Source organism: Erinaceus europaeus, chromosome X, assembly GCF_950295315.1.
Source record: "Erinaceus europaeus chromosome X, mEriEur2.1, whole genome shotgun sequence".
Lineage (NCBI taxonomy): Eukaryota > Metazoa > Chordata > Mammalia > Eulipotyphla > Erinaceidae > Erinaceus > Erinaceus europaeus.
Window position 1 is genome coordinate 106,100,983 of NC_080185.1, and position 144,179 is coordinate 106,245,161.

The 144,179-nt window shown below is 41.7% G+C and overlaps 1 protein-coding gene across 8 annotated transcripts; it reads right to left on the reverse strand.

Moving 5' to 3' along the window:
- Positions 1–17,506: 17,506 nt before the first annotated feature.
- On the reverse strand, positions 17,507–102,440 carry GK (glycerol kinase). Of its 8 annotated transcripts, XM_060182754.1 has the most exons (23): positions 102,134–102,440; positions 90,290–90,363; positions 87,459–87,565; positions 75,457–75,534; positions 66,989–67,072; positions 63,502–63,578; positions 60,875–61,012; positions 53,556–53,665; positions 52,804–52,870; positions 51,747–51,764; positions 49,664–49,699; positions 49,083–49,150; positions 44,480–44,522; positions 43,978–44,058; positions 31,854–31,932; positions 30,404–30,500; positions 29,583–29,667; positions 29,198–29,318; positions 28,947–29,090; positions 25,987–26,067; positions 21,748–21,834; positions 19,217–19,807; positions 17,507–18,884 (listed from the first exon to the last, which is right to left on the reverse strand). In XM_060182754.1, exons 1-22 carry the CDS (start codon positions 102,209–102,211, stop codon positions 19,797–19,799), a joined length of 1,764 nt encoding a protein of 587 aa, XP_060038737.1. In that variant the 5' UTR covers positions 102,212–102,440; the 3' UTR covers positions 17,507–18,884; positions 19,217–19,796. The 8 variants fall into 8 exon arrangements, with proteins under 8 accessions (XP_060038737.1, XP_060038739.1, XP_060038738.1 ...); XM_060182756.1 differs by lacking the exon at positions 21,748–21,834 and having other exon boundaries at positions 102,134–102,439; XM_060182755.1 differs by lacking the exon at positions 51,747–51,764 and having other exon boundaries at positions 102,134–102,438.
- Positions 102,441–144,179: the final 41,739 nt, after the last annotated feature.

Here is a 144,179-nt window from a genome sequence, read left to right on the forward strand (position 1 = left end):
CATAGTAGGAAGCACAAGGACACGCAGAAGGATCCAGGTTCAAGCCCCCGCTCCCCACCTGCAGGGAAGGTGCTTCACAAGCAGTGAAGCAGATCTGGTATCTATCTTTCTCTTTTCCCCTCCTCTCTCAATTTCTTTCTTTCCTAGTCAATAGAAAATGGAAAAAGATGGCCTCCAGGAGCAGTGGATTCATAGTGCTGGCACTGAGCCCAGCAATAACCTTGGAGGCAAGGAAAAAATAATAATAAAGAAAGAAAGAAAAAAGAAAATAAAGGGAAAAAAGAAGAAAAAGGTTTTAAGGCATAGTAGATTATTTCTTTACATTTTTCCCAACAAGGGTTATTGCTGGGGCTCAGTGCCTGCATGCTGTAACTACCACTCTCCCCAGACTTTTAAAAATTTTTGGACAGAGAAATTAAGAGGAAAGGAGGGGAGAGAGATGGAGAGAGAAAGACAGGACACCTGCAGCACTGTTTTGCCACTTGTGAATCTTCCCCCTATAGGTGGGGACCAGTAACTTGACCCTGGGTCCTTGCTCATGGTAATGTGTGCTCTGCCAGGTGTGCCAACAGCCAGCGCCTTCTTGATGGTTTCCTTCCAATTCCTCTTCCCATAAATGGCTGTGGTTTATCTTAATGATTTGTTTTTACCTATTTTTAATCAAACTTATAGAGGGGTAGGGGTAGATAGCATAGTGGTTATACAAAGCGACTCTAATGCCTGAGGCTCCAAAGTCCCAGGTTCAATCCCCCCTGCACCACCATAAACCAGAGTTGAACAGTGCTCTGGTAAAAAGAAAACACACACACACACACACACACACACACACACACACAATCAAATTTATATTTTCCCCCTTAAAATATCGCTGTGGGGGGTCGGGCGGTGGCGCAGTGGGTTAAGCGCATGTGGCGCTAAGCGCAGGGACCGGCGTAAGGATCCTGGTTCGAGCCCCCGGCTCCCCACCTGCAGGGGAGTCGCTTCACAGGCGGTGAAGCAGGTCTGCAGGTGTCTATCTTTCTCTCCCCTTCTCTGTCTTCCCCTCCTCTCTCCATTTCTCTCTGTCCTATCCAACAACGAATTGCGTCAACAAGGGCAATAATGATAACCACAACGAGGCTACAACAAGGGCAACAAAAGGGGGGAAAAATGGCCTCCAGGAGCGGTGGATTCATGGTGCAGGCACCGAGCCCAGCAATAACCCTGGAGGAGAAAAAAAAAAAATCACTGTAGTTTACATCACTGAAAATCAACATATGTCCTTTGTCTTGATTTACACTCCCCAAAATCCCATTCTTGCCTTCCCAGGTCCTTCAGAGCAGCAGTTTAGTTTGTCTGTTATTGCTCCATTTGTCAGCTGCCAGAGCAGGTGGGTAAGAAATTTGTTTAGTCAACCACGTTCTCAAGTGAATCACTCCCGACAGCCTTTTTCTTCTAATCTATCAAGACATTCTTTCCTTTTCTGGTATTATTATCCATAAAGGGAGGATCACCTTCTATCATGCACTTTTAAAATTTTTTAAATATTTATTTATTTTTCCCTTTTGTTGCCCTTGTTGCTTAACATTGTTGTGGTTATTGATGTCGTTGTTGTTGGATAGGACAGAGAGAAATAGAGAGAGGAGGGGAAGACAGAGAGGGGGAGAGAAAGACAGACACCTGCAGACTGCTTCACACCCTGCAGGTGGGGAGCCTGGAGCTCGAACCGGGATCCTTACACCGGTCCTTGTGTTTTGTACTACATGCGCTTAACCCGCTGCACCACCACCCGACTCCCTATCATGCACTTTAAATGAAAGTTTTAGGCATTTATCAAACATTCAGCACTTTCAAAGACTTCCTTGGCTATTTTTCCAGTTACCTAAGAAGCAGTGGCCATGAATAGCGGCTTTGAAAGACCCCCAGAGAATCAGTGAGAAAAGGAAAGGAGGAAAAGGAAAAAAACACATAAATTACTATTAGGATAGATAAATCTTCTGTGGTTGATGGGATAGGGTAAGATGTGGGGTCACCTACCTATGTTATATTATGTATGCTTTATGAATATTAATGGTGGAGGTTGCTGAAGTAAGAAAATAGAGACTTGTAAGTAAATATACCTGTAGAGATTCATCATGGCAACTTTGCTGAGTTAAAAGTGGGCCACATTTCCAGAAAGTGAGCCTGCACTACAGACTAGAATATGGAACCAAATGGACCCAGAAGGGTCTCAGGACAGGTGAATGGACTGTAGAAGACCAGGCACTGTCCCACTACTGTTTCTTGGTACCATTCCTGGATTTGGACAGCCATCAGATTTTTGTGTGGTAAGAGTTCATTGCGGTCAGAAGAGTCTAGGATGGTTAGGAGCATTGGTTTAGGCTGGCTGGTGTCATGGGTATTGGCTCTTCGACTGACACACTTGGGCTTGTGTCTCAGTTCTGTTATTTATTTGCTCACTAGGTTTGGGCAAATCACTCAACTTCTCTGGGCCCCCTCTAATGATTCAGGGAGCTTGTCTACTTACTCCTAGGGAAGATGCCAGTCCTTAGGATCTGCCTTGAGCACCACTCCACCATCTGCTTGTTCCCCGCTTCTGCTCACCTACAAGAGATCTGAATCCCCTCCCCCTGTCCCTGAATAGAACTTGAATGCCCTGTTGCTACTCAAGGCTTGGTCCCCTGGCCCTTGGAGACATGTCTTTCTTTTCCCCACCTCCCAAGAACAAAGAGTTAAAAGGAAAGATTCATGTCAGGAACAAAACCCATTCCAACAGCTCAGTACATTATCTTGTCTGAGTGGAAATAGTATTGACTAATTTAAAGGCAGAGACATTGTATAAAAACAAAATGCAACTCTTAGGTTGGCAAAATATGAACAAGTTCCTGCACCTCATTGATGGATACAATGATGGATACAAGTTCACTGTGAAATAGTCTTTCTCTACTTTTTGTGCATGGTGGAAAGTGCCATCACGAAAACTTTGGAAATAAAAACATAATAAAGGTGTTTTTTACTGAAAAGAAACTGTGGAGATATAAGCATGTAACACACTTAAGGTGAACAGTAACAGCCCAACCGATATTATTACTGTCATCGCCTTTCATCAAAACCAACCAACATTTTAGCAACCAGAGAGAGGGTTTGAATTAAACCTTGTAGGCATTTCACCTTAAACTTAGATCTAAACTGATTCCAGTTCCTCTTTTTATAAAGACATAGGATATTTTTTCAGGCTCTGATGACTCCTCTGTCCTCCAAGAGCTTACAAGTTGGAAGCTCTATTGATATTCCCCGGGAGTCAGGCAATAGTGCAGCAGGTTAAGCACAGGTGGCGCAAAGCCCAAGGACTGGCGTAAGGATCCCGGTTCGAGTCCCCAGCTCCCCACCTGCAGGGGAGTTGTTTCACAAGCAGTGAAGCAGGTCTTCAGGTGTCTATCTTTCTCTCCCCCTCTCTGTCTTCCCCTCCTCTGTCCATTTTTCTCTGTCTTATCCAACAACGACATAAATAACAACAATAATAAAACAACAAGGGCAACAAAAGGGAATAAATAAATAAATAAATAAATAAATAAATAAATAGATAGATATTTTCGGGAGTCGGGTGGTAGAGCAGCAGGTTAAGAGCACATGGCACAAAGCGCAAGGATCCCGGTTTGAGCCAACAGCTCCCCACCTGCAGGGGAGGTTGCTTCACAAGCGGTGAAGCAGGTCTGCAGGTGTCTTTCTCTCTCTGTCTTCCCCTCCTCTCTCCATTTCTCTCTGTCCTATCTGGCAACAACAGCATCAATAACAACAATAATAATAACCACAAGAATGATAAAAACAAGGGCAACAAAAAAGAAAATAAATATTTTTTTAATTTCCCGGATAGCTACTTTATAAGAGTAAGATCATGCTAACTTCTTCTTCTAGCGTTTGCCCTTCTTCCATAGCCAGTCAACAGCGTCAGGTTGAAAGCTGTAAGGAGCTGCTTGTTGCTGGCTTTGAAAGTGACTGGGATTCATGTGGATTCAGTCGGCTACGAAGGATCATCAGTTTCCCCAATGAATGGGTACTCACGGGATGCACCACGAGAAGGTCGATCCAATGCATGCTAACTAATGTATTGCAACAGGGTCTACCCTGCCCACCTCCCCACAGAGACACAATTCCTATTCACAAAGGGTGTATGGTCTCTGTCTCTATAGAGTTCAGCCTCTCCCTGTTTTCTTTCCCTCTCAATTTTCTTTTTTATTCTATTTATTTATTTATTGAATAGAGACAGTCAGAAATTGAGAGGGAAGGGGGTGATAGAGAGGGACAGAGACAGAGAGTCACTTTCAACACTGCTTCATCACTTGCAAAGCTTTCTGCAGGTGGGGACCAGGGGCTCGAACCTGAGTCCCAGTGCATTATAAAATGTGCATTTTACCAGGTGTGCCACCACCCAGCCGCCCCCCCCCCCCCAATTTTAGATCTGGCCTCTGTCAACACTGACATGAGCACAGGTCACAAGGGACAAGTACATCACAGAAGGAAGTTAGAAAAAGCCCAGTAGGGAGTCAGGCTACTGCAAGGACAGGCGTAAGGATCCCAGTTCAAGCCCCCAGATCCCTGCCTGCAGGGGAGTCACTTCACAGGTGGTGAAGCAGGTCTGCAGGTGTCTATCTTTCTCTCCCCCTCTCTGTCTTCCCCTCCTCTCTCCATTTCTCTCTGTCCTATCCAACAACAACGGCATCAATAATAACTACAACAATAAAACAACAAGGACAACAAAAGGGAATAAATAATAAATATTAAAAAAAGAAAAAGCCCAGTAGACTCGCTTCCTTTCGCAACACTCTAATTATTTTCTCAATCTAGTGACAATATTATTATTTATAACAAGTATTTATAGTTATTGACATTTTTCAAGCAGTTGTCTTCTGAAATCTGTGTTCCAAGCAACTTGGATTATTGAATCCACAGAACTCTAAGAAGTGGGGGTGGTTACTATGTTTTCCTGGCAAAGAAGTTAAACAGACAAAGGCTACACAATTAATTATTCTGTAGCAAACACAAGCAGATTGGCCAACATCTTAACTACTATGCTTTCCACTAGGCTATCAGCCAAAATTGAAAATTTGGCCACAAGTTCACCACTGCCTTTTCTGTTCCTCAATACTTTGTTATTAACATACCTGTGCTGATCTAAATAACCAAGTGTGATAGATGAACACAGCCACAAACCATTTGCAGCTCTTCCTACAAAGAGGCTGGAGTTCTCTTTCCCCTCCCCTCCAGCCTAGGCTCGCCTTCTGATTTTCTCTGATCACCAACCAGCCCTGGAAGCAACTTCTCATACCAAGGCCTCCAGAGACCTTAGGACTTCCTCTCTTGTCCTCCTGGAACCCGCCCACGATAGGCAGTCTGAGGAATAGAAGTCTGAGATAGAAGTCTGAGGAACCCTGCGGGCCAAGCGTATGGAAAACAAGTTCCATGCTGTGACAGCTTCAGCAAACTGCTGCAGGTGTGACTATGCCACCAGGGGCTGTTCAGCCCCAGCAAACTTGTCATCTAAAAGTGAGAATGTGAACCACACGAGAGAGACCACCAGAAAAACCACTCCTTGATCCCAGGCTGAGCTGATAATCCACAGAACTGTGACCAATAAAATGGCCATTTGAAGTCATGAAGGTTTTGAGTATTCCCTTATGCAGTTAAAGATGACTGACACTATCACAAACCTAAATGCCCTAAACTGAAATATGCATGCCGAAACACTAACATGTTTTTCTGTATATATATATATATATATATATATATATATATATATATATATGTGATTTAATAATGATTGACAAGATTGTGGGATAAGAGGGGTACAATTCCATACAATTCAATTCCCATCACCAGAGTTCCATATCCCCATTAGAAGTTTTTCTATTCTTTATCCCTTTGGGAGTATGGACCAAAGATCTTTATGGGGAGCAGAAGGTGGAAGGTCTGGCTTCTGTAATTGCTTCCCCGATTGACAGGTTGATCCATATCCTCAGCCTGTTTCTATCTTTCCCTAGTGGGGCGGGGCTCTGGGGAGGTGTAGTTCCAGGACACATTGGTGAAGTTGTCTGCCCAGGGAAGTCACATCATTAACATTTTCAACATATATATAGCATATTTTGTATGTATATGTGCGTATACATTACGTAACATGTATCACTGGGGCCTCAGACAGGTGTGATTTTCAACTCTCAGACTGAGTTTTTCACTTTAATTTCATATATGTAAATTGATAGGGAGTGAGCGAGCGAGAGATTGAGACCACAGCACTGGAGCTTCTCCTGGGGTCAAGATATTCTCATGTGGTACTGGGACTCAAGCCTGGGCTCTGCGCATGACAAGGCACATGCCCCAGCAAGTGAGCTATCTTCCAGCCTTTGTTACTGTATTTAAAATATTTATTTATTGGGAGTCCAGCAGTAGCACAGCGAGGTAAGTGCACGTGGCGCAAAGCTCAAGGACCAGCGTAAGGATCCCGGTTCGAGACCCCAGCTCCCCACCTGCAGGGGAGTCGTTTCACAGGTGGTGAAGCAGGTCTGCAGGTGTCTGTCTTTCTCTCCCCCCTCCTCTGCCTTCCCCTCCTCTATTTCTCTCTATCCTATCCAACAAAGATGACATCAATAACAACAATAATAACTACAACAATAAAATAACAAGGACAACAAAAGGGAGTATTTTTAAAAAGTTTAAAAATTAAAAAAATATTTATTGGGCTGTGGAGACAGCATAGTAATACAAAAAGACTCTCATGCCTGAGGTTCCCAGGTTCCATCTCCGGAACCACCAAAGCCAGAGCTGAGTAGTACTCTGATCTCTCTCTCTCTGTATCTTTCCTTTTATAGTTCTCTTATGAAAATAAAGAAAATATTTTTAAACATTTATTTAAAATGTTGTGTGTCTGAGTGGCCAGAACACCACTCAGCTCAGGCATATGCAGTGACAGTGACTGAACCTGGGGCCTCAGCTATGCCAACCTGTGCTCTACCACTGAAATATCTTCCCCCAGCTTACTCATTATGGAGAAGATACTATTTTCTTCTTCTCCCCACCCCCTTTTTTCCTTGAGTCAGGAAAATCTTTAAGCACATATGGTCAGAATGGCCAAGTTTATTTGGATATACCGAAGTCAACAGATCACTAAAACATAATTAAAAAAAAAAAAAACTGGTTCTTGCATTCTCTGATCCCTCCCCCAAAGAACTAAAATTAGCTCTGCTAAAAGCAATTTTAGAAACAAAACTCATTATTCCTTAACCTAGAAGTCAGTGTGCACAGAAAGCAATAATATAACTCTTAAGTCCATTTGATTTATTTCAATTTAACATCCTACTCAGATGTTTTGAATAAAAACCTTTTTAATAACTTTCAGCAAGAGTGATCCAAACCAAGCTTTGGGAACCAATTTATGCTTCCCTGCGTGTGCACTGTCTAGCTCTCTGCATCTACAGTTAAATTTCCCAGTCTGCATAAATTATAAAATAAGGTTACTTAGATCGCAATTTGGAAGCACTTTATGATGCTTTTAGAATAGTATGTGCAAAGAAATGAGCTGAGTGGATAAAGATGTGATGCACACACAAAGGAATTCTACTTGGTGTAAGAATGGACGCCATCTTGTCTCCTGCTACAAGGATGGGGGCAGCCCACTAAGTGAAAAGAAGTCAGGCACCGATGATCTCACTCATGTGTGGGATATAAAGAAACAAAGCAAAGTCCTAAGATTCTGATGCAAAAAGGAGGTCACCAAAAGTGGGGGAGGGCTGAAGGGGGAGTGAATGGAGTGAAGAGCATTGGCACCTGGGTGGTCATGGTATGGTAACATACAGTCAGAGGGGGTAAAACTGTATCCCTAACACACAGTCCTGTAAATCAATGTCACATCAATCTAAATGTTCTTTGGGGGCCAGATGGTAGCACACCTAGTTGATTGCATATGTTACAGTTTGTAAGGACTGGGGTCCAAGCCCTTGCAGGGGTGAAGCAGTCAAGCAGTTGTGTCTGTTTCTTCCTTCTCTGTTTATATTGCTTTCAAAAAATAAATTAAAAACAATAATAAAAAGAAATATCTGACGCACTTTACCCACCCCCACCAAATACCTAAGGATCAGTCTGTTAACATTTTGGCTTAATAATCATTTTATGGTTAGTGGAATATATCCCTATTTGGAATATAGGAAATCTATTGTAATTTTTTGAAATCCATGCTTTCTCATACAATTGTTATTTTTTCTTACTACAAAGTCTATGAATTACCATTTTCCAAGTTACATTTTACTATATTTGAATGCTAAAATGCTTATGGTGTTTAGAATGTAATTGAAATGCTGATTAAATAACGATAACTCTATCAATGTATTTGTAAAACTCAATATATAAAAAGTTAATGACAATAGCTTAAAACGTCTTATATTGGGGCCAGACGGTGGTGCACCTGCTTAAGCACACACATTACAGTGCACAAGGACCCAGGTTCAAGCCTTTGGTCCCCTCCTGCAGGGAGAAATCTTGATGTGTGATGAAGCAGTGCTGTAGATGTCTGTTTCTCTTCCCCTCAACTTCCCCTTCCCCTTCAATTTCTGTCTCTATCCAATAATAAAAAATATTTTAAAATGTTTATATTATGACTGATGGTCTCAACATGTGGTATTGTTATGTAGATTTCCTTAGAATTTTCTAGAACCAGATAAGAGAAATAAGAATGAAAGTTGGCAGTGAGAACATGGTAGGAGTATACATTTGCCATGGAATTGGTTGACTCTACCTCTTGTTTCATCCTTAGAGCTAAATGTGAAGAGGTCTTGTGAAAAAGTGTTACTATTTTTTTTTTATCAAAACAGGCTATCACTAAGATCTCTATGATTGAGTTACTTTAGAATATGATGTGTAATTAGTGGAGAGGTTCCACTTTTTTTTAGTGTTTATTTTTATTTTTGAGAGAGATCTAGAGAAATACCAGAGCACTGCTTAGCTCTGGCCTATGGTGGTGCGGGGGATTGAACCCAGGACTTTGGAGGCTCAGGCATAAAGTCTCTTTGCATAACCATCATGCTATCTACCCCCGCCCGAGGTTCCACTTTTTAAAAAGTTGTTAAATGCTGGATTATAGATTAATATTATTATCCACAAATGTATTATGATGAACTGAAAAAACTATGGAAAATCAAAGTGCAGAAAAGTGTAAACGAATTGACAGCTGAAGTCTTCAGTTATTATGCTCCCAGCATAAAGACATCTTGTACATCTCCTACAGTCGCCACAAAGTTTTCTTTCTAATTCTTTTAACCACACCACTGCTCAGCTCTGGTTTATGGCAGTGCCAGGGATTGAATCTGGATCCTCATGCCTCAGGCATGGAAGTTTGCTGCATAAACCCTTCACCTAAATGTTTTCTTTTAACTATGATCACCTCCAAACCAGTGTCCCAAGCAACTTCAGTAGTACTCACTGGCAAGGATCACCAGGTCTTTCAGTACACAAAAGGTGTGGAAAGTGGCGCCACCTACAGGTTGAATTTGCTTCTAACAAGAAATCAGATTTTCAAATAAGGTCACTAAGCGTAAAGACCTGCACGAGGATCAAGGTTCAAGCCCCTGGCTCCCCACCTGCAGGGGGGATGCTTCACAAGGGGCAAAGTAGGTCTGCAGGTGTCTTTCTCTCTCCCTACCTCCCCTCCCCTCTCAATTTCTCTCTGTCCTGTTGAAGGAAAAAACAAACAAACAAACAAAACAAAAGTTCTATTATAAAAGAACTGCCTTGGTGGTTCTACAGTGCTAAAGAGCATGACTGTGCAAATGTCTACTGAGAGCTCCAGTGGCGCAATCGGTTAGCGCGCGGTACTTATACAGCCAATGTCTACTGCTATTCATATTCAATTTACAGCTAATTAAAGGAGATTCCAGGCCAACCTGTTGTTTCCTCCCATAAGCTCTGTAGGAAACAGATATGGTAATTAAAGGCTGAAGAAAAGGGGATGGTGGGGAGTCGGGCTGTAGCGCAGCAGGTTAAGCGCAGGTGGCGCAAAGCACAAGGGCTGGCATAAGGATCCCGGTTCGAACCCCGGCTCCCCACCTGCAGGGGAGTCGCTTCACAGGCGGTGAAGCAGGTCTGCAGGTGTCTATCTTTCTCTCCTCTTCTCTGTCTTCCCCTCCTCTCTCCATTTCTCTCTGTCCTATCCAACAACGACAACAACAATAATAACTACAACAATAAAACAACAAGGGCAACAAAAGGGAATAAATAAATAAAATAAATATTTTTTAAAAAAGGGGCTCTCCTCTCCTCTCCTCTCCTCTCCTCTCCTCTCCTCTCCCGGATCAACTAGGAATACCAAAGGAGACCACCCGGACCAAAACAAGACAGGACTAGAATGACCACAGAAACCCAGTAAATCACCCGTGAGTACAAACACGCGTGGCTGGTGACAGAGAGGAGAGAGGGGCCTAAGGAGAGATTAAGTGACTGCTAACAGTTCGACAGTTTGTCAGTGGAGACACCACCTTCAGTCTGCTCCACCAACAAGGGGACAGCTGAAGGGAGGAAAGGACTCCCCAGAGACTCACCAAGTGCAACTCTGAGTCTCCATTGCTACTACCCTCAGAATCTGGAGCAGCAACAGGGAGGGACACCAGGGTACAGAGATCTAACCGGGAAACTCAGAAGACCTATACCTCGGTGGCATAGTTGAGGGGCTGTGAATGTCTCTTTGCATAACCACTGGATTATCTCTGCCACACCCTGCTTTATCTCTTGGTCAGGAGTCAGTGATTAAGCTAAGAAGCCTATTGATAGTTTAAAAGCCCTCAGACTCCCATAGCCTACAGGGGAAAAAAAAAAGGCTTTTACACCACTGAACTCCAACTCAGGGATTGAAAAAACTGTTAACTTATTTAAAATGGTTAAAACAACAAGAAAAAATATTGGAGACTCGAACCAGGACAAGAGTTCAGCTAAAAGTCCTCCAGAGGGTGAAGCACAAAACAACGAGTTCAACATCCAAACATTAGCTAAGGAAATAATAACAGGAGTGAGTAAAGAATTTGAAAAAATTGTAATCAGAAATGCAGGAACAACAAATGAGAATATGGAAGAAAATTCTAATTATCTCATGGTTATTAGAGAGCTGAAAGCTGAAATCGCTGAGCTAAGAAGGCAACTAGCTGAACAAGCTAAAACAGTATCACAGCAGGGCAACAAAATAGATGAACTCCAGAAAGCAGTAGAGGGCAGAGAGAATAGAATCAATGAGGCTGAAGACAGAATTAGCAAGATTGAGGATGAATTAGAGACAACTAAAAAAGAAGTAAGAGATCTCAAAAAGAGATTAAGAGATGCTGAAAACAACAACAGAGTCCTATGGGATGACTTCAAAAGAAACAATATACACATTATTGGCTTACCAGAGGAAGAAAGAGAAGGGGAGGAAAAAAGCATTCTCCAGGCCATAATAGCTGAAAATTTCTCTAGTCTAGACAACACCAAAGACATAAAGATTCAAGAAGCCCAGAGGGTCCCAAACAGAATTAACCCAGACCTAAAGACACCAAGACATGTCATACTTAGATTGGAAAGGAATAAGGATAAAGAAAGGATCCTCAAGGCTGCAAGAGAAAAACAAAGAATCACCTACAAAGGAAAACCCATAAGATTAGCAGCAGACTTCTCCATACAAACACTACAGGCCAGAAGAAAATGGCAAGATATCTATCGAGTGCTCAATGAGAAAGGCTTTCAGCCAAGAATACTATATCCTGCTAGACTGTCATTCAGACTAGATGGAAGCATCAAAACCTTCTCAGACAAGCAACAGTTGAAGGAAGCAACCATCACCAAGCCTGCCCTGAAAGAAGTTCTGAAAGGTCTCCTATAAACAGTCAGACCACCACAAATAAGACATATATCAAAACACTCTAAAACTCTACAAGAATGGCGTTAAAATATCTTCAATCTTTGATATCAATAAATGTCAATGGCCTGAATTCACCTATTAAAAGACACAGAGTAGGAAGATGGATCAGAAAACACAACCCAACAATATGTTGTCTACAGGAAACTCACCTAACTCAACAAGACAAACACAGACTTAAAGTGAAAGGATGGAAAACTATCATTCAAGCCAATGGCCCACAAAAAAGGGCAGGAACAGCTATTCTCATATCTGACATGATAGACTTTAAAATAGATAAGATTAAAAAAGATAGGAATGGACACTACTTAATGCTCAGAGGATCAGTCAATCAAGAGGACTTAACAATTATTAATATCTATGCACCCAATGAGAAGCCATCTAAATACATCAAACTTCTACTGAAAGAGCTACAACAATATATTAACAGTAACACAATCATAGTAGGGGACTTCAGCACCCCACTATCTCAACTTGACAGATCATCCAGGCAGAAAATCAGTAAAGACATAAGGGAGATAAATGAAGAGATAGATAAACTAGAACTATTGGACATTTTCAGAGTCATTCATCCCAAGAAACTGGAATACACATTTTACTCAAATCCACATGGATCATTCTCAAGGATAGACCATACGTTAGGCCACAAAGACAGCATCAGCCTATTCAAGAGCACTGAAATCATCCCAAGCATCTTCTCAGACCACAGTGGAATTAAACTAACATTTAACAATCAACAAAAGATTAGTAACAGTGCCAAAATGAGGAAGCTCAACAGTACACTTCTTAACAACTTCTGGGTCAAAGAGGAAATCAAGGAAGAAATCAAAATGTTTCGAGATTTCAATGAAAATGAAGACACAAGCTATAAAAATATTTGGGACACAGCTAAAGCAGTCCTAAGAGGGAAGTTCATAGCTATACAAGCACACATTAGGAAACAAGAAAAGGCACAAATAAACAGCCTGATTGCACATCTCAAAGACCTAGAAGAAGAACAACAAAGGAATCCTAAAGCAACCAGAAGGACAGAAATTACTAAAGTTAGGGCAGAAATAAATAACATTGAGAATAGGAAAACCATACAAAAGATCAATGAAAGTAAATGTTGGTTCTTCGAAAGAGTAAACAAAATCGACAAACCTTTAGCCAGACTCACAAAACAAAAAAGGGAGAAGACCCAAATAAATCGGATAGTAAATGAAAGAGGAGAAATCACAACAGACACTGCAGAAATTCAACATATCATGCGAGGCTTCTATGAACAACTATATGCCACCAAGCTAGAGAACCTGGAAGAAATGAATGATTTCCTAGATACCTACCAACTTCCAAAACTAAGTAAAGAGGAAGTGGATAACATGAACAGGCCCATCACAGCTAATGAAATTGAAACAGTTATCAAAAATCTTCCCAAAAATAAAAGTCCTGGACCAGATGGTTTTACAAATGAATTCTACAAAACTTTCAAAGAAGAACTAATACCTCTACTTTTAAAAGTCTTCCAGAAGATTGAAGACACTGGAATACTCCCTGCCAGCTTCTATGAAGCCAACGTCACCCTGATACCAAAAGCAGACAGGGACACAACGAAAAAAGAAAACTACAGACCAATATCTCTGATGAACATAGATGCGAAAATATTGAACAAAATTCTAGCCAACCGGATACAGCAGTATATCAAAAAAATTGTTCATCATGACCAAGTGGGGTTTATCCCAGGCATGCAAGGTTGGTTTAATATACATAAGTCAATCAATGTGATCCACCACATCAACAAAAACAAGACCAAAAACCACATGGTCATATCAATAGATGCAGAGAAAGCCTTTGACAAAATACAACATCCCTTTATGATCAAAACACTACAAAAAATAGGAATAGATGGAAAATTCCTGAAGATAGTGGAGTCTATATATAGCAAACCTACAGCCAACATCATACTCAATGGTGAAAAACTGGAAGCATTTCCCCTCAGATCAGGTACTAGACAGGGCTGCCCACTATCACCATTACTATTCAACACAGTGTTGGAAGTTCTTGCCATAGCAATTAGGCAGGAGCAAGGAATTAAAGGCATACAGATTGGAAGAGAAGAAGTCAAACTCTCCTTATTTGCAGATGACATGATAGTATACATGGAAAAACCTAAGGAATCCAGCAAGAAGCTTTTGGAAATCATCAGGCAATACAGTAATGTGTCAGGCTATAAAATTAACATTCAAAAGTCAGTGGCATTCCTCTATGCAAACACTAAGTTAGAAGAAATTGAAATCCAGAAATCAGTTCCTTTTTCTATAGCAACAAAAACCATAAAATATCTAGGAATAAACCTAACCAAAGAAGTGAAAGACTTGTATACTGAAAATTATGAGTCACTACTCAAAGAAATTGAAAAAGACACAAAGAAGTGGAAAGATATTCCATGTTCATGGGTTGGAAGAATTAACATCATCAAAATGAATATATTACCCAGAGCCATCTACAAATTTAATGCTATCCCCATCAAGATCCCAAGCACATTTTTTAGGAGAATAGAAAAAATGCTACAAATGTTTATCTGGAACCAGAAAAGACCTAGAATTGCCAAAACGATCTTGAGAAAAAAGAACAGAACCGGAGGCATCACACTGCCAGATCTCAAACTGTATTATAGGGCCATTGTCATCAAAACTGCTTGGTACTGGAACATGAACAGACACACTGACCAGTGGAACAGAATTGAGAGTCCAGAAATGAGCCCCCACACCTATGGACATCTAATCTTTGACAAAGGGGCCCAGACTATTATATGGGGGAAGCAGAGTCTCTTCAACAAATGGTGTTGGAAACAATGGGTTGAAACATGCAGAAGAATGAAACTGAATCACTGTATTTCACGAAATACAAAAGTAAATTCCAAGTGGATCAAGGACTTGGATGTTAGACCAGAAACTATCAGATACTTAGAGGAAAATATTGGAAGAACTTTTTTCCGCATAAATTTTAAAGACATTTTCAATGAAACGAATCCAATTACAAGGAAGACTAAGGCAAGTATAAACCTATGGGACTACATCAAATTAAAAAGCTTCTTCACAGCAAAAGAAACCACTACCCAAATCAAGAGACCCCTCACAGAATGGGAGAAGATCTTTACATGCCATACATCAGATAAGAGTTTAATAACCAACATATATAAAGAGCTTGCCAGACTCAACAACAAGACAACAAATAACCCCATCCAAAAATGGGGGGAGACTTGGACAGAATATTCACCACAGAAGAGATCCAAAAGGCCGAGAAACACATGAAAAAATGCTCCAAGTCTCTGATTGTCAGAGAAATGCAAATCAAGACAACAATGAGATATCACTTCACTCCTGTGAGAATGTCACACATCAGAAAAGGTAACAGCAGCAAATGCTGGAGAGGGTGTGGGGTCAAAGGAACCCTCCTGCACTGCTGGTGGGAATGTCAATTGGTCCAACCTCTGTGGAGAACAGTTTGGAGAACTCTCAGAAGGCTAGAAATGGACCTACCCTATGACCCTGCAATTCCCCTCCTGGGGATATATCCTAAGGAACCCAAAACAGCCATCCAAAAAGATCTGTGTACACATATGTTCTTGGCAGCACAATTTGTAATAGCCAAAACCTGGAAGCAACCCAGGTGTCCAACAACAGATGAGTGGCTGAGCAAGTTGTGGTATATATACACAATGGAATACTACTCAGCTGTAAAAAATGGTGACTTCACCGTTTTCAGCCGATCTTGGATGGACCTTGAAAAAATCATGTTGAGTGAAATAAGTCAGAAACAGAAGGATGAATACGGGATGATCTCACTCTCAGGCCGAAGTTGAAAAACAAGATTAGAAAAGAAAACACAAGTCGAACCTGAAATGGAATTGGAGTATTACACCAAAGTAAAAGACTCTGGGGTGGGTGGGTGGGTGGGGAGAATACAGGTCCATGAAAAATGATGAATGAAATAGTGGGGGTTGTATTGTTAAATGGGAATCTGGGGAATGTTATGCATGTAAAAAAAAAAAAGAAGTAGAAACGCAAAGCAGAAATTGACTGAGTTTGGAGTATGGCACCAAAGTAAGAAAGCAGAAGTACACTAGAGTTTGCAGTGAGTACCTCCCTAATACTTCCTCTCCACTTTTCCAAGCTTTGGGTCCATGATTGCTCAACAATTTGTTTGGCTTTGTATGTTAACTCTCTTTTCAGTCACCAGGTTCCAGGTGTCATCAGGATGCCGGCCAGACTTCCCTGGATTGAAGACCCCACCAATGTGTCCTGGAGCTCAGCTTCCCCAGAGACCCACCCTACTAGGGAAAGAGAGAGGTAGACTGGGAGTATGGACCGACCAGTCAACGCCCATGTTCAGCGGGGAAGCAATTACAGAAGCCAGACCTTCTACCTTCTGCAACCCACAATGACCCTGGGTCCATGCTCCCAGAGGGATAGAGAATGGGAAAGCTATCGGGGGAGGGGGTGGGATATGGAGATTGGGCGGTGGGAATTGTGTGGGGTTGTACCCCTCCTACCCTATGGTTTTGTTAATTAATCCTTTCTTAAATAAAAAAAAAAAGGGGATGGTGGACAGATGAAATTAAACCTTAAAAATCATAAGGAATAGATAGTGAAAAGATTTCACTTAAGGAAGAGTGAAGTTACTGATAACTGTGGTCATGTATTTGGGTCTAAAACTTACAGAAGGCAGCTGCCTCATTAACCATGTCTTGGCGGAAGTCAGTTAGCTGCAACCTAATATCAGTATATTGGCCACAACAGGAAAAGCCCTGGGAAGGTGAATGAGGGGTCATATCTGTGTCATCATCATCTTTAGCATATTAGTAACTAATATATTTTATTGTTCCCAATATTAAACTGCTTTAAAGAAGGTTAGTGGGAGGGACCGGGTGGTGGTGCTCCTGGATGAGTGCAGAGGTTACAGTGCACAAGGACCTGAGTTCAAGCCCCCGGCCCCCACCTGCAGAGGGAAAGCTTCACGAGTAGTGAAGCAGGGCTGCAGGTGTCTCTCTGTCTCTCTCCCTGTCTGTTCTGCCCCTCTCAATTTCTGGCTGCTTCTATCTGATAAAGATAATAAAACAAAACAAACAAACAAACAAACAAAAAAAGGTTAGTGGGAGTGGAACAAAAGAGAGATTTTCCAAGGAGTAAATAAAACCCATTTTCTTCAGAGGCCTCTTTTCATGGATTGCAAGCTCACACATTGTGAGGGACTATTCATTTATGTTCATTTCATGTAAATGAACACTGAAGCCAGTTTTTCCTTGGCAAGCATGGGCTGAATTTGGCTGGACTGAGTTACCCAGACAGAAAGTGAAGTACAGGATGTAACGGTTGGCTCCCCCAGACCCCACTGATAATAGCTGTTATTGCCTGAGTACATTCTGGCTGGCAAGATAGGACACTGTCCTTGGTTTGCTTATAGAATGGTTACAGTGCTCACAATCCCAAAACTACTTTGGCTTTTGGTTAGTTTTCCATAGTGTGTCTGATCAAGTGCCAGTAGCTTAGTTCTACATTTCTTGAAACATTATTCTTGGTTTAACTTGGCTCTAAGTTCTAGTCTGTAAATAAGAAATGCAAGTAAAAATAAGGGGTTGATTTATTTTGAGTAGATTTATCATTAAATATCAACATGTACAATGCCATACATTTATAAATATTGCGATTTGTAGAAAATTAATGTAATTTTAAAATTATCTGAACAGTGGTTTTCACAATTATTTACAAATAACTCAACCTACCTTGGTAGAAACAATATCTAAATGTACCCCTGCCACAAAGTAATAATTTCAAAGTACCTTTCTATAGTCATTATGTCACTAACATAGCAGTGGCATCAGTAAAATCCAGTAATTTGGAAATAGCACAATCAGAACTGCAGATGCAAATGACCATTAATTTCAAACAAAACAAAACCTTTTGTGTTAATAGTTTCTCATTTCAGCACTGATTGAAAAATGATTAAGAGGCAATATTTTTGTACTTGTACTGCACAGAAATTAACTTGAAGCTATTTTAAAATGTCATTAAGAAGCAAGCAAGATTGGGTGAGGTTTTTAACATGTGGTATTAAATATTTTGAGAAATTTCACTAGAATTTCTCGTGGAAATGGTTTCTGTTGTTATATGATATTAAAGGAGAGATAATAATCCTCTGTCATCCCAGATCTTTATCAACAATTAATGGCATATTTGAATAGAGAGAGCGTTCTTGGCTTTACTCTCGAAGTATTTTTCAACTTAAAGTTTTTAACCTTTTTTGAGAGCATCCAAAATATGTCTACAAGTATATTAGAAGAAAATAAATTTACATGGACTATTGTTTCTGTGTGAAAACAGTATTTTCTATAGTAAGTCGTTCATTTTTCATGTATATGTGCATATATATGAATAAAAAATAGGGTATAAGGATTCTAATTGAAATCACAACAAAATACATTTTCTTTTATTGACATAGAACATTTTCCTAGATTTTAAATATTGTCTTGTTAAGAAAAAGTTTCTCCTGGTAAATAATATGCATAGCCATTGTGCAATAATGTATACAGCTCTTTTCTCCCAAATATTTGTGCAGTGGTCAGCTTCAGACTACTTCCATTATAAACTGCAGAATATAACGTTTTCTTAATTTAGAAATGGGCTATCCTCAGTATAAAATGTATATGTATTTTATGCATACAAAGTAAGAAATATAAAAAGGAGTGAAGAAAAAGTGGCCGTTCTTTTTAACATCCAAACAGAAATTTGGTATAACTAGTGAAACCATGTGTTGTACTCAATTATATTGATAAATGGGATCCCTTAGTGTATAAAATAGGCATGTATTTATACACAAAATAAAAAATATACAAAGGAGAGATGAAGGGGAAAAATACCTTTCCCTATAAGATCCAGATAACAATTCAGCAAAATTAGTGAGACAATGCAAAATGTCTGAAGAATTCCAGTTTTGGCAAACACTTTTTTTTTTCTTTTTCTTCCTCCAGGGTTATTGCTGGGCTCGGTGCCTGCACCATGAATCCACCGCTCCTGGAGGCCATTTTTCCCCCTTTTTGTTGCCCTAGTTGTTGCAGCCTCGTTGCGGTTATTATTGCCATTGTTGACGTTGCTTTGTTGTTGGATAGGACAGAGAGAAATGGAGAGAGGAGGGGAAGACAGAGAGAGAGGGGAGAGAAAGATAGACACCTGCAGACCTGCTTCACCGCCCGTGAAGCGACTCCCCTGCAGGTGGGGAGCCGGGGACTCGAACCGGGATCCTTATGCCGGTCCCTGCGCTTTGCGCCAGGCAAACACTTTTTTAAAAAAAAGTATCTAAGCTGTGAAAAGACTAAATTTTCATTTTTAGAATTTTGTAGAGGTTTTTGTTTATACTTTACTAAAGATGCTGGATCTCCCTACTATGCAGAATAGAGGACTTTTGGGGAATCTTTTTAAAGAGACAAACATACAGTTGCTCTTTTTTTTTTTTTTTTTTTACTGTGTTAGTAATAAAAATCCCTTTATCCAGCATGGGTAGTGTAATCAAATCCTGGCTTATCCATGTTTCACTCTGATGAAAGACATGATCTGGATTCTTTCTAGATCTTAGAGGGAATAGGACTGGCAGTGATTAAAGGAGGGGTCAACCCCAAAGGTGGCTGGTCCAATCTTAACTTAATGTTAAAAAACACACCAAATGTTTCTATAGAATTATTTCTGCTGCATTTTCTTTATTTCAAGCCACAAGGTCTACTTGGAGGGTCATGCAGCAAGTGGCTTAAAAATATAATCAAAGTCTATTAATAGTGTCATCATATTAAAAGACAGAATCGCTGAATTCTCTCATTACATAAAAAGCTTGCATCTTTTGGAATCCGTTGAATTGATACTACTTATGGAACACCTAAAATGGGGAACAAAATCATACATGTTAGTAACATGTCAATAACACATACATGCAATGCAGGAGTTAATCAATGAAGACTATTCAATCATTTATTGTACTAGAAATTTCATATAATCTCTAACTAATGCTTTATAGTTAAAAATAGAACAAGAAAACAGTCAAAAATTAGCAAAACAAAACTAAAAAACTAGTATGATTGCTAATTGTTTACCAAAGCAATTAATTTCCACTGTTCTGTAATCTTAGCATGTTACCAAGAAAGCAATGAAAGATGATATAACCATGTTAATTTTAGAAACCAAGGTCTTAGAAATGCTTGACCTCAAATTCACACTGATAGGGTCTTTCCATGCTGCCCTGGTACCAACGGGGAAACAGCGGGGGAGAAAAAAACAGAGAAAACACTTAGCTGCCAAATATTTTTCTTTTCTTTTCCAAGCCATAATTAAACAGTCAAAGACTCAAGATGAAAAAATAAAATACATTAAAAGCCCCCAGTGCCCACCTGCAGGCAGAAGCTTCCTGAGTAGTGGAGCAGTGATGAATGTATTTCTCTTCTTCCTCTCCATCCCCCCCCCACACACACACACACTTCTGTCTTGATGGGAAAAAAAAGAAAAAAAAAAGGCCACCAGGAGTGGCAGAGTCATCATACAGGTACTGAGATCCAGCGATAACTCTGGTGGCATTAATAACAAAAGTCTAAAACAGCATATATATTGTTATAAATGTTGTGGGCTGTTTGGACTCTTCTACCAAATATTTCTGAAAAGCAGAAAGAAAACAGACAACTGCTAATGCTAATTCCAGAAACGAAGGTGCAAAACACCAATATCAACAGAAGTCTTTATTATTGTAGAAGCAGAAGGCTGGAACAAATTTACCCTAAATGTAAAAAATAGATAAAAAGAGGAATATAATTTTAAATTGTTGGGCAAGTCACCCAGATTTTTATCATTTATCAAAACACAATTTAACTTCCTGCTGATACAAATACTTTTCATGCTAACATGACACTGAACTATGATGGCAAACTGAATTAGGGCTTCCAGATTTCTCCAAGTAGTTGTTCTCCCATCCCCATAAATTTAAAATTTTATATATTAAGTCTGGGTCATCATCTTGAATTATGAGACATCACGTAACTTTTCTGTTAATTACGAAGAACTTTAAAAAAATCACTTTCTTGGCAACATGTAGAACATGAAACAAGTTCTTTCCATTTAAGCCATTAATTTGGAGACAATCTACATCACCATCAGGAACAACTTCCAAAATGATTTACTATATTCAAGTGAACAGATTATATACAACACATTTCAAAATATGCTAAACAAGTTTACTTTTTCTTAACTGAAAGGTTAATGTGCTAAAAAAATAACTTGGCTTTAATTTCAGACTCAGTTTGTTTAAGTAATGATTAGAAAAAAAACATGAATAAAAGTTGTAGTCTTTAAAATAGAGGTAGTTACAAATTTTTCCCAGTTAGAGCTTTACAGAAATTCTGCTAACATGTTCTGGCTGAAACTCTTACCAGCACTAAAAATACACATTAAGGTTTGCTTAGCAAATTTTCATTAAGTCTTAAAAAAACAATTTGTGCATCTTTGACAGCCATTTTAATTACTGTATAAAATTACCCCCTAAGTTGAATCTGTCACTCTGAATACTGTTTCCTTTAAGCATTAATATTAGTACTTTTACTTTTGCTAGACATGAAAGCCCAACAAAGAAGTAAGAGAGTAAGAAGAGTAACAGTCCTTAACTCTGATGACTTGCCACCATAGTTAATTGGCATAACTACTAAGACAGTTATAATTGATTTATCAGCTTCCAAAGCACAGGAAGAATGGAAAAACTCTGATTACTTTCTAATGAGTTATACATAGATACATTAAAACTAACTAATAAAATTGTCTAATTGAAAAGTAACTGACCTGAGATGTACCTTGCTCCGATTAACATTACCATGCTACTCACTATAAAAAAGCCCAGGGGCAGACTACAGAAGATACTAGGGTCACCTGTGGCCATCCAAGCAGAAGGGAATTCCAGTCAAGCAAACCAAAAGAGAGACACATAATTACAATATTTGGGTTAAGAATCACATGACAGCAAAACAAAATAAGTTATAAAAATAGTATATTCATAAAAGCTAGTATGAGTTATTACTTCAAATCAAAATATATAATCGATTATTGAGGGCTTATGACAGTTAAACAGTACAGATAGCATGCCACACATAGCCAGGGACATAATACATACAGATCAACATAAGCCTTCCTTGCGAAGCTAAAGAAAGCCTAAGGAGTCCTTTTTGGGAGGCTGTTGATTTAACTTCCATGACTTTCGCTCCAAAGATGCTAAATGAGCAATCCAATTGCCCTCTTCCCCTGGCCCAGAGTTCAAGTGAGAGATCCTCTTGTTCTCAGGTAAGTGTTAAATCTACTGAAAATGAATTGTGTGTGCCATTTTTGGTTAAGACTTGGTTTTTTTTTTTTTTTCCTAGTAGAACTTGGCATGGTTGGGGAAATAGTTCAACTGGTAAAACATCAGACTTTCTGGGCTGGGGAGACAGCATAATGGTTATGCAAAAGCCTTTCAAGCCTGAGGCTCTGAGGTCCCTGGTTCAATCCCCAGCCCCACCATAAGCCAGAACTGAGCAGTGTTTTGGTCTCTTTCTCTCAGTATCTTTCCCTCTGTATCTACACTTTCTCATTAAAATAAAACTAAATAAAATATTTTTTAAAAAAAGACTTTCATGCCTGAAGTTTCTGGTTCAATCTCCAGTGCTTCATGTACTGGAGCTATGCTTTAGTTCTTTTTTCGTCTCTCTCTCTCTCTCTCTCTCTCTCTCTCTCTCTCTCCACTTCACATGAAATTCTGTGTGAGGAAATGCACCTGACACTATTATTGTCATTTAAAAACCAACTTGAGACTGGGGAGGTGGCTTAGCAGCTAGAGCATAGGACTTGCATGAGTGTACCCTGGGTTTGATCCTGGACGCTACACATACCAGAGCAGGGCAGTGCTCTCATCTCTCAGTAAATACAACAAATATTAATATATATTTACAGTAATCTACATTTATAAAAATTTTCTTGAGAGCATAGTTGTTATTTGCTAACCAGAATCATCTTAGAATCCCTTCCTTCAAGAAAGAATTTTACGGGAGTCAGGCTGTAGCACAGCGGGTTAAGCGCAGGTGGCGCTAAGCACAAGGACCTGCATAAGGATCCTGGTTCAAGCCCTGGCTCCCCACCTGCAGGTGTGTCGCTTCACAAGTGGTGAAACAGGTCTGCAGGTGTCTATCTTTCTCTCCCTCTCTCTGTCTTCCCCCTCCCCTCTCCATTTCTCTCTGTCCTATCCAACAACAATGACAACAATAATAACTACAACAATAAAACAACAAGGGCAACAAAAGGGAATAAATAAATAAAAATAAATATTAAAAAAAAAAAAGAAAGAATTTTACTTAATTAAAAAAATTAAATCTTGGTGGGGGTAGATAGCATAGTTGTTATACAAAGAGACTCTCATGCCTGAGGCTCTAAGGTCCCAGGTTCAATCCCCCCCATACCACCATAAGCCAGAGCTGATCAGTGTCTGGTTAGAAAAAAAAAATCATCACACTACAAAAAAATAAACTTGGAATTTTATTTCCATATTTCATCCTACTTCTTTTGGAGCCTATCATCTGTGTTAGGTTATAATTACCACTTTTGGGGTATGGGTACAATGAGTTATAATTTTAGAAAATATTGAGGATTATTTGTATTCATAAATCTTTATCTTAGGTGGCAAAAATACTTAAAACATTTTGGTTGTATGACAATATGTATATTGAAAATTGTTTGCAATATATTCAAATATAGTTACAAACACAAAAATCTATGTAACTTCATCAAAATTAGAAATCATTTTGAAGGGGCTGGGGAGATAGCATAATGGTTATGCAAAAGCCTTTCAAGCCTGAGGCTCTGAGGTCCCAGGTTCAATCCCCTGCACCACCATAAGCCAGAACTGAGCAGTGCTCTGGTCTCTTCCTCTCTCATGGTATCTTTCTCTCTGTATCTACTCTTTCTCACTAAAATAAATTTTTAAAAAATTTTAAAAAAAGAAATCATTTTGGAAACTAAGCTAATACAATATTCTCCCCACAAATTAAAGCAATAATTCTAATATCCTTTCAAGATGACTAAAATAGAATTCTACCTGTACTGCTGCTATTATATAACATAGATATTTATGTCACCTATACTAGGTAGAGGAATGCAATCAGCATTGAAAGTCACAGTTTGCAGTATATATCTATATCTATCTATCTATATATATATATCTTAGAGATTTTTAAAAAATATTATACAGTATTTTACATAAATATATACCTATATGTACACACATATATATATAATTCCAAAAACATTTTTTTGGACTTTGACTTAAATACATTGCAGTTTGATTGCAATGAAAATAAAAAATAACTTTGAAAGCTCAGATTGTCTTTCTTCTCAACCCGGACAGAAGCCAAGGACATCCTAGGAGGCTAGGGTTCCAGCTCAGTGAGTGGAGTGCATTCCCTGGGTACAGGCACTGCTTACGATGAAGCAGTGATCTGGTTTCTGCTCTGTCTCTTTCATCTAAGATGAGACTTGACAAGGCATGTAATTTTCTTTTAGCAACATCTTGCATTTCAAATGCAAGGACAGTATGGCACACAAAGTGATCAGTTGGTTTTCCTGGGAAGTTTTTTAATTAAAAGTATATCTTCTGGTTCAGGGAGTTGGGTACCTGGTAGAGCACACCTGTTACCATGTACTAAAACCTGGGTTCAAGCCCAGTTTCCACTTGTTGGGGAGGAGAAGAAGCTTCATGAGAAGTGAAGCAGTGTTGCATGGTATCTCCTTGACTGTCTCCCTCTCTATCCCCTTTCCTCTCCATTTCAGTCTCTCAAATTAAAAACAAGGGGGAAAACTGATCTTCAACTACTAGCATAGTAGGGTGTGTGTGTAGGTGGTGAAAGGGTCAACTACTCAGAAATCATGTCCATAACTCAATGTCTCCTTAACCATTAACTAACCACAATTAAAAATAATTAGATGTGTTTTTGTTATATTTAAACAGAAACCAGCACCGTGTAAGAAAAAAATATTTATGATTGAGAAACTTCATTATAAAAGCTGTCAAAATTTTAATCTTAGAAAGGACACTTTGCTACCATCTTGGAAAGTAAATCTCAGCACAAAAGGCTTGAAGATAAAGGATAGAAAGTTTATCTAGAGAAGAAAAAAAAAAAGCTTCAAGTAAGACCATCTAGGGCTAAAAAAATAAATCACAGTGATTTGTGCTAGTAAATGGTTCCAGAAGCTCTTCCTACAAGTCAGAAATGGTAAAGTGGTTTTATACTCATTTTGAGCTTGGAAGGCAAGTTGCACTACAGGTGTAACTTTATCTCCATTAAGGTATTTGATTTGATATATTACTGGTTATGATTCCATACCAAGTTGTGCACTTAGCAAAGAATTAAAAAGTTATGCCATATTAAAGGTGCATCTCAGAGTATTTAACTACCAAGGTCATATTAAAAAGCAGCTTAAGGCTGTTTGCAAGTGGTTTAGGTAAGCCTTTCTACCTAAATGATTGGAAAAAGTTGTCCTCTACTTTCTGCCAATCTATTGTGATACTTTAATGTTCTATGTTTGGCCTATATCTTCTTTTCTGGTTCCAATGAATTCCCATACCGTGCACTAGCTAAGAACTTAAAAGAGTCAGCCAGGGAAGCATCCAAGTCTATTCTGAAGTCATCATAACTTTCAGTTTCTCCAGGTCCTGAAGACAGCCTCCCAAAAAGGTAAAGAAAGACATTAAGAGAGACAAAAGCTTACTGATTCTTTTTCATTAAAAGAAACTAGAAGTAATTTCATTTTTAGAAAATTAATCACAGTACCAAGAATAATATAAGTAGAAAAGATATGGCAGGATAGAGATAAGCATGTGCATCAACCTGGTAATTTACTCGTTATGTTTAGAACTTTAATGTGTTTTCAAACTATTAGAAACGCTGCACAGAAGATAATGCTTTTCTTCAGAGCAGCCTTGCTAAATGTGTTCAGATACCTAATTGAGCTATTTAACATACTAAGACAAAGCAACAGTAAGAGTAAAAACACTTTTACCACTCTCCGCAGATTGAGTTGTAACCCAACCCATTGACTTCATCACAGCTTTTTTCCACGTAGAGTAACGAATACCACTTTCTAGAAAAAGAAAGAAACATACACATGGAAGTCAGTTTACTGAGAAGCAGTCTGAACACACTGTTACACATATCAGAGATGGGAGCGTGACTGCAGGGAAGCTAGCTTAGCAGTTGGAGGGGAAGTTCAGCTTAAGGAAGATCCAGAGACAGGCTATCTGCTAAGACAGGCCATTCTCAAACAAGAGGTGATGGACTGGAACAGGGGATTCCAACTCATTTGTCTTTTCTCTCTTTACTGGCGGGGGTGGGGGGGGGAGAAGGGCATGCCTGTGACAAGGGAAGTAAATTAATATGGAAAAAGTTTATTTTTGCACCAGACAAGGGATTTAACATATCTGGAAGTGTGGGAGGGGCTATCCTGTCAATACTCTACCCACCCCCACCCCCACTCCATGTCTTCCCACAACCCCAGGAGCCTGAAACATGCCGCTGGCCTCAGAAAGCGTCCCAGTCACCCCACACTTTGGGCCCCTCTTTCTCTGTCTCCTTTTTTTTTTTTTTAATTAATTATTTTTTTCCCATTTTTGGTGTCCTTGTTCTTGTTATTGTTGTCACTGCTGTATAGAACAGAGAGAAATGGAGAGAGGAGGGGAAGACAGAGAGGGGGAGAGAAAGATAGACACCTGCAGACCTGCTTCACCGCCTGTGAAGTGACTCCCCTGCAAGTGGGGAGCCGGGGGGCTCGAACCTCGATCCTTGCGCCGGTCCTTGTGCTTCACGCCATGTGCACTTAACGTGCTGTGCTACCACCCGGCCCCCTTTTTCTCCGTCTTAAGATATATCTCAAGATGTCTGAGTCCACAGAGGATTCTCAAGACTCTTTCTACCTCTTCCAATAAACTTGAGCTCCCTACGGGACAAAGCCCTTCAGCTCTATGTATACCACATGCTGGTATACTTTCTGGCCTGCAGTCAGTTCTAACCAAATGTTCGCTGGCATAATCAACTGTCTACATCCAGGTATCAATTTGTGTGAGTGTACATGTGTGTAAGTATTTACACTTTGGGGAAAAGAAAAGAGAAGAGACATAACTGATCAACTCTGGGCCTTTAAAATGTCAGAGATGGCTTTTCTCAGAAAATAGTAATTCTCACCCCCTTGTATAAAACTTATTTGCTTTTAGAGTAAGGTAAGAGTAGGATTAGCATCTTCAGACCATATGCCCATTTTGAACACATATGCATATTAAAATTTTATATTTCAGGCTGGGAAGAGAGTATAATAGTTTTGCAAAAGACTTTCATGCCTGAGGCTCTGAGGTCCCAGGTTCAATCGCCAGCACCATCATAGGGCAGTGCAGAGCTGTGCTCTAGTCTTCCTCTTTGTATCTTTCTCATTAAAATTAAATAAATAGGGAGGCAGGCAGTAGCACAGAAGGTTAAGTGCACATGACGCAAAGCGCAAGGACTGGCATAAGGATTCTGGTTTGAGCCCCCTGGCTCGCCACCTGCAGGGGCGGGTCACTTCGCAGGTGATGAAGCAGGTCTGCAGGTGTCTTTCTCTCCCCCTCACTGTCTTCCTGTCCTCTCTTGATTTCTTTCTGTCCTATCCAACAACAATGGCAACAATAACAATAATATGGGCAACAAGAGCAACAGAAATGGGAAAAATGGCCTCCAGGAGCAGTGGATTTGTAGTGCAGGCACTGAGCCCCAGCAATAACCCTGAAGTCAAAAATTAATTAATTAATTAATCTTGAAAGTTGTTTTCTTGAAGAAACATTTTTTTGAACTTCACATTTTATCTAATACTGCAAGAGTTAAAAATTTCTTACAGATAGAACAATAAGTTTGGAAAAACATTTTTAAAATAAATATTTATTTATTTCCTTTTGTTGCCTTTGTTATTTTATTGTTATAGTTATTATTGTCTTATTGCTGTCATTGTTGTTATATAGGACAGAGAGAAATGGAGAGAGGAGGGGAAGACAGAGAGGAGGAGAGAAAGACAGACACCTGCAGACCTGCTTCACCACCTGTGAAGCGACTCCCCTGCAGGTGGGGAGCCAGGGGGGGCTCACACTGGGATCATTATGTGATTAACCTGCTACACTAGTGCCCGACTTCCTGGAAAAACATTTTTATGTGAAAATACATGCCAATCAGTCTAGGAATGAAATCAGTAGTATTATAATTCATCTTCTTACATATTGAAGAGAATAAACACAATTAAGAAATACTAGCATAGTCTTTCAGAAAATTTAACAAAAATGGATTTGAAAGCTTTTTCCCCAATAGTCCAGAACTCAAGGGTTTTTTGAAAAGCTATAAAAGCAAGTTCAGAATCTAGAAAACTTTACTTCTTTTACTCACATTTATGCCCACTTAAGATACATCACTACATTTTTATTTAATAAAGGTATCAGTCAAAGCTTATGACAGCTCAGTTTGCTAGGAAGTGAGTCAGACCTTCAAAGCTCACTTATTTAAATTTATGTGGCTCTGGTCAGGCTGGCCCATCTGTACTTAACCAGAGCGTCCCTCATCCCAGCTAATTATGCCCTAGTAGTGATGCCAGTGACTCCAAAGATGGCCCAAGGCGGACATTAGGAGCAGGTAGCTGATCCTTCCCTTTTCTCACTTTTACAAAATATCCTAACAAACAAAAACTAATAGTGTAGCAGTGCTATCCTCCTACACAAAAGGGCTGTAAACAGTAGGACTTGAAGGGCAAAGAAATAAGACTTTTAGATGCTTTATATAGAACAATTCCCTCATTCACACTAACTGAGCAGAGTTCAATATGCTGAGTAGCTGAATTTGAAACGGTTCTGTTCACTACTTAGTTCCTTCACCGATGAGTAAACAGAAAGACAGACACTTGCATTAAGGTCACTCTCACAGGACAGCATTAAAAGCTTCATTCTCTCAGTATACCCTCAGCGTTGATCTGCGGTTCAAAACGCTCCATTGTCACAGCTGACAAATCATCAGGTTCAAGACTCCAGACACCAACTCCTTCTGCAGCCCCTGCAGCCATGGCAGCTCCCAGAGCAGTGGTTTCTGGCATCGAGGGCTTCACTGAGGGAAGAGAGCTACATCAACATCCCTGCAGCCACATGCCTAAGGACAAGGTCTCCCCAGAGAAGCACAGCTTTCAGAGTCGGAAGGAGCGATGTTTTACTAACCTACTGGGATATACAGAATGTCGGCTTGCAGCTGCATGAGGATTTTGTTGCTAGTCATTCCTCCATCTACCTGCAAGTGACTGAGGGGAATTCCACAGTCACGGTTCATGGCATCTAAGATCTTAAAAAAACAAATAAATAAAAAAGGAGAGAGAGAATAAAGATAATTAGACTTTTTCACATGGCAATCTTCCTAGAAACTGATAATAGCTTCCACAGAACATTTGGACTTTTTTTTTAAGGTGCATTTATTTATTATGAGAGAGATCAAAAAAAAAGGACAGAATATTTAATGCACTTCAGGCATTAGTACATAATCTTTTAAGAGTGATACAACTGGATTATGGGGGAAAAAAAACAAGCCAAAATGGCCCATATTTATTACCTCCCGAGTTTGGAAACAAACAGCTTCTAACGCAGCGAACGCAATATGGCATTTGTTGGTAAACTGAGTGAGTCCACAGATGATCCTAAAATGGACAAACGGTTATTTTGTTTTAAGATTAGAATGGAATACTTGAGTCAATCTACAAAGTCTTGTATATGGGGAGGCTGGATTTGGAAGATAAGAAATGTGTAGGGAAAAAATATGAAAATAAAACACATTTTTTAAAAGCTAGACATAAAAATTAAGTAATTAATTAATTAGGAAGACCTTCTAGTGCGTAATCCTGCGTTCACAAATGAAAACCTCCCAGTTCATCTGAACAGATGACAATAATATAGAACCAAATCAGGGGGGTGGGCGGTGGCGCCACTGGTTGAGTGCACATGTTACAATGCACAAGGACCCAGATTCAAAGCCTGGTCCCCAACTGCGGGGGGCTTTGTGAGTGGTGAAGCAGATGTCTCTGTCTCTCACCTTCTTTTGCTCTCTTCATTTCTCTGACCCATCCAATAAATAAATCTAAAAAGTATTTTTAAAAACTCCAAATCAGTATTCACAGAGAGCATTCCTCTGCTGTATCACTTACAGAGGACTTGAAGGTAACATCACTGACATTAAATGCATATGAGAAGGCCTTTCTATCAGATCATTTATAACGTTTTAAAATAAAGGTTTGAAGTTATACCCTCCAAATAGAAGAGGTTTTCTGTAAATACTTTACACCCTTTAAAATAGATAGGAAATATTAACTAATCAGTTAAAAGTGAATTGAATAAATAAATTAAGTCATAAAAGCATACCTTCTTTTCAATTCTTACCCTCTTGCACTGGGCTCCCAGTAAGGTGCATATAACCCTGAAAATGCTGGGACAAAGTAGCAGCCATAAGAAGTACCCACTTCTTTAGCAAGTTTTTCTAATATGAAAAAAAAAACGACAACAACAACCACAAATCACTGTACTATATTCTATTCATTGGCCAATAACCACATGTTCTTCAAAACCTGGGACAGGGCTTTTAGATTATTACTCATTAGCACAGCAAAATATTCCTAATTATAGCAGCATGCTAGAGTCAAACAAATTTCCCCACCCTGAACACCCCCATTAAAATGTGACCCACCCCCTAAAATGCAGGAAGTGGATTCATTTTGTACATCTCCATTATTTATTTATAAGGCTGCCAAGCAGAAGACGAAGCGACCTCAAGTGTGCCCTTGATCAGAAATGTGTTTCCAGCAATTACAAAAGCCAGAATGCCCACCTTCTATATCCCATAAACAACTTTGGTCCATATTCCAGGGGGGAGAAATGTTAGGGGAAGATGACCAGAGGGGTCTGAACTCCAATTCCATCAGGACGCGGAGAGAGGGAAAAAAAAAAAAGGCATTCAAAGGTAGCAACAGGTGTAGGTTTGACTTAGAAAGGAATAGAATGCAGGACCATAGGGAAAACAGGCAAATATATATGCCTATAGAAACAATAGTCATTAATATCTACGACCTTGAGAGAACTACTGCAGTTTCCAATGGGGACACAGAACTCTGGTGGTGGGAACAGTATGGAATTATACCCCTGTTATCTCATAATTTTGTAAATCAATATTAAATCACTAATTAAAAATAGAAGAAAAAAAGAGATGGATGTACTTCTAGGAGTGGGTGATGGCAAACCTGGTTGAGAGCTCAGTTACAATATGAAAGGACCCAGATTCAACCCCCTACTCCCTACATACAAAGGCAAAGCTGTTCTGCAGGTATTTTTCTCCTGCTCTATCTCCCCCTTTCTTTTCTAATAAATAAATCTTTTAAAAAATGTGTTTCTGATTGTCTTACCTTCTTCAGGTAAAATCAAACAAATAGGAGAATGAGTAGGTGAGTACAAAATAATTACCCACAGACTGAAAATAGCCACATGAGTCCCTGATCTCTACATGTCGTAGTCTTAATGCATACTCTACCAGGTAAACTGCTTTCTCAGCAGGAAAAAAAATGACCAGACTACTTTTTACCTGTAGAGTCTGGCAATCTTCGGTGCTCAATTTTATACCTGGGAAATTTTTATGCCCTGCCTTGCCAGTTTATTAATTATACCAGAGCACTGTTTTATAAATATTCACAAAGTAGTCACTTATGATGAAATAAAACTCAAATAGGGGGCTATATATTTTAATTCATGTATGGGGCAATACACAAATATTAACAGATTGCCAAGGTAAAATATGGGCCCTTTCTATTCAGATTCTAAGCCTTTGTTAGAACATACTTACCAATTTCCTCTGAGGACTTTATAATGCCAAGATTGTCTCTTAACCAGCGAATTACAGCACCTGCTATGGCTACAGAGCCCTAGAGGAATGTGAACATACATGTTATTACTACCAAAAGCTTTATTAAGGACCCAGAAGAGAACACAAAGCACTTAGGAATTGCATGCATGAGTTCGTACACTTGATATCCAGCATCACCAGTATCCAGAGCTGAGCTTTATTGATTATATTCTCTGTGTATGATACTGCCATCTGGCTAAACTTCAAATAGTACAACTTTGAGGCTCCTACAAACATCATAAATTACACATTGTGTAGGAGTAGTTTTATCTAGGTCACTACAGAAGTTTTTCATGAGATGGAACAGAAGAGAACATTCTAGTACACCTTTGAACCCGTTCCTGTAGGTGGATATCAATGAACTGAGCTGTTTGACTCTCGGGCATTTTTTTTTTTTTTGCCTCCAGGGTTATCGCTGGGGCTAGGTGATGCACCACAAATCCACTGTTCCTGGAGGTCATTTTTTCATCTTTATTTATTTGAATAGAGACAGCCAGAAATCGAGAGAAAAGGGAAAGATAGAGAGACAGAGAGACACCTGCAGCTCTGCTTCACCACTTGTGATGCTTTCCCCCTGCAGGTGGGGGCCAGGGGCTCGAACCTGGGTCCTTGCACACTGTAACATGTGTGCTCAAGCAGGTATGCCACCACCCGGCCCCGCCATTTTTTCCATTGTTGTTGCTGCTGCTGTTATTGTTGTTGTGTTGTTGCTGCCATTGTTGTTGGATAGGACAGAGAAAAATAGAGAGAAGAGGTGAAGACAGAGAAGAGGAGAGAAAGATAGACACCTGCAGACCTGCTTCACAGCTTGCGAGGTGGGGAGCCGGGGGCTTGAACCGAGATCCTCGAGCTTCACACTATGTGCACTAAACCTGGTGTGCTACCACCTGGCCCCCTTATGCAATTTTTCTATCTATTGCTAAGACACAGGGGTAAACTATTACCCAATATACACTCCTTTCTTATCAGGAGATACTACATGAAAAGTTATTTTCCCTGTCTAACAGTATATTACATAAAGCACCACTGAAGTCAGCAAAGAAAGCTAATAAAAATAAATTTTCTAATAAAATCATCAAGAGATGGGTGGCTATAGCAATAAGGAAGAAAACATGATTTACAGTCTGGTAAGTACGGTCTGAGTCTGAGTAGTAGGTTTTTTTTTTTTTTTTTTTTTAAGTTTACTTTATTTTTATGAGACAGAAAGACAAGGGAGCCAAGGAGCAACAGAGCTCTACTCAGAACTGGCAACTAGGGTTCCAGGTTTAGAACTTGACACCTTACACATGCAAGCCCCCTGCTCTCCTGCTGAGCAATATCCTTGGCCTATCATGTTTTAGTTCTGAATTGGTATGCAACCTTAAGCAAGCTAGTCAGGCCACCTAAGCCTCGTTTCTTTACCTATCATGATAGTGGCAACTTAAATACCACCTGCCAAAGCACTGGAAGAAATAATCTCTTAAAATGAGACCATACCAAAAAAAAAATTTAAAAAAAGTGGTTTGGGAGGTGGCACAGTGGATAAAGCATTGAATTCTCAACCATGAGGTCCTGAGTTCAATCCTCGGTAGCACATGTACCAGAGTGATGTCTGGTTCTTTCTCTTCTCCTATCTCTCTCATGAATAAATCAATTCTAAAAAAAGAAAAAGAGACCATACGGGAATGTTCTTACTGAATGCAAATAAACCAGCTAGTCTGTCCATGTTAACAAGCACAGCCCAATTCTATCAACTGATGAACATATAAATACAATGTATATCCAGGGGGCTATGAGACAGCTCATCCAGAAGAGATCTGGGTTCAAGCCTTGGCACCAAGTGGAAGCACCATGGACGGCACAGCGGGGGCAGCTCCACGAAAGGTGGAGTAGTGCTGTGGTGTTTTTCCTTCTCTGTCTCTATATCCCTCTCCCTTTGAAATAAAAAAATCAGCCCAAGATTAGTGGGTCTGCCATGACCAAAAACCAAATGTATAACATATATTCACATGACTGACTATTAATTGTTCACAAGAAGGAATACTATGCCAGCTACAGCACAGATGGACTTTCAAAAAGATACTAAGAAAAGAAGTGAACCATTAGTCCTAAAATATCACCCATTGTATTACTCCATTCATATGAAATGGCTGGAAGAGGCAAATAATAGAGACAAAGCATGGTTAGTAGTTATTTAGGGTTAGGAATGTTCTTTAGGGAGATGAAAATGTTCTAAAGTTACATTCAGGGGCCAGGCGATGGTGCACCTGGTTAAGTGGACACATTAAAGTGTGCAAGGACCCAGGTTCAAGCCTCTGGTCCCACCTGTGGGGGCAAATGTCACAAGTGGTTAAGCAAGGCTTTAGGTGTTTCTTTGTTTCTCTATTTTTCTCTCCGTTCTCAATTTTCCTGTCTCTATCCAATAATAAATAAAATATTTTTTCAACAAGGGCAACAAAGGGGAAGAAATAAAATATTAAAAAATAATAAATCAATAAAACATTTTTTAAAAAAGGTTTATCTTATTAAACGAAAGTTATAGACCCCCATATACAGCCTTGGTCTGTAGGCTACCCCATCTGGCTTCGGGTAAGGGCTCTCTCTGATGCTCACACAATGAAACTGCCTAAGCAGGCATTATCAGGAATAATAGACAGGCGGCTGTATTGTGGTGCTGGCTGATGGTGGCGGTGTGACTCTGAATATACTAAAAGCCACTGCGCTGCACTTTGAAAAGGCGAGTCCTGTGCTGTGTGAGTTAATAAAACTCTCAATAAAACTAGTATAAAAAGATTCTGAAACTACAAAAAAGGTGAAATTCAAAGTTTCCCCCCTTTGGTTCTGCTATTTTATTCTTATACATAATTAATATGGATTACTCCCAGAGTTATTCATAACAACAACAACAAAATCAGAAAATATATAGGAAGCAGAATATTTCACTTAATCATTCACCTCCCTCCCCAATTAAATCAACCTAACTACACCTGTCATCCATTCTTGCTGTCAGTTTCCAGGATTTAAATAAGCTTAGATGTTGAATTCTGTTGATTTATAGCGTCATTCCCAGCTTTTATAAGAGTGTCAGTGGGAGGGTGGGGACATAGAACTTTGGTGGTGGGTGTGGTGTGGAACTAGACACTATAATCTTACACTCTTGGAACCTACTATTAATTACAAGTAAAGAATTAAGTGTTAGAGCCTGGGGGAAGATAGCAGGGTGGTTAAGCAGAGTTTCATGCCTGAGGCTCCAAGGTCCCAGGCACAGTCCTCTGCACCACTATAAACCAGAGCTGAGCAGTGTCTGGTTAAAAAGGGTGTTAGATTGATAAAACAGCTCACCTGGGTGGTGCGCCTGCTCTGTCATGTGCGACCCAGGTTTGAGCCCAGTCCTCACTATACTGGAGGAAGCTTCAGTGATGTCGTGTGTTTTCCACTCTCTGTCTCTGTCTGAAAAAGTCAACCTGGAGCAGTGAAGCCCCAGTGATGATAAATAAAACTATAATAGTAGACCCAGAATGTTCTGGAAAAGCCACAGACCACAACTGTTCTGTATACAGTGGCTTTTCAGTTATAAAAATATCATCTGAGGAGCAATCTGACACTACTTTGCAAACATAAACAGACTTTTTAAGAAGAGGGCAAAGACATATCTCAGAAGGTACTCTAGACATTGCCTACTTCCTCTGAAATGAATACTTATTATACTCCACAAACTTTGCTATGCTGTACATTTCGGTACTTAGTGGAGACCAGCGAGTAGAATGAAGTAGATTTCCTTCCCTCCTTTTTTTTTTTTTTTATGTGGTGTTGGGGGATGAATTCAGGGCCTTGCACATGCACGATGCTGCTGAGGGTCTCTCGTGCCCATTGCTTACTTTTTTCTACTTTAGATAGGGAGAAACAGAGGACAGGGAGAGAGACATCAAAGCACCAACACCCCATCTGTGGTGTTTACCAGTTACTCCCATGTGGTACCAGAGCTTAAAACCAAGACTTCATGCATGCAAAAGGTGTGTACACTGGCTGGGGAGCTCTCTTCATTTTTTAAATGAGTCTGTTTCCAGTGGCCACTCCCTTGCCACCTATTTTATTATATAGGACAGAAAATATTGGGAGGGGAGGAGAGACATCTCAGACCTGCTCCACTGCTTGTGGGGCTTCCCTCCTGCAAATGGAGTTCAGGGTCCTTACACATGGCAATGTGTGTGCTTAGCCAGGTGTTCTACCACCTGGCCCTAAATAATGTATTTTTTAAATGAACAAAAATAAGAAAAACTTTCATATTCACAAAAGAGACCGTCTTGGGGGTAGCGCAGTGAGTTAAGTGCAGGTGGCACAAAGCCCAAGGACCAACGTAAGGATCCCAGTTTGAGCACCCGCCTCCCCACCTGCAGGGGAGTCGCTTCACAAGTGGTGAAGCAGGTCTGCAGGTGTCTATCTTTCTTTCCCCCTCTCTGTCTTCCCCTCCTCTCTCCATTTCTCTCTGTCCTATCCAGCAACGACGACATCAATGAAACAAGGGCAACAAAAGGGAATAAATAAATATTAAAAAGAAGAGGCCGTCTTCTGAATTCAAAGGCAGGAGATAAAATGAAAAATGATATAATGCTTTGAAGAGAAGCAGGAAAGAGTAAGACAATAGAAACTTCCAATGAAAGACAGGAGGTCCTGATAGTCTGTTCACTACAATCAGCCCCTGCTCCAGGTTATGTCTCTGGGAACAACATATGCAAGCCTACTGTTCATATTCTAAGAAAGACCTAAGAGAAAGGAGAGGGTAGTAAGAAGAGTAAACTAAATAATAATGAGATGAGTGGAATAAAGTACATGAAAATCAGTACATAGCCCGGAAAATGAAAGACTAGGAAATAAGGTATGGGAAGATCAGACAAAAATAAATCATCAACTAGATCTGATGTAATGTCACAGTAGTCAAATGACACTTTTCTTCCAAAGAACCTTGACAGGAAGACTACTGCCATGAACGCTATCCATAGGTAAGGGGGAGAAATTATGAAAAATGAAAATCATCCCTACATAACTTAAAATCCTGTCAGGCGTAGTAAACACAGTTGTGTGCATGCTCTAGTATGTGTATCTCTACATGTATAATTTTACACTATACTCGATTTGAATATATTAGATGCAAAGTACCAACTAACTCTAATATCATCAATACTTTAATAAGAAACCGGGGAATTAAATATTTATTGCTCAGGAAGTGTGTGTTCCAGGAGGGCATGATAGAAGTCCATAGACAATGTTTCTAGGCTGTGGCAGAGAGATTCTTACAGAGGCCTCCACAATACCAGCCTCTTGGTGTTCATGCCCTTTGTGATCTGTCTCCTCAAGTATACAGACACCTGTCACTTGTTTTAACCAATAGGATGTCTCAAAGGTGGCCGATGTGTATGTTGCTGTGCATCTGATCATGTTTCACAGGATGTTCAGACCTGCTTCCTGGACTCTGTCTTTCTGGTTTTAAGGAAGCAGAGGTCGTGTTGGGGGTACTCACCTGCGTACGAAGGAAGCCTAGGTGTCCTCTAGGACCTGAAAGTATCTCTGATTGACAGCTAACAAGAAAACTGATGCCCTCAGTTCTGCAACCATAAGGAGGTGAATTTGGTCAATAACCTGAGTGAGCCTGGAAGCAGATGGAGTTCTAAGCAAAAGCACAGCCTCAGGCCACACCTTGACCACAACCCTGTGGAGGACACAGTCGAGCCCTACCTAGATTCCTCATCCATGGAAAATGAGATAATAGATGGGTTAGTTCTAAACCACTTTCATTTGTGGTAGCACTATTACATAGCAATCATTAACTAATATGTAGACTTATACCTAACATAGGATATTGTACTTGAGCAGGATAAAAAAAACTCTTAAAGACCTCTTAACACTAATAATATGTCAGACTGATGAGAAGATGGGAGAAGGGACACTTGAAGAAAACAATAGGACATAATGGGAAAACCCTTTTGAAGATCAGCTTTAAACAGGCACAAGAGGGCATAACACAAGGTTTGGTATGTCAACAAGATTTGTGAGGTTTCTACTGTTGGAATGGAATGGCAAGCGAGACAGAAAAGGACCCAAACTTCAGGGAAATTCTATCCTGATAACAGAATGCAGAGAAGGAACCTCAAACCCCAACTAAGCTCAACTTCATAATAGTAAAGACCCCCCAAGGTATTCTTATTTTGTGAAATAATATTTAGCAAAAAGAGATGAACTGGGGAATCAGAAAAGCACCATTTCAAAAAGACAGTGCACTATTAGCAGAAGGCAGAGGAAGACACAACTACTCAACTGCTCTATTTTCCTCCAAACTCTTCTACCACTAAGAAAAAATAAACTCAACTAGAAAGAGTGGGATAAATTTAATCAGTGTAATATGAGCTTAAAATGTCTGGAAAAAAAAAACCCTGAAGGGTTATGTGCTCATTCCTTTTTACTGATAATAAAAGTCCTGAAGGTGTGAAAATGGTCAGGTCTAAATGGATCACATGCCAAGGATTTGAAAGGGGAAAGAAAAAAAGAAAAAAAGAAGAGGAGGAGGGGAAAAAAAAGAATTCTTAGTGGTGAAGAAAGGTAGCTGTCCATATTAACAGAGTTGATGTGTTTGCACTTTTAAGCCCCACCCCACCCCACCCCCGCCCCAGTTCTAAACAAAGGATTGAATCAAAGCAAGACAACACATGCTGACTCAAATACAGAACAGTGTCGATGTGGACAAACAGAAATGCACTAGTGAACAGAACTTAAAGTCACAGGTATGAGGTGTTCTCTGTCTTTTCTCTGTATGTGTCAGGCAACAAGAATAGTGGCCAGGTATGAGCTGGTTCAGGAGAAAGGGGTTCAAAATGTTTGGTTAGGCAGAAAACAATTGCAGTGCTTGAAATCAGGTGCTAGATGGCGCTCCACCACTGGTGTAGGGGTGTTGGATAATCCATGGCTTACTGGGGGCCTGCCTGAAGTGAGAATTTCAAAATTCATAAAGAAATCTACTGTTAAAACAACAGCCAAAACAAATAGATGAATAACTGCTGGAATGGCATTCATTCTCAACTAACAAAATCTTTAAAGTAAGCAGTTGTTTAAAATGGCCAAAGAGGTAGACTTTCCATTTCTTTAAAAGCTATGAAATTATGCATCAAAGCAAAAGAAAAATTCCTGATCAGAGAGATATGAAAAAATGGCTCAGTAAAAAAAATTCTACAAATGAAATTACTGAGTAAAAAGTAAAAATGTAATAGATGGAATAAGCTCCTCAGCAGAGACTGAGTGGAGTGCTGTTCCCAGACAAGACTGATGGGAGTTTCACTCGCTCCATCTAGTCACAGAGCTTGTGCTACCCGCTACCCACTCCAAGTGAAGATATACATAATCTCAGGGCAGGGGGATAGTATAATGGCTGTTCAAAGGACTATCAAGTCTGAGGTTCCCAGGTCCCAGGTTCAATCCACCATAAGCCAAAGCTGAGTGGTAGTTTGGTTAAAAAATGAGGGGGGCAGGCAAGATATCTCACTTGGACAGTAAGCCTACACTTAAGGGAATGTAGTATCTCTTTCTGTATGAAAACGTTAGTCAGGAGTGGTGAAGTTTCCAGGGCTGAACACCCCTCCCCCAATGAAGAAGAAAAAAATCCTTCATAAAGGTATACATACAAGACATTCACAAAAATGTTCATCATAGCCAAAATCTAAAAACAACTTAATGCCATTGACAACTGGATAGACGCTAAAGCGTGGTGTTCTCACATGGCTTAAAGAATTAAAAAATGACTATAGCTAACAACATCGATGAAATCTCAGAAAGACGATGTTGAGTGAAAGAAGCCAGATCAAAGGATATATATTGCGTGACTCAGCCTCCCTTGCCTACTCTGTCTCAGTAAGCCTGAACAACATAAAACTAAACTCTGGCATTCAGTATTGTGCGAGAAAAACAAGGAAGTGATTAGAATAAAAGCCAGGACAGTGGTGTGCTTTGTGGGGGTTGGAGGGGACTCCCTTGTGTAGGTAATGTGCTATCCTGAACTGGGTAGATAGAGGTTACATGGGTTTCCTCTTTATAATAAGTTTTAAAGTTGTGTATTGATGTTCTATACATCTTTCTGTGAGTCTTATATTTCACAGTAAAGTGAGATCAATGGGTTTGCTTTATAGACATTTTGGAAATGTAAAGGAGACACTGTGAGCCTTGCCAGGAATTCAACATAGAGAAATAAAGATAAATTAAAAGATGCAAAGGTGGGATGTAGGGGAGGAAATAGTATAACGGTTCTGCAAAAGACTTCCATATGGGCCTGAGGCTCTGAGGTCCCAGGTTCAATCCATCATAAACCAGAGCTGAGTGGTGCTCTGGCTTAAAAAAAAAAAAAAAAAAAGTAAACATGGACAATGGGTTGAAAAGCTTCAATATCCAAGCATCCAGTACCACTTCTAGGCAGAATGGAGGTATTGGTAGAAGTTACATCTGAAGTGATAGCCTCTGATAAATTTTCCAGAACTGAAGACATACCCATGTCCCGGTACCTAACAGGATTAAGTAAAGATAAATCAGGCCCAGACACATCACAGTAAAACTATGTCACTGGAATGAAAAGGGGTTAAACATAGGCTAAAAACCAACAGACAGTGAATCAGATTATCTAGAGAGGAATCATGCTTAGACCAGAGCAGCAGAGGGCTCAGCGGCATAAAACATGGCCAAAAGGAACATGGGCAGCTGGAGGTCTAGGACATTTGATCACCACCCCTAGCCCCCGAGAAAGAGGACATAATAAACAAGGCTAGGCTTACTGCCCCAGATTCTTGCTATAAGAATTATTAAAGTATTTGGGGGCTGGGTAGTAGCGCAGCAGGTTAAGCGCATGTGGCACAAAGCGCAAGGACTGGCATAAGGATCCCGGTTCAAGCCCCCAGCTCCCCACCTGCAGGGGGGTTGCTTCGCAAGCAGTGAAGCAGGTCTGCAGGTGTCTGTTTTTCTCTTACCTCTCTGTCTTCCCCTCCTCTCTCCATTTCTCTCTGTCCTATCCAACAACAACAGCTATAACAACCACAACAAGGGCAACAACTGGGAAAAATGGCCTCCAGGAGCAGTGGATTTGTAATGCAGGCACCGAGCCCCAGCAATAACCTTGGAGGGAAAAAAAAAGAATTATGAAAGGATACCTGGCAACAAGAAACAAATGGGGTCAGGGAGTGGGAACACAAAGGACGAAGGACCAAAGAAATTAAACCAGCTACGAAAATCCATGAGGGACGTCAGCAAACCTGATTTACTGTCAGCTAGAAAGAGAGCAGTACTAAGCGGTGCATATTTAACACAAAGGGAACATGACTTTAAAAGTAACCACAGGGTTGCCACTGGAGGTGGTGAGGGCAAAGCATTTGAGATTCTCGGCATGGCTTTAACTATACACACTGATAGAATGTAGGGGAGAAACAACTACCACCCCCACAAGATGTCTGTGGCAAAAGGTTAATTACATGGAGGGGGTAGGGCTGGAGGCAGAGGTGGGTTTCTTCACAACCATCTCATATATAATAACTTTTAAAAAGAGTTCTTTCTTTGTTGATGAGAAAGAGGCAGAGGGTCAGAGGAGGAAAAGAGAAAGTCAGAGTATCATTCTGACACATGTGATGCTGGGGGTCAAACTTGGGACCTCATGCTTGAGAGTTCAAAACTTTATCCACTGTGCCATACCTCCTGGGCCACAATATCTAAAGTTTTGTTTGTTTTTTTTAAAGAGACCAACAAAAGAGAAAGAGAAAACATAAAGAAAAAGGTAGTATTGCTTTCAAATTGGCATATGAAGAGTGAAAGAAGGCTAAAAGATTAATTACAGTGGATAACTATAGTTTTAGTTTTTTATAAGCCAAGTGTAGATTTCGGGCTGGCGAAATAGTGTACTGTTTTGCTATGTGCACGATCCAGGTTTGAGGCCAGCTATCACCACAACAGAGGAAGTTTTGCTTGGGAGAGACAGAGATAGAGACAGACACCTACAGGACTGTTTCACCACTGGTGGGAACTGCCTTGTGCATGGGAATGCGTGCACTCAGCCAAATGGGCCACCACCCGGCCCTCCGAAAGAAAGCTCTGCTGATAGTGTTATCTCTTTCTCTCTCTGAAAAAGTCAGTCTGTAGTGGTGAAGCCCTAATAATGACTAAAAAATCAATTTTAATGTGTCAAACTGCTAAGCCTGACAACAATCTCTCAAATTAAAGAAGTGATTGTTTTTTTTTAAAAAATTATTATATATTTTGTGAGCACATTCCCCTTCCCCTCTTCTGATAAAGTAGAATTAGTATGAATTTGCTAACAAGAACTTTTGCCAGTCTAGTTTTATCCTCTTCCCTCTTCTTCTGGATAAATTTAATTTCTTAAAAATCAAAAGAAAATACTAGAGAAAAAATGGGGATCCTATTTACTATGAAATCCTGAGGATACATGCTGCTGCTGAGACAATGATGTTTGTAGGTGAAGAAAGTGACACATGTAAGATATGAAATAAGAAAAATAATGGATTGGTCCTGAATATCCAAACTGAAAGATAGAGAGGGAGAGAGAAAGACAGACACCTGCAGACCTGCTTCACTGTTTGTGAAGCATTCCCCCCAGCAGGTGGGGAGCCAGGGGCTCAAACCGGGATGCTTGTGTAGGTCCTTGCACTTTGTACGATGTGTGCTAAACCTGGTGTGCCAATGCCCAACCCCCTCACATTTAATCTCGATGCCCCTCAGGTTTAAGACTCTAAGAGGTTACATGAACTGGAACAAAAACATAAGGCACATTCTTGCGAAGTCTCCAGGTGAGACAAAACTGGAAGAGTAACAAACAGTAAAGAGCACATCAAAAAGGCTAGGACCTAGTTCACCCTGTCGGATACAGGCCCTACCATATTCAAGGCCCCAGGAGTGAGCTTCTGGCACCACGTGGGAACTTCCCAAACACCCAGGGAAGCTCCATGTACCATAAAACAACACTTTGGTGTCTCTCCATTCATCTTTCTCTCTTTCCCTCTCAACCTTGGGGAAGAAAAGAAAAACTATTAGACTAGATCTGAATAGGCTGACATCACTATTATGAAACGTAATAGGAAAGAGCAAAGGTTTTCTTTGTTTTGGGACAGTGCCACCTGGGAGGGTGCCTGGCCTGGCATGTGTATGACCCCCCACACCCCCCACACAGGGGGCAGTTTCAGTGCTCTGGTATCTTTGCCTCCTTACCCTTTTCCCTTTCTATCTGAAAATCAGCCCAGAGTGGTGAAGCCCTGGTGATGACCAAAACAATAATAAGAAGAAGAATTTACAAAATATAGTGTTGTCTCTTTGACTTTGCAAATAACTATTTCTAACACAGATCCACCAGATTCTGTGGCCTTAGACTGACTGACCTGTGCCTATCAGAATGTCTAAACATGTTTAGAACAAATGCTATTTTGTTAAAAAATAAAAAACAAAAAGCCCAATCCACCTCACTTCTTTTCACTTTATGAAATATGTTTTCTTTATTTTAATGAGAGAAGCAGAGATTATAGTGATAGATAACTAGAGCACTCCTTAGTTCTGGCTTATGATGGTGTTGGGGATTAAACCTGGGACCTCAGAGTTTTGCGCATAAGAGTCTTTTGCATAGTTACTAGTTCTCATTTTTCCTCCAAATCAACATGTGGCGTGAAAGTAATGTTCTGAGGAGATAGGTGAAGATGAAACACTGGGGTATTATGGCTAGAAGAACAGTTTTCAAGCTGAGAGAAAGGTTATCAAGTTAATCTCTTCATTAAACTTTGTGGATAGGAAACCTTACAGAGCGGAATGATTAAGTAACCTGCCCCAGGTCACAGGATTAAGTGGTAAAAGAAGTGGGGAATGGATAGAAAATTCACAAGGTCTAATGGTAGTCTAGACCTCTGGCTCATGTACAGCTTCCACTCAGTCAAATGCCAAGAAGACAAGTATGGTTTCTGAGTCCTCTATATTAAGATTTACAAGGGAAGGTGTTAGAAACACAGGAGTTCTACAGAGCTTTGGCTGTTTCTAATAGCGTTTGAATCAACTGAAAGGAACTTACTTCCAATGCATAGTAAACTGGTTTGTCTCTGCCCAATTTATAAGCCACTGTGGTCAGCAGGCCATGTTCAGAAAACACACACTAGAGAAAGAAGAGAAAGATGCCAGCAGTCAGGAAAACAGAAAGCTTTGCAAAGTTAAGATAAGGTGGGTACTAAAATGTTGAATACACACACACATTTTTAAAAAAGAAATGAATCTTATCAGAATTACCACTATTGAGAACACACTTCAACAGTCCAAAACGTTTTCCCCTCATCCCAATGAGACTGACATTTAAGAATCTCGAGCCATAGTGCAACTACCTATCCCACCAACAGTATCAAAAACACAAACGTGCAATTCAAAGAACCTCAAATGGTGTAAATGTAATAGCGTTCATTTGTTTTTATTGAACTGTAAATTAAATCCTCGCAGAGGTTAAATAAGAGCTCCTGACCACAAAGTAACTAATATAAGGTTAAAGAAGATTTTGATCCGTCTTTTCATTTGAAGAAACCAACCTTACGGCCTGTATTACATAGTAAGAAACAGCCTGTTCCATACCTATAGTTGGGGAAGAAAACACGATGTCAGTTTTATTAAGAGCACATGAAGAAACATTAATAGCACACATTAATTTAAACATGTAATTTGCTACAGTGGAAGTCAAGATATAAAAGCTTTAGAAAAGTTCTGAAAGTTAACAGATAGCGCATACCCTTTTCTGGAATAATGTTTTAAAGATAAGGTTAGAAGCAAAGTTACTTAGTGGGGTCAGGAGCTGGCAAACCCGGTTAAGCGCACATGCTACCACATGCAAGGACTCAGGTTCAAATCCCCAGTCCCATCTGTGGGGATGGAGAGCTTCATGAGCTGTGAAGCAGTGCTGCAGATGTCTCTCACTGTCTCTCTCTATCACCCCCTCCCTTCTTTCCTGTTACTTAGTACAACCTTGGTGGGAAATGGGGGGACACTTTTCTGCACTGTGCTTATTGTTCTTTTCAAATTTTTCTTTTATAAGACTCTTCATCAGCAAAAAGGTAATGGTTTGCTGAATATTCTGACCACAATATTTTTATGCAATACAGCATTTTAAAGCTGAGAGATATATGCTAGTACATACTTTACATGCACTGGGAAACCAAGCAACCCTGTGACTCAATTTAAAACACTGGCCTGGAACTCAACCCAAGTATCTTTGAGGTAGGTCTGTGCAGTACTTAGTGCTGACACAGTCACAGTCCAGGGCTGTGTTTATACAGTGCCATGGAATCACAACAAGCTCTACCTTCAGTGACAGTTGCTCATCTATGTGGAATGAAACATCTTGAGGCAGAGCCATCAGGCAATGAGACTGATCGATTCTGCTCTATCATCCACCTCATCTTCCGGTCTGCAGAGGAGGGGAGGCTCAGAGTGCAGGAAAATGTGCCTGGGTCTGGGGCACAGCAGAGGCACAGGGGGAAGGCTCTCCACGGACTGGCTGCCTCATTCTCTGTCACATGGGTGTGCTAACAGTGGCGGGAGACTGTGCCAGAATGCAGCATAGAAGAACTGAATTTCTTTTGTGGCAGCCTTATCAGCAGAAGCTTCAGACTCCGCAACTAGTCTGGCACTTGGACAAGAGTGAGTAGTTCTGACTTGTGCCAGGCAGATAAGCTGCCCCAACTGATACCATTAGGGGTCACAAGGAAATAATTTTCAAACAAGTTGGTGATGGTGATGCCCACCCTTGGCTCTCTGTAAGCAGTCCAGCCCCAGTCTGGGTTCCCCTCCCTTAAACACCCCCAAGGACTGGCTACTGTGCTCAGAGACATTCTGGGGAGCCAGGTAGTGGTGTATTCAGTTAAACACACATAGCATGAAGTGTATGGACCCATGCAAGGATACCAGTTCAAGCCCCCAGCTCCCCATCTGTAGGGGGGGTCGCTTCACAAGTGGTGAAGCAGATCTGCAGGTGTCTTTCTTTCTCTTCCCCTCTCTATCTCCCCCTTCTCTTAGTTTCTCTCTATTCTATTCAATAAAATTGGGAGGAAAATGGCCATAGGAGCAGTGGATTCGTAGTGCTGGCGCTAAGCCCCAGTGATATCACTGAAGGTGAGGGAGAGAGAGATAGAGAGAGAGACAGAGACAGAGAGAGACAGAGATACAGAGAGACAGAGATACAGAGAGACAGAGACAGAGAGACAGAGAGAGACAGACAGAGACAGAGAGACTGAGAGAGAGACATTCTGGTATGTGAGAGAAGGGGAACACGGAGTCCAGGGCAGTGGAACTGCAGCAGAAGCTGCTACCAGTTGGCACTGAGTCAACAGACACCATCAACTGTGTCTGCTTTACAGAACAAAGGGAAATATTTCAGGCACTACCCTTTCAAGTGAAAATAGCCGAAGGCACCCTGTTTTTTCTTACTCAAATATATTCTTAGTCTACTTGGTGAACAATTGATATATTCAGGGAACATGGGATTAATGAAGCCTAAGTTTTTCTTTTTCTTTTTAAAGTAGTCACATACCACTAGGTACAGATTAACACATTAAAACACATAAATCACATCACTGATTTCCAGAATGCTGACAAAGCTGAATGTTCTGAGTATATCTCATTTAATTGATATTGCTACAAATTAATCTGATCCATGTTTTTTAAATTTATTATTATTATTATTATTATTATTATTTTGCCTCCAGGGTTATTGCTGGGGCTCAGTGCCTGCACCATGAATCTACTACTCCTGGAGGCCATTTTCCCCCTTTTGTTGCCCTTGTTGTTGTAGCCTTGTTGTGGTTATTATTGTTATTGTTGATGTTGTTCGTTGTTGGGTAGGACAGAGAGAAATGCAGAGAGGAGAAGAAGACAGAGAGGGGGAAAGAAAGACAGATACCTGCAGACCTGCTTCACTGCCTGTGAAGCGACTTCCATACAGGTGGGGAGCCAGGGGCTCGGAACCGGGATCCTTACTCCACTCCTTGTGCTTTGCGCCACGTGCGCTTAACCCACTGTGCTACCGACCGACCCCTGATCCATGCTTTTTAAGGAAGAAATCTGTACTAGTTTAGCACCTACAAACACGCTGTATATTAACACATATACAAGTTTTTTTTTTCCTATTGTTCAAAAGATAGAGTCAGAAAAACAGAGGCAGAGAGTGTGACAAAGACCACAGCATGGAAGCTTCCTGCTTCCTGCTTCCTGAAGCCCTGCTTCAAGGCTCCAACTTGCATCAAGCAGTACATTCTCCAAGTAAGAGATTTGACCAGCTCCACATAAACAAGTTGGCCAGGGAGCAGTGAAATCATTCATGAGTGAGGCCATTTCTTTTTCTCTTATTTTGCTAAGAGGAGGAGAAATACCACAGCACTGAAGCTTCCTGTGGTCCACTGTACTCCCATGTGCTGCTGGGGTTTGAACCTAGGTCACACACATTGCAGGGCATGTACCCTACCCAGTGAGCTAATTTCTCTAGACCAATAAAAGTGAATTCTTGCAGTAGTATACTGAATAATTAGGCAATGAACATTAAGAATATAGAAAGAAACTCCCTTGCTACATTTAAGGCACAGTTGTCAAAGCAGAACGCAGGCATTTCTTTCTGATTTGCCTCCCCTCCCTCTGAAGCCAAACAGCAGCACATCAGAGCCCCTTATGGCCTATCAGTTGTGGTTAACAATATGGTTCACTGTGCGTTTGTGCTCTTGACAAGTACAGAGAGCATCTGGTTTACTAACACTACAGTTCTTGGCAAAGGAAGAAAGAAGAGGGCGGGGGAATTGATGTCTGATGTGTTTTCGATCATTTCTCCGTACTCTTGATTCAGTTGCCTGGAAGCCAGAAGTCAAAAGACTCCAGACTCATGCTGACTCATCTCATTTGATCACTATCTCAAGACAGGACTGGCTTCCAAATGCTCACATCCCACCCCACCCCACCCCCAAATCCCAGAACTCCCACACCTTCCTATGAGGCTGCTGGCCCTTCTAGATTTCAAGAGAAAAGAACAGTTCGATGTGGATTGTCTCTTGTAGGGTCTGTGGCATTTTTCCCTCCACAGAAGAGGCAGCAATGTGTTGAAGCTGAGAGCCCCTGACTAAGCAAACTTTTAAGAATCTAGATGTGAAAAAAAAAAAAACTCCTTTTTTCTCACTAGTAAACAAGTTTACTCCTTGAGCACGGGTTTTTATACTGAAGTAGGAGTATCCTTACTACTCACAAACTGACTCTCTCTCTCTGTGTGTGTGTGTGTGTGTGTGTGTGTGTGTGTGTGTGTGTGTGTGAACAGCAAGACAGAGGAAAAGGCTCCTAATCTCTAATGTGACTATTCCTTCTGCTTCTAGTCACAAAAGAAACAACAGCTAACAGGTGGAAAGCACAGTGCCGGGAAGTGACACTGAAAACCCTACCCCCAAGAGGACATTATTGCTATAGTGAGAAAGTCTGGGGCAAGAATGATATGTAGAAGATGACAGTTTAAGTTATGACTCTCCTTCCCCTCTGCTCAGCCCCCTCCCACTCCTTATCAACCTCCTCCCAAAGACATGGATGGATACCTTAAACTGATGTTGACTCTGGATGATAAAAAAAAGTACTGGATTTATTTTCATCACCAGGATTACTGCTAAGGCATGGTATCTGCACAACGAATGTGCTGCTCCCACTGGCCTCCTTCCTCCCTTCCTTTCTCTCATTCATTATGACAGAAATAAAGAGAGATGGGGTGGGAGAGGGGAGAGAGGTAAAAGAGACACCAGTAGCACTGCAGCACTGTTTCACTACTCGTGAAGCTGCCCCCCACCTCACCCTTTGCAGATGGGAACCAGAAGCTTGAACCCAGGTCCTTGCACACAGTCACTTGCGTGTTTTACTGGCTGTACCACAGCCCAGCCCCCAGAATACTGGCTTTCATGAAATAAGGTTTCATGAAAGACTGATCTGTGTGTTTACCTAGGACCTACTGCATTTTACTGAAATAAGTTGTGTTTGGGGGAGGAAGATAAAATATTTACATATCCATATTAGAACTACAAAGCTACTGATGTTTAGCCTACATGAACTCCAGAAGCTTTTCCCTTATTCAAAGCACCAAAGGGGAAAAACCAAATACTAGTTATCCTGTAGGTTACTCACGTGTTTTTGGCCTGTCCATCCTGGAAGCACATTTGTCCTACCAGTGCAGCAGACTGGTCCCCCAAACACTGAAAATACAGATGACAACACAGCACACTGACTACACAATAGTGTTAAGCTTCCCTTTTAGAAGAGCCATAGGAATTTGCTTTTCTAGCTTTTATTTATCAAAGGATGAAATGTCTTGTACTTCAAGTACTGCCTCCATCTGGTCATTTTCCTATCTGTTAACACTCCTACAAGGGGATAAGTGTAAGGAGGAAAAAAAATAGGACTGATTTATTCCAAAGATTCTCCATGTCACACACAAACAAGAAGTAGCCTGTTTTGCAGCTCTTATTTATTTTCCACAGTTTAGGAAGGGGACAACCCTTTAAAATATAGGAGGGAGGGCAGAGGTAGATAGCATAATGGTTATAACTCTCATGCTTGAGGCTCCCAAGTCCCAGGTCCAATCCCCTGTACCACCATAAGTCAGAGCTAAGCAGTGCTCTGGTGAAAAAAAAAAAAGATATAGGAAAGAAATCATAGCATAGGAGGGGTAGGGCCATTTCAGAGAGAGATTTAGTAAGGTAACTTACCCCAGATATCGGCACACCTTCCAAAGCCCCAGCTTTCTAGCAGAATTAAAAAAAATATATATGAATAATCAGAGACGCTTGAGCCTCCTAACATAACTGCACCAGGAATGAACATGAATAGCAACATGCCAGAGCATGTGGGCAGACAAGACAAAGCAAGTGTTTCAACTACATGAGTGGTTCAGAGACAGATACTAGAAGTATCCCTAGAGAGACAAGAAGAGACATGACATTGGAGGAGGGACAGAAGCATTGGGCTGGGAGTCAGGAGGCATGTGCTCTACTCCTGTGTAGTTAGTGTTAAGTCACCAGCAGGCCACTGGGACTTCTCTCTATGCCTCTCGCTATGAAATTGGGCCTGGGCTTCATGATTGCTGAAGTCCATTAACACTCTGCTATTATTGTTGTTACTAAGAACAGATCGATGCACCCTCCTTTCAAATGGACAATCAAATTGCTATCAATCCAGCACAGAACGTATTTGTTTTGGAAGGCTGTATTTTACCAGCTATTCTTTCTAGCCAAAGTGCTCTTACAATCAGTAAGGAAGACAAGAGTATCCACGTAATGGACATTAGATGTCGACAGGCAATATCGCTTGGTCAAGTTTAGATAAGCAAGAGGTATTTTGTATCATGAATAATGATTTTTTTTTACTATGCTCAAGCGTGAACAGCACTCCAGAAAGACAACTAAGGTTTTAGTTTTTGACTATGTACTTTATTTCAAACTTAACTTTCAAAAAAATATACATTAACACAAAGCGATTTGTACTCGGGTTAAAAAATTAGGGACAAGAAATGTAATCACTGATACAGGTGTATGAACTAGAAGCTTTAGACTGACTCTTGTCATAGTGAGGATAAAAACAGGTCACCTCACATGCCTATGATGAAAAGGAAATAAATGTATATATACAGAGTGGGAAAGGTATGGGATAATACCCCTGTTATTTGATAATTTTGTAAATCAGTATTAAATCACTAACAAAAGTTTTGAAAAAAGAGTGTATATATATATATATATATACACACACAGACAGAAACCCTTTATAAAATAGAAAATCCCCTTTAGATAGCAGATATTGTTTTCTTTCATGCTTCCTGGTTAATCTGAGACCTGTTGCTTTTGTTTACTGTATATATTCTAAGGGAATCTAAACCTGGGTGTGAAAAATTGACATCACTGGAGCCATTTGAAAATGAGGTCTGAGAAAGTCAGACCCCTGGGCTGAATAAGAAAAAATCAGCTTGAAAGGAATGATAGAAGGGAATTTTAAGCTACTTCTCACCTTGTGACTCCCTTTTCTCTCTCAGGAAGAACTTCTCCCCTCCCTTGCCCTCTTCAGGGCAGATTTTAGATTTTGAACATGGACTTGTGCTCCCCAAACTGCAATTCTCAGCCGTTACCAAATAAGTACATGTTTAACTTGCCACTAACCTTGCTATTCTCTTACTTAATGCTAACAGAGATATGATGGTCAGGTTTCCTAAAGGGCTCAAAGGGAATCAATCAGAAACCTAGATACAATCTATCTAAGTACATGTAAAAACTAAGGAGAGCCTTTAAAATGACTAGCAAACTATCAGCAGCATCTATTAAGTGCATAAAACGCTCCCCATTTTCTTCACAGGGAGGGGTCTGTGGAGGAGTCCTGGGAGCAGCCTCTGGTGAAACATGCAGAAAAAGTGACAGAGCATTTCCAACTAACTGTCTTAGGACAGTCAAAGTATTAAGTAAGGACAGCAGTTAGGACATCTACAAACTAGAGACAATTTCCCTACAATGGTAAAAGGCCAAAGTACATCACAAGTGTACTCTGTGATGGGAACACCACAATTCCTCAGTCCAGGAAACTATTGTAGACAAAATCTTCTATGGTAGAACATTACTTTCAATCTTACCAGAGAATTGGAACAGAAATAGAGTTTTTAAAAAACCTAAAGCTTGCCTAGAGCTTGCAGTAATTTGGAGGGTCATGGAGATTCTAGTAAGTGGACAGGTGCTTATTTAAGACTAAGTGGAAATGCACTGTATCTTTTCCAAAAGGATGGGTAGCATAATTGGTGGGCAACCTACTCACCAGGCTATGAGAGATTTTCTATAATCAGCAAGAGGAAGAGGGGGGGGGACAGAAGCATAATATTTTCAATGCAAGAGAAGTAGGCCAGTTAAACGTTTTTCCAACCCTTCCCTGAAACTGTTTCTAAAGAAAAGCTTTTCTTCAGATCCAAGTCAGTTGACAGCTATAAAACTATCAACACACTAAGTGTAGATAAGTGGTGACTATGTTTCCATAAAAAGACTTCATGTTGCCTTAAAAGGCTTTATTATAAAAGAAGTGTTTAAGAATTTGTGCTCAAGATTTATCCAGAACACTTAGGGATCAACTCTATTAAGTCTATAAATATATTTTCTGATATTTTTCATGAAATGTTTAAGCAACATTGTTTGCAATGTATCACAGGCTTACTAAATCTTATCATGAATTCCAGATCATTTGTGCTCAGAATAATCCTCCTAAAGATTCTCATTCCTACTATGCGATCAGAGATGCTTATTGATGCTAAACATATTTTATGCTGAAGCTACTTTTCCTCTGGATTTCAATGAAACAAAAATAAAAGTAGCCATTATGGAAAACAAAATTAGCAACCACAAATCAAAACCAGATACATTTCTTTCAGTATCTCTGCTACAGGTCTGCTCAGTCTGACAAAGAATTTAATATAAAACTTGGTTTCATCATTAAAATAGACCCAGTGGGAAAAAGAATGCTACTAGGATGAAGAATCCCACCTAACACTGAAAAGGAGACAACACAACTGCTGGAAAGTTATTTGGGTTAAAGGAATCAAATGGCTCACATATTCCCATGCTTCCTTTTGTAATTAAGATGATCTTGTTAACACTTTTAAAGCTAATACTACTACTAGAGAAAAAGTCAATTAAAGTTCATAAAATGTAAAATAAATTGGTTAGAATGACTTGAGATTTTTTAAATTCTAAACTAAATGATACATTTGCATATTTTACATATTACTACAGCCACAGAAATGGTACAATCTCCAACTATGAAATGTAACAAGCGGATTTTGAATAGTATAGACAGGAATGTTTTTCCTTAAATAACTTTTTACCATTAGGCCATAGATCTCAGAAGAACTCCGGACATTTGGAAGAATTTTCATAGGAATTTCAAAAAATCTGAAAAACATTAAGATTGGGTCTATAAACTACTTTAAACAAACATCTGGAAACACCTACCACCTACATGCATTTAAAGGAAAACTATAAATAACAGTAAGGAAATGGGTGTGTTTGAGTATAGTTTCATTGTTATAAATAAACTAGCAGAACATAGGTTCATGCTTAGATATTTAACATTCTAACCTTATATATACAAATCAAATCAACACAAAATAAAAAGCACACAGAAGCCAAAGTACTTTTCTAAAGGAACTAGCCTTCCTTGACGAATAATCAAAATGATTACTGAGGGGCCAGGAGATGGCACCCAGCAGAGAGCAAATATAATAATAGAGCTACAAGGACCAGGGTTCAAGGCCCAGGCTGCCAGTAGTAGGGGGTAAGGTTAATGAGTGCTGAAGCAGTATTTGCAGATGTGTCTCACTTTCTGTCTCTCCCTCCCCTTTCAATTTCTGTCTCTAATAAATAAATTTAAAATAAGATGAATACTTAATTGGACTGTTGATTATACATATACATCAATAGTCTTTCTTAACAAGAGCACACAAATAGAGCCGTGTATTGCAGTCACAATATCCATATTAGAGTCCAGCATTCCACAAACATCTGATAATAGTAATATTTATGTTGTTAAAACGGTATACTATTTGGGAAAGTGTTCTTAGGAGAAAACACAACTCACTTGCAGAGCTCATTATCCCACTCCAAAGAGTGAATGTTGAAAAGCATGGTCCTACTTGCATTTGTTACATCTGTACAGTGGACACCTCCATTGGGTCCTCCTGTCAAACTCTAAACAGAATAAAAACAACAGGTTATGTTTGCAATTTAATTTACATTTCCTCCAATGGCCTTAGTCAGCAGCAGAGCACATAAAAGTAAAAGAATGCAACATTTCAATGATTCAATACTCTGGTTTTCAGCAATGCCCCTACACAGAAAGATAAGCTACATATATAATTTCAATGTTTCTCCTAGCTACATTTCATAAGGATAAAGATGATGTTATAATATGATGCATTTTTAACTCAATTTATCTAAAATAAAGTGGATTGCCAAGAAACTTTACTTTCTAGGGGGCATAATTCTTTGAATTGGGGTCGGGCGGTAGCACAGCAGGTTAAGTGCCATAGCACAAAGCGCAGGGACTGGAGCAAGGATCCCAGTTCCAGCCCCTGGCTCCCCACCTGCGGGGGGGGGTCGCTCCTCCAGCAGTGAAGCAGGTCTGCAGGTGTCTATCTTTCTCTTCCCCTCTCTGTCTTCCCTTCCTCTCTTCATTTCTCTCTGTCCTATCCAACAACGACAGCAATAACAACAATAATTATAACTAGAACAACGATTAAAAAAAAAAAAAGGGCAACAAAAGGGAAAAAATAGCCTCCAAGAGCAGTGGATTCATGGTGCAGGCACAGAGCCCCAGCAATAACCCTAGAGGCAAAAAAAAAAAAAAAACAACAACTTTGAAACATAGTATTTTAGGGAGAGCTAGCTCACCAGGTGTGGTACATGCCTTACCGTGCACACAGCCGAGGTCCAAGTCCTGACACCATGTGGGAAATGCTATGGTACTAGAGAAAACTCCAGTGTTGTATTCTTTCTCTCTTTCTCTCCCAATCCTCTCATCTGACTGAAAAGCAGGCCTGGCAGAAAAATTCAGTATTTTGGAGCCAGGTAACGACGTACCCAGTTGAGGGCACATGTAACCATGCTCAGGGACCTGGGTTCAAGCTCCTTGCTCCCCATCCACAGGAGGAAAGCTTCACAAGTGGTGAAACAGTACTGCAGGTGTCTCTCCCTCTCTATCTCTCCCTCACCTCTCAATTTCTCTCTTTCTATCCAATAAATAAATAACATAACATATAAAAGAAGCCTCAACCAACAACAGAAAAAGAAGAAATTCAGTATTTGACATTCATGACAGATCTCAACACAGACTAGTCACTTTCCAAGTGCTCAATAGATCTATGTGACTACGTGGCTATCATACGAGACAGCACAGAGCTATCTAATTGATGGTTAAACAAACAGTCAAACAAACAAAATCAGTTTGGTTTTGTGGGCTCCATCTTCCCTTCCCAGAGTCAGACAGACTTTTCTCAGTATGCTCAAAGTAAGCCTCTTTCCCCAGCTTTCACCTTGTTGTGGGCAGGAAGGATCAGTGGAGTCTCTGCAGACCCGGAGAAAAGCTGTCGCCATTAATTAAGCAGTGAGACCCCAGCATCTGAGAACTTCTTGCTGTTGCTTCCTCACTGTGGGAACAGTCTCTGCTCCCCACTCTCATCAGATCAGGAAGAATATAGTTGCAGGGGATTCATTCTGATTGACTTTGGGAGTTTATTAGCCACCGTGTCCTGTGTGAGAAGTTCTTCCTTGAACATGAACCCCATTGTTACATGAACCTCCTTGTTACATGAACCTCCTTGTTACATGAACCCCATTCTCCTCGATAACCCTGGGTCCTTTAACTCAAGGATAAATATCCCAGGTTCTGCCGGTTTTGCTTTAGAAATTGCTGCCAAGTATGTTCTCCAGCAGGGTGTTAGTAAATTGACTGTCCTTTGTTAACCTATCTGGTGCTGTATGGTCACTTATCCAGCCTGAGAAGAACCCAGAAGAGTGGAGAAGGCTTCCCGCTGCCTTTTATTTTATTTTATTTCATTATTGTTGCAATTATTATTTTTGTTGTTATTGATCTCATCATTATTGGACAGGACAGAGACAAATGGAGAGAGGAGGGGAAGACAGAGGGAGAGAAAGACAGACACCTGAAGACTTGCTTCACCGCTTGTGAAGCGACCCCCCTGCAGGTGGGAGCTGGGGGCTTGAACCGAGATCCTTATACCGGTCCTTGTGTTTTGCGCCACCTGCGCTTATCCCGCTGCGCTACTGCCCGACTCCCCCTTTGTTTTATTTTTATAAAGATTGAGAGGCAGAGAGAAGGTGGGGGAGATGCCACAACACTGAAGCTAGTGGAGTCTGGGCTCAAACCTGGGTCACACACGTTGAAAAGCAGTGTACTGACGAAGTGAGCTTTACTCTCTTGACTTTGGGAAAATGCAGTGGCTTACTAAATTCGGCAAAGTGAAATACATGTAAATATCTTCCTCTTTAAAAGCTCTCTGATGGTCCAGGAGGTGGCACAATGTATAAAGCATTAAACACTCAAACATAAGGTCCCAAGTTTGATCCCTAGCAGTGCTAGAGTACTAGAGTGATACTCTTTTTTTTCCTCTCATTCGATAATAAATAAATTATATATATATATATATATATTTTTTTTTTTAAATAAAGCTATCTGGAGCCAGCCTTACTAATCTTTTCTTTGGGTGTGCTTTTTGTGTTTTCTGGCTTTTGAGTAATAATTCTCATTGGGTCATTGCCTAGTACTGACCATAACTCACACCCTGAAAGAAGGGTTTTAAATTTTCTGATGCTTATGTCACCTGGACAAGAAGCACTGATGCTTTCCTTGGTGTGGAAACTGTACGAAAGGAACAAAGGTGGAGAAATAGCACAGGGAGGGGGAGGTCAGTCCTAAATGCTGGGGTGTCCTGCAGCCCCTAGCCACACATCTTGCCTCACTCTGGTTCTAGGTAATTGTCAGAACTGTTTCAGCTGTGACTGATAAGTGTGATGCTGCTGGCGAAGGACAGAAAGCTGGCTCAGCACAGGGATGGTTGGAGAAGGTACCACTTCCTGATAGTGGCTCTTGGGAGTGGGCCATGGTTCCGGAGGTCCTTCCCAGTGGATCCAGTAAGTGAGACTAGGGGAACTATACCTTTGGAGGCCCCCTGAATGTTGAAAAGGAGACAGTCATATATTTAGTGGGGTATCTGCAAAAGAAAAGTCTGGGATTTACTTTAGAGTTATCCGTGGGAAGACGCGCTATGTGAGTATGGTGGAAATAAAACTGGCCATCATTGACTGTTATTAACTGACTCATTACTGTAGGGGGTCATTACTTATCTCCCACTGTTTTGGGGTGTATTTGAAGAGATCCATAGTAAGAACAGAACAAGTATTCTGGGAGGTATGGCACAATGGATAAAGGGCTCAGCTCTCAAGTATGAGGTCCCAAGATTGATCCCTGACATGGCACAGGGCAGAGTGATGATATGGTTCTCACTATTGCTCCTCATTTCATAAATAAATTGCTTTTAAAAAAAGAGAAAAGAGAGGACAGAGCAAAAGAGAATTTTTTTTTTTTAAGAAGAAGATCTTGTGGGAGTCAGGGGGTAGTGAAGCGAGTTAAGTGCAGGTGGTGCAAAACGCAAGGACCGGCATAAGGATCCTGGTTTGAGCCCCCCGGCTCCCCCCTGCAGGGGAGTCACTTCACAGGCGTTGAAGCAGGTCTTCAGGTGTCTATCTTTCTCTCCCCCTCTCTGTCTTCCCCTCCTCTCTCCATTTCTCTCTGTCCTATCCAACAACAACAACATCAATAACAACAACAATAATAACTACAACAATAAAAGGGCAACAAAAGGGAATAAAATATTTTTTAAAGTTTTTTAAAAACAGAAGAAAAAATAAAATCTTGGGTGGAGGATATAGCATGATGGTTATGCAAAAAAAAAACAAAACCACAAAACACTCTGAATTACCAGGGTTTCACATTCTAGTCTGATTTTTTCAGATAGAGAGACAGAGATACCACTGCTGGCTGTGGTGTTCCCATGTGGTACCAGGGCTTGAATCAGGGTCAAGTGCATATCCAGGTGGGCAATCTACCAACTGAGCTATCTTTTGACCCTGAAAACAAGTACTTTTGAGGTATACCTTAGAGATATTTGAAAAATAAGATTTAAGAGAGGGGGAAGGGAGAGGAGGAGGGAGAGGGAGAGGGAGAGGGAGAGGGAGAGGGAGAGCGAGAGGGAGAGAGAGCATCACTGAGGCAATTTAGAGACCAGGGCTCCAACTTGGAACTTCACGCTTGAGTGTGAGGCTTTATCCACTCATTGTGCCACCCTTGGGCCACTGGAATATTTATTTCTATGCATCCGTGCTCAGCTTAGGCAGAAGCTGTATGCCAGAAGTTTCCACTATGATTCTTCACATTACAGTTTAATTATGAGACAGGTTATGTTGTGTTAAAAGCAAATGATAAGAGTACCCTATGTGAAACAAACTCCCAACTAACTTCATTCTAATAATAATGATTATCTATTGCCTTGTTAAAACTCTTAAGACTACAAGGAACCTTCCCCATTCTCTTTAAAAATCCCTATTTCACCCATTCTTGGAACCTCTGGGACTTTGCTTATATTTCTTGATGCCTCTTTTCTTGATCCCCTACCCCACCTCTGCTGACCTCAACTAAATCAACACAACCAGTGTCACCAAGCCACGTTATGATGTCACTGCCTTTTCACTTTGGATTGTATCCAGAGGTGCCAAGCCTGAGATATCAACCTTCCAACTCCAATAATCTGGTGAGACCTTCCTAACACATGGGACTACCTAGTTCCATTCATGACACATTCTCTAACAAAGTTACAGATCCTAGAAATAGGCTAGGGGGACTGGGCACATGTATACACACATCCATTAAGTTTGGGGCAACTATCTCTCTCAAAGTAAAGGTGCTTAATAGTTCTCTGTAACTAGGCTTAGACCTAATAAGCTTCACTAATAAGCAAACTAGTAGAATGGCCTGAAAAAGGCACCATAAACTTTCTAATGAAACATTTATTGCTTAGAGCTAGACACCCTCCTCTCCTACCTACTACCCCCTACTTACCTTCCCTCAATCACTCTATCTACTCAACTAGCTACACAAAAGAAAGATATATCTCTTAATCTCTTCTGATAGCATCAGAATTATTGTTACCCCTTGATAATCTTTAGAAGGAACACTGTATACAACTGGCCAAGAGATATACTGGCAAAAAATGTTTATCAACTAAAGGACAAGTATTGCCTCTATGACAACCTGTATTAGAATCATCAAACAAGTAAATGCAGTAAGATTTGAAGTTAACGTAGACCCCACTAAAATCCTAGGTTTATTTCCTCCCTAACTTAAGGCCAGACTCCATAAACCTAATACTGGTTTGGACACAACAAATGACACCCCACCCACCACTTTAACAACTGGGAGAAAGTCCAAGCTTGTCAGATAAAGAAGAGACTACAAAAGCAGGAAAAGAGCACGAGAATGGCTTTTATGGTCACTACCAGGCTAACCCATCAACTGGGGCTCTATTCAGGGAACAAAGATTCCCTCATAGATGGGCCTAGACCTCTAAAAGACCCCTTTCTCCACCATCACTGGTCACTTCCATCAGGAACAACATCATAAGCCCTTCTGTGGGCCTCTCCAGGATCTTGCTTACACTATAAAGTAGCACTGGTAAGGACTGCCCCACTCTCTGAAGGAAGGCTGGGTCATCCTACTCTGCCACTCAAGGAAGACTAGTTCTGAAATGAGTGCAGCCTAGAATGTTCCCAGCTGTGACCATGGACTGCAAGCTCAGACTGACAGGGACTTGGAGGTTACACAGGTTCCTGTGCTAAATGTAAATTATACATGGTCCCTAGGTCAGATTGATGTGGTAAACAGATAACTGTATTTATATTTTCCCCCATCAATTCTGTATTTTTATTTTCCCCCCAAAATTGGGAGTTACTCTCTTCCCTAATCCAGTTTTCTAGTCCTATTCTCAACTCTGACACCATCTTCTCAGACAATATTTTTACTCACCTGCATGTTAGCTATCAAGCTCAAGCAAAAATTACTGAAGTCGCGGGCCCCTAGGAACATACCTAAAATACTTTCTAGCTTTTTCCATCATAAAGTCCCAATGCTCATCTTTTCTATTCCTACTTTTTGTTTCTGTTTATTAGACGATTTGTCCTGCTTTTTATCTTACCACCTTTCAGCTACCAAATTGCAAATACTACTAGGATTCCACCCTGACCACTTTCCTGGGAAGATGACCTCACCAATGTGCCCTGGAATCTCACCTCTCCAGAGCCCTATCCCAGTAGGAAAAGACAGAAATAGGCTGGGGGTATAGACCAACCTGCCAATGCCTATGTCTAGCAGAGAAGCAATTAAAGAAGCCAGAACGCTCACCTTCTGCACCATAAAAACAATTTTGGTCCATACCCCCAGAGGGGGAGAAATGCTAAAGGAAGATGACCAGGACTCTGAACCCCAATTCCATCAGGACCCAGAGAAAGAAGAGGAAAAAAGGAGGGTAGGGATAGATAGCATAATGGTTATGCAAAGAAACTCTCATGTGTGAGGCTTTAAAGTCCCAGGTTCAATCCTTTCACATCACCATAAGCCAGAGCTGAGCAATACTCTGGTGGGGGGAAAAAAAAAAAGAAAAAAGGGGAAAAAATGGAAGGACATTTTGAAGTAGTAATAGGCAGTGGTGTGGTTTAGAAAGGAAGAGAGAGGCAGGACCATAGAGGGTATATATATATATATATATATATATATATATATATATATATATATGTATGTATGTATGTATATATATATATATATATATTTAATAGTCAACCCATATCTGTGAGAGAACTACTGCAATTTCTAATGGAAGGAATGGGGACACAACTCTGGAGGTGGGAACAGTGTGGATTTATACCCCTATTATCTTATAATGTCATACATCAATATTAAATCAGTAATAAAGTATTTAAGAAAAACAGAGTATGAAAGTTTTCATCAATCAATACACCATAATTTATTAAACTGTATTTCTAGAATAAATAATATGCTTGAAGTGAAAAAAAAAGGAGCCTATACGTTTGATCACATGAATTGGTTTGTTTCTGTTCTTTCTTGAATGCTTTTTTTCTTAATCATGCTGTCAACTTAAGTCTAAACTTTTTGTAGAAAACAGTACCTGAGGAAATAATAAAAGTTATCTGAAAAGAAATTCCTCCAGACACATTACATTGGGTTGTCAGAAAAGTCATAACACATTTTCTATACTTTCCTATACAAAAAATGCATCATGAGTTTTCTGACAATTCAATACTTAAACATACCCAAATAAGCCATGCATCAATGGTCCCAAAAAGAGCTCTGTCTTCTTCAACTGCCTTTTGAACTTGTCCCACATTGTCAAGGAGCCAGCGAAGTTTCACTGCACTGAAGTAAGTGCTAAGTGGAAGGCCTGTCTTGGACTAAAAAAGAGATATGAAATTCAGCCAGCAAATTAAATTCTGAACAGTTTAAAATGACAGAGAAAACAAAACCAAAAATACTCCTTTAACTACAAATATGCAGTGGCCATAAAAGCAGCCACACAGTATTATTGGAAAAATCCTTCTATCATATGGCACAGGAAAGTACATATATTTGAGAGCAAAGATCAGAGTGATATGTTTGTAAGTTCAGAGAGCATTCATGGCCACATAGCAAGGTAAGAGGAAAATCAAATGACACAATAACCAACAGCAACGCCCTGTATTATAGTGAGATGCAAATGTCTATGCCTGTGATGAGTTAGTATGGTGTCCCTCCCCAAACTCTTTTTATCTTATACTGCACAAAAGTGACATGTAAACTACTGTAAATCAGAGTTTATCAAGTGATAAATGAATGACCACAACCATAAAATTTTGTCTGAATACATATAAGACTTAACAACATATTTCATATAACAAATTTATGTGTGTGGAAAATAATTATTTGTAGATACATAGTTAAGCAAAGTAATACACAGTTAGTAGAGAATAAACTAGAACTCGGACATGCCTGACTGACATAATACAGAGTTGTGCTCAATGCAGCAGAGCAGGCACCTAAATGCAGCTAGTACCATGAACAAAGGGAGAGAAGGTTGAATTAAGGTAAAATGAAAGATATCAATCTTAGAGAAAGGGTCATTTTGCTAAGAACTTAGCAAGCAATACCTCCCCCTGCACCCTGCAAGGGCCAAGATGTCTGCATTCTCCGCTTCCACCTGGGTAAGGCCATCAGGTGCAGGTGAATGCAGATATGCTCAGCTGGAGACAATGGCTAAAGTTATTTCCTTCGGGATCTACCTCAGGAGAACTGGACTCTCATTCTTGAGGGTCTTCACATGTCTATGGGTGTATTTTCCTCTCTCTTTGCTAACCCTGCTTTGCTTCAGTAAACACTGGTCTCCTTAAAACTGAAGGAAGGTAAGGGCAGGATAGGGAGCATAATGGTTATGCAAAGAGATTCCAAAGACTCCTCAGGTTATGCCTGAGGCTCCAAAGCCCCAGGTTCAATCCCCTCACCACCATAAACCAGGACTGAGTAGTCCTCTGGTTAAAAAAAAAAAACAAAAACCTGAGGGGAGACTCGTGAGTTTTCCATGTGTATATTTGTCTAGGACCGTACCATCGAAAGCTTAAAGGGGTCTTATGCACTTTTTGCCCTGCTCCCCTGCAACAAGCTCATATTTTTGTCAGTATATTAATTTAATAAAGAGCTGATGGAGGTGGTTAAGAGAGTACATATACCAAAGCAATGGAACTATCTTATTCCTCTGATCTCTATCCTCTTCATTTATCAAATAACCCTGGAAAGTGGGTGGTTAGTAAGAAAACTCAAATCAGAAGATCTAATACTTCCATGTAACTCTAGAAGTTCAGAATGAAACTACTGGTTTTCTAGTTTTTCTAGAAAAAAAATCAGAGTTCAAAAATAATGACACAACAATTTATGGAAATACTCTTTGATTTAAAGAATCAGAGTTCACTCCACAAAGTCAATAATGAGGTGCTAATGCAAAGGTTGCCTAAAATGGCAGTCGAGAAAGGCTTGCACCCCTAGAGGGTTGGAGGAAGGTGATAAAGAGAACAATTAGGACAAGGGTAAAGCATATTCAAGACCACCCTGAAGTTATTTGGATGGGTGAGAGCAGGAAATGGTTGTTAAATTGCTACAGTTAAGGGGATTTGAATACTAGTTTTGATACCAAGAATCACAACAAAATGTCCAAGTGTCCACTGACAAATATAAAGGGGAACGATCACACACACACACACACACACACACACACACACACACACACACACACACACACACACACCTTTTTGATCTTGCTAAGAAAAATAACTGGTCTGTTTCAAAATTTCTCTATTTGAAGAGAGATTTAGATAAGGATTGGAAATTGGGCAATCTTTAACAGTAATAGCCTTTCTTCATATGAAAAAAGTAGAAGTTCAGTAAAAGGTTGGAGTGTCTTCAGCTGTCTTTCCCTAACTCAGCTGTGTGCGCATGCACACACACACAGACACACACACACACACACACGCACATGCACACGCACACACGCACACACAGATACACACACGCACATGCACACACCAAAACTTTCACTGATAAATAAGAGTAAACAAAGGGATAGATGAGAAAGTCTAGTTGAATTAGGATGGCTCAATCCCCTGGGACAGCGTTGGCTCTAGCCTGTCAGTTTGGGAGTATTAATGGCTCCACGCCACCACCACAGGGAAAGAAAAACAGGAAGGTAAAGGCTTTAGTTAGCATCAACTACCTAGGGAGAAATATTCTATAAGTCCTATAAATTATATCAAATAACTTATGCATTATTCAATGTCTAAAGTCTTTCTGATAAAATCTTAAAACTCTAAAGTAAAAAAAACATTTGTATAAGCATACTTCTGAAAAGATCTCTTACCTTGACGAAGTTATTATTTCCTGGAATTCTTTTACTAAGGGTCTCAACGGTAGACTGTGTTCTTAGGTCAAGCCACACTGGATGCCAAAATATAATAATATATATATGAAAAACTTCATTTTTAAACACCAGAGCTTAATGAAATCACTGTCAAGGATAGGAGACCATTGATTAGTTTCCATAAAAGCAATTAAAATGCTAGAGCTTCAGAAATTAGAAAATTAGAAATGAATGGTCATATTGTTAGAATAAACTGATGAGAATATAAAGCTTTTATGAAAAATTACCATCCAAGAGAATAATACAAACCTTAGGTTCTTTATTCTGTATCTTGTTTATGGCAATAAAAAAGTGTTTAGGATGTAGATTTTCTAAGCATCTGTGAGTGCGGAGAAAATGGAAGTGCTAGGCAGACTGGCTACCGTGCAAAGTGCTTAAGCCCTAGACCACAGTACCATGTACAAAGTGTGTATCTGAGAAACTTGGGAGAGATCTGTGACAAAGTAGGGAACTTGTGATTATTACTCGAGGAAAACAAGTAAGATCCAGTCTCTCGTGTATGGAATCTTCATTTACTTTAAACTCTTTCAAAGTAGGCTAGAACCTGGAGATGTTCAAAGAATTCTTTAAAGGTCATCATTCTTCCTCTAAGCTGGGTTCTAAAAACAAATCTCCATTTTAACAGATCGACATTATCTCTACCTTTAAATAAATATCATCCACTTTCGGATCCCCTAGTAAGAACTATTTCTGTACCACTTTATGACAGAAGGCATGAGAAAGAGAAGGCAATAGATATAAATAGTCCATAAAGTGAGTGAAGGTAACCAATGGATGGGCTGAGCTTTGCTTGTCAGATTTAAGTTTTGTACCTAACTTTTAGTAACTTTTGATCTTGGGAGAGGTCACTTGATATTTTTAGGCACTGACTGCCTTCTCAAAAATCAGGGAAGACTACATGAGCTCGATGCTGGCCTTAGTGTCTGGTTTCTGTTCCATTTAACTACAGCTTCTTTCTCTTCATTTAGAAACCAGTTGTTTCCTGTAGCGAACTTTAATCAATTCTTTCTAATTATTTTAACTGTCATCTCCCTTGAGGGCTCTCTCTGCCTGATTTTGACAGTGCCTGCTTTTACAGGCATCAACTGGGTTCTATACTCTCCTAGTTTTCACGGTGTGGAAGCCAGACAAGGCCCATCACAACCCAGGAAGCAGGGCAAAGAGGAAGACCATGGGAATATATGGCCTATAGATGACCCCTGCGTTTGCTGCCCATTTTCCTTTTTAATTGTCCCTACTCCTGGAAGCAGGAATTCAAATTCTCTCAGGGATTCTCATCCTTCATCTCATCCTTCACTTTTCTGAGGTTAAACCCTGTCCCCAGATCTGGCATTATATGCCCTGACCCCAGTGGGGTTCAGGAAAGAGCTTAGAGAGGTCTTTTTCCTAGAGTCCCTTCTTTCCTTCTGAGCTCAGCAGTGTGGGGTTAGAGCCTGCTGTCTTAAAAAGAGAGAGCTATGGGAGTCACCCAGGGAAAGACACCTGTAGGGGATCCAGATGATGTTGTCTGAGTCCATACCAAATGAGGTCTGGATGAAGTTGCCCTTGGACCTATGGTTTCACAGCTAAGAGTCCCTTTTAAAAATGTTATTGAATATTTAGTTGAGGTTGAGTTTTTATTTTTTTTAAAACCAACTGTGTAGTCAGTTTATTTTTAAATCATGATTAAAGTCCTGGTGAATTTAGATGTATATTTTGCTGCTTAAGAATTACCTTGCTTTTTTTCCCCTTCTTTTTTACCAGATCACTGATCAGCTATGGCATATGGTTGGGTATAGGGGATGGAACCTGGAACTTTGGAGCCTCAGGTATGTGAGTCTCTTTGCATAATCATTATGCTAGCTTCCCTGCCCTAGGGCTGAGTTTTCTATAGCTTGCACTGTGACTGATACAAACCATGGTGACATCATCACAGAGTTGGCAAGCTCTCCTGTGTCCAGGAACAAGGGCAGTTTACTTCTCACCTAGTAGCAGTACTGCCTGTGACAGAAGTAGACTTTCCTCCCAGGCAGGAAAGCCCATAATGAAGTAACTGAGGAAAGGCAAGGGATTTGAAATTTTGAATCTGTGACAAGTAGAATTTAACAAGCACATCTCAATCTCCAGTGCTTTAAACTAAAGTGGGCAAGAGGATTAAGACCATTATAGTGAAAAGTTGCTATTACCCACTTAGACAAATGAAATAGGATGGATTAGAATGGGAATTACCAGAGTTTACTGAATGAGAAACTTGTCTATGTGGGTTTGCTAAATCATGAAGTCTTCTTACTAGGGGGCATGAATGAGAAGTAAAAAAGTGATAGCTCTAGGGTTTTTGCTTTCTGGATTAGTGGTTTTTTTTCTAAATGTATCAATCACCTGAGAGCTTTAAATGGGCTACTAACAACTAGAATTTCCAGAAACTGAGATAAAAGGAGTGGGAGCAGGGTCCCGAAACAGGTCTCTTAAATAGGTATTCTACTCTAAGAAACACTGCTAGCTGCTCCAAAGCCCTGGTTCTTGCCCAGAAAACATACCAGAACCACCCAGAAAACTAGAAAAAAAAAAACATACACCCTACCAAGTACTTTTAGGTTCTGGTGTAGGCAAGGAAGGATTGAGCCTTTCTCCATGTATATCCCAAGTTATACATTGCTAAACTAAGATTTGAAAGCATTCTGTCTAGGGCATGCTATTTAGGATACTGGATTTATTCCAGTCATTTATTTAAAAACAACACTAAAGGCAAATTGACAACCAGGTGGCCTCCTAAGACTCAGTGACAAAGTGACTCAATTGTTCATTAGCAAGGGCCACTGGGCACTTAACTCCTCACTTGCAAGTTTACAAGTATCTGCCATATTATTCACAGGGATAACTCACTAAAAACAGTCAAAACACTGGATAATTCTAAATCTGGTTTTGCCACCACCAAGCTAGATGACTGAAGCAAATCACTCTCCCCTTCTTGGCCTGGGTTTCCTGTGTATAATATAAAGCAGTGAGACTAACCCATCTCTAAAAGTCTTTGTCCTCTTCTAATATTCCATGATCACAGAAGGCTGTTATAATACTTAGTTCAGTTTTATAGCCCAAGAGTTTAAGGCAATTAGAAAACATGAAATGAATTAGTACAACTGCCAAAGAGAATATTGTCAGTGGTTGGTACACTACTAAGCAATTCACAAATGCTCAAAATTAATTGAGTTAAGAACAAAAAAATTAGGAAACTCATTAAAGAAACTAAGATGGCAGAATTAGATTTGCAGAATGAGAGACCAAAAGCCAAAGAGAAGACCCCAAGCTGGAAGACTAAGCCCCTCGTGGAGGAAATTTCTGAGAACAATCAAAAGAAATGCCAGATCCAGATCCAGCAGCAGTGGTCATTTCTCCCCAACACATCTGAGTTGGAAGGATGGGAGGTGAGCAAGAGCCAGAGCACCAATACCTGAGGAAGTGCCAGCAGCTGGAACTGAAGAGCCAGAGGGAACAACGGCAACTGGATCTGAAGGGCCAGGAGAAACTGGAGCAGCTGGAGCATTAGGAGAAATAATGGCAATTCATGCTAGAGATGGCCAGACTCAAGGGCTGTGTTCTCTTGTTGAGCACATAGAAATGTTATATCACTTGGGAAAGTTCATCAGAATGAACATGTTTCTACACAGCTGAGCACAGGAAAAGAAGAGATACGGAGGAGAATGGGAACAAAGGCAGTCCACTCAGAGACACTGGTTCAACAGTACTTCTATTTGGACAAAGGCCAGGCAAGTACCTGCTTCTTGTTCAGGATGACTCTTCCCTTCTGGGTTACATAGATGAGTCCTAATTAAGTGGCTCAGTTATTGACTGTTTACTCAACTACTGCACTGAAAGGCTGTGGAATGTATTGAGTGAGCACATCCCCTCAGAGGCATTAGAACAGAGTGTGGTACAATCTCTGTGGGAGACATGAAAATGTTCATTTGGGAAGGCATGATCCAAGAAAGCACACCTTCCTAAAGATGGCCAGCATCTAGGCAGAGAGAACAGGGAATTGCCAAGTGCCAAAGTGGTTTGGGGAGAAAACAGATAAGGAAAGTAAATACCAGAGAGTCTAGAACACGACATGGTTTCCTTCTAGAAGGTATGCCTTTTATTTACACCAACTAAGTAAGATGTAAATGGTTCAGACTACCAGAGGAATGGGGAGAAAACATAACTTAGATGATCTGAAACTTTCATTTCTATTAAATAAACTTTATTTTAGTCTGTTTTACGAGCAAAGAGAAATGGGACTTGCCTCAATACCTATGATCTCAGGTTGGTTTAGTAATGTAGTTAATAGGACACAGGAAGGAATGGTTTTTAGAGTATGTGAAATTTACATATTTTTTGTTAAGCATAACAATGGAAGAGATAAATAGCTAAGAAAAAAAGTTTAAAATACAATGGAAAAAATCTAAATTATTTTCAGTTGGCTAGAAGCAAAGGTATAAACACATTTCCTCTGCTATGGTTTGTTATGAGGAACCTCTAGCCTGACAGGAAGTGAGATGAAGGTGAGGCTCCAGGTTTTAGGACATACCCTCAGTAAGGCCTGCATTATTGTATTAAAGTATTATTGGGTTGCTCCCCTCAGAAGAGACATAATAGCAAAACAGAGTTAATTGCTATGTGTTACAAATTGCCAAAGATTAAGCTATTTTTTTATTAATTTATTTACTTATAAAATGGAAACATTGATATGACCATAGGAAGATTAAGCTATTAATCAAGCTAGGTAAGAGGTTGTTTACAAAGGAGAAGAGATATTATTACTAACTGTCCTTTACCAGATGACATTTTCAGAAAGTAGTGGGGGCAAAAGAAAAGTGGACAGGGGGTAAGTTAAAAATCTAACTACACACACACACACACACACACACACACACACCCTAGTCAAGAAGGGAGTAGACTGCTGGATCATTGTATACAGATGCCAGAACAAGTCACTGGTAGCATTAATGAAATATACATATGAACATGTGCATATATAAAGTGGGGTTTGAAATGACAGCTCTTAGTGCATTAATGCCAGAATTCCATACGCATCATACCCTAGATAGTCTCTGCCCCCCAAAAAAGAAACAAAACAACCAGTGTGTATGAATAAATCACTTCATCTGGTATTCCTAGACTGAAAAGGTCATCAGCCAATACAGAACAGCAGCAGGGTAGCACTCTCTCGTACCTTCTTGTCTACCAGCCACTATTGTAAGTACCCTTCATGTATTAGCACATTGATCTGGACCTCGAGTATATGCAAATGATATTTCTAATTTCTCAAGTCTAACTACTGGGGGATAAGCACAGAGTGGTAATTAGTGGAAATGTTGAAATTTTAACCTGGAGTCTGAATCCAGAATTGAATCCTCTTTGTGTAGGGGTAGCCAGAATGAATTCATAGTCTTAAATGGAATATGAAGAAATATTAAAAAGAGGTGGCACAGTGGATAAGAATTGGATTCTCAACCATGAGGTCACGAGTTTGATTCCTGGCAGCACAGGTACCAGAGTGATGTCTGGTTCTTTCTCTCCTATCTTTCTCATGAATAAATATAAAAAGAATTATTAAAGAGTAGAAAACTCAAAGTAGAAATCTAGTTTTCTGTAATTAAAGTTGATCAGAATTGAAGATTTCAGTCATTACAAAATGATAGTATTTCTTTATACAGGATTACAGAGATTGAAGCTTTTGAAAAATCATGTAAGAGTGGGGGTATATAACATAGTGGTTATGCAGAGATGCTCTAGGGCACCAGGTTCAATCCCCTGCACCACCATAAATCAGAACTGAGCAATACTCAGGAAAAAAAAATAAGAAGAAAAATCATATAATGTAATAATAGACTTGCAATAATTTATAAAATCAGCTTGTATTCTTATGTTTTACAAAAAAAAAAAAAAAAAAGCTTCCTCCCATAGGGCCAAGTGGTGATGCACCTGGTTAAGTGCTCACATTACAGTGAGCAAGGACCGAGTTCAAGCCCCTGGTCCCCACCTGCAGGGGGAAAGCTTCATGGGTGGTGAAGCAGGGCTGCAGGTGTCTCTCTGCCTCTCCATCTCTTCCTCCCCTCTCAATTTCTCTGGCTCTATCTGATAATAAATAATTTTTTAAAAGCTTCCTCCCAAAGCAAAACAATGAAAACAAAATGGCATTTTGCTATTAAAGTCATGTATATTCAGGGGTTTTAGATGGTTTGTTCCATACTTCTGTGACAATATTTTAAAACATAAAACCCAGTTCCCGAAAAGATGAAACTCAGTTCAAGGTCCCTCCAGACCCCAACAGATAATTATACAGGTTTCATCACTGGTCCACAGTTAACTCGCATGAACTTAAAAAGCCAAAGAGGATGATCAATACGTAAAATTGCAACATGCCACACAAGAGTGGTGTGTCAGAGGGAACTTAAACACATTATATCATAATATCATTTGAATAAGGAAAATGGTTCAGAAACAAATAGATTTTTATTATTTTTATGTAGTAAATTCTTATGTCACTGACTCTCACCTTCCTGTATATTAGTTTTTAACCACAAGTAATAATTCTTTTATATATTAACTCATGAATTGTACCCCACCATAGGAAGTTACCAGAGAGGTGACATTGCACTTGGCTTGTCATACACACTGTCTAGTTGCATCGCAGTGAACAAGCCTGGCTAAGAAGTGGGGAAAACAGACTTCCTCGAGGTCTGAACACGGCAGTGTGACAGTAGAGAAATGTGCCTATGGAGACCCTACACGCCACCGGTTCCGTTCTTCCCCTGCACGGCTTTTAAATCAATTGGGCAATTTTGGGGCTTCTTTATCGGTTTGTTCTCTGGCACATCACTTAATGCAAACCTTCTCTCTCTCTCTCTCTGTCCTTCCTTCCTTCTTTTGTTCTTCTTTTTTTTTTTTTAATAACATCTAGAAAATAACAAGGTGTGTAACCCACTAGGAAAAAGTCCTTTGGGAAGGAAATTGCTTAGACAGAAAGTGAGAAGATACAGCTCCAGGTGATGGAACACACACACACACACACACACACACACACACACACACACTGCGGTGGGGTGGGGTGGGGTGGGGTGGGATAATAACGAAAACTGATGGAGAGAATGCTCAAGGGGAGAGAGAAAAGGACAGGAAAGAGGGTAACAGAAGAGAGGTGAATGAAGCCAAGGGCCTGCTTCAGAGCCAGAGCCACAAAGCTCCTGCAACTCCCCCCCTGTAAGATTATTCTACATTCTAGTCAGTAGCTGTGGCCTGGCACCTTGGCTAGAAAGTAGTGATACAAAGTGACACTTCTCTGTTTGAGATACACCTCCCTTATCACAAAATCAACACACAAATTCCTAAACTACATGGAACTTTTCAAACAGGCCATTGGTGTTCTACCCTTAAATTGCATCTGTTACAATAGATGCCAGTAAACAAGCACACCTTTACTGCAGGCAAGAATAAAGAAACTTTTTCATTTTTCAACAAGCTCATGTTATACCTACTCCTCGTACCCTAAAATTCTACTGTTTTAGCCCTGGAGGGTGAAGGAGTTGTTTATCAAGGACACCTGAGCCATTAAAAAAAATCCACACAAAAGGCAAGTTTTTAAAAAGACAGACATGTAGACTACTCTTCTCATTTGCTTCTCTATAACAAATACTGCTCGATAGTTAGAATAAGTAAGCAAAGAGAAAAATAAAGAGAAATTGTTGCAAACATAGAGTGGTAGAGATTTATCAGAGAATAAGAGGGAGGGGGAGAGGGAGAGAGAGAGAGAGAGAGAGAGAGAGAGAGAGAATCCAGAGATTGCAATCAAAACAAAGACAAAGAGACTCAGACAAATAAATGAGAAAATCTGATTCTGCTTCCATCAATCCCACCCTGTGTTGTTTTAAGCTAAAACTGTTAAAGGCAGACTGTTCTGTTGCTATTCTCAACTGAAGACTGGCATGCATATGAAGCCTTAGTATTTTCCTGGATAAAATAAAACAAGAGGTAGAATCTATTTTTGTCATTACTTATTGGCTTCTCTTCCCAGCTGAGTACTCCTTTTTCTCCCCTTCTATTCCGTTTTCTCCTTCTAGCTTCCAAAGTGCCATCATTAACTTTCTGTGTCACCAACCATGTAAGACTGGTTTGTCACTAAATGCCATGGGGTCATCATTGAACCTGGGGCATAGAAAGACACCTACAGTTTGTTGGATTAGTTGATCATACAATCGGTCCTATAGTGAATTCATCTACCATGACTTGAAGCTACCACCTCGATGCTACTGACTTGTCCGCATTTTGGAACAATCTCTTTCTAATAGAACCAGACATTTCTAATTGCCCTGAAACTAGCTTTGATTGCATGCCTAACACTCACCTTCTTGAAGAAAAGCTGTTCTTCCCCTCTAGGTTGGCACCCCTTAAATATTACTCAATTTCCTCTGTTATTTCAGGCTAAAACTCATGCAGTCCTGTTATAAGTTTGAACAATCCTGCAGTGTCATCTCCGCCCTGTTCAGCCCATCACCTTAAGGACTGTATCTTGCCCATTTGCATTTTTCTTGCTACTCTGTCTTCCTGCACTAACACCGCCAAGTCATTAGCAGTCTCAGTTAGCCCCTCTGTTAGGTTTTACTGTGCAGAGATGAATGTCTTTTTTAATGTAACTATTTTTGTTTGGATAGAAATGCCTTCTTTCTTCCTGCTTCATGTTCCTTTCTTTCCATATTTGTTTTCTAAAATCATCTTAATTTTCCCACCCTTCATATACTGGTTATTAAACAGTGTTTTATTGGCTATCTTTATAGCAACTTATTTTAAGCATCACTTGAGTTACTTAACTTCTTACCCCAGGGCTTACGAATGGACCCTGACAACACAAGAAGTTCAGAACCCTTTACCCCAGGGACCCCAAATTCTTCTTGTGTACAGCCATTTATTTTTTATTCTTTAATATTATTTATTTATTGGATAGAAAGAGAGAAATTGAGAGGAGGGGGGGAGAGAGAGAGGGAGAGAGAAAGAGACAGCTGCAGCCCTACTTCACCATTTGTGAAGGTTTGCCCTGCAGGTGGGGACCAGGGGCTTGAACCTGCATTCTTGCACACTGTAATGTGTGTACTTAACCAGGTACACCACCACCTGGCCCTTGTATTTTATGTGTTTTTAAAAATACTTATTTATTCCCTTTTGTTGCCCTTTTTTATTGTTGTAGTTATTGTTGTCGTTGTTGTTGTTGATGTCGTTGTTGGATAGGACAGAGAGAAATGGAGAGAAGAGGGGAAGACAGAGAGGAGGAGAGAAAGATAAGAGCCTGCAGGTGGGGAGCCAGGGGCTCAAACCAGGATCCTTACGCCAGTCCTTGCGCTTTGTGCCACCTGCACTTAACACGTTGCGCTACTGCCCAACTCCCATTTTATGTTTTCAAAGAAGCTTAGTCATGGTACATGAAATACTGTAAAGGTATTTTCTCTCCAATAATAGTTTTTACTTTTGTTTCTCAAAGGAAGTTAAGGTAGGAGCACTTATATTTTCAGACTGTCTTGGTCCAATCAGAGTATAAAATCATTTAGATATGGATCAGGAGTCTTATGAGTATTTATATATTTCCAGTTTCCCTTCAGAGTTCCAGTCATAAGTCTGGGAACTTATTCATTTCCACCCTTGGAAGCCACTGGCACCCCTTTTCCTGCCTAGCTGGTAAATGGGTGATCCTTCAAAATCTCCAGGTAGGCTTAGCATCTAAGTCACACCAAATGTCAGGCTTCCATGTCTGGGTTCTTCTCTCCTGCACCTTGGCCTCACAATTCCTCACTGCCTTGGTGGTCTTACAACCCTTCAGAGATTTGTTTGTTTTCCTTCTAACTATTTTCAACATACACATGCCTGAGAAATAGCACATTCCTCTACTATGGGAAACAAAACTCTCCTTTCTGACCCACTTTGTCCCAAGCTTCCTAGTGAATCAAGGCTAACTACTCTGCATGGCTCTCTGTGGCCTCTCACTTGACCTAACCTCTATCCAAATGACAACACAGGTTTTTGGGTTTTGGGGTAGGTTTTTGGTTCTTGCTACTCTATAGGTACAGTCAGAATTAATACCTCAAAACATGGGGGGGTAAATAAATAATCAAATCACACAGAGTTTGGCAAAATATTGAACTGAATCCAACACAAAATCCAAAGTTGCAATTTTACTAACTCAAAGTCTAATAGTTTCACAGGAACATTTTACTCCCTTGAGTAGCCCTTCCTTTCACGGTGTGTGTGTGTGTGTGTGTGTGTGTGTGTGTGTGTGTGTGTGTGTAGCCCTCACTAGTTCCAGAAGATAGATAACATTGGTCTGTTAAAGAATACTCTCCTAGGTACTAGTCATTACACATGTAGCATTCTGTTTACTTATATCTGAAACTAAGTGCTCATGAAAATGAGAGGAAGCAAGTTTAAGAGATGTATTTTTGTGTACTGGGACTTTTGATAGCAATTGACTCTTTGAGTCTTTAATTTTTTAAATGTTTCTGGTTCAAAAGTTTATTTGAAAATATAAATTCTTGCATAGACAAAGATGCCAACCATAAGACAAAACATGAGTCATAACTTGAGATAGAAAATGCTTTCTTTGAGGGGCCAGGTGGTGGCACACCTGGTTGAGCGCACACGTTACAATGCACAAGGACCCCAGTTCAAGCCCCTGGTGCCCACCTGCAGGGGGAATGCTTTGCAAGTGGTGAAGCAGGGCTGCAGGTGTCTCCCTATCTATCTCCTCCCTTCCCTCTTGATTTCTCGCCGTCTCTATCCAATAAAGATAATTAAAAAGAATTTAAGAAAATGCTTTCTTATAACATACTATTAGATACTTTAACTTTTTAAATTTTTATTACCTTTATTTATTTATTGGATAGACAGCCAGAAATTGAGAGGGAAGGGGAGAGATAAAAAGAGAGGCAGAGAGACACCTGCAGCATTGCTTCACCACTCACAAAGTTCCCCCCTGCAGGCGGGGACCGGGGACTCGAACCTGGGTCCTTGTGCATTATAACATGTACACTCAACCAGGTGCACTACCACCCAGCCCCGATACTTGAACTTTTAAAAAACATTTATTACCTTTATCTAATGAATACTAAGTTAGCTATATTATTGAACTAATTGAAACAGAAGACTAGCTCATTCTATAAATCATTTCATCTCTGACAGTTTCTGACTCTTTCCCTCCCAATCTAGTTATTTTAACAAAAAATGTGCTTTTGCATTTGTGATAGAATAATGTCTTTTAGTGGCTATAGATTTAGAATAAAATTCTCTTTCTTAGCAAATAACAGTGTCATTCAGTGCTGAACTGTCATATGATAAGAGTGATGCTAGAATGCATCTGTGGTCACTTACATTTAATAGGGAGTAATTCTTTATACTTTACAGTGGTGTGTGAGGCTGAGTTTTTGAACCCCTGCTGAAATAGCCAAATTTGCAGCAACTGCCAAAAGTTTGATATATTTATTTGATAGCCTCATTAGAGTCAACTTTCATTCCAAGGTGGGAATTTCTATGCAAGTGCTTTAGAGAGTGATGGCTGTGACCATTTGTACTTGTAATTTCAGGGGACAGGAGGAGGTGAGATCTCTTTTAGAAATCAGAAACAGGATTCTGAAACTGTTCTGGCCATATTTGCCAGTGTTTATTATACAAGGAGTCTAGAATAGAGGAGGACACAGGAAAGAGTTAATTCAATGCATGAATAAATAGCTGGAAAATGGTAACTATAGAACAAATTTTGTAGAGGACTCATGCACCTATCCCATCAGATTAGAGGAAACATGATTGCATGCTTTTGTAGGCACGTATTTTAGTATAACAGCATTCCCAAGGAGGGGTGGAGAGAGACCTTGCATTTGAAATCCAGGCACAGAAGCTTACCCACAGCATTGTAGAGAGGCTCTCCAGTCAGCTTGTCCCAGACTACAGTGGTTTCCCTCTGGTTACTAACACCAATGGCTTGAAAGGGAAAGTTAAACAGAAGGGAGGAGAAAATTAAACAAGTAGAAAACTACTTCAAAATAGGTTTTTTTTTTTTTTTGGTAGCCAGATACAACAAAACTGTAACAATCTTCCCCACCCCCACCCACCAAAAAAAAGTCTGGAATAATTGTATTGTTTATTTTTCTTGAGCAAGCCAGGAAAAGTGAACCCAATGTTGAGTGTGTTCTTTTATTTCTAGATTCCTCTGTGTACCACTGCCAGGACAAGGTCCAAATGAAAGGCTCTAGGGGTGCCTTCTAAAAAGCATAATCAATGAATTTCCATGCCTGGCTACGGAAGAAGGGCAAACGCTAGAAGAAGAAGGAGAAGGAGAAGGAGGAGGAGGAGGAGGAGGAGGAGGAGGAGGAGGAGGAGGAGAAGGAGAAGAAGAAGAAGTGAATTTCCAGAGATACAATACCCACATCATTGTTCTGATACCACAAGTCACCTCAGTCAGTTATTAAACAACTGCTACATGAAATTCCCCTCAAGTGTTTGAGTGTGTGTGTGTGTGTCTGTGTGTGTGTATACATGGACCTTTTACAAAAATGACCACAGATAAAATCCCTTCTATGAGGTCAACTCATACTATGGTTAGAAATTCAGTTTATCATCTCCATCAGGAACAATATAATGGACCCCTTTGTGGGCCCCTATAGGACCTGCCCCTCAATGTGGATCAACAATAGTAGGGGATGTTCCATTCTCCAAAGGGAGGTTGGATAACATACTCTCCCCTACTACCTGAGGAAGATGGGGCCCGAAATCAGTGCAGCCTGGAATGTTCCTAACCGTGACCACAGAATGCAAACTCAGACCTACAGGGACACAGAGGTTACACAGGCTCCTGTGCTGAATATGGGCCCCAGATCAAAATGGTGGGGTTTATAGTTAACACTATTTATATACTTTCCCCAGATTTGGGAGCTATGCTCTTCCCCGATCCAGCTTTCTAGTACTTTTTCCAACTATGACACCATCTCCACAGACAATAACTTGGATCTACTTGAATATCAGATGTCAGGTTCAGGCAAAAACTAGTAAGGTCATGGGCCCTCTGGAATATACCTAAAATAGACCTACTAGCCTTTTCCAAAATGAAGACCCCAAATCTTCATCTGCAATATTGCTGGCTTTAGGTTAATGATTAGTCAACAATTTGTTCTGCTTTATATCTTAACTCTTTTTCAGCCACCAGGTTCCAGATGATACCATGATGCCAACCTGACTTCCCTGGGCAGATGACCCCACCAGTGTGTCCTGAAGCCCCACTTCTCCAGACCCCTGCCCCACTAGGGAAAGAGACAGGCTGGGAGTGCAGATCAACCTGCCAACGCCCATGTTCAGCAGGGAAGCAATTACAGAAGCCAGACCTTCCACCTTCTGCATCCCATAATGACCCTGGGTCCATACTCCCAGACAGATAAAGAACAGGAAAGCTACCAAGGGAGGGGATTGGATATGGAGTTCTGGTGGTGGGAATTATGTGGAATTGTATCCCTTTTATCCTATGGTCTTGTCAATATTTCCATTTTATAAATAAAAATTTAAAAAGAAACTCAGTTTAATTCATGTATTTTGACATCATTTTACAATACCTATGAGTTTGAATTGGGCATAAATCCAGTATGTAATACACTGGTCTACATGTAGTTCAAGCCTCTACAGTTATAGGATATTACAATAAGTAAAACGCTATCCATATCATACCGTATCAACTGATTTCACTAGCGCAAAGGCTCTCAAATGTGGGTGCTCATTGGAATCAGCTGCAGGACTTTAAAACAATACCAGTGCCCTGACCTTGGATCAAAATTTTTAACTTAACTGACCCAGGGTGGGATCTGAGCATTTGCTGCTTTGCCCTAAAATTCTGCAGATGAGTCTATTGCGCAATCCAGGTTGAACACACAGGGCTAAAGAACTGAGCTCTTCCAGAATTTAAGATTAGGACAGACCTCTGAGGCTTATTATTAGCAACAGCATTATCTTGGGCTCAAATCTCTGGTAGAATCACCTGCCAAGTTTTATGGCTTTTGTGTATTTTCTTAAATTCTTTGTCTTTATTTAATTTTTTTTTACCAGAGCACTATTCAGCTATGATTTATGGTGGTGCAGATTGAACCTGGGGCCTCATTGTCAGCACGGCAGCCTTTAAATTATTATGCTATCTCCGCTGTCCTAAACAGCCTTTTTATTTGAACCTGGGGCCTCATTGTCAGCACGGCAGCCTTTAAATTATTATGCTATCTCCGCTGTCCTAAACAGCCTTTTTATTGTAGCTTACGCCTACAGATTTTAGCTATAGCTTTTGATGGCACGCTTACGATTTTTCCTTCTCCCATATGCCTGTCTTTCACAAATCTGAAACAGCTATTTTGTCTCTTCAGTCTTTTCTACCCCTGTGTAGGCAACACGATGGTATTTCCTTCAACCGCTTGCTATCATATGATGTGGGTTAAAGTTCTTCCCCTATCTCTCCTAAGAATATGCAACTATCTGTCTGCAATATTCAAGTTGTACACCTAGAATAAAATACAACAGGCATGTTCTGTCTAAAACAGAGCTGAGGGAGACTGGGAGGTAGCACACTGATGAGGCACTAAACTTGGAAGCATGAGGTTCCTTGGCACCCCATGTGCCAGAGTGATGCTCTGGTTCTCTTTTTCTGTCTTGTGTTAATAAATAAATATGGTAAAGGGGGGGCATGGATGGTGGTGAACCTGGCTAAGTGCATACACTGCCATACGCAAAGACCTGGGTTCAAGCTCCTGCTCTTCCCTTGAAGGGGGGATGCTTCATAAGTAGTGAAGCAGGTTTGCAGGTGTCTGTCTTTCTCTGTCTCTGTCTCCATCTGCCTCTCCCCTCTCAGTTTCTCACTGTCCTATCAAATAAAGAGGGAAAAAAATGGCCACCCGGAGTGGCAGATGTGTCATGGAGGCACCAAGCCCACACTGGTGGGAATTAAAAAAAAGAATCTAAAAGGGGGGGACTGAGGGGAATGAGAAGTAATCTTAATCTAAGTCATATTTCCCTAATTCAGACTCACTTACTTTATCTAACATCTTGTCTAGAGATTCAATGATGATGGAGACTCCACTCCAAGGAAACTTAGGAGGCATTAGGAAAGGGAAGATATCCAGAGTTGTGTTTAAAAGACAGAAGACCAAAATACCTGTAAGAACACAGAAGAGGGAGAAAAGGTGTGGCACAGGGCAAGAGGGCTGGATCTCAATGGGACATGGCACTGCTCCTTGTAGGAAAGGATAGGAGTGGATTGGACTGGTGCACGGGAGGAGGGAGGAGCCTCCATCAGGACAGAAAGACAGCTATTGCTCGCCTTTCGATAGAGGGAGGGGGTAAGAGAACCCAGACCTCAAGTGCAGGTACAGAGAGCTGAGGAACTGATATTGGTATATTCCCTTCCCCCCGACCTCTGAGAAGAATTGGTTTGCCCCTTGCTAGTTTCAAGCCCCGCTTTCTCCCCGCCCCCTATGCTAAGGATGGGCAGAGTCCCAGCAGCAGCAGTGGAGAGAGGATGATGGAGAAAAGCACATGGTGTGGTGATTTGCCTGTTCGTGAATAAAGATTAAACTGCGTTCTCAGCCCAGCCGTGTGTCTCTGTTACCCGCCGGTGAAGCCAGCCTGGATAAAACAACATATGATGCCTACAACGTGGGACCGGACCTGCGCATCTCTCAGATAAGTGAAGACAATTTGGCTACCTATGCACTATGGCCTTCTTTTCTGCTTGTGAAGAGATCTCCAAAGGCATCTGCCCATTCTTCACGAGACTGTTTTGCTGTTTCTGGAACATTAATCTCTGGAACACTCTGTGGTTTCTGCCCAACCCCAGCCCGCAAGAGCCCAACACCAGCCCGCATGAGCCGGCTTTCTGCCGCGTGGCACGGGGCACTGGGCGTGGGCTCCCTCCACACTGCTCGGCCACTGTGAGCAGGGCAGCAGACATGGCAGGGCCATGGGGCAGGGCCGCGGCAGCCTATCATGGCCGCCACCCCGGGGCACCTCGGCCCGCGCCTTCTGCACAGCTGGCCCGCCCACCCTCGTGCTATGAAGTCTGGACAGATCCCGGACCACCTGGAGACCGTGGGCTCCCTGCCGAAACTGGGGCCCCTGGCCGAGATCTCCAGCTTGGGTCTGAAGGCAGACGAGCTAAAATACACAGAGATTCGTCCAGAGATCGCAACCTGCAATTCCTAGAAGTGAAGCTGCCCAAGAGGCCACCGCTGGACAACGCACTCCCAGAATGGCTAAGGCAGTATAGATCTAAATTCGTGTTTAAAATGATATGTCTTCGTAACAAAAGTTTCTCTCCTTGTATATTGAAGACCATGTGTATGTGTGTGTTTAAAGTTTGGTAACATTAACTTTAAGGTTAAGAATATAACTTTAAGGCTAAATTCTTACCAGGCAAAGTTAAATGAAAAAGGTTTTCAACGTAATTCTCATAAAGATAAAATTAACTTAAAGTCTGAGGTAAAAATTAGTTAACAATCAATATATTTTAACTAAGTTGATCTAAACAAAACCTGCGCACACCTAGGGTGTGTCTCCATCTTAAATGGGTGTAACAAAAGGTTAAATAGACTTGTTGATATGTAAAACTCTCGATTACCTTCCCTATTAGAAATGGTAGATTACACAATGGCTATGCTAATGATACTCATGCCTGAGGTTTTCTTTCCTTGATTCTCATGTTTACCTTTTCACATTCTATTGTTTAAACTTTAACCAACCTTAAAATCATTCTAAAAAAGACTTCTAATTGTAAGAGTTATCAATTGTGATAAACTTCTAACCTGCTACAAGTTTGTTTCATAGTAAGTAAATTGCAGCTGTCAAGTTCTCTACAGAAAAGCAGAATTCCGGCAGCAGACCTTCCTCATACAACATTCCACCCCCTGGCATTCTTCCGTGGACATCTGCTTTCAACTGGCACTCCTATTGGACTCACTGGTCTCAAACACTGACTGCAGCCAGCTACCTTTGGGACTCTAGGCCATTCTCCACCCCCATGATATAAAATGCCTGTCGAGGCAAGTACGCCCCCCAGAGGCAGGAAATGTTTTTTTAAGCTGATAAAGTTTTGCCCACAGAGGCAAAAAAAAAAAAAGGGCCCCCTCAGGCCCTCCCTTGGCAGCACACTGGTTCTTGTTACTTGCTTACATGTTTCTCCATGTTTGTGCCAGTTTCGTTTTTGAAAATGCCTGTACGATATAGGTTTCTGTTCACCCCACATCCCTGATACTGTGGTCATTTAGTTAAAAACAGAAGGGGGAATTGTTGGTATGTTCCCTTCCCCCCGACCTCTGAGAAGAATTAGTTTGCCCCTTGCTAGTTTCAAGCCCTGCTTTCTCCCCGCCTCCTATGCTAAGGATGGGCAGAGTCCCAGCAGCAGCAGTGGAGAGAGGATGATGGAGAAAAGCACATGGTGTGGTGATTTGCCTGTTCGTGAATAAAGATTAAACTGTGTTCTCAGCCCAGCCATGTGTCTCTGGTCGTCTCTGTTACCCGCCCGTGAAGCCAGCCCGGATAAAACAACAACTGAGACCCCAGAGCCTTTAGCTTTATCTGGATAAAGTGGCACACACAGTTAAGTGATGAAATAGGGCTAAGCAAGTAGAGGGTTTTAAATTTGGGGTACTACCATTCAATAGACCCCAGGCTGCTGGGGTACAGATTACAATGTCTCTGCTTCCTAGCAGCATGACCCTGAAGCTTGCTTTTATCACCTGTAAATGGAAATACTAGCACCCCCACTTTAAAGACTAACAGTGAGGAATCTCTGAGCCCATGAGTATTCAAACAGTGCTAGATGGTGTTTGAAGGAATCGTGTTAAGTGAGATAAGCCAAAAAGAGACAGATGAATACAAATGATCTCGCTCATAGGTGGAGGTTAACAAACAAGGACAGAAAGAGAAAACACAGAGTGAAGTATGGACTAGGTATGGTGTACTGCACCAAAGCAAAGGACTCTGGTGAATGGGACAGGGAGGGAACTAGAGGGGGCTTTGGGTTCCTGGTGTATGATGGTGGAAGAGGACCTAAGTTTCAGGTGAGATTATTTTGCAGACATGTGGCATGGTGAGCTGAGAGCTGTGTCAGAAAAAAAAAGAATATTAAAAAAAAGTAAAACAGTGAATATCTCATGGTCAGCCATTAATAAATGTCACTGTTTCCACTGTTGTCAAATTTACTGAAATGTGAACGGAGTGCCAGTTGAGAGATGGGAAGAAGTTAAAGGAATTGGCCAACAGCACCTTGGGCACAACACTAAGGTCCGAGGTCCGAGTCCTCAGAGGGGCCCCTGTGACAGGGTGCTGAATAGAGTCCATGAACATGATTACAAGGTGGGCTCTTAAGCAGTTCACAGCCCACACAATCCCCCCCACTGTGTTAATCCTCCATTTACATGCTGACCTCATTTCATGCTACTTTTCTTTATTGGCACCATGCAATTTGTCTTTAGAATTGCATCTAGAGCTATTTCTATCTGGCTGTTTAATCACAGGCTCCTTCCTGAACACTCCTTTTAGTCCCTATCTTACTTCCATTCTCTCAAACCAAGTGCAACTGCTTATCTCGCAACTGATCAAAGTCCAGTGAAATAGCTTCTCAAGATTCTTTCTGGCCACAAAGATATCTTTCTTTATTACAAGCTCATATTATGTAATGCTTCTCAATTTTGTCCTAATTTCTTATTACCTGTTCCCAAAAATCCTCTGCCCCTTAAAGAACTTTTTGACTAGTAGTCCCTTCTCCATAGTTCTTAATTTTATTTTCCATTTTCTCAGGAAAACACACACGTGGGTTTTTCCACCTTGGCTGACTAGAGCCATTTAGAAACATATGAAAGTGATATGCATTAAGGGCATATATTTCCTGGCCTCAAGTCTTCCATAACAGTTGCTGGTGTATCCGGTGGCATTTATAAAACCCAATGTACTATTCTTGATTATTGTATCTAGCAGGTTTACAGTGCACTTACATATTCTTTCTCATAAGTCAGAGCTGAGCAGTGCTCTGGCAAAAAAAAAAAAAAAAACTTGCTTTCTTAATCCTTCAGAGTTCTTCCAGTCCAGTGACAAGCAAACAGAACACACCACATTCTAAGTCAAGAGGGAAAGAAACAGCTTGTCTGGGACTGGTTCATGTCATCCAGCTGAAGATAAACTTTAATTCTGAAAGTACTGCTCACAGGGACTTGAGTTCAACAAACTTTCTGATGGACATAGATAAGCAAAAATCAATGAAACTGGCATTCTGGGGAAGAAAAGAAAAAGGAAAGGGGGAAAAAACAGTCACTATGGTGAATTCTGTTACTAATGAGTAGATAAGATAAGCAAGAGCTTAGCATTCTATCAATAATCTTGGGGAGCTGTCTAGCACAACAGGTCTGGTGTGGAACATTCCCACTTGGTCACAGGCTGGCAGTTGTGGAGAATGAAGTGCTGGGTCACTCTGGCTCAAGTATGGGTTTCACAATAGCCAGACACAGAGGAGTGTGGAGCAGAGAACTGTGGGTTCAGTATTCTTACAGCTCAGTTAGATAAGACAAGAAATGAGAGGAAAAGGCATGGTAGATAAATGAGAACCGAAGGCCAGCACATTGCAGCCTACACTTTACCTGGGCAATAAGGACAATAGAATGATGTCAAAACCATGGCCATGTGGCCTGGGAGTTGGTGCAGAGGAGAGAGCACTGGATTTGCAAGCATGAGGTCTTGAGTTTGACCCCTGCAACTGCACATGCTAGAGTGCTATTTTGATTCTCTCTGTTTAGATCTTGTGAGTTAAGAGAAGTAATGTTATAAAAAAATTTTTTAAAAAAGAGTCAACTCTCTAGGAATCTATACCCAAAAGCATGGCTATAAGGCACCTAGATTATTTGCACCTTTAGTAATGGCTATTTGAAGAGTGAGTGTGCTACTGAATATCTTGTACGTTTAGAACAGCTCTAGGAAGTGACTGACAAGTCCTTTGATGCATAACTCATCTAAAAACTGGGTGGGGAGCCAGGCAGTGGTGCAGGGGATTAAGCGCACATGGCGCAAAGTGCCCGGTTCTAGCCCCCGGTTCCCCACCTGCAGGGGATTCCCTTCACAGGTGATGAAGCAAGCCTGCAGGTGTCTCTCTTTCTCTCCTCCTCTCTTCCCCTCCTCTCTCCATTTCTCTTTCCTATCCAACAATAACGACAATAGCAACAACCAACAACAACAACAATAAACAACAAGGGCAACCAAAAGGGGGAAAAAAAACCTGGGTGAATGTGGGGAGATAGCATAGTGTTTATGCAAAAACACATTTGTGCCTGAAGCTCCAAAGTCTCAGGTTCAATCCCCACACTACCATAAGCCAGAGCTGACCAGAGCTCTGGTCTTTCATTAAAATAAAATAAAATAAAATAAATAATTCGTTTTTAAAAGAGCAAACCTGGGTAAGTGCAACTCAGAACTTCCACTTAAAAATAAGGAGAAAATGGGGACCAGGTGGTGGCACACCTGGTTAAGTGCACACATTTCAGTGCACAAGGACCCGGGTTCAAGCCCCTGGCCCCCACCTGCAGGGGAAGAAGCTTCATGAGTGGTGAAGCAGGGCTGTAGGTGTCTTGTCTCTCTGACTCTCTCCCTACTTCTTGATTTCTGTCTCTAGCCAATAAATAAATAATGATAATTTAAAAAATTTAAAAAGCATTAAAAATAAATAAATAATAAAATAAATAAAATAAGGAGAAAAATGAGGATATACTATTCAAAAATTTAGGATGCAGTCTGGGTGGTGGTGCTCACCTGGATATAAAGTGCTCAACTCTCGAGACTGAAGTCCCAAGTCCCAGGTTTGGTCCCAGCAGTGCTTGCACCACAGTGGCATCTGGTTCTCTTTTTTTCTCTTTCTCATGAATAAATAAAGATATATTTTTTTAAAAATTTGAAACTATATCAAACCATCTTTGGGTATTTAATTCTTGTATGAATCTGCAATAACAGAAACTTGCAAAAAAAAATAAGGAAGGAAGAAAGAAAAAAAGCAACTATGTTGCAGTTGCAATGCACTGCTGCACTAGCTGGTGCTGCCCGACTTCACTGCCCGCTGCACTGCTGTGCCCCTTCACACCTGCACCATCATATCCCCCCCACACACACACACCTAGCATAGTAGGGGCTACACAGGCTTGCTGAATGAGTGGTTTGATGATGTTTTGTCTTTTAAAAGAATGAGTCTAAGTGATTTTTTATTTATACAAATAGGGGAAAGTCTGGGGAAAATTTTTCCAAATTTCAACTTAGGTTGATAGGGAGTCTCCAAGCCAAGATGTGATCAAGGTACCACCACCACTAATTAAGGCACCCCCACCCCCACAATCAATCTGGAGTCAAATACCTGGGGAACAAGAAACTAGTCCTTGAAAACTGAACTGGGAAAAGTATAAGATGTCTGTATCTATGCCTGATGCAAAATCAAAATTGTGGAGATATACTATTAAAACTACCAAGAATTAACAGAGATCAGTAGTAATCAACACTTGGATGATTTCAAGGAGATTGTACAAGTGCAGAGTAAAATCGTCACATCTGTAACAAATCCAAATACAACCACTTCACTCTTAGATGCATTTTTCCAGGTCTTTCCTCAGTAAAGGTGCTTGTATCTATCCAAGAGTGCCAGAGGTGGGGAAAAAACCCCCAAAAACAAAGCTTCCTCTCTGACCCAAATCTTTCCTTCCTATTCGAGGTCACACTACTCTCTCTACTGTCCAGACAGCTAATCAATCCATCAGCAAGTTTGGGACCTTTCTCTCCACTTCCACTGTCAGTCAGTCAAGTGAGCACCCCTCCTCCATGACTTCCCGACAGCCTCTACACTGGCCCTGTGTCCACACCAATTCCTTTACAGTCTACTCGCTCCACAGCTCCACAGAGCAGTCAGGAAGCTGTCGTGAAACTGCAAGTCAGATCCTGCCATCCCTTGCTGCCCTTGCTGAAAGCCTTCTTGTGGCTCACTGTGAAGCTAAGAATAACATTTAAATCTCTCCTAACTGTGGAAGACACTTCCCTGCCTTTAGCTCTGATGAGTCCCCTACCAACCATAGCCTCACCCCTTGCTTGATTTATCTTCTTGTGAGAGAGAGAGAGAGAGAGAAGCCAAAGCACCATTCTAGTGCATGCAGCATTGGGGATTAAACTGGGAGCCTCAGGCATGCAAGCCCTGCACTCTACCAACTGGCTCTCTCTCTTCAGTCACTTTATAAGTGCTTCTAACTGGCTCTCCCTTGCCCTCTCTTCAGTCGCTTATAAGTGTTTTTAAATTTCATTTTAAAAATTATTTGCAGGACTGCAAATACTACCTGCAGGTAGTGAAGCAGGCTTGCAGGTGTTTATTTTTCTCTCTCCCTTATCTCCTCCTCTCCTCTCAATTTATCTCTGGCCTATATAGAAAAGAAAAATGGGGGGGGGGAGCTGCCAGAAGCAGTGGATTCACAGTGCAGGCTCCAAGTCCTTGGCACGAATAACTCTGACGGCAATAATAATAAGAAGAAATTTGCCCAGGGAGCTGGGCGGTAGCGCAGCAGGTTAAGCACAAGTGGCACAAAGCACAAGGACCAGCCTAAGGATCCCGGTTCGAGCCCCCGGCTCCCCACCTGCAGGATGGTCGCATCACAAGCGGTGAAGCAGGTCTGCAGGTGTCTATCTTTCTCTCCTCCTCTCTGTCTTCCCCTCCTCTCTCCATTTCTCTCTATCCTATCCTATCCAACAACAACAACAACAATAAACAACAAGGGAAACAAAAAGGGGGGAAAACTTGGGTGAATGTGGGGAGATAGCAATAGTGTTTATGCAAAAAGACATTTGTGCCTGAGGCTCCAAAGTCCCAGGTTCAATCCCCACACTCCCATGATATCAATGACAATGATGACATCAATAACAACAACAATACTAACTACAACAATTAAACAACAAGAGCAACAATAGAGAATAAATAAATAAATATATATTTTTTTAAATTTTCCCTGTTTAAAAGATTTGTATAGCTATTAAAGAGAGCGTGAAAGTGAGAGAGAACTAATGCATCATTCTGGCACATGTGGTGCTGGGGACTGAACACAGGATCTCATGCTGCTAAGTCCTGAGCTCTTTCATTGTGCCACCTCCCGGGCTAGGCCTTCTTTCTGATCCAGGAATCTGTCAAGTCCATATCCAACTCAGGGTCTTTGCACCTCCTGCTTCTTTTTCCTCAAATATTCTTCCCCAGGTAGTTAAGACTTTCAAAATCACAGTATAAGTGTCTCCTCCTCAGAGAGGTCTGCTCTGGTCATCTGGTCTCAAGTAAGTCACCAAAGGCACACTTGATGATATCACTTGCCTTACCTTTCTGCATGGGGCTTTAATACCCTAAATCATAGTAAGGGAACACATGAGGTGGAACTTGGATTGGGCACAGTTTATTTCACCAAAGCAAAGGACTCTGGGAAAGGAAGAAGTGGGATGGAGGGGTCCTGGGGTCCTGGTGTATGGTGGTGGACAAGGACCTAGGTTAGGGAAAACAGAGCTGTGCAGACACTATCATGAAGAGATGAGAGGTTATATCTATGCATCAACAACTGTACTGTAAACCACTAATCTCCCAATAAAGTGGGGGAAAACAACACCCTCTAGCAGCGTGTATTTATCTACTCTTATTGTTGTTCTCACTACCCCCCACCAAAATAAGTGCTTCATCAGAAGAGGAGGGACTTAATTGTCTTACTTAGCTTTGTAACCTTAGTTCTCCCAGAAGTGCTGGACATTGCATAAAGACTCAGTTATTAGCTGAAAGGGTAACTGAATATACTTGACTAAAATAACTGTAAAGTGGGATAAAACAGTCTTATTAAATATACCTTTTATGTTGGAAATATCAATATTGAGCTCTCCGAGTTTCTCACACGTTTTCTCTATACACTCATAGACAGATTGCAGGATTTCTTTAGGGTCTTGCTCCACCCATCTTTGAATGAAAGAATGATTTTAGTTAGTGTAATAAATCAGTACAAATATGACTTATTACTCTAGAAACATTCACTTATGAGAATGTATATATCATATAATTAAAGAAAATCAAATAACTAAATGCACGCTATTGGTCTAAAGAAATGGTATAAAGAAAGCCCATTTTCCTGACATTTTTAGTATACTTTATACAGTAACTAATCACATGGGAGGAAGCTACTAATAACAGACCACAAATATCAAATAAATCTACCAGTTTAAAATGACTTTTTTGGGAGTCGGGCTGTAGTGCAGTGGGTTAAGCGCAGGTGGCGCAAAGCACAAGGACCGGCATAAGGATCTCGGTTCGAACCCTGGCTCCCCACCTGCAGGGGAGTCGCTTCACAGGCGGTGAAGCAGGTCTGCAGGTGTCTATCTTTCTCTCCTCCTCTCTGTCTTCCCCTCCTCTCTCCATTTCTCTCTCTGTCCTATCCAACAATGACAACAACAATAATAACTACAACAATAAAACAACAAGGGCAACAAAAGGGAATAAATAAATAAAATAAAATATTTAAAAAAATAATAATAAAATAAAATGACTTTTTTTCAAATTCAGTCTAAGATTAGATGTCAAATTCTTCTATCATGTGGGTTTGATGAATTGTGATAAACTATATGTATGTTTCACCAGTCACTAGTTATTCATAAACAAATGTATTCGTTCATTTAGAAAATGGAATGTTGAGGGAGTCAGGCGGCAGCACAGTGGGTTAAGCGCAGGTGGCTCAAAGCGCAAGGACCAATGTAAGTATCCTAGTTCGAGCCCCCGGCTCCCCACCTGCAGGGGAGTCGCTTCACAGGCGGTGAAGCAGGTCTGCAGGTGTCTTTCTCTCCCCCTCTCTGTCTTCCCCTCCTCTCTCCATTTCTCTCTGTCCTGTCTAGCAATGACGACATCAATAACAACAATAACTACAATAATACAAAACAACAAAGGCAACAAAAGGGAATAAATAAATAAATATTTTTAAAAAACAAGGGCAACAGAAAATGGAATGTTGAAAAGTCGATTAAGTCCACTAAGCTCTTTTGCTATTTTCCTCCAAGACATTCGGTTAGAATTTAGGGAAATGGTTCTGCAATCAAGCTTGAGGCTATGAGGTCCCAAGTTCATTTCCCAGCATCACCATAAGGCAGAGCTGAGCAGTGCTCTGATCTCTCTCTCTCTCTCTAAAGTAAACTAAAATAATTTTTTTAAAAGAATTTAAGAAAAGTTAAATTTTGTTCCAGTAACTACTCCAAATAGACAAGTGATTGGCCCAGGTTTTCAGACCCAATTCCAGTATAATTTTGGTCAAGTGCCAGAAAGATGAAAGGTTAATAATAAATGACAAAGAAGAGGAACCTGGGAGAAACCATTAACAATTTGAAACAAACCCGAAACAGAAATGACATGATCCAAAAGAATCCTAACCTAGGATCTGAAAGTAGCAAAGAAAGTCCAAATGTCTTTCTCTTCTGCCTTAGCATCTGGCTCTAAGCCCTGGCTTCCTTCCGCAGACCTGTCTGGCTGAAGTTCTGTCCCTTAGCTCAGTCTCTTGCTAACAACAGCCAGCCACTCTCCCTACTGCACCTAGATGAGCCTGGTAACATAGCAGTAGCACTTACTATTACACAAAGGGATTCTCTAAAACACAGAACATTTTACATTAAAAAACAAATAAATAAACCAACAGCCCAGTCAACATGTAACTAATTCCCTCATTCCAGAAAGTCCTTTCATATTAGTCACATATACCATAGGCAACCACTTCTCTCTTTTTAACTTTTTCTTTCTTTTTTAACTGTTGCCTGGGGCCAGTGCCTGTACAAGGAATCCACCACTCCTGGAGGCTTTCTTTTAAAACAGAGATAGAACTGGAAAAGGAAAGGAGAAATAGAGGGAGAGAGACAGAGTAACATGTGCAGCACTGCTTCCCCACCATGAAGCTTCTCTCCTGCAAGTGGGGACTGGGAGCTTGAACTCGGGTCCTTGCACATGGTAATGATGTGCTCTACCAGATTTGCCACTGCCCATCCCTGGAAACCACTTTTCTGATTCCAACATTTCAGATTAGTTCAGCCCTTCTTTTTTGCCACCACAAATACTTTTTTTAAAGATTGTTTTTTAATATTTTTACTTAGTTTTATTCCCTTTTGTTGCCCTTTTTTGTAGTTATTATTGTTGTTATTGATGTCGTCATTGTTGGATAGGACAGAGAAATGGAGAGAGAGGGGAATACAGAGAGGAAAGAAAGATAAGATACTTGCGACCTGCTTCACAGATTGTGAAGTGACTCCCCTACAGGTGGGGAGCCAGGGGCTCGAACCGGGATCCTTGTGCCGGTCCTTGCGCTTAGTGCCACCTGCGCTTAACCCACTGCGCTACCGCCCGACTCCCATACAAATACTTTTTAAGATGTCATTTATTAAAGGAAAAAAAAATTACACTCAAATCAACAACGAGGTGGTTTAGCAATGATGAAGTCACCAAGCCAAGTGACTTCTGAGTCAGCATAGAATTTCTGATTATTTAAGACGCCTCCAGTATATTACTTTATCATTCCCGTATTTTCCTACCACCTAAATTGTGAATTACCACAATCTTTTATCTAGGCTATCAAGCTACTATTTCTTTTCCTGGCTATGAGAGATGGACTAATAAACGCGATGACTCTTACATATTCAGGATATACATACATACCCTTCTTTTGGAAACTCTTGTTTGATTTCTACTTGATGATGACTAAGTAGTTCAGCTGTTTTTGAATTGAAAACCTGAAAAATACATTGAAATATTAGGGTGAAATGCAGGTAGAAAGCACAGATGTTTAAAATTATTCAGCAAGTGAAGTTCTTAATCGCTAACACAAAAAGTCCAATCAGATTAAATGTCATACAAGATGCTCTACTTTTCTCTTCAAATAGGACCTTTAAAGCTATAGGGTAGCTTCAGAAGTGAAAAACTTCTCTTGAAATTAAAAAAAAAAAACTAGAAGACAATGCTAATGGGGGACTTACTTTAATAGAACAAAAATGATTACAGATGTAGTAGAAAAATTAACAAATTAGCCAATGAATCATATGAATTTCTTCTAGAGAATAGGTAAGAGAGCTGGTAAAAGAGAGCTGGTAAAAACCATTGCTAGGAATGGAGTATGGTTCCTTTCTGCATCCGCATCCATCTAGGATATGGAAAAAGAAAGTCACAAATCCCGAGGCAGGGAAGCCCAAAAGAAAGCATTGCATTGAATTGTATTTGTATTGCGCCAAATCATTTGAAGCAAGTGCAGCAGTGCATTAAGGGGCAAACAGGAGCCACATCAGCAGGAGGAGAAATGTGTCCTGGCATCCAGCTGAGTACTCTGTGTGGCCCACTTGTCATGAATTGCTGACTCTTGACTCATTAAAATCAATGAATGGGGGCTACCAAAAAGAAAATGCTACTGATCCTCCAGTTTTAATACTGCAGTCATGATGTGTTAAAATGATGGGAATATGTTCTGAGAAATGAATCATTAGGCAATTTGTCACTGTGGGAATGTCACCAGGCATAACTATACACACCTAGACCTGTAACCTGCCATACACCTCAGACTCCTGGATCACCATTAATAACATGTTTTCATCTATATTGTATTTCACCTGAGAGTACCTATTTTGAATTTAGAAAGTGTTTCCAACCTAGGCCGGTTCACCCCTCCTTAGGCAACCTGGTGGCCCCCCCACTCCTGGGAGGCTACCATATTGATGCCGAACTTAGTGCAGACACCCGATCGGCACAACGCACTACAACCCAGAACTCCTGGGCTCAAGCAATCCTCCAGCCTCAGCCTTCCAAGTAGCTGGGACTACAGGCACGTGCCACCACACCCCCATAATGACCCTAGGTCTATATTCCCAGAGGGTTAAAGAATAGGAAAGCTGGGAGTCAGGCGGTAGCGCAGCGGGTTAAGCGCAGAGCCTCTGGCTCCCCACCTGCAGGGGAGTCGCTTCACAAGCAGTGAAGCAGGCCTACAGGTGTCTGTCTTTCTCTCCCCCTCTCTGTCTTCCCCTCTCTCCATTTCTCTCTGTCCTATCCAACAGTGATGATATTAATAACTACAACAATAAAACAAGGGCAACAAAAGGGAATAAATTAATATTAAAAAGAATAGGAAAGCTATCAGGGAAGAGGATGGGATTCGGAGCTCTGGTGGTGGGAATCATACCCCTCTTACCCTATGGTCTTTTCAGTGTTTCCATTTTATAAATAAATAAATAAAAAAGAAAGTGTTTCCACATTTAGATTTCCTGTAGGACACAAGTACCTGCTCATCAGCCACCAAGTTGCAAATGCTGCTAAGATTCCATCCTGACTTCCCTAAGCAGGCAACCTCACCAACGCTTCCTGGAACCTCACCTCTCCAGAGCCCTACCCCACTAAGGTTAGATAGACACAGGTTGGGGTTATGGCTGGACCTGCTAATGCCCATGTCCAGCAAAGAAGCAATTACAGTAGCCAGAACTCCCACCTTCTGCACCCCATAAAGAATTTTGGTCCATACTCCCAGAGGGGAAGAAATGGTAGGGGAAGATGACCAGAGGGCTCTAAACTCCAATTTCATCAGGACCCGAAGAGGGAAGAGGAAAAAAAGGAAGGATATTCAGAAGTAGTAATAGGTGTAAGTGTGACTTAGAAAAGAAAAGAAGGGGAGTCGGGCGGTTAAGCGCACATGGTGCGAAGCACAAGGACCGGCATAAGGATCCTGGTTTGAGCCCCCCCACTCCCCACCTGCAGGGGAGTCGCTTCACAGGAAAAAAAATTTATATTTATTTTCCCTTTTGTTGCCCTTACTTTTTATTGTTGTTGTAGTTATTATTGTTATTGATGTCATCGTTAGATAGGACAGAGAGAAATGGAGAGAGGAGTGGAAAACAGAGAGGGAGAGAGAAAGAGAGACACCTGCAGACCTGCTTCACCGCCTGTGAAGCGACTCCCCTGCAGGTGGGGGGCCAGGGGCTCGAACCGGGATCCTTAGGCCGGTCCTTGCGCTTTGCGCCACATGCACTTAACCCACTGCGCCACCACCTGTCCCCCAAAAATATTTTTAAATAAAAGAAAGGAAGAGAAGACAGGACCCTAGGAAAAATGGACAAATACATATATGTGATAGTCAACCCGTATCTGTGACCTTGAGAACTACTGTAGTTTCCAGTGGACGAAATGGTGAACTCTGGTGGTGGGAACAGTGTGGAATTATCTGATAATTTTGTAAATTAATGTTAAATCTATTAAATCACTAATGATTTTTTAAAAGTATCTGCTCAGTGTAGACCAAGAAAAACTACTAAGAAAACACACAAGTGATTTGCTGCTACTTTCCTTTCCCTTCCCAACACACATACACACACCCTCCTTTATAGGAGGAAATTATAAACGTAAGGAAAGCAAGAAGGCAAATTCCTTAAGGAGATAAAATATCTTACAGGTCAAAGATTAATCTGACACACGATAAATAAAAGGCAGTTAGCAAGACCCCACGTCATCTTAGTAATTTACAACTTAGCATTAGGGTATGTCTCTAGGGTGTCTATTCCATTTGTCCTGGGTTATTTACTGAAGTACTGTTCTGGAACAGAATGTTCGATATAATATTTGCTGGATGTCTGAAAAAAAGTATGGTCAATCTGGTACTTTACTAAAAAGATGATGAAATAAAAAAAGTTAAGAGATGAGTATGAGTCAGAAAAACTCGAGAAGGAAACTACAGCCGTGTAGACTGGGATGTGGCACAGTGGATAAAGCTTTGGACTCTGAGGCATGAGGTCCTGAGCTTGATTCCCGACATCACATGTGCCAGAGTGATGCTCTGATTCTCTTGTGCCCCCCCATAAATAAATAACATATAACTATTGTATTTAAAAAAGAACACATTTTTATTACTTTTATATAAATTACTTTTTTAATTAAATTTTTATATAAATTACTTTTTTAATTAAATTTTTTATATAAATTACTTTTATATAAATAAAAGTATTACTTTTATTCACATTCCTGATACTCCTGGAGTCTAGTCTCAAATTCCCAAAGGGTCCTGCATTCAGAAACAAAATGGCCCCTTTTACTGGCTAGGCTCATAACAACTTTAATAGTAGGTAGACTTAATAGACTACATACAAATGGAATAGGATCGTTCACCCACCACCTCGTTTGACAAGTTTTAACTTCAGAACCATCAGGGTGGAAACAGATAGCTAGGCCTTTGGGATAGGCAGAGAAGAGGGAGGGAATCTGGGTAAGTTGCATTGGCTGTCTTAGGGCCTACTTCCTTCTGACTGCTGAGCATTTGGACCTGACAGGGCAGAGCTGAGACCCCCGGCTTCTTTCGGGCTCTCATTCTGAGGAGAACACTGACTCCACCTTCAGGTGATTAGGCCTGACCTTATGCTCCCACTTCTAAGTTTGTAGGACACTTTTTTAGGTTGAACATTTTGAAATCTGCACCTTTTGAGTGCATCTTTAATAGAAATAGAATGCAAGCCACATATGTACTTTCACATTTTCTCATAAAAAGAAAGCAAATGAAATTCATTTGAATAACATTTTATTTAAACCAAAGTATCTTTAAAAAAGTGTTTTTTTAAACCAGATTACTTGTCAGCTCTTGTTTATGGTGGTGCTGGGGACTGAACATGGACCTTTGGTGCCTCAGCCATGGAAGCCTTTTTGCATGCTATCTTCTCAGCCCTAAAAAGTATCAACATGTTATCAATATAAAATTATTAGTATTATTGCCTCCAGGGTTATCGCTGGGGCTCTGAATCCCCTGCTCCTGGAGGTTATTTTTTCCCTTTTGTTGCCCTTGTTGTTTATCGTTGTTGTTATTATTGTTATTGTTGCCACTGATGTTGTTGTTGGATAGGACAAAGACACATGCAGAGAGGACAGGAAGATGGGGGGGAGAGAAAGATAGACACCTGCAGACCTGCTTCACCACTTGTGAAGCGACTCCTCTGCAGGTGGGGAGCTGGGGACTGGAACCGGGATTCTTATGCTTTGCACCATGTGTGCTTAGCCCGCTGCACAACCGCCCAGCCCCCAATATAAAATTATTTTTAAAACAATTATTTTATTTTAGAGAGAGAGACCACTCAGCTCTGATTTATGGTAATGCTGGGGGTTGATCCTGGGAACTCAGAGCCTCAGGCGTGATAAGGTCTTTTGCAGAACCATTATGCTGTCTCCCCAGCCCTGATATAAAATTATTAATGATCTCTTCTGTATTTTTAGTACTAGTCTTTGAAATGTCATACATTTTAAGAAATATTTCTAGCTCACCCCAATTCAGACCAGCCACATTTAGCCACATGTGGCTAGTAGTTCTCATGTTAGACAGTGGTTTTGCTCGGCTATCTGGGTTCATGTGAGGAGCTATAGAGAAATCTCATGTCTGTTCATTTGCCAGCAGATAGACAAACATTAAAAAGACTTGCATCTGGAGAATCACTAACTCCCTTCTTCTTCTAGCATTTGCCCTTCTTCCGTAGCCAGTCAATAGCGTCAGGTTGAGCCTGATGTAAAGTTTCGAGACCTCCTTTGAGTCTGGAGAGGTGGCAGTCGTTGACTATGTGGGTCATAGTCTGTCTGGAGCCGCAGGGGCAGTTCGGGTCGTCTCTGGCTCCCCAGCGGTGGAACATAGCGACGCACCGGCCATGGCCTGTTCGATAGCGATTGAGGAGGACCCAATCATAACGTGCTAGGTCAAAGCCGGGTTGACGCTTGCAGGGGTCTGTGATGAGGTGTTTGTTCTAACTAACTCCCTATGAGCAGACATTACCCAGTGGGGAGAAAGTGTGTCTGTTCTCTTCAAGTAGATTTCATCAACTACTGGCGAAGAGTCTGATGGTCCAAGCTGAGGCACCTGGAGGCTTCAGCTGGTAGTGGGGTCTGAAAGGCACGAAGATCACGTGCAGAGAGAGATTTAATTTAGGAGATACAAGCGATCACCCCCATTGAGGGCTTGAACGGGGAGGCAGGAAGGGAAAGGAGGCAAACTCAAGGACAGCAGTTTCCAGGATAAGGCACAGGCTGTGCTTGTAAGACAAAGCATAAGGTAAGAGCAGTCATTGCAGTACACAAAGAAGCAAGGGGGCCGGGTGGTGGCGCACCTTGCTGAGCAGACATGATACAATGTACAAGGACCTGGGTTTGAGCCTCCTGTCCCTACCTGAAGGGGGAAAACTTTGTGAGTGGTGAAGCAGTGTTGCAGGTGTCTCTCTGTCACTCTCCCTACCACCCCTTTCCCTCTTGATTTCTGGCTGTCTCTGTTCAATAAATGAAGATTTTTTTTAAAAATGAAGTAAGGAGAATGCAATTTCATTGCAGAAAATGTATGTTTGAAAGGTTCCTCAGGCCCATGAGTGGACATGGCCAGTAGTCAGTCACTATATTGTAGGACAAAAGCATTAAACAGGAGAGCGAGGTGCATTAAGGGCACATACTTGGAAGCAGAAGGTAAATAAATCCTGGAGAGCTAATGCACAGTATAGTGATTAGAGTCAACAGTACTGTATCATGACCTTCAAAGTTGCTAAGAGACTAGCACTTAATTACTCGCACCATAAAAAAAGAAAGAAATGGTAATTATGTGATTTGACAGAGATATTAGCTACTTCTGTGGTGGTAATCATACTGTAATATATAAACGAGTCGAGTCAACACTGAGTCAACTTTAAACTTGCACAATATTATATGTCTTTACTTACTGAATAGAAAGACCCAGAAATTGAGAGGGAAGGGGGTGATAAGGAGAGAGAGAGAGAGACCTGCAGTCCTACTTCACCACTTGTGAAGCTGTCCCCCTGCAGAACCCCAGAGGCAGACCCTCTCTGCCGCTGCTCCCACGTAATGACTGACTACCACATTTCTGATGCTGTGGTGGGCTTTGCTGAGGGGAAATGGGACACCTTATGTCCCTCTAGGGGCTCAGACCAGACCAGAAGCTCTGAACATTTCACATTTGTGAGATACCTGAAGACCAGAGACCGTGGCTGCTCTGTGATGAGAATGTGTCTGCCACTTAGGCAGATTCACTGAAATAATTTTAGGCAATATGATGGGCAAAACCAAGCCAGCTTAACAAGGGTGTGTTGTTATTTTTAGGGGGGTGGGGATGGGGAAACACAAAATAATCATAACTACAGTAATCACAAAGTGACCTCATTCCACCTATGGGCCAAATAAATTTGACCAAATTTACTGGTCCCTAGCCTCTAGTGGCTGCTTGGTAAATATGTGCTTAATAAATAAATGAAAGAGAGAAAGTGGAAATCCGTATCTAACCCTTATGAAATCTCTAAGTATGATGAGACAAATAGGGCCAAAGTAATGATTCTTGCCAAAATAAGCAGGGAGCTACAATTTAGCCATTCTTCTCTGACATTGGCTGTTGGATCCAAATGGTTACATAACCACAAATCCAGTGACTACACCTGAGATCTACTCAGGACCCACTAAATCTGACTCAGGAGATCAGCAAAACCAACAGTCTCAAAAGCAACATTTACCAAAAAAAAAAGTATTATGCAACCAAGACAGAAGTATGTTTTTCTCAGGGAAGATCATCTGTGATCATAATCAGAAGAAATAACACTTAGGTGGATGGTAAGTGGCCCTTCCCCTCCCCAGGCTCTCTTCCTTTCACAGCAACTCTGGCCAGCTGGGAGCCTGAGGCAAGACTTTGGAGGGCAGGTCCTGGAGTGACAGATTTGTACTTGAATCCTGATTTCAACAGGTACTCTGTGACCCTAGACATAATCCTCAGCAGTTTCATCACCTGTGGAAAAGAGCTCACCAATAACACCATCTACATCGTAGCTGTCTGCGAGGACTAAATGAGCCAATGCCGGAAAAGTCCTAAATTGCAGTCCCTAGCACATCTCAAGCCATAATTCATCCCATGCCTTTTTTTTTTTTTTTTTTGGTCTTCTCAACATTCCATGTGCTGGGGGGTGGGAGGGGGATTGTAGTTACCACATTAAAGAAGGAAGTTGTCTATGCTGACACTTTTCTCTTGTAAAAGCAACGCCCCTCCTTAAAACCTGTTACACTAATTCTCTTTCCAAGAAGTTCTCTGCAATCATGAGTAACCATGTGCCAACCCTAGTTCACCTTCCTGTCAAACAAGTTGGAAATTTTCCTTCAGTACAAAGGACATACATGAGGCCCTCGAATTAATTCTTTGACAACGACATGAAGTAGCATGCTCTACAAAGTAAAACAGAAAAAATAGACAGTTAAAAAAAAAGAGGAAAAAATGGCCACCAGAAGTGCTGGATTCGTCGTGTAGACACCACTCCAGCGATAACCCTGGTAGCAATAATATATATATATATATATTACATACATATATACATATAATATATACATACATATACATATACATATACATATATATAGATTGTGTGGTGGTGCACCTGGTTGAGTGCACTTGTTACAATGTATAAGGGCCCAGGTTTGAGCACCCTGGTCCTCACCTGCAATGGTAAAACTTTGAGTAGTGAGGCAGTGTTGCAGGTATCTCTGTATCTCTCCCTCTCTATCTTCCACCTTACCTCTTGATTTCTGGCTGCCTCTGTACAATAAATAAAGATAATAAATTTAAAAAAATAAACATAAAAAGTAAAAAAGAAGTATAGGCCTACTACAAAAACAGCACAAATTAAGTATTCAAATACACTCAACTCAAAGTTAAAAGGCAACCAGAACTACATAAAACTCAGTTGACAGATTACAGGGAATTAAAAAAAATGAAGTACAGGAGCTGGCTCGTGGCACACTCCGTAGAGGACACGTTAGAGCACACATTTCATGATGTGCACGGACCAAGGTGCAAGCCCTCGTCCCTCCTGTAGGTGGAAGGCTTCAATATTGTGAAGCAGTGCTGTTGCTGTCTCTTTCTCTTCCTCCCTCTCTATCTCCCCCTTCCCTCTCAATTTCTCTGTCTCTATCCAATAAATACAATTTTAAATGTCTTAAATTTATTTTTTTTAAGTTATAAGCGTGGATTCAAGTGCTTCCTATAAAGAAAACACCCGTTTGTTGAGTTGACCCGGATGTCTCAAAGAACAGAAAGATGAAGAGACTGAAAAGGAGGTCCCTAGCGGGCTGGGCGGTGGTACACCTGGTCAAGTGCACACATTTGCATGAGCAGGGATTGGTGCTTCTTCTGAATGCCCACTCCCCACCTGCATAGGGATGCTTCATGAGCAGTGAAGAAGGTCTACAGATGACCGACTCTTTCTCCCTTTCTATCTCTCCCTAGCCTGTCAATTTCTCTGTCCTATCAAGTAGAAAGAAAAAAAAAGAACATATGGCCAGCAGGAGTGGTGTTTTTGTAGTACAGCACAGGGCCTCAGCAATAACCCTGGTGACAGTAAAAGAAAAAGAAAAAGACACACACACAAAAAAAAGAGGTTTCTGCTCCCAGCACACAACATAGAAGGTTACAGGAAATATCAACAGAGAGAGATAAACAGTGCTATGGGAAAGGGGAGAAATTCTGACTGGGGACTTGAGGATGACTTCTAAGAGATGGCAGATAGAAGCAAAGACTTTCCAGAGTTGTACATTTAGACTGTGAGAGGAAACATACCCTTTGGGTGGGTGAGAAAGCAATAAAGAAATTTTATATTCCTTCAGGGAGGAGGCAGTACTGTTAGCAGAGAAAAAAAGAAAGCGTGGCATGACTGCTGGTCTTGTGAAAGTTGAATTAGATGTACAGAGTTAATGAATAATGGTAAGGAGATATTTAAGTCCCTCTAACTTTAGAAGCTTCCTTATGACAGTTTTTATCTACTGTATTCATTCCTGAGAAGGTAAGCAATTATTTTTGAGTCATAATTACAACATGGAATAGTATGACAGGAATAACTCCTGGGAATCACCTTGAGACTGAAGCACTTATTCAGCAAATCTGTTATCCACATTTTGCAGGAAGTGGTTTAGCAACCTTTTGCCTTATAAGGGGAGGGGGAGACACTGTTTAAGCATTCTCAAGTTTACAAGATCAGCGCTCTAACCCCTGAGCATAGGGCCTCCTGCATTCCCAAGTTTAGGTTGACGTCATGAGCAGAAGTCTTTTGTCTTTTATCTGCCACCCATGAAGCACCTAGTTTCTTGAAGAGCAAAAATCGCATTGCTGGAGTTTTGGACATTATGTCTAAGCAGGAGGGAGTACTTCAGGGAGATTGTGCCATATGGGAGCCAGCTCTGGAGGGCTCCTGTTGTTTATATCCCACACTGAACCACTGAATTAGTTCATTCTCCATTAACATAAAGATAATTCTTGGGCAACAGAATCTGAAGAGGCAGAAACAGCTTGCAAGAGCCACCGGAGGTTGCCGAGCCACATGGACACCACCAGTGTGGTGTGCAAGGAAGACAGGCTCCAAAACGCAGCTTCTGAAGTTAGTGAACAGCCCCACACCCATTTCCATGGGACAAAGCTGTGTAAACTGGAGGACAATCACCATGTTGGACCTGGTCCCCACATACTGTCAACATTCAGAATGGGGGATTGTGCTGAAAGCTCTAGATTACCAGGTTTTCTTCAAGAACTTGAAGATCAGACAAGGGATAGGCTTGCGCACCCACTTGGCAGCTGTTATATGCTATCTATCCTCTTGTCTTGTTCCCTGGGGCTAGTGGTATGCTCTCTGGTCTGAACTTGGCCCTTGCGGGCACTTGTGTGAATAATCATTGACTACATATTCAATAATCAACCCACAGTCCCCGTGATGTTTTTTATGAAAGGGACAATACAAGTGAATGAGAGAGAGAGAGAGAGAAGGAAAAAGAGAGAGAGAAAGAGTGAAGCATTGCTCCAGGACAGTAAGTGGCAGGGCTTGAACCTGGTGCAAGCAAGCCCTGAATTCCCTGGACTGAGTGAGCCAACTCCCCTGCACACATCTTCCTGGTCTTGCTTAACTTGGGAAGATAGTAAGTTTGACTGTGTGCTTTTATATCACTCCAATCCAGTTAGACGGACTTTCTTCTCGATGATTCAAGATCACTTTACAAACATCTATATGAAAATAAGACAAAATGAAACCTGTCCTGGGTGATCAAAAGATAAACAATGTGAGAAGGCAGAAGTGTGTCTTGGCAGCTCAAACCAAGGCAAGTCATTAAATTAGATCCAAAATAAAAAGTGAACAAAAGCTTTACACTTAAACATGGGAGTCGGCGGTAGCGCAGCGGGTTACAAAGCGCAAGGACCTGCGTAAGGATCGCGGTTCGAACCCCGGGCTCCCCGCCTTCAGGGGAGTCGCTTCACAGGCAGTGAAGCAGGTCTGCAGGTGTCTATCTTTCTCCCCCCTCTCTGTCTTCCCTTCCTCTCTCCATTTCTCTGTCCTATCCAACAACGACATCAACAACAATAATAACAGCAAGAAAACAAGGGCAACAAAAGGAAATAAATAAATATAAAAAAATTTTAAAAAGAAAACATACACATGAATATAATGCACATACATAAGGCACACCAAGCAGTGCACAAAAATAACTGGCCGCAAAGAAGTGAAGAGGGAGCTACACAACCATTAAAGATCTCTATCAACTTACCAAGTGAGCCAAATGTTCATTGGAAGCATGCACTCTTAACCGCAACCATTCACTAAAATCAGTTTTGAAAACGTCAATGACTTTTTAATGACCTCACTGAACTCAGTGCTAGCTCAGTTTAAGAGCAAGTTTTCTAATTGCCCAAGTCAAGGAGCCAGCAGAGAGCCACTTTAACAGCACTCCTTAGGGGAAAACTGCTGTCAGACACGGTAAATAGAGAAACAGAATTTCCCAGTCGCTCCAGGAAGTGAAGCCTGGAGGGGAAAACCTGTTTGTAAGGACTAAGTAACAGAACAACAGCAAGCTGCCAGTCTTCATTTAAAGCTTCTGGGTAAAAGCGGTGCGGTCTATTTTTTCTAATACTCCCCAATCCCCCCCCCCCGACACCCCGCCCGCAGCTTGCTACCTTCTGCAATTTCTGTGGGAGAGGATGACAAGGCATCATCACGCTACTACTCTCTTCGCTTGTCTGCGCCAAAGGACGCCGTTAGCTTAGTACAGCCGTGACTCCGCTTTCCCCCATCCAAGGACGTCCTGCGCCCCGCAGGTCAAGTGTTAGAGGAAGCGTGCAGTAGCGGTCAACGTGACCACCTGTCCCTGGCTGCAGGCTGGCCGCTCAGCATGATGCTCGCGATCCTAGCTGTCTGGGGGGGGGGGAAGGCAAGACTCCCCACTATGAGTAGATGAGCCGGCTTCACCCCCAAGGCAGAGACTGCTCAGCCGCTCCATCGCGAGGGTCGCCAGACCCCGAGGTCTTCCAGGCCCGGGCAGGGCACCCCTAGAGCGGCAGGACCCACTCCGGGGACCATGGCCTGCTTTCCTTACCGGGCGCCCCGGGGGACGGGGTCACGGAAAGCGCGGGATGGGGACACGACACCCAGCCGAGGAGTCCCCATGCTCCCGCCCAAGCTCCGCGCCGCCTCAGTTGTCATCCAGGCTCACCAAAAAGCGCGTCGAGCTGGTGCCTTGGTCCACTGCTCCCACCAACGGCCCCAAAACTGCTTTCTTCGCGGCTGCCATGAAACCAGCTTCGGATCAGGTCGACCGGCGATCACAGCCCGTTTCCCGGGTGACGGTGGTGGGCAGCGGAGGGGCGGCGGCGAGGCTGCAGGGTGAGTCGGTGAGCGGCGACCGCTGAACGCAGGGACCGCGCTCCAGGCGGCCCCTTTACCCGCGCGGGGCCTACTCACCCCGCCCCTCCCGCCCCCGCCGCGCTCCCCACGACGAGGGGGCGTGGCGCGGGGGGCGCTGTCTGTCGGGCCGGCCAATTAGCGAATGCGCAGAGAAGCAGAACGTCCAGACAAGCGGAGGGCACTTAAACGTCACGGGGGCGGGGCCTGGGCGCGGCGGAGGCGGTGGCCGGTGCGGCAGGTCACGTGGGGGCCAGACGGCCTGGCCAGCCAACGGCCGGGCGGGGCGGGGGCGACTGCTGCCCGGTGGCTGTGACCGACCCGGGCTCACGGAAAGGGCACCACCCCACCCGCATCCTGGACTTCCAGCCTGCTGAAGGGTCCAAAAGTGCAGAACTGCTTGTTCCTCCCGTGAGCTGTTTAGAGCACCATGTGTCTCACCGTGGGCCGACCTTCCCACTTCCCGCCCGCCTCCTCGCTCCTCGCCCGGCAGCACCAGGACCCTCTCCACGGGTACCCATGCCTCCTTGTGTCACCTCCTGGAACAATGTGAATCCTTCACCTTTGTAGGGTTTTCTGGCACGTGGAACTTGGAAGTCCTTCCGGTTTAGCATTTAAAGGAAGCGCTGAAAACCCACCTCCCCTGATCACTCTAGGAACTCTGCCGGGCAGAGGGCACATGGTCCCGATGCGCCCTTGCTCCTCATTTGACCTTACTCTGCTGTCTCCTCTATCACGCCATGTCTTCTCTAGTAAATGCTAAGGAAGGCAGAGGGAGAGAAACAAAGCTCTCCGTTTGACCTTGAATTTACCTTCCGGGGATCCTTTTGTATCCTCTCTTTCGGAGACATTCAAACTTTGTCCAAAGACCCACTGTGGAAAATAGTCTATGAAACAGTCCTGTCTGTCTGTGCACAGGGATTTATTGATAACATGTATTATAGTCACGTATATGCATTAATATATTTACACAAACTGAAAAAAAAACCTCTTTCGACACAATATTTGACTTTCCATGTTCTGTATGCTGTATTTGTAAACAATTTTATTACATATCACTTTTGTAAAATATTGCTTGAAAATCGCTAAATTGACTGTGATCCACTGTGCTCTTTCAATTCCCAAAACACTCCAGTATTCCTACTTTTCTCAGTTCCTTCCACCCCTTTCTCAACCACACAGTCTTTGGGAATATACTTTCTACTTTTTCTCCCTCTTGCTTTCCTCTACACCACCCCGGTTCTCCATTTCTATGTTTACAGTTTTTACCACGGACTCTGGAAGCAAATCTTCCTATATCCTGTCTAGAAATCCAATTCTGGTGTTCCAGGTGATTTCTGCTTATGGAGATGCTCGCTTGAATTTCCTGGAACAGGAAATGACAGACAGGCAAACAAAAAGGAACTAGACTAACTTGTCTCTAAACACCAGGAAAGACACTAAACAAAGATAAAGAGGAGCACTTCCTAGCTTCAGTAAGTTGAACTAGGAAAAAGAAAGTCACCAAACAGAACACACTGATCCACTCAGAAAAGTCCTTGACCATGTTCAAACTTGCACACATCCAGTTATTTGTTTACTGAGTAAGGATTCAGTCATATTAGAGTAAATAAGAGTAGATATAAAGGAGGGGTTAGTAGATTTATTTTGACAGTATTTCTGTTTACCTTACTCCATTTTAACTTATTTTAAAATATATTTTATGTGTTTTGATTTAATGAAAGGATAGAGAGGAAGAGACCAGTAATGCCGCGCACCTGCTTTTTTTTTTTTTTTTAATAAGAAATACACAGAAACTGAGAAATAAGAGCATAGGTCAACTCTGGCTTAGTGTGGCATAGGGAATAAACCTGAGACTTTGGACACGAAAGCCTTTTTGTATAAGAACCATTATGCTATCTCTCCCCCACAAAATTATTTATTTATTTATTTATTTATTTATTTACTTTTTGTTGCCCTTGTTTTTAATGTTGTTGTAGTTATTATTGTTGTTGTGATTGATATCATTGTTGTTGGATAGGACAGAGAGAAAAGGAGAGAGAAGGGGAAGACAGAGTGGGGGGGGAGAGAAAGATAGGCACCTGCAGACCTGCTTCACAGCTTGTGAAGCGACTCCCCTGCGGGTGGGGAGCTGGGGCTCGAACAGGGATCCTTATTCCAGTCCTTGCACTTTGCACCACGTGCACTTAACCCGCTGCACTACCGCCTGACTCCCCCCCCACCAAAATTTTTTTCCAAAAATTTATTCTGTAAAGATTATTTACTAAGAGAGAGACCAGCATATCACCCTGCTACAGGCAGCAATAGTATAGAACCTGGACCCTGAGGCATGAAAATTCAACACTCTACAAGTTTATCTCCTTGGCTGCTATTAAGTTTATTGATCCTGAGGGTCCCACAACAGTTTGCATTCCACATTCTTACTCCTCTCAACAAAACAAAACTGGAGGCCAGTAAAGTGGGTTACTTGGATGGTATGTGCTACTCAGCCACGCATGCGACCCAGGTTCAAGCCTGGACCTCATTGTACTGAAGGAGGCTTGAGTACTATAGTCTCTCCCCCCTCTCTCTTTCACCCTCTCTATCTCTAAACAAACCAGCAAAAAAATAACTGGAAGGCCAGAGTATTAGAACTATGAGGAACTAAGCACAGCTTAAGCTCAGTGTCAAACCTTTAATATTTACTCTGAATATCATAGATTACGCCCCCCCCCGGGGGGCCAGAGGCATGCAAGCCTGTTTTCCAGTCGCCTCCCCCTTTTTTTTTGTTAGCTAGAAGCAGAGAGATAGCGAAAGAGACCACAGCACAGCAGCTTCTCACTGGGTGCTGGCAAAGTTATACACTACCCAGATGAGCTATTTGGTCAGTTCTCTCCTAGTCCTCTAAGCCCCTGCCGCTGTCTGACAACTCAAATCTATAGAAATGCAAAATTCAAGCAACAGCTATTCTAATTCCGGTTCCCATTCATTCAGTCACAGCTGAATATAACAATGGGGTACTTGAACCTAGAGCAGGAGTTTACTGTGTGAGACCAGCCAGTCTTAAGTAGACCAGACTAGGACTGATGAATCCTGACTCTGAGCCAAGTTCCCTTTACAGCAGCCTGAGGGAATAGAACCTGTGAAAAATTAGGAAAGAAAAGGGAACCCCCCTGTCGCCCCATCGCTCCCCTCAGCACTTCAGATTGGGAAGCTAAGGACAGGGTCTGATCTTGGCCTTGCCATTCAACACTTCATTCTCCTGACCTTGGGTAACTCCTTTCCTCTCTCAGTTTCCTTGAGCTCATTTGTAAAATAGGGAAAATGTCACTTGTGAGACTTAAGTGGCGTAATCCTCAATCGCTACCGAACAGGCCATGGCCGGTGCGCCGCTATGTTCCATCACTGGGGAGCCAGAGACGACCCGAACTGCCCCTGCGGCTCCAGACAGACTATGACCCACATAGTCAACGACTGCCACCTCTCCAGATTCAAAGGAGGTCTCGAAACTTTACATCAGGCTCAACCTGACGCTGTTGACTGGCTACGGAAGAAGGGCAAACGCTAGAAGAAGAAGAAGTGGCGTAAGGCCTGGGGAAAATGCTCTCTAAGCAACAGGGCTAACTAACCCCCAGAGGTGAGGTACAGTCTTCCTGGCAAATCTGTTTCCACACACACATACACAAAAAAACTAGAGGTGAAGATGTGAGGCCCCTCATGCAAATGACTGAAGTAGTTAAGTAGCTTGAGTCATTCTGTTTCTGGCTGGTCGAACAAGAAATCAACTTGAACTCACATGAGGAAGTCTCTGGGTGTTTCAGTTATTCCCCCCCCCCTCCCCGGAGCTTCCAGTTCTCTTTGAACTCATACAGAATTTACATACACAGAAAGGCTCCATTTCCCGTGAGGATTTGGTTTTTGTTTGTTTTGTTTTTTAGTTTGTTAGCCCAGTCAAGCTTCTTGGGCTTCTCATATTTGCCTGACATAGTAGTTTTCTAAATCTGTTTAGAAAAATACCCTTTCCTTATTCTCTCCTTGCTACTCTAATGGCTACTGAGACATGGACCAAACATGGCATGACAAGTTAATTCCGGAGAGGATTATGAGAAATATAGACACTCCTTTATTTTATGGAACTGGGATGGTTTAGATATATACTGTGATTGGTCCAAGTTAGCAAAGGGGGGTTAAAGACAGATTCAACGTTGGTCAGGGGGAGGAGATAGCTCACCCAGCAGAATACATACCTGGACTCAGCACCAAAGATGAACACCATGAACAGCATTGTGGGTAGTTCCATAGACAGTGGGGCAGTGCTGGACAGAGAGAACCAGAGCACTGCTCAGCTGTGGCCTAAATTGATGCTGGGGACTGAGCCTGGAACCTCTAGGATCTCAGTCATGCAAGCTAGTATTAACAGGCTGCACTATTTCCCGGCCCTCTACCCAGTTTCTCTAACTGAAATGAAAAAGAATGAAAAAGTCAGCCCAGGAGGAAGGCACTGGTGCCACCAACATTTTTTTTTTCAAAATGTAATTCATAAAATTCCTTGAATTTGGAGCCTTTCCTCCTACCCACCCCAACTGGAAGATCCACTCACATAATCTAAGTGCAACAACCTAAAATCAAGTGAGGTTGTAATCCAGCTGTTGTGGGGCAACTAAGGAAAGGCTCTGTTAAAGGAAGGACATTAGCAAGCCTTCCCCCTACATCCTGCAGGCAGCTGGAAAGGGGGGCAGATGTCAAGATGTCTGCATCAGATGTATCTACCTTTGCATCTGAGACTGCTATGCCATTAAATGCAGATGTGTGCTCCTGGAGACCACGGATAAAGTGCCCTTGGGCACTCTCTCTCTCTCCCCACTCCCACTCTCTCTGCTCTAGGTACTTTAGCATGCCCTTTCTTCTCGCTCTTCTATCCCTGCTCTATTTCAATAAACACTCACCTCCCTGGAACATGACCGAGTCTCCTGTGACTCCTCCATGTGCACAGTCCAGAGAACCCTACCAGCAGAGCTTAAAAGGGGACCTCTACACTCTTTGCCCTATTCCCTCCAGTTAGGTAGTGATTCTGAACTTTGCCTACATCAGACCTGCCAAGAGGACTTATTCCAACTTATGATCTTGGACTCTGGCCTTAGGGAGTGAATCTGAGAATGTGCATTTCTTTCCTTATTTATGTATTCATTAATGTGTGTGTGTGTGTGTGTGTGTGTGTGTGTGTATGTATGCATGTATGTATGTATTTAACAGAGACCTGGTCAGCTCTGGCTTATGTTGGTGTGGGGGATTGAACCTGAGACATTGGAGTCTCAGGAATGAGAGTCTGTTTAACCATTATGCAATTCCCCCACCCCCTTGGTGCCTTTCTTTTCTTTTTTTCTAAATATTTATTTATTAAGTTATAATTTTATAGCACAGAGAGACATTCTCTCAGGGAAGGGGAGATGGAGATGGAGAGGGGCTGGGTAGTGACGCATCTGATTGAGTGCACATTACACTGTGCAAGGATCTGGGTTCAAACCCTCTCTTTGTGTCCCCTCCGCTCCCAGGATAACCACCATAGTTTTCAGTCTTAGGTACAGTTTGGCTACCTTTTTTTTTTTTTTTTTTTACTATTTATTTTATTTTAATGAGAAACAAAGACGGGACTGAACTGGGACCTTGGTGCCTCAGGGATGAAAGTCTTTTGCATAACCATTATACTGTCTTCTTAGCCTTCAATTCTTTGTATTTGTATATATTAGTGAAGCAATCTGGTAGTTGTCTTTCAGAGAAGTGCAGGTCATTTGATAACAGATAAAAACTATAGTAAAAGAGTACTTGAGGGAGTTGGGCGGTAGCACAGTGGGTTAAGTGCACGTGCAAGGACCAACATAAGGATCCCGGTTCGAGCCCCCTCCCTTGCTCCCCACCTGCAGGGAAGTCACTTCACAGGTGGTGAAGCAGGTCTGCAGGTGTCTATCTTTCTCTCCCCCTCTCTGTCTTCCCCTCCTCTCTCCATTTTTCTCTGTCCTATGTAACAATGACATCAATAACAACAACAATAATAACTACAACACTAATAAAAAACAAGGGAAAATAAATAAATATACATAAATTTGAAAAAAAAAGTACTTGAACACAAAAAAACTGAAGGATAAAATTCCTAGACTTTACCTCTCCCTCCACCATATATTTTTAAATGCAGAGCAAAGGGGTGGAAGGTAGCATATTCATTATGCAAAAACCCTTCAATAAATCTTTCTCAAAGCCCTGGTCCCATCCTTGGCACCACCAGAGCTAAGCAGTGATCTGGTAAAAACAAATAAAATAAAATAAAATAACAGTTTTACTGTAGCAGCCTCCTTGAGAGGCGGAGCAGTGGAAAAGGTATTGGACCCTCAAGCATCAAGTTTGATCTCCCATATCACTGTGCTGGAGTCATGCCCTGGTATTCTCTCTCTCATCTATCAATGAGTACATTTTTGGGGAAAAAAGTTAAAACACAGCATGAGCGTTTGCTGCTTGTGCATATAGTAAAGGCAGACTACTGTCTCAGAGCAGTGAATGCAAAGTGTAAACTGTAGAAACCATGTCAAAACATAAACTTTGGGGGAGGAAATATGTTGCATCATAACTTGCCCATATTTGTGCATGCCCCTTGGCTCCCCACCCACTTTCACATCTTCTTGTAATTATTCTACCTACTCTGGTCTCAACCATCCACATTGGCCACTACTGACTTTTGTCCTTTCACAGGCACAGAGGAGATTGGGTGAATTGTAAGGTCTATGGGATGTTAACAAACATAACGCAAGTAGAGAGTTGATGAACACTTATTTTAAATTTTTTATATTTATTTATTTTCCCTTTTGTTGCCCTTGTTTTTTATTGTTGCTGTAGTTATTGATGTCATCATTGTTAGATAGGACAGAGGGAAATGGAGAGAAGAGGGGAAGACAGAGACGAGGAGAGAAAGATAGACACCTGCAGACCTGCTTCACTGCCTGTGAAGTGACTCCCCTGCAGGCGGGGAGCCCGGGGGCTCAAACCGGGATCATTATGCCAGTCCTTGCACTTTGCACCACATGCGCTAAACCTGTTGCGCTACCACCCGACTCCCGATGAACACTTACACAAGAGCGGGTCTTTCACTTTTGGATTCTCCACCACCATGCTTTCAAGAAAGTCCATCTAGGGTGCGGTAGGATAGCCTAACGCTTATGCAAAAAAATTCTGATGCCTGAGGCTCCAAACTCCCAAGGTCAATTCCCACATCACCATAAACCAGAGCTGAGCACTGCCTGTGGAGAACTATGCTATTCTAGCTGAGCAGTACCATCTTCCAGTATGTGAATGAATATTGGATATTTGAGTCCTAGTGGAGCTCTCAGCCAATTGCAGTTGCTGACGGAGTGATCGATTGACTGCCTCTCAAAGCACGAAAACCATGCAGCTGAGCCCAGCTAGTCTCGAAAATCATGAAAAATGAATGCACTGTTGTCAGTCACTTAAAATTTTTTTTTTATCATTTTCATTTATTGGATAGAGACCGCCAGAAATCGAGAGGAAGGGAAGATAGAGAAAGAGAGACAGACACCTGTAGCCCTGCTTTCCCACTCACAAAGCTTTCCCCCTGCAGGTGAGGATCAGTCACTTTTTTTTAACCAGTCATTTTTTTATACAGCAACAGATGAGTAACACAATGAATGTATTTTGAGGTGATCTGTTTCTCAGAATTTAATTCTTGGTCATATTTGGTTATAAACACCATAGCAGGTCTTTTTGGAATAATCAAAATATGAGCATTTAATTATTTCCCCTCATTTTTAAGATATGTTGAGAACTTGCAAATGATGTATCTTGATAAGTTTTTACTGTGAAGACAAATTCCTGATAGAAGTTCTATGGCAAAAGAGATACCTGGAAAGGCCGTAGCTGGATGTGCTAAGGGCAAGGGGGTACTTAGGTGGAGCCACTGCTTATGTTTGTCATTTTTACTCCCTTTCCAGTCTCCCGCTCCTATTTTCCTCAAGTTTTCGCATTGTGTCTTCCTTTTTCTAGATTTGTTGCAATGTGAGAGTGGCCAGTGTTGAACTGAAAAGCATGAAGTCCCAAGTTCTATCCTCCACTTCACATGTGCCAGAGTGATGTTCTCCAGCTCATTACTAAGTGAGAGAGAGAGAAAAGAGAGAACAAACCTGGCTGCCCTACTCATTGTGCCACTGTCTTTCCTGCTTCCTGTCCTCTGGTGGCAGATAAGAGACAAAGAGGATGAACAGCCACTGTTTGATTTCCTGCCTTCACCACTACATACAGAAATGACAAAAATATAGGTACTTATAAAATGAGACTAAGTAACTACAATTATGTTCATGTGTTGTTTTTGCATTTAAAATTGTGGGGCAATGACTTCTCTCTCTCTCTCTCTCTCTCTTGCCCCTAGGGTTATTGCTGGGGCTTGGTACCTACACTATGAATCCATGGCTACAGGTGAACATTTTTTTTAAACTTCATTTAATTAATTATAATTTATTATTGGATAGAGACAGAGAGAAATTGAGGGGAAGAGGAGCTAGAGAGGGAGAGAGACAGAGAGACACCTGCAGCGCTGCTTCATCACTCGTGAAGCTTTCCCCTGCAGGTGGGGACCAGAGGCTTGAACCCGGATCCTTGCGCACCGTAGTGTGTGTGCTTAACCAGGCCCGCCACCGCCTGACCCCCACCTGCAGGGGGAAAGCTTCAGGAGCAGGTCTTCCAGGGTTGCAGGTCTCTTTCTCTCTCTTCCTCTTGAACTCTCTTTCCTACTTCAATTTCTCTCTGTCCTGTCAAGTAAAAAAAATTAAAAAGGAAAAATATGAATAGTAAGTGTCTCGGGTTAGACTGTTGTGGTAAATAGTTAATTGGGGGCCAGGTGGTGGTGCACCTGCTTAAGCGCACACACTACACTACACAAGGATCTGGGTTCAAGTTCCTGATTTCCCATGCAGAGGGAAAACTTCACGAGCGGTGAAGCAGGGCTGCAGGTGTGTCTCTATCTCCCTCTATATCTCCTCCCTCTCTCAATTTCTCTCTTTTTCCAATACTAAATAAAATAAAATAAAATAAAAATTAAAAATATTGTTAAAAAATAGTTAATAGCATTTATATATTTTCTTCAAGTTTGTGAGCAACTCTCTGCCCTAATCCTGCTTCCTAGTTCTCCTCTTAACTCTGACACCATCTTCCCAGACAATATTTCTGGCCCACCCCCATGTTAACTATCAAACTCAAGCAAAGATTATTAAGACATAGGCTCCTAGAAACATTCCTAATATAGATTTCTTAGCCTCCTTCTACCTTAAGGTCTCTACTTTTATCTGCTCTATTCATACCTTATGTTTCCTGTTTATTAAACATTTTCTCCTGTTTTCTATCCTACTGCATTTCAGCCACCAACTTATAGATGCTGCTATGATTCCATCCTGACTTCCCTGTGCAGAGGACCTCACCAATGCTTCCTGGAACCTCCCTCACCTCTCTAGAGCCCTACCCCACTAGGGAAAGATAGAAATAGGCTGGGATGGGGTAGGGGGGTGGGTAGGTGGAGGGCGGGTTGTAAATCGACCTGCCAATGCCCGTGTCCAGAGTAGAGGCAATTACAGAAGCCAGAACTCCCACCTTCTGCACCCCAAGAAGAAGTTAGGTCCATACTCTCAGAGAGGTAACAATAGGGGAAGTAAACTAGAGGGCTCCGTACACCCCTTTATACCAGGACCTGCAGTGTTTGTCACTAGGAAATCAAATCTGGAAAACATCAGAGAAAGCCAGGCACAGTTTCGCTTATCTGAGAGAGAAGAGGAAAGAAGAAAAGACACTTGGAAATAGTAATAAGTGTAGGGGTGAACTAGAAGTGAAGGCAGGACCATTGAAAAAAAATGGAGAAAATATATATACATAGATATAATTATAAAATTAGCCCATATAAGTGACCTTGGGAGGACTACTGCAGTTTTCAATGGAGGGAATGGGGACACAGAACTCTGGTGGTGGTAACCATATGGAATTATACCCCTATTATCTTACAATTTTGTAAATCAATGTTAAATCACTAATAAAATAATAAAAACAAGCAAAAAGAAAAGAAGACAATTGTATGGTCTTGGGGCCACTGGGCAGTGGCACACCTGGTAGAGCACACATATTATCAAGCACAGGGACTGAGGTTCAAGTTCCTAGTCCCCACCTGCAGGGTAGAAGCTTCATGAGTGGTAAAGCAGGTGTGTGTGTGTGTGTGTGTGTGTGTGTGTGTGTCCCACTCTATTACTCTATTTTCCCTTTGCCTCTCAATTTCTCAGAAAGTTTGGTCCATCCAGACATTGGGATACTACTAAGGGCTAAAAAGAAATGAATTATCAAGCCAGAGAAAATGTCGAGGAACCTTGACTGCTTTTTACTAAGAGAAAAAAAGTCAGTCTGAGAAGTTGACAGACGGTATGATATCAGCTACTTTTTAAAAAAAGTATCTTTATTTATTTATTGGATAGAGATAGTCAGAAATCAAGGGGAAGGGGGAGAAAGAGGGAAAGAGACACACTTGCAGCCCTGCTTCACCACTCGCAAAGCTTTCCCCCTGCAAGTGGGGACCAGGGGCTCAAACCCGGGTCCTTGAGCACTGTAACATGGGTGCTCAACCAGGTATGCCACCACCCAGCCCCTGATCTCAGCTACTTTCTATTCTAGGAAAGGCAAAACTATGGAGACAGTAAGAAAGTAATGGTTGTCATAAGTGTGTGTGTGTGTGTGTTATGAATTGGCAGAACACAGATACTTTTCATGACAGGGAAACTACCCTGTAGGATACTGTGATATAGCTGCATGCCATGCGTTTGTTTAAAGCTATAGCAAACGGATCCCGTGAGTGAACTGCAGTGTCCACTATGGGTTCCAGGAGAGGGTGATATATTAGTATAGGCTCACAGACAGTAACACATGTACCAGCCAGGGCTGGGGCTTGGAGGAGGGGATCTCTGCCCTTCCACTCAACTTTGCTGTGAACTCCTACACAGCTCTAAAAATAAGATGTATTTTTCAAAACCCCGTGAAGATAGACTGGGTAAAGTTGGACTGTCCTGTTCCTTACTCACCCTCCTGACTGACTGCACATTACTGGGTGTTCATTACCTTGGTTGAGAAATCACTATGTTCTATTTCCACTATCACTTGGAGTCCCTGGTCCCAAGCTCCTTTAACTTTTAGCACACTGCTTACCTGGGTAGATCTCCTTGCTTTCAGTCCAATGCACAGCATTACATTTTTGTGGTACTTACTTAGGTTTCAGATTTAATTATTTATAACAGAGAAGGCTATTTGAATATTCTGTAAAATTTTGACCTCACGTGAGACCACTACCTTGTGGAGAATAGAGGGTGTTTTTTTCCCCCTCCTCTCAAAAGCAGTTGCTCCCCAAATTCTTACTAGCCATGGAAACATGTCAAGTACACTTTGTACTTAGAAGTTCAAATTTACCTCAGCCTCTCTATTCCCTTTCATGCTCCTTTCCCTAATTGCCGATTAATGAGATTTCAGTCTACAAATGGAAATTTTTTCTTTGTAGTCGGGTGTCTGGCTGTCTGGAAATCGTGGTGATGTCACAATCGTTGGTTTGTAGTTAAGCAACACAGCAAGAGGAACCTGGTTAAAGGGGAAATAGCTCCAATGTGTAAATTAGTGTTTGTCCAATGAGGAAATCATAGGTTTGTTAAGACTCTTCTTTCATGGACCCCTCCTCTTCTAGGTGGGACGCGAGGGCATCTCTGCTGAGTCCAGAGAGCTAGCGTGCAGGTTGTGCCTCTGTCTAGTTCACAGGTGACAAGATCCCCTACTGCTGTGACCCATGAAGTGCTCCAATCTGCTGGTCTCACAGATGTAGACACCCAGACTGGCATATGTGTTCAGGAACAGGGAACAGAGTCATCACTTGTATCATGTGATTCGTGGCTCTGCGGTTGGGAAATTGCACCCCCATTTCAAATGAGGGTTTGATGCCTTCTGTACCCCCCCTCCCGTGAAGTGTTGACAGCAGAATATTTTGGGGTGGGGGGTTTGCTCTGCAATCTAGCGTTAGAGGGCTTGTTATGTGGAGAGTATTCAAGAAAGACTTAATCTTCATTCTTTTCACAGGTTCCCTAATAATTCAACTGACATTCCTTTTTTTTCCCTACCAGAGGAAAGGCAGACTATATTCCAATGAGAATGAAAATGTTACAGATACTTACTATGTAATTGATGATAATTTAGAACCATATGGCTATGATTTTTAGCATCAAGTGTCCCTGAGTTTAAAAAAAGAACAGAAAAAAGAAAAGAAAAAAAGAGCTCCTGAGTTAAAATCTTCTATTCTAGGGCCAGGTGGTTGCACACCTGTTGGAGCTCATGCAAAGACCCAGATTCAAGCTCCCAGTCCCCACATGCAGAGGGGAAGCTCCACAAGTGGTGAAATAGTGCTGCAGCTCCCTCCCTCTCCCTCTCCCTCTCCCTCTCCCTCTCCCTCTCCCTCTCCCTCTCTCTCTCTCCTCTTCCATCCATCATTCCCACCCTTCCTCCCTCCCTTTCTATCTCCCTCTATTCTCTCAATTTCTCTGTTTCTATACACAATAAATAAATTAAATTAAAAAAAATAAAATCGGGAATCGGGTGACAGCGCAGTGGGTTAAGCGCACGTGGTGCAAAGCGCAAGGACCCACGTAAGTATCCCTGTTCGAGCCCCCAGCTCCCCACCTGCAGTGGGGTCGCCTCACAGGCAGTGAAAGCAGGTCTGCATGTGTCTTTTTCTCCCCCTCTGTCTTCCCTTCCTCTCTCGATTTCTCTCTGTCCTATCCAGCAACAACAACAGCAATAACAACAACGATAAACAATAAGGGCAACAAAAGGGAAAAAACGGCCTCCGGGAGCAGTGGATTCGTAATGCAGGCACTGAGCCCCAGTAATAACCCTGGAGGCAAAAAAAGAAAGAAAGAAATTGTGTCAGATAGATACAAAGAGGCAAAGAGATCAGGTCCTGGCTCTGCCATTTGTGAGCATGCTCTGTTATTATTATTGTCTTTCTTAGGTATGTTTGTTGCCACCAGTGTTATCACTGGGGCTCTGTGCCTGCACAATTCCACTGCTCCCTGTGAACATTTTTAAAATGGAGGGTGAAAGAAATGAAGAGAGAGAGAAAAGAGACATCACAGCACTGCTCCTCCACTCATGCAGCTTACTCTATGAGGATGCTCTCATGTGGTGGCCAGGAGATCAAAGCCAGCTCCTTGCATATGGTAAAGTGTTTCTCTACTGGGAGAGCCACCTCCCTCCCCAGACTTGTTTATGTGGTGCTGTGAATTTCACCCAGGGTCTCTTTCATGCAAAGCATGTGGTCTACTGCTGAGCCACCTCCCCAGGTAAATGTCCTCCCCCATCACCAACCAGTTTATTGTTGTAGAAGTGGTTCCTAGCATGATTGTTCTGTTCAATATCCAAGCCCTTGCTTAATCTCCAACTACCTCAAGCCTATACTTGACTAGGTAACTTAATTTGGCCAGTAGGCAATTGTAACTATCCTGATCAGAGACTTAAAAAGTGAGTGTTCTCACTTGGGCTAAAATGAGTGTTCTCATCTGGGAAACGCTGTTTCTTTGGCAATCCTTAACCGCCACATGAAGAAGCCTTGGCTAGCCTATTGCAGAGCAAGAGAGTCCAGGGAACAGGGATAGTCATTGCTACTGAGGCCCAACTAGAAAATCAACAGCTCGATCATTACCACACATGCGAGTGAGACCATCCTCTTACATCCAGTCTCAACCCACACAGCCTAGACCAGAAGAACCATCACCAATGATCCAGCCATCACAGACAATCCACAGAATTACAAAATAAAGCAACAGTTTGTTCTAAACCTCTAAACTTCAAGTCCATGATTACTCAGCGAAAACCAGGTGACATACAGAGCCATATGCAATCGGTTTGAGTCTCAGAGGTAGGCAGGAACATCAGTCACGTGACTGGCTGCTCATCTTTGCTCTTCCTCTACAATGGGGCAACCCTTACTGCAGATCTCCTTTGCAGCTGTGTTATGTGTGCACATGCGCACATACTGAGTGGGAGGTAAGACCAAGCTACGTGCTTGCTAGTGCTGAGATGCATCTGAGAAACAAGTCTGCGCTCGCTCTCTCTCTCTCTCTCTCCCTCTCCCTCTCCCTCTCTCCCTCTCTCTCCCTCTCTCCCTCTCTCCCTCTCTCTCCCTCTCTCTCTCTCTCTCTCATGCTTTGACCATGTGTTTTTGTACTTTGAAGACTGACTTTCTTTTTTGAGTCATAAGATTGCACAGAACTCCAAACACCACCTCGACCTCCAAGACTAGAACAGTCTTTCCTATAGATTTCAATCTTTTCCCGAGTATAAACCTTCATGTTGAAAATATGATTGACAGGCTGGGAAGACAGCATAGTGGTTCTGCAAAAGACTTGCATGCCTGAGGATCCAGGGTCCATGTTCAATTCCCAGCTCCACCATGAGCCAGAGGTGAACAGTGCTCCGGTCTTTCTCTCTGTATCTCTCTCATTAAAATAAAATTTGTTAAAAAAAAAAAGAAAAGAAAAGAAAATCTGATTGACAGCTCATTTGCCTATACGTAAACCTTTCTTCATTTATTTATTTATTTGATAGAGACAAATAGAGAGGAGGGGTAAAGATGGAGAGCGAAAGAGAGACACCTGCAATACTGCCTCACTATTCATGAAGTTTTTTTTCCCTGCAGATGGGGATCAGGGGCTTGAACCCAGGACCTTAAACATTGTAACATGTCTGCCTGTAAACCTCCCTTTAATCAAGTGGTCACCCCAGTCTGGTCTGCAGTGGTGACAAAGAACAAGTAGGGTGGGCAAGAAGAGGCAGCATACCTGTTGGCTGGCTGGAACTCTGCTGATCCAGTTGAACTCAACTGGGTGTCACTGCCTTGGTGTGGCCTCTTTTTTTCTCACTGGGGGTTGTGCATTGGTGAGATTGACTTGGCTCCATGCATGGTCTCTTTTACTTTGAGCCAATGAGATTGCTTGTTGTCAAGCATGGTCACCTTATGCTGCTGGTAAAAGGAGGCCAAATGGAGACTTGTAAGGCCTGTTGTGGCCCAAACTTGGAATTGTTGCACTGGCACTTCTATCAGATATCATTCACCAAAACAACTTATAAGGCAAAGTCCAAAGTCAACTGGTGGGGAAAGGCACTCCACCCATAATGCAACCACAGAAGGTGTCTGCATGCAGGTAGGATTGATGAACTGGAGCCAGTAATGCCAACAGGAAGCCACTCTCCTTTTCAAGTCTTTATGCCTCAGTTTTGGACCCAAAGACAACGTGGTGGTGACTAGTGGTGAAGAGTGAGAAGAGATGGTTTCAGCAGCTAAAAGAACCAACTTGTCCATAGAAATGGCCTCTATGCAGGCTGGGAGTATGGATAGACCAGTCAACGCCCATGTTCAGTGGGGAAGCAATTACAGAAGCCAGACCTTCCATCTTCTGCAACCCACAATGACCTTGGGTCCATACTCCCAGAGGGATAAAGAATGGGAAAGCTATTGGGGAGGGGATGGGATATGGAGTTCTGGTGGTGGAAATTATGTGGCGTTGTACCCCTCTTATCCTATGGTTTTGTTAATGTCTCCTTTCTTAAATAAGTAAGTAAATAAATAAATAAAAGAAATTGCCTCTATGACTGTCAGCAGTCAAAATGGGAGAATTTCAAGGAACACAGTGGATATGGGCTTGCTTTTGAGTAATATGCTTAGGAGATCCAATATGGTGTCAAGCTGCAATCTTGAGGCCATGTTATGGCCCTACAGTAGAAAGGGACCAGCTATTTGTCAAGGAGTAACTGCACTCTCTGGATTGAGAAAGTGCTGTACACCTCACAAAACTCACATAGATATGTAGTCATATATCCAACCAACCATAGAAGAAGTCAAAGGCAAAGTGTGAGCATGACAGCAAGTCCTGCCCCCAGGCTAGCAGCACAAGAAGATGCCAGGTCCCAGAAAGTCTACTTTCGCCAGACATGGCTAGGGCAAGAGGTGCAAGATTACTGAAGGTTATCAGTGCCTGGCAAGAGATGAAAATGTGTTCCCATCTGCTAGCTGAGATGGCTTAGTCTGTCTTGTAAACCTACCACTTCCTGTTCCCAAGCTGCCATACTGCTTGTCTAAATGACTCAGTCTACTGAGTCTACTGTTCTACTTTGTCTGATTTTTTTTTAATTGTCATATGTGGGTGATATGGAAAAAGTCATATTTTTTCCAAATTAAAATGTTCAATAACTTTCTCTCTGCTTCTCCATCTCTTTCTAAATGAAACGAACTATTCAATAAAAGTCAGGACCATCATTCACAATGGTTAATTATGCAACCAAAGTTAGGTGGCATGCAGTCACTCAGGTTTCTGCCCCATGGGTGGTATTGTTTAAGGAGTAGATACCAGGGCTGTGGAGTTGGAAGACGCAGCAAGTATAAAGTGGCCAAGAGAGACAAAGCAATCGGAGCCCATTATTTGCAGGGGTTGACTTTGATACCTCCAGAAGTGGCTTCTTTTTAAAAGAATCTTTAAATTGGTTTTTATAGAGGGAAGGGAGAGGGAGTGGGAGAGAAAGAGAGAGAAAGCGAACTGAAGCTTCTTTCATTGTAGTGGGGGTCAGGCTCGAACCTGGGTTGTACACATGGCAAAGCTGTGCACTATCCAAGTGAGCTATCTCGCCAGCCCCAGAAGTGGTTCCTAAGGCGAGCTAGCTATCTAGCTAAGCAGAGAGGTGGCAGGGCCTGCCTGGAAGTCTTAGGAGAAGTGGGGGGTGAGAATGCTCCTAGCACTTAGGGGAAGAAATGGACACCAGCGAAGCAGCAGTCTTCAAGCTTCCTCATCTCTGAATTCAGAATAAGCTCCTGTTGACCTTGCCAACCTCACCCTCCCCACTTCCCCCTCTGTCCTCTCTCAACTGCCAGTGAGCTTGCTTTCCATTCCTCTTAGACATCCTGCTCTTGCCAGAGTCCACGCCTGCATGGTCTGTCTCCCTTCATCTACCACACTGCCTTCCCAGTGCTTGCCTGTGAATTGGTCTCACCCTTCAGGGCCTAGCTCTAAGTCTACCACATCCACGAAGCACGTTCCTCAAGAAAGTGTGTTTGTTCCTGCTTTACCTCACATCCTATAGCTTTGACTCGGTCTCCGTATATCACGTCACCTACTTGCTTTACCCATGGTTTCCCCTTCTTTTCTTTTTTTTTTTTTTAAATATATATTTATTTATTTTATTTGATAGGATAGAGAGAGATTGAGAGGGGAAGGGGATCTCCAGTACCATCTCTCTCTATCTCCCTATCTCATTAAAATAAGTCAATAAAAATATATATAAAGAGAGGGGGGAAGGGGATATAGAGGGGAGAGAGAGAGAGAGAGAGAGAGAGAGACCTGCTTTGCCACTCATGAAGCTTCCCTATGGCAGGTGGAAGGGACCAGGCTGGAACCCAGGTGGGTCCTTGTGCCTGGTAATGTCTGTGCTCAACTGGGTGTGCCACCTCCCGACCCCCCTTCCATTGGTTCTAACAATATATTGGTTTCTCTGTATTTTTATTTTTTTATTTATTCCCTTTTGTTGCCCTTGTTTTACTGTTGTAGTTATTGTATCGTCATTGTTGGATAGGACAGAGAGAAATTGAGAGAGGATGGAAAGACAGAGAGGGGGAGAGAAAGACAGACATCTGTAGATCTGCTTCACTGCCTGTGAAGCAACTCCCCTGCAGGTAGGGGGCCGGGGGCTCAAACCGGGATCCTTATGAGGATCCTTGTGCTTTGTGCCTCCTGCGCTTAACCCGCTGCGCTACCGCCCGACTCCCCGGTTGCTCTGTATTTTTATCTAGTCCTATGAAGCTATGCACCCTCAAGGTTTCTTCCCTCAAAACTACATCTGGTTTAGAGGGAGATGCAGATAGGTTGATGGGGGTTTCAGCACATGGGAAAGTCTAAACACAAGTAAACAGGAAGCTCTCACCAGCTTTCCAGAATCAGCATCTCAAGAGCAAAGGGCAAGAGTCACTTCAGCAGAGTTGGCAGCATGTCCAAAGGCCCTGGGGTTACTCACAAATTGCTATAAGGTGTATCACATTAAGCAGTCATGCTTAGATCTTGGCAAATCAACATCTTACATGTATAAAGCACATAAATGCTTGCCCATCTGTAACATCTTTGGCAACCCTGAGTAAGCTATCTTTAGTTTATGAATGGTGAAACTGGGTTCAGGGTTCATATGATTAAGCTGGGCTCAATCAAATTCAAAGGAGCAGAGTGAGAGTGACAAAAGAGCCTTTCTGATGCCAAAGCCATGCTCTTTCCACTACATTCGGCCTCTCAGACCTGGCTTCTGATAGGAGAGAACTGGGCAAGAGGTCAAGGAGAGACCACAGGAAAGTCAGGAGCCAGAGAAGACATAATACAACCACCATGGTTTTTGCTCAAGACTAATTCTACTTAGTAAAGTATGCAGAACCCAGGAGTCTAGAAGTGCTTAATACTTTTCCAAGGACCCTTCCCTACTCTCAGTGCTGAATACTGTCATTCGTGGAGGTAATGAAAGAGGAGAAGCCCAGGATGACCTCTAACCCACTTAAATGATTGACGTGGATGCAGTGACAGGAGCCAGCCAGCGTGTCCTAACGTCCTGGTATAAAGAACTGACTTGGAGTTCCACAAATCCCGTGGCTAAGTTTTAATGTCACTCAGGACGCAGTGGTGCACCTTAGAAGTTATCTCCTTTTGCCTCATGTTGGATGAAGGAATCATGTTAAGTGAGAGAAACCAACACAGAAAAGGATCATCTCACTCATAGGTAGAACTTAGGAGACAATGGTAGAAAGGGGAAACACAAACTCAAACTTGGACTGGGATGGTGTATTGCACCAAAGTAAAGGACTCTGGGGAGAGGAGACAGGGAAGGGGCTGGGGGGCGGGTTGGGGTCCTGGTGCATGATGGTGCAAAAAAACTAAAATTGCAAGTGGGTGTTCTGCAGACACCTATTATGGGGAGTTGAAAAATTGTACCAATGTGTCAACAACTGCTGTAAGCCATTCACTCACCAATAAAGCAATGTTAAAACACATATTTATCAAGGGGCCAGGTGGTGGCGCATCTGGTAGAGCACATTCAGTAGTGTCCAAAAATCAGGGTTCAAGCCCCTGGCTCCTACCTGGAGGGAGAAAGCTTCACGAGTGGTAAAGCAGTGCTGTAGATCTCTCTCTCCCCTTCTCAATTTCTCTGTCTCTATCCAAAATCAATAAATAAAATGGGTAATCACTCTGCTCTAACTCAAGAGTTTTACTCCATCTCCAATGGGAATAATGCACATGCGCCACAAGAAACATTTGGGAGAGGCAGGAAGAGATTTGTACAATGTAACAGAGACTATTGTGATTTCAACCATTCTGTTCTCGGCAGAGATCAGCACTGCCACCCTCTGTAAAAGGTAGACACTGCAATAAGCAAGTGAAAATACTGCACCCTTGAATTAAATATAAATTGCCCCCCGCTCCCATTTAATTGCATTGACTGGTGGAATATTTGCTTAGGAAGAAACCTTGGAGCTTTCAATTTATTTTCTTTATTTTCTTTTTTTAAGATTTGATTTATTTATTAATGAGAAAGATAGGAAGAGAGAGAGAAAGAACCAGACATCACTCTGGTACATGTGCTGCCAGGAATTCAACTCAGGAACTCTCATGCTTGAGAGTCTAGATCCTTAGCCAGTGCACCACCTCCCGGAGCACACTCAATTTATTTTCTATATGAAAATAGAGATAGCTTACCAGTGGAGCACCTGCCTGGCTGTGCCTGAGACCCTGGGCTCAAACCCCAGCACCACATGAGGGCAGCATGGACAGCACTGGGGAAGCTCCATGTTTAGTAGAGCAGTGCTGCGGTGTCTCTCCCTCTCTTTTCTGTTCTTTTTTGATCCATGAAATGAAGAATGAAATGAGTGGTCTGAGAGGTGGTACAGTGGATAAAGCATTGGACTCTCAAGCATGAGGTCCCAAGTTCAGTCCCTGGCAGCACATGTACCAGAGTGATGTCTGGTTCTCCCTCTCTCTCCTCCTTTCTCATTAATAAATAAATAAAATCTCTTTAAAAAGAGAGAATGAAATGGCAGTAGTACCTTGCATATGCGAGGCACTGGGTTCATTCCCCAGCACCACACAAACAATGACCATGTCAGGATTTCTGTGCTGCCTATGGCATCAAGCAACTTTACTGATCTGAAGAAAATGACAGTAAACAACAATAACAAAGAAAAAAATGTGGCATGTCACTGATTTCTTCCTTTTTAAAAAAAATATTTATTACCTTTTGTTGCCCTTGTTGTTTTATTGTTGTTGCAGTTATTATTGTTGTCATCATTGTTGGGTAGGACAGAGAGAAATGGAGAGAGGAGGGGAAGACAGAGAGGGGGAGAGAAAGATAGACACCTGCAGACCTGCTTCACCACTTGTGAAGCAACACCCCTGCAGGTGGGGAGCCAGGGGCTCGAACCGGGATCCTTATACCGGTCCTTGCGCTTTGCGCCACCCACACTTAATCCGCTGCACTACCGCCCAACTCCCATGTCACTGCTTTCTTATGTAACTCAATAAGGATGTGGAGTAGGCTCTAGATAGGAGCTTGGAACTCATTTTCAGAAGTTATTGGCTGAATGACCTTGAATTAATTCTTTTTTGATAAGACAGAGAGAAACTGGGAGGGGAAGAGGGGTATAGAGGGAGAAAGAGAGATACCTGCAGACCTCCACTGCCTATAAAGCTCACCCTAGCAGGTGGGGACAGGGGGCTTGAACCCCAGTTCTTGTGCATGGTAGCACTGATGTGTGTGTTCATTCAGGTGTAGCACTGTTGGGCCCCTTGGATTAATTTTTTACAGGCTCATCTCTCAAGTCATGAGCCTGGGATTTGACCTGCCTCTCAGGGTTGGTGGGAGGGTTGGTGGGAGGCTCACAGGAGATAAAAGGTGAGAAAGTGCTGAGTAAACAGCAGAAGGTTAAGTGATTATATGGTGAACAAACATTCTGGACTATTCATGCTTTCAAAATGTAGAAGAGAGTAAGAGTACTGACTGTTCACAAACTAGTCTGACAGCCTTCTCTGCCATATAAGAAAAATGCCGGTTCAAGCTGCCAGTTCAAGCCCCCGGCTCCCCACCAGCAGGGGGTTGCTTCACAGGCGGTGAAGCAGGTCTGCAGGTGTCTATCTTTCTCTCTCCCTCTCAGTCTTCCCCTCCTCTCTCCGTTTCTCTCTCTCCTATCTAACAAAAACAACATCAATAACAACAACAATAACTACAACAATAATGAAAAACAACAAGGGCAAAAAAAAGGGAAAATAAATAGTTAAAAAGAAAAAAAGAAAAAAAAAAGAAAAATGCCACAGATTTTACAATCAAAATGATAAGCCTGAATGCAAGAAGAAATGAATGTGCTCTTGTTGGGCAGAATATATAATAGAGAAGACATTTAACATTGCAAATTAAAATCCCAATGGAGGGGCCGGGCAGTGGTGTATCCGGTTGAGCAAACATGTTACCATGTACAAGGATCACCGTTCAAGTCCCCGCTACCCACTGGTAGGGTGGGAGAGTCACAAGTGCTGCAAGTCTGTCTGTCTGTCTGTCTGTCTGTCTATCTATCTACTATCTATCTATCTAATTCTCCTTTTCCTTATCAAAATAAAAACATACATAAGTAGAAATTAAAAATCCCAATGGAGGCGGTCAGGTGGTAGTGCAGCGGGTTAAGTGCACGTGGTGCAAAGTACAAAGACTGGCATAAGAATCCCGGTTCTAGTCCCCGGCTTCCCACCTGCACGGGAGTTGCTTCACAGGCAGTGAAGCAGGTCTGTAGGTATCTGTCTTTCTCTCCCCCTCTCTGTCTTCCCCTCCTCTCTCCATTTCTCTCTGTCTTATCCAACAACTACTACAGCAATAACAACAACAATAATAACTACAACAACAAAACAAGGGCAACAAAAGGGAAAATAAATTATAAAAGAAATTTAAAAATCCCAATGGATCCAGGACTTGAGTGCCCATAGTCAACAAGTATGTAAAAAAAAAAAAAGTGTCACCAAACGATGAATCTGGGATGATCTCACTCATAGATAGAAGTTGAAAAACAAGATCAGAAGAGAAAACACTAAGCAGAACTTGGACTGGAGTTGGTGTATTGAACCCAAGTAAAAACTGCCAGCCATGACACCACCTCCCCAGACAATAATTAGGATCCACCTGCATATCAGATTTCAAGCTCAGGCAAAACAAACAAACAAACAAACAAACAAAAACCACTAGTATAGCCACAAGCCCTTTGGAATATAACTAAAACATGCATGCCTACTAGCTATCTACAAAATGGAGGGCCCCCCAACTCTTCATCTCCACTATTCCAGCCTTTAGGTCCATGATTGCTCAACAATTTGTTTGGCTTTGTATGTTAACTCTCTTTTCAGCCACCAGGTTCCAGATGCTAGCATGATGCTGACCAGACTTCCCTGGACAGACAACCCCACCAATGTGTCCTGGAGCTCCACTTCCCCAGAGCCCTGCCCCACTAGGGAAAGAGAGAGGCAGGCTGGGAGTATGGATCGACCATTCAACACCTACATTCAGCGGGGAAGCAACTACAGAAGCCAGACCTTCCACCTTCTGCATCCCACAATGACCTTGTGTCCATACTCCCAGAGGGATAAAGAATAGGAAAGCTATCAGAGGAGGGGATGGGATACAGAGATCTGGTGGTGGGAATTGTGTGGAGTTGTACACCTCTTAACCTATGGTTTAGTCAATGTTTCTTTTTTATAAATAAAAAATTAAATAAAAAATGGGTGGGAGGGTTCAGGTCCCGGAACAGGATGGCAGAGGACCTAGTGGGGGTTGTATTGTTATGTGGAAAACTGGGAAATGTTATGCATGTACAAACTATTATTTTTACTATTGACTGTAAAACATTAATCCCCAATAAAGAAATAAAAAAAGTGTCACCAAATAATTGTTTTTAGGAAAAAAGTGTAACAATGTAGGATTAACTCTGCCAAACTTTCAGATGATTGGAGCAATTTCTGGTATTGTCTTACAGTAGGGAAAATAGAGTGATGAAGTAGAATAGATAGAAAAAGTAGACCAATAGCATTTAAGGTGTCAATATGCGGCAAACCAACTGCCACGAAGTAGCAAGATTAAAAGATTAAATCAGTGGTAAATGTGTGAAGGAAATTAGATATGAATATGGAGAAAAATAAGCTTCCATCAATATCTCATAGCATCTCACAGTTAAGCTGTAGTTCATACTCATCTAATAATGAGTTAAATATTTGAAAAGTCATCTACAATCAACATTTCCTCAACAAAGGGATCTTAAAGAAGCCATCTACAAAGGAAGGAGTAGAAGATAAAAACAAATCTTTAATCAGTGGTGGGAGATAATTTCCTGATAAACACAGTAATGAAAATATCTGTGGCAAAACAGATGTAATAAGAGAGGAAACATTTTCCCACAATGAATAATAAAATGAAAATGACTGAGCAGGAAAGGTATTTATAATTGACATGTAGGAACAGATGTTTTAGGCCCCCACATAAATGAACATGATTTATAAAGGGAAGAACTACTTTTTTTCAAAAAAAGATTTTGTGTAGGGTTAATGAAATAGCTAACTTGGACAGTACACTTTTTGCTATGTGCATGATCTAGGTTCGAGTCCAGCCCCTGTTGCACTGAAGGAAGCTTCAGTGCTCTTGTTTCTCTCTCTCTCTTCTCTCTCTCTCTCTCTCTCTCTCTCTCTCTCTCTCTCTCTCAGAGAAAGTATCTATTTATTTGAGAAAGAGAGAAAGAGAGATTAGAACACTGTTCATAACACTGCAGGGGATGGAATATGGGGCCTTGGGTATATAAATCCTGTGCTCTAATGCTGAACTATTTCCCTAGTCTTAACAAGTATTTTCTTTATTTTAGTATTTCATTTATTTTAGATAGAGACAGATAAATTTAAAGAGAAGGAGGATATAGGGAAGGAGAGACACCTGCAGCTCTGCTTCACTATCATGAAACTCTCTCCCTTGCAGATGGGGGCCAGGATGTTGAGCCTGGGTCCTTGTGCATGGTTACATGTATGCTCAGCTGGGTGTGCCACTTCCCAGCCCCCTTACCAAATACTTTGAAAATGAACCTTTGTCCTTCATTAAATATTTTGGTTTGAGTGAGAGGTATGGTAGATAAAGTGTTGGATTCTCAAGCTTGAGGTCCTGAGTTTGATTCCTGGCATTGCATGTACCAGAGTGAGGCTCTGGTTCACTCTCTCCCTTGCCCTCCACCCCATTAGTAAGTAAATCAAGCTTTAAAACTATTTTGGCAGAGAGATGAGCAGTACTCCAGTAATAAATAGGGAGAGGGAGAAAGAAAAGAAAGAAGAGAAAAGAAAAGAAAAAAAAGAAAAGGAAAGGAAAGAAAAGAAAAGAAAAGAAAAGAAAAGAAAAGAAAAGAAAAGAAGAGAAAGAATTAGCAAATTAAACCAGAAAAAGGGACCGCACATACTACTACCTCTTTTGGAAAAGGTGGCTACTGGTCCTGGTGAGCGCCAAAGTGTGAGTTTTTACACATTTTCTTTTACTTTTTAAAAAATATTTTATTTATTTACTATTGGATAGAGACAGCAAAATTGAGAGGAAAGGGAGAGATAGGGAAAGAGACAGAGAGACACCTGCAGCCCTGCTTCACCCCTTATGAAGCTTTTCCCCTATAGGTGGAGACCAGGGACTTAAGCCTGGGTCCCTGTGCACTGTAGCGTGTGTGCTCAACCAGGTGCGCCAATGCCTGTCCCCTACTTTTTAAAAAATATTTATTTATTTATTCCCTTTTGTTGCCTTTGTTGTTTTATTGTTGTAGTTATTATTGTTGTTGTTGTTATTGATGTCGTCATTGTTGGATAGGACAGAGAGAAATGGAGAGAGGAGGGGAAGACAGAGAGGGGGAGAGAAAGACAGATACCTGCAGACCTACTTCACCGCTTGTGAAGCGACTCCCCTGCAGGTGGGGAGCCGGGGGCTCGAACCAGGATCCTTAGATCCTTGTGCTTTTTGCCACCTGCGCTACCGCCCAATTCCCTATTTTTTAAAAAAATATTTTATTTATTCACGAGAAAGATAGGAGGAGAGAGAAAGAACCAGACATCACTCTGGTACATGTGCTGCCGGGGATTGAACTCGGGACCTCATGCTTGAGAGTCCAATACTTTATCCACTGCGCCACCTCCTGGACCACTCCCTACTTTTTTTTTTAAAGAGCACCTTACCAGCTAAAATCAGCAAGAAAAAAAAAATTCCATACTGACTATGAAAGCTTTTTCAGTCAGAAAATTCGCAGTCGCTGGAAGTTCTATAGGAGGTATAGATAATGTTGATAGACAGTTAAATTGAGACAACTATAACACATAGAGGTTGATTAAATTTTATGACACATCCCAAACAAAATTGTTTTTAGCAGGATTGAGTGATGACTTAACCAGTGTGAGGAGCCCCTGGCCACCACATAGGAATGCCTGCATGCGGGGAGCTTCTGTTTCTCCTTCTCCCTTTCTCTGTCTTTCAACTTCTACCTTAAAAAAAGAAAAGAAAAGTCTGCCAGGAACACTGGAATTGTGCAGGTGTGAAGTCCCTGGAGACATCTTTTTTTTTTTTTTTTTGCTTGCCTGTATTTTATACCACTGAACTAAAAAGTCAGAGATAATATTGGTGTAGTACCTTATTGTGACATATATTTATTTATTTAGCCACAGGGTTATCACTGGGGCTTGGTGTCTGCACAGCTCCATCATTCCCAGTAGCCAGTTTTCATTTTTATTTTGTTCTTTTTGATAGAAAGTGAGAGACAGAGAGAAAGAGACACAAAGGAGTGACACTTGCAGCCCTGCTCCACTGTTTGTGAAGCTTCTCCCCTGCAGGTGTGGACTCGAGGCTTGGACTTGGGTCCTTATGCCTGTGTGTCTCTTGGGTGGGACACGTTATACCACCTACCTTGCTCCTTTTTTAAATTTTACATGCACACACACTGCTTTATTTATTGGCAAAGACTGAATGTCTGTGTTCAGTCCAAATATTAAAATTCAATCCCCAACGTATTGGTATTTGAAGGTGGAGCCTTCAAATGGAATGGAATCAGCACACTTATGAAATAACTCCCGGAGAACTCCATTGTCCCTGTTGCCTCATGGCAATATGGGAAGATGATTCTATGAACCAAGGAGCAGATACTCATCAGACCCTGAATTTGCTGGCACCCACATATTTAACTTCTCAGCCTGGAGGAGAATGAGAACTACATTTCTAGTGTTTTAAAGCCAACCAGTTGACAGTATTTTGCCAGAGCTGTCTAAGTGGGCTAAGGCACTTACTATTTATAGTCGTGATACCTCTTTGGTCCTTTTTGCTTATATCAACTCAACACTATATCTAGAACAAATAAATTCTTAAGAGATTATCCAGTCGATTCTGAGAATGAGAACATTGAGGCCCTAGAAGATTAAAGGACTGATCAAAGTCAAACAACTTGTCAGTTGCAAATTAACTTTATTCTCCCTTTGATTTTTTTTATTTGATTTTTAAAAAAAATTTAGCCACTAAGGTTATCACTTGGGCTTGGTACTGGCAATACAAATCCACTGCTCCTCAGTGGCCATATTTTTTATTATTTATTTTTAATTTTTTAATATTTATTTATTTTCCCTTTTGTTGCCCTTTTTATTGTTGTTGTAGTTATTTTTGTTGTTGTTATTGATGTCGTCATTGTCGGATAGGACAGAGAGAAATGGAGAGAGGAGGGGAAGACAGAGAGGGGGAGAGAAAGATAGACACCTGCAGACCTACTTCACCACTTGTGAAGTGACTCCCCTGCAGGTGGGGAGCCGGGGTTCGAACTGGGATCCTTACATCGGTTTTTGCGCTTTGCTCCATCTGCGCTTAACCTACTGCGCTACTGCCTGACTCCCTCTTTCTATGTTTCTTTCTGTATTTCTCTCTCTCTTTCTTTCTTTCTTTCTTTCTTTCTTTCTTTCTTTCTTTCTTTCTCTCTTCCTTTCTTCCTTCCTCTTCCTTCCTTCCATCCTTCCTTCCTTTCTTCCTCCTCCTCCTCTTCTTTGAAGTAAGCTTTATTTATTTATGAGAAAGGAAGAGGGGGAGAGAACCAGAGCATCACTGTGGCACATATGTGGCAGGGCTAGGACTCAGGACCTCATGCTCAAGTGTCCAACTATCTACCACACCACCTCCTGGGCCACACATTTTTATTTATTTATTTTTATTTGTTATTGGATAAAGACAGAGAGAAATTGAGAGATAAGGGGGATATAGAGAAGAAGAGAGACAGAGAGACGCCTGCAGACCTACTTCACAGCCTGTGAAGTGACTCCCCTGCAGGTGGGGAGCTGGGGGCTTGAACCGGGACCCTAACCGGTCCTTGCACTTTGCGCCACATGCACTTAACCCGCTGCGCTACACATTTTAATTGAGTTGGAGCCTCATCCATAAGCAATTTCACCACGCAGGGACTGACTTATTCAGATAAAGAAAAACAAGGGGTTTGAACCTTGGCCACTGCATGACAAGACAGGAGCCCTGCCTGTTATATCTGCTGAGTTGTCTCTCTGAATCTCCTTCCACTAAGAAAAATCATTACACATACTAAATGATTCAGAAAGAAAAAAGTCTTTAATGCTTATGCAAAGAGACACTTGTGCCTGAGGCTCCAAAGTCCCAGGTTCAATCCCCTGCACCACCATAAGCCAGAGGTGAGCAGTGCTCTGGTAAAACAAACAAAGAAAAAGAAAAAAAGAAAAAGAATAAAGAAAAGAAAAAGTCTTTATCATAAGGTCAGCTGATTAGTAACCTTAATTCGACCTGGAAGTTCATGTCGCTTTACATACCCACAGGCCAGTGATCAAAGCATGACAGCTTGAGGGAAGCATTATTTTGACAACAGCCACTTTGGGGACAGAAGAGACAAGCTCCCAGTGTGAGCTAGAGGGGTTGGAGAAGCGCAATGGGTCCTTATAGTCTCCAACTGACAGTGCTTCAGTGTAGCCTGAGAGAAAACCTGTCATGCTGGTTTCCTACCTGAGTTCAACCTGGGCAACAAACAGGACTCCCAATTGCTTAGCTCGTTTATCTCGTACCACTCTTTTAAATTTCAGAATGTATCTGTCTGGCTCTCTGTCTGCATCAGTGCCTTTGCCCTTGGGTGGAGGCCTTCATCCACCAACGCAACCACATCTTCAGCATGAAAACCTGATGCTCTGGTGCTTTCTGTCCTTGGCACACTTCCTGAGAACCTTCCAGCACCCACTGGAGCCCCCACTGAAGCACATATATCACTGTCACTCTTCACTGACAAAAGGTATGTGTTTACAACACTTTTAGTAGTCTCTCTCTCTCTCTTTGTCTCTCTCTCTCTCTCTCTCTCACACACACACACACACACACACACACACACACACTACTCTGGGGGCTTTAGATGGGAAAAAGAAAGGGAGAACAATTTGGCCAGAAATAGAAGCCTCTTGCAAAATTCAGGAGCAAATGTTAATTTGGAAATAATAAGAGAAGTTGCCTTTATACTTCAACAAACCGTACTGTTCAGGAATATGAATTTATTAATATTCTAACTGTACACTTTTGTGAACAATTGCAAAATTCCCCCCTGAAGCTTAATGCTTCTTTCTGATTTTGTGGCATAAGTAGAATCCAATCCAGAATTGAAGACAAAGCCAGGGGAAAAAATATCACTATCTGAAACGAATCTTATATGAAGCAAAATTAGGGCAATTAATCATGAACCAGAGTGGCCTATGCAGAGAAACAGTGTGATTTATGAGGGAACATGAGCCAGAACCCAAGCAGAACTGGGCTGTAGACTTCCAGTTACAGGAATTACAAATGCCCTATCTGTCTATCTGTCTGTATATCTATCTACCTACCTACCTACTTACCTACCTATGTATTTATGGCATTGCTAGGGTTTTGTCATTCTGAACCAACTTTTCCAGCTAGAAATAAAGAGACAGAGACAGAGGCAGAGGGAAAGAGACCACAGTCCCAAAACTTCCTCCGGTGCAGTGGAGGTTGGGCCTGAACCCAGGTCGTGCACATGCCAAATCAGGAGCACTACCCTGGTGTGCTAGCTTACCGGCCCTATATGTACACTCATTGCTACGGCATAAAATTGAAAAATAAGGCAGTGAGAGTGTCCAGTTTGGACGGCCACCTAGGCCTTGAGGTTTATCCATCTCTCTGTAATGAAACAAGCTCGCACGGTATCTCTACTTTAATGAATGATGTAACATCAAAACCTGGGATAGTGCTTGAATACACAAAACAAATCTACAGACAAAATAACAGGACATTTTAGGTTTATTATAGCAAGTATGGTAGCAAGTATGGTAGACAGAGAGCGAACCTCTGCCTATTCTCTGCTTAGGCACTCTTTAGCTTAGATCGTGTATTCGAGCATCACCCTGGATTTTGGTGCTGAATCACTCATTAAAGTAGGGATCCAGAGCTGGCTGACATAGGACAGGGCTAGAAACTTCTGTTTGGCACTGCATTTCCTGTGTTTGATCTACCTGATATCAGTTCAAGCTAATGGGTCCACACCTACTGCTTGGCTTGGGTCTCTCGCCTCCAATGTAATATTCTCAGTAAGCTGCTTAAAAGGTGGAGACTATTCAGATCCAAATGATAGCCCACCCCATAGTGGGTTCATAGGGAAGCTCAGGTGGGGCATGAAGCGTTCTGCAGAGTGTGGTGTGAGGAGGGCTTGGAGTGGGGTTAGGAATGGGTACACGGTTGGGGGCATATAACTCCAGTTGAGAGGCTGGCATGATTGTCAAGGCAACAACAGAAAGAGCTTCTTTAAAAAAGAGAGAGAGAGAGGAAGTGAGGGGGGAGAGATAGCTCTGGTTTATGGTCTTGCTGGGGATTGAACCTGGGGCCACCTGTGCCTCAGGCATGGAAGTCTTTTTTGCATAACCATTAAGATGACTCCCCAGGGAGCTTCTTTCATCTGCTTGGAGCTCCTTAGGGAATGAGTGTGTTGGGGGTTAGGGGGAAGATGAACCTGGAGCCCACACTATAGACAAAGAACAGGATCTCCCCCCAGCAGCCCAACAAGAACCCTTCTGTCACCTCACCTCATTCTAATATCTTCCCACTCCATCCACCCAGAGGCAAGCCTGGAAGAAGCAAAGCACACTTTAAGCCATGCTTACAAAAAGTCAAGTGCCCTATTTTTTTTTACATATGTTGTTTAAATATATTGCTGCTACTAATGGCATAGCCTGAAGTGTTTATGCAGTCCCCCTTGCAAAATGTAAAACAAGAGATTGCATAGTGGTTGTGCAAGAGACTCTCATGCCTGAAGCTAGGAGGTCCTGGGTTCAATCACCTAAGTCAGAGCTGAGCAGTGTTCTGGAAAGAGGGGGGGGAGAGAGAGAAGAGAAGAGAAGAGAAGAGAAGAGAAGAGAAGAGAAGAGAAGAGAAGAGAAGAGAAGAGAAGAGAAGAGAAGAAATAGAGAGGGAAGGAATGAAGTTGCATGCCAATCTTTGCATCTCCATTTTCTCAAAGAAAGGCAGGGGTAGATAGCATAATGGTTATGCAAAGAGACTCAAGCCTGAGACCCCAAAGTCCCAAACTCAATCCCCTGCACCACAATAAACCAGAGCTGAACAGTGCTCTGGTTAAAATACATACATATACATATATACTATATCAGCTTGTCCATCAGCTTGCTGCATCCACTGAAAGAATTTTTTAATTTATTTAAAAAAGGAGACATTAACAAAACCATAGGATAAGAGGGGCACAACTCCACACAATTCCCACCACGAGATCTCTGTATCCAATCCCCTCCCCTGATAGCTTTCCTATTCTTTAACCCTCTGGGAGTATGGACCGAAGGTCATTGTGGGATGCAGAAGGTTGAAAGTCTGGCTTCTGTAGTTGCTTCCCCACTGAACTGAACATGGGTGTTGACTGGTGGGTGGATCCATACTACCAGCCTACCTCTCTCTTTCACTAGTAGGGTGGGGTTCTGGGGAATCAGAACTCCAGGACACATTGGTGGGGTTGTCTGTCCAGGGAAGTCTGGTCGGCATCATGCTAGCATCTGGAACCTGGTGGCTGAAAAGAGAGTTAACATACAAAGCCAAACAAATTGTTGACCAATCATGGACCTAAAGGCTGGAATAGTGCAGACGAAGTGTTGGGGGGGGGGGTGTCCTCCGTTTTATAGATAGCTAGTAGGCATATTTTAGTTATATTCCAAAGGGCTTGTAGCTATACTAGTTTTTTCTTTTCTCTGAGCCTGAAATCTGATATGCAGGTGGATCCAAGTTATTGTCTGGGGAGATGATGTCATGGCTGGAAGAGGGACAGAAAGCTAGATCAGGGAAGAGAGTAGCTCCCTAATATAGGAAAGGGGTATAAATATTGTTGACTGTAAACTCCGTCGATTTGATTTGGTCTGGGGCCCATATTCAGCTTAGGAGCCTATGTGACCTCTGCATCCCTGTAGATCTGAGCTCACATTCTGTGGTCATGAGTAAGAACATTCCAATCTACCCCAATATCGACCCATCTTCCTCAGGTGTAGCATAGAGTATGTTGTCCATCCTCTCTTCGGAGGTTGGAACATTCTCTACTGTTGTTGATCCAAGTTGAGGGCACGGTCCTATGGGGGGCATGGTCCTATGGGGGTTGTTCCTGATAGAGATGACTTACTTTTGCTTTCAGGTATATATTTTGCACTAGTTTATGGATACGTGTGAACACATGCTCTATCTCATGGGACCTGGTCTATATTTAGGTTTTGGGACTTTGTTAGGAAGTGAACCACCTGGAATGGAATCAAAGAATACTATGAAAGGAAAGGTCTCACCCGAGTAATGCAGCTGAAGGGGTTTTCATTCCACACCTGAAGTCTCTGGACACAGTCTGAAGTGAAGCATGCTGAGGTGGTACTAGTTGGTTGATTAGGTTGGGATTGGCGGATGCAATATTATTTGGTATGAATTGAGAGAAGAATGCAGGAAAGTGCGCCCCACCCTAAGGTTCCAGGACTGGGAGAAATATAGGCTGTATAGTGGAAATATGAGGTTCCTGCTGTCTTAGGGTTCAAGAAGACAATAGATATAGTTATAATCACATTATTTGGTAATTGGGTTAACTTTGAGAAATCTCTTTGCTAGGATTTGCTGTATAATACCCAATATCACCATAATTTATGTCCTTTGACATTATTTGTATATACCTGTGCCACCACACAGTTGCTTCTGTTCTCCCTGGTCTAGGCTTTTGAAAGTCAACATATCAAAGACTCAGCCTATGTATTCAAATGACTCAGTCTGTGCTTTAAAAAGTTTGAGACATACAATCAATTTTCCCCTCTCATATTAATTAAATAGTGATTTGTATAACTACAAATTAATAGGAGTGTACATAAACACCATTCCCACCACGAAAAGACTGTGTCCCATCCCACCCCATCCCCTCCCTACCCCCCCCGTCCCGGGAAGCCGAATATCCACCCTCACCCCAGGGTTTTTACTTTGGTGCCCTACTCCAAGATTTTTTTTTTTTTTAGTTTTTAAAATTTATTTTCATATTATCTTTATTTATTGGATAGAAACAGCCAGAAATTGAGAGGGAAGGGGGAGATAGAGAGGGACAGAGACAGAGAGACACCTGCAGCCCTGTTTCACCACTCGTGAAGCTTTCCCCCTGCAGGTGGGGACCAAGGGCTTGAACCTGGGACCTTGCGCATTGTAACCTGTGCACCTACCCAGGTGAGCCACCACCCGGCCCCCTGAAAGAATTTTTATTCTGCGAAAACCCAAAGGGCAATTTGCATTCCCACCAACTGGAGGTGATTATGCTTAGCAGAAATAGTAAGGAGGTGAGCGACAAGTACTGGAGGGTTTTACTCATATGTGGAATCACCAGAACAGATCAGATCTAGGCCAATGAGCTCACCCACCCCACCCCCACCAGGCTTAAGACATTTAGAATTGTAAAAAACAGTCAGTTTCTGGTCTTTCTGAATATCAAAAGATAAGGCTTCCATGCCTGGCAATTGAATAGAACAGAAAACTCCTCTAGATGTCAAGATGACTAGCAGACACATTCCTCACTGAAAGAACTCTCTGAAGACTTCAAAACCTCACAGGTATCCTGACTTGCCTCTCCCTAAATTCTTTGTCTTTTACTGCCTTAGACATAAACTCCTGCTTTGTCTTCTCAAGTCATCTTGGTGATATTTATGGGGAGCCAGTATTCCACATGAATTGGAGAAATAGACTCTGCAACTGGAATTATTGGGTTATTGGGAAAAGTCATGGCATATTTTTCTATGCAAAAATGCTTCATGACTTTTCTGACAACCCAACAGAAGGTCTGAGTTGAAGTCAAAGCTCTGTCACTTGGGCAAATCACTGGTTTTCAGATGCTTATTTTGCAGAGACATATGTACATAGGCTATAGGCATACATCACTTATACAAGTGCCTCTTACAGTATATTTTCTTGCATTACATAACAAACTTCATTGCCTGCTGGGAAAAACATGCTGAGGAAATGACTATCACGCTACTCACACCATCACCTTAATGATCTTCAACTCATATTGGCCGCATTTATGAGGATGGGGATACTTCTTACTACCTAAGACACCAGAGTTTACATTTTCAAAATTTATTTTTTTAAATAATTCTATTGGGGAGGGCTAACAGTTGTTGACACATGGATACAAATTTTCATCTCCCCATGATAGGTGTCTGCAAAACTCTCACCTCTAACTTAGGTCCATTTCCACCATTCTGCAACAGGACCCCAACACCCTTCCCCTCCCTCTCTTCTCCTTTGGCATTACCCAAACAGAAAGACATTTGATAGAATGGGAGAAGATCTTTAGACAACATACTTCAGATACAGGACTAATAACTAAAATACAGAAAGAGCTCAGTAAAGTTAGCACTTTTCTCGCCCACCCCCCAGCCCCTAGTCCTTTGCTTTGGTATAAGAGACCACACTCAGTCCAAGTTTCATTTTTGTATTTTTCCCTTTCTGTCCTTTTTGTTGGCTGGTTGGTTGATTTTACCAGAGCACTGCTCAGTTCTGGTTTAAGGTGGTGCTGGGGATTGAACCTGGAATGTTGCAGCCTCAGGCATGACAGTCTCTCTGCATAACCATATGCTATCTCCCCAGCCATCTGTCCTTGTTCCTTAAATTGCAGCTAGAAGTGAGATCAACTAGTGTTTGTCCTCTTTTGGGCTTATCTTCAGGGTCCATTAAAGGTGAGGCAAAGGAGTTAATGATTTTTAACAGCTGAGTAGTTTTCCATTGTGCACATTTCCCACAATTTTCTCAGTCACTTATGAGTTGGGCATATGGATTGCTTCCACGTTTGAGCTGCTATGGACATTTGTGCTGCTGACACTTGGTAGGTAGCCTTGCCAGCTCCAGTTGGTGGTTCCTGTCCACTGCTGTGGTGATGCTCAAGCAACTGTCAGTCTCATGTCATGAACACTGACAAGGCCCAGAGCAGGAGAGCCAGAGAAGCTCTCAGCACACACGGGGACCCAAATCAACCATGCAGACATATTCTAGTTTTGTTCCAGAATGATGATCAATCTTGCATTCTTGTCAGGCCATTTGCAAGGTGCCACTTCTTTGGGGTTGGTTACTGGTGGCACCATGTTTCCCTGTTTCTCCACGGTCTTTACAGCCTTGGTTCATATGGGATGGGAATCATATGGGATGATCTCCTTCACAGGTAGAAATTAAGACAGAAAGGGAAAACACAAAGCAGTTACCTCCTCCAGTATTTTTGAGAGTGGTTTTTGGTAGGGCAATGCCTGACAGGCCATGCGGTGTTGTTCATGGGCAGGCCTCCTGTGGGGGTCCATGGTGGGTGAGCCTGGTGCCAAAGTCTGTGTGTGCACCTGTTGGTGGGATTCCATGGAAGGTCCATCACCTTGGATCATAAGCAGATGATCTCAGTGCTGAGATGTGTGAGCCAGCTAGCCTGGTGGCAGCCTGCATTGTCAGGCCTTGGGCTAGCTCTCATTCTCTAAAGGGAGAAATTTACAGGCCAAGGAGACCTCTTCTGGAGCCAGGCTGGAATGGGTGACATGAGTAATGGATGGAGCTTGGAGGAATCATATGGGATGATCTCCTTTACAGGTAGAATTTAAGACATAAAGGGAAAACACAAAGTAAAACTTGGACTGGGTTTGGTATATTGCACCAAAGCAAAGGACTCTGGGAAGGGTCGGCAGAGAGGGGCTTGATGGAGTCCTGGTGCATGATGGTGGAAAAGGACCAATGCTGGGGGTGAGAGTGTTTTGTAGACACCTATCATGGGGAGATGAGGAATTGTACTCCTGAGATAACAACTGTACCATTAACCATCAACTTTCCAATAATGAGATAAGAAAGGAAGAAAGAAAGAAAGAAAGGAAGGAAGGAAGGAAGGAAGGAAGGAAGGAAGGAAGGAAGGAAGAAAGAAAATACATCTCTCCTTATCCTTGGGCTCTAACTAGTTGCTATAACCCTCACTGGGATTCTGGAGCTTTCATAAGGGCCTTTTTGTATGAGGAATGGTCAGAATGGTGTTTCTGTGGGGTATGAGGACTGACACCTGTCATCTTGCTGATGCCATACCTTTTTTATTAGTTATTTATTTATACCCTTTTGTTGCCCTTGTTGTTTTCATACCTTGTTAATAACTCTATTCTCAAGATGCATTTATTTACTTTCGAGAGAGAGAAAACTAGAGCATCATTCTGGCATATGATGTACCAGGGATTGAACTTGGGACCTCGAACTTTGCAAATCGCTCTAACCCTGGAAGCCACCTCTTGGCCATGTGGATAACTTTTTATCCTTGCCACCAGGGTTATAGCAGCAGTTCAGTGCAGGATGGTTCAGTGTGGTGGCTCCTGGTGGCCATACCTGCCACCCCCCCCACTTCATAGTATCTGACACCTAGACACCTAGAGATAGGAGAATGACAGGTGTGCTAGTGAACAGAGTATTTATGATAAAATCACATCACATCAAAAGGAACAGGAAGATCAAAGATGCTTTTTAGGTAAACAATTCAGGAGCAATTGTCAAAGCAGTAGTTACTTTCAAGGTGTGGGAAACATCAAGAATGTGTTCAGCCTTGATTATAATAGTCTCTGTCTGAATGTCATTAGTCAGGCGTGCCTCAAGAAATATTCAGATCACTCTATTGTGCACAAACCCCAAACCCTTCGGGGAAGTAGCCAGAGGTAGGAGTTACAAATATGAATTTTGCTTTATTTTATGGCCTGTGGGTTGCCACTGTAACTCTTGACAAGCTTCATACTTCTGCCTTAAGGGGGGGGGGGAGTTGTGACATAAAGGAGAGCCTGAAGCCCTAGTGGGCACCTGTTAATAGCCAACCAGACATATTTCACAGACTAGGTAAAATCAGCAGAATTTCTAGCAGCCACAAATAACAAGAAATTTGGGATCAGACAATTTTTTCAGCAGAGAGGGAAAGAGAAAGACACTCAGTACTGCTTCACTGCTCCTGAAGCTTTCCACTACAGGTGGAGAGCAGAGGTTCCTGCACATGGTCATGTGTGTGATCAACTGGGTGCGCCACCGTCTGGCCTGGCCCTGTGGATAAAAGTTCTTTATAGCGAAGTCCTTCTGTGTGGGTTTCCTTTCCCTCAAACCATTTCTCTTGCTTTCTTCCCTTCCTCTTTTCGTGTGCTGAGAGTGAAACAGGAAAGGAGTCCTTACCCTAAGCATTTGCAAATTCCCTGAAGAAGCTAGGTGGCGGCAGCCATAATTCTCTTCCTGAGCTCAGACTCTTTTGTAGTCTCTAATGTGAGAGAGGGGTCTTAGAGCAGGGACGACATGAAGAGTGAGAGGCTCTGACTGAACTTCTAGAGAAGAAAAATAACACACCCTGCCTTCACAAAAACTGATTTTCTTCCCAAACCCTGCTTATACAAGACAAAAGACAAAGGTATGTAACAAATCCATTTCCCCCTTCAAGTATGTATGTAATTTCTATTTATTGGGAAGTAAAAACCTTCTTTTATTACCTTAAAATAACTTTCGCTTCCTCTTGGCCCTAATTTACATTTACATTGCAAAACATGTCACAGGATCTTGCAGTAACCGATTATAATAATGGTGGTTTCCTTTCTCACTGGTGTGTGTGTATGTGCGTTTGCGTGTGCGTGTGCGTGTGTGTGTGTGTGCATGTGAGGGTGTCTGTCTGTTTTTTTCAACCTAATTTCCAATGTCATGGACAAGAGTCATGTTCTTGGTTCGCTCATGTGAAATTAGCTTATGAGATATGTAATTTTTTTTCCAGAGCACTGCTCAGCTCTGGCTTATGGTGGTGGTGGTGGGGGGATTGAGCCTGTGACTTGACAGAGCCTCAGGCATGAGAGTCTGTTTGCATAACCATTATGCTATCTACCCCCACCCAATAAAAATATTTTAAAGGTTTTTTTTTTTTTTTTGCCTCCAGGGTTATTAGTGGGGCTCAGTGCCTACAATTCAAATCCACTGCTCCTGGAGGCCATTTTCCTCCTTTTGTTGACCTTGTTGTTGTAGTTATTATTGTTGTTACATAGGACAGAGAGAAATGGAGAGAGGAGGGGAAGACAGAGAGGGGGAGAGAAAGATAGACACCTGCAGACCTGCTTTGACGCCTGTGAATCGACTCCCCTGCAGGTGGGGAACCGGGGGCTCAAACCGGGATCCTTACTCCAGTCCTTGCGCTTTGCACCACCTGCACTTAACCCGCTGCACTACCACCTGACAACCTTATTTTATTTTATTTTATTTATTTATTTTTATTTAAGAAAGGAGACATTAACAAAACCATAGGATAAGAGGGGTACAGTTCCACACAATTCCCACCACCCGATCTCCATATCCCATCCCCTCCCCTGATAGCTTTCCCATTCTCTAACCCTCTGGAAGCATGGACCCAGGGTCATTGTGGGTTGCAGAAGGTGGGAGGTCTGGCTTCTGTAACTGCTTCCTCGCTGAACATGGGCGTTGACTGGTTGATCCATACTCCCTGTCTGCCTCTCTCTTTCTCTAGTAGGGTGGGTCTCTGGGGAAACGGAGCTCCAGGACATATTGGTGGGGTCGTCTGTCCAGGGAAGTTTCTGACCCCCTTTTTAAAGGTTTTAAGATGAGAGCATATTTGGAAGTCAGGTCTTTCTCCAGGATTTCTAAGATAATTCCCCTCTTTTATTTTTTTCCCCATGGATGTATTTTTTTTTTGGACCTATACTCCCCACCACCCACCCACCCCAGAGTCTTTTACTTACTTCTGGGCTATCAATTCTATTCCACTGGTCAGTGTGTCTATTCATGTTCCAGTACCAAGCAGTTTTGATGACAATGGCCCTATATCACAATTTGAGATCTGGGAGTGTGATCCCTCCAGTTCTGTTCTTTCTTCTCCAGGTTGTTTTGGCAATTCTGGGTCTTTTCTGGTTCCAGATAAACATTTGTAGCATTTGTTCTATTCTCCTAAAAAATGTGTTTGGGATCTTGGATGGGGATAGCATTAAATCTGTATGGCTCTGGGTAGTATATTCATTTTGATGATGTTAATTCTTCCAACCCATGAACATGGAATATCTTTCCACTTCTCTGTGTCTTTTTCTATATCCTTGACTCATAATTTTCTTTCTTTTTTCTTTTTTAGTACTATTTTTTAATTGGGGAATTAATGTTTTACATTCAACAGTAAGTACACTAGTTTGTACATGCATAACATTCCCCAGATTCCCATATAACAATACAACCCCCACTAGGTCCTCTGAATCCTTCTTGGACCTGTATTCTTTTACTTTGGTGCGATATGCCAATTCCATTTCAGATTTTACTTCTGTTTTCTTTTCTGATCTTGTTTTTCAACTTCTGCCTGAGAGTGAGATCACCCCATATTCATCCTTTTGTTTCTGACTTATTTCACTCAACACGATTTTTTCAAGGTCCATCCAAGATCAGCTGAAAACGGTGAAGTCACCATTTTTTACAGCTGAGTAGTATTCCATTGTGTATATATACCACAACTTGCTCAGCCACTCATCTGTTGTTGGACACCTGGGTTGCTTCCAGCTTTTGGTTATTACAAATTGTGCTGCCAAGAACATATCTGTACACAGATCTTTTTGGATGGATGTGTTGGGTTCCTTAGGATATCTCCCCAGGAGAGGAATTGCAGGATCATAGGGTAGGTCCATTTTTAGCCTTCTGAGAGTTCTCCAGACTGTTCTCCACAGAGGTTGGACCAATTGACATTCCCACCAGCAGTGTAGGAGGGTTCCTTTGACCCCACACCCTCTCCAGCATTTGCTGCTGTTACCTTTTCTGGTTGTATGACATTCTCACAGGAGTGAAGTGGTATCTCATTGTTGTCTTTATTCACATTTCTCTGACAATCAGAGACTTGGAGCATTTTTTCATGTGTTTCTCGGCCTTTTGGATCTCTTCTGTGGTGAATATTCTGTCCAAGTCCTCCCCCCATTTTTGGATGGGGTTATTTGTTGTCTTGTTGTTGAGTCTGGCAAGCTCTTTATATATGTTGGTTATTAAACTCTTGTCTGATGTATGGCATGTAAAGATCTTCTCCCATTCTGTGAGGGGTCTCTTGGTTTGCGCAGTGGTTTCTTTTGCTGTACAGAAGCTTTTTAATTTGATGTAGTCCCATAGGTTTATACTTGCCTTAGTCTTCTTTATAATTGGATTCGTTTCATTGAAGATATCTTTAAAATTTATGCAGAAAAGAGTTCTGCCAATATTTTCCTCTAAGTATCTGATAGTTTGTGGTCTAACATCTAAGTCCTTGATCCACTTGCAATTTATATTTGTATTTGGTGAAATACAGTGGTTCAGTTTCATTCTTCTGCATGTTTCAACCCATTGTTTCCAACACCATTTGTTGAAGAGACTCTGCTTTCCCCATTTAATAGTCTGAGCCCCTTTGTCAAAGATTAGATGTCCATAGGTGTGGGGGGTGACTCATAATTTTCAGTATACAAGTCTTTCACTTCTTTGGTTAGGTTTATTCCTAGATATTTTATTGCTTTTGTTGCTATTTTAAAAGGAATTGATTTCTGGATTTTTAATTCACCTGATTCTTCACCTTAAAAGACATATGAGTCGTCAAAAGATCTTGTTTATTTATTTGTGAGAAAGATAGGGAGGCAGAGAGAGAGAGAGAGAGAGAGAGAGAGAGACAGACAGACATCATTCTGGTACATGTGCTGCTGGGGATTGAACTCAGAACCTCATGCTGAGAGTCCAGTTCTTTATTCACTGCCTCCCAGACCACAATAGTGAGGTATCTCAGTGGTAGAGCACAGGGGTAACATGCATAAGGCCCCAAGTGTGATCCCTAGTACCTCATATGCCAGACCTAAGTAGTGCTCTGGTCTTTTATTTGTGAATATATATATATATGATTTTTAAAAAATTAACTTTTTTTGGATAAAGACAGGCAAAAATCAAGAGGAAGGGGGAAATAGAGAGGGAGAGAGACAGAGAGACATCTGAAGCATTGCTTCACCACTTGTGAAGCTTTCCTCCTACAAGTTCAGGGACTGGGTACCTGAACCCAGGTCCTGGTACATTGTAACATATGTGCTCAACCAGATGCACCATCACCCGGCCCCATATTTTTACTTCATACATAAAACAATCTTTGAAGGAATCTACTTGGGGGAAATTATTTAAGAAATCCATGAGTTCATAATTCTTAGAATAAGGCTCAGTTAAGGAAATATTTGGTTCAAAGCAGACTTAGGAAGTTCAGCTGTAAATAGGTGAGAAACAGAGGGACAGGAATGACAGACATCCAGGAGTCTGTAGGCTCTGGCTTTTTTTCTGCTGGGGAGAGATGAGCCCCTCTACCCTTGACAGCTTAAATCCACAATGCTCACACTTAGGCATATCAAGGCACAAAGAGTTGAACTCAGCAGCCATTGCATCTACTTAGACATACATCCTTTAGAATTCTAGGGATGGTTTTTTTTGTTTGTTTTTTTTTTAATTGTCAACAAACCTTTGTGCTCTACTTACAAATAAAAATCATTTTTTTACAAAAAAAATGTCCAATGTCAAAGAATGAAACAGGCTACTTAACTATTATAAGAAATAATTCACGAAGTGAGAGATAATCAGTGTTGATTTCTAAAAATTGCTTCCCCTTTCAGCAGTCACTTTCCAGGTGGTCAAAGTTATTTTTATATTCTTCTAACCCACAAGGCAGCTGCTCTTTGATCATGTCCCTTATTCTGTCATTATCTTGGAATCTTTGGCACTGATGCCAAAGTACCAGATGGAAAAACTGATGCACCACAGAAGTACAAACACACTTGTATTTCTGTAGCAACTGTATGGAAGGTTGACACGAACTCGACTTTATACTCTTTTTTAAAATTTTTTTTGTTTCCATTTATTTATTTATTATTGGATAGAGACAGAGAGACATTGAGAGGGATGGGGGAGATACAAAGGGAGCGAGACAGAGAGACACCTGCAGCCCTGCTTTACCACTCGTGAAGCTTTCCCCCTGCAGGTGGGGACCAGGGGCTTGAACCTGGGTCCTTGTGCACTGTGATGTGAGCACTTAACCAGGTGCGCCACCACCTGGCCCCGTCGACTTTATACTCTTAAAGCCAACAACTTGAGCAAGTCTGACACAGAAGCACTCACAAAGTCCTGATTACAATCAATGATTCACACTTCCTCTC

What these genes read in the sequence shown, in the direction of transcription:
- GK (XM_060182754.1), bottom strand. Translation starts at nt 102,211, where the DNA reads ATGGCAGCCGCGAAGAAAGCAGTTTTGGGGCCGTTGGTGGGAGCAGTG. An exon ending in GCCTCTCTACAATGCTGTGG is followed by an intron (nt 67,073 to 75,456) that starts GTAAGCTTCTGT and finishes CTAATGCTCCAG; the next exon opens with CTGCTCCAGTTTCTCCTGGC. An exon ending in TATGTAATACAGGCCGTAAG is followed by an intron (nt 44,059 to 44,479) that starts GTTGGTTTCTTC and finishes TTCTTTCTCTAG; the next exon opens with TGTGTGTTTTCTGAACATGG.